This window comes from Muscardinus avellanarius (genome assembly GCF_963383645.1).
Source record: "Muscardinus avellanarius genome assembly, chromosome: 14".
NCBI classification, from domain to species: Eukaryota; Metazoa; Chordata; class Mammalia; order Rodentia; family Gliridae; genus Muscardinus; species Muscardinus avellanarius.
Genome location: NC_137800.1, coordinates 58,571,363 through 58,715,541, shown reverse-complemented (window position 1 = coordinate 58,715,541; position 144,179 = coordinate 58,571,363). Strand labels below are relative to the sequence as shown.

General features: G+C 41.4%; 2 protein-coding genes across 3 annotated transcripts; both read right to left on the bottom strand.

Annotated features, from left to right (window-relative positions):
* Positions 1-53,560: 53,560 nt before the first annotated feature.
* On the bottom strand, positions 53,561-90,158 carry IDO2 (indoleamine 2,3-dioxygenase 2; the record flags this gene model as incomplete). Of its 2 annotated transcripts, XM_080709883.1 has the most annotated exons (10): positions 53,561-53,916; positions 55,421-55,569; positions 62,604-62,655; positions 66,766-66,883; positions 68,386-68,485; positions 69,132-69,146; positions 72,238-72,356; positions 76,167-76,286; positions 81,194-81,289; positions 90,060-90,158. In XM_080709883.1, 10 exons carry the CDS (start codon positions 90,156-90,158, stop codon positions 53,561-53,563), a joined length of 1,224 nt encoding a protein of 407 aa, XP_080566009.1. The 2 variants fall into 2 exon arrangements, with proteins under 2 accessions (XP_080566009.1, XP_080566010.1); XM_080709884.1 differs by lacking the exon at positions 69,132-69,146.
* Positions 90,159-100,085: 9,927 nt separating this feature from the next.
* Positions 100,086-124,089, bottom strand: IDO1 (indoleamine 2,3-dioxygenase 1; the record flags this gene model as incomplete). Its single annotated transcript, XM_080710261.1, has 10 exons — positions 100,086-100,174; positions 107,435-107,785; positions 109,855-110,003; positions 110,427-110,478; positions 111,612-111,729; positions 112,133-112,232; positions 114,703-114,821; positions 118,189-118,308; positions 118,432-118,527; positions 124,015-124,089. The coding sequence occupies 10 exons, from the start codon at positions 124,087-124,089 to the stop codon at positions 100,086-100,088; spliced, it is 1,269 nt and encodes a 422-aa protein (XP_080566387.1).
* Between the last annotated feature and the right edge of the window lie 20,090 nt (positions 124,090-144,179).

The following is a 144,179-nucleotide window of genomic DNA, read 5'->3' as shown; positions in this document are numbered from 1 at the left end:
TTGCAAATTAGTGCAACCACTTTGGAAAACAGTATGGAGAATCCTCAGAAGAATGGGAACAAATCTACCATTTGATCCAGCAATACCACTGTTGGGTGTCTATCCAAAGATAGGAAACCAAACTACCAAACTAATGCATGTGTATCTATGTTCATAGCTGCACAATTCACCATAGGCAAACTATAGAAACAGTCAAGATGTCCATCAACAGATGAATGGAATACAAAACTGTGGGATATGTACACAATGGGATTTTACTCAGCCATTAAAAAAAACTCAATTACATAATTTTCAGGGAAATGGATGGAACTGGAGGACATTATGCTAAGTGAGATTAGTCAGTCACAAAATATAAGAAATCAGATGCTTTCCCTAATATGTGAGAGCTAGGGAGAAATGGGTCATAGGAGGAACTCTAGATGAAAAAGGAAATCCTATAGAGGAGCAAGCAAGACAACCTAAAGAAGGAGAAAGGAGGGAGTAAGAGGAAAATCTCCAAAACACACAATGTACTTAAACATATCAAAGTCAACCACTAAGCCAGGCAAGGGAAGGCGGGACAGGGAGAGAATGGGGTGGGAATTGGGTGGGGGTTAAATCAGTGATGTGTACATGTAAGTACACACATTTCTTACCCCAATATGATGTATGAATATAATGCACCAATAAAAAAATTTAAAAAAAGAGGATCATAGGTTCAACACCAGCCTTAGCTACTTAGTGAGGCCCTCTGCAACTTAGTTATACCCTGTTTCAAAATAAAGAAAAAAAAATAGGGTCGGGGAGGTAAAATGCCTCTGAGTTCCATCACCAGTACCAAAAAAGGCAAATATTTAGGAAATATTTACGGCATAAAAAAAGGAAAGAGGCCTATAGGTATCCACCAACCAGATTTAACATATATTTTTTCTACTGGCTGTGGTAGTGCACACTTGTAATCTCCGCACTTGGAAGGCAGAGACAGGAGGATCGCGCAGGTTTGAAGTCAGCCATGCTGGCTTAAGAGACCCTGTTTCCAAAATAAAATAGGTCTGGGAATGTAGCCCGGAGGTAGAAGGGCTTCCAGGAACCCCAGTACCACTAAATATATATATATATATATTTTCTTCTTCATATTTTTCACAGATCATTAGAAATAGAAAATGCCACACAAAGACTTAAAATCTCCCTCCCCATTTCATCCCTCCTCCTCCCAACATGGATTCTTTTCTGGTTGTTATATGACATATAACGTTTTTATTGATACATTTTCTACATAGGTGTGTAGAATTCCTTTCCTAACCTAGCATCATATATCCTAAAGTTGTGTCTTTAACTTGTAGGACCCTGCATTTCATTTCCACTGCTAGTACAGCACAGCATGTGGTTTTTCAGAGCAAAGTTCAGTGGACATATTGCCCAGGTACAAACATGTTTCTGCTGGTTTTATTTGCTGTGTGATTGTGAGAAAGTTCCGCCTTTTCCTGAGATATGGTTTATTCATATGCAGAACATCTCATTGACACAGAGAGAACTCAATGAATTATCTCATAAGCATTCATTGCCCTAGTCTCTGGCATGTAATAAACACTCAGTAGGTATTAGTGATTTTTATTATTAATTTTGCTTTTATTATCTGTCATATGAAGTAGAAAATTAAGTTATTATAAATGAATAATTACTCCAACCATATTTACGATACAGCCTTTTGTTTTTTACCTCTGATTTATAAAGCCACTTAATATAGCAAGTATATATATATATATATATATATATATATATGTGTGTGTAGATATATATTTATGTAAATGTATATATGTATATATATGTGTGTGTGTGTGTGTGTGTGTCTGTTTTCATCTCTGATGCTCAATTGATCCTCTCAGCTTCCAATTTATAGCAGTCTTAATTAGAAGGATAATAGCCATATAATAAATCTGGAACAGTATCTGGAAAAGCTAGTCCACCCTCCTCTCTTTTGTCTCCAGAGTAGTCCTGGCAACTCTCGGCCCTTTGATTTCTTATATTAATTGCAGAACCCTTTAAAAACAACAGATAACCACTGCAGGGCAGTGAATTATACTGAAGGTATTAAATCTTCCCACACAGGAACATGGCTTACATTTTTAAGTCATTTTGGTCTTGTTAGAATGTGCTTCAGCAAGGCTTCATAGTTTTTCCATGTAATTTATTCCATTTATTCCCCTTTTTTGTAAAGTATAGTCCTATGTGCTTTTGTCACTATCATGGAAAATATTTATTAAGTCATTTTAAAGATTTTTATAGTCTTCATAAAACATTATTGTTATATTTAATATTGTTAAAGTGCCTATTTAGTTCTCTTGTGCATTTTCTTTTTTTTTTAATAATCATGTTGATTTTGAGTGTTGTTCACTTTGTTTCTTCCTAATTGTATAACTTTCACAGTTTCCTGTCTTTGGGCCAGGCTGAGACTGCAGATGCACTTCTGAAGGAAAGTGCTGATGGTAGGCACCCTTGTTTTTTCTTTACTTTAAAGGGAATATTTTGTTATTCAAACATTGAGTACCATATTAAACTCAGAATTTTGACAGATAAGCTTTATAAAGATAAAAATTTCTATTCCTAGCTTAAGATAATTTTTTTCATCGTACTGGGGTTTGAATCCAGGGGCATTCTTCCTCTGAGTGTCCCTGTTGAAACAAAGTCTCACTAAATTGCTGAGGCTGATTTCAAACCTGAGATCTTTGAGATTTGTTTAGTAATAAAAATAAAATTTTATCAAACACAGTCTTGCATTTTTAAAGGTAGTCAGTTTTTCTCCTTTAATTATAATTTTAAAGACTTAGAGCCGGGCGTGATGGCACATACTTGTAATCTCAGCACTTGGGAAACTGAGACAGGAGGATCGTCCAGGTTCAAAGCCAGCCTCAGCTACTTAGTGAGGCTCTCAGCAACTTAGTGAGACCCTGTTTTTTCAAATAAATTATAAAATAGGGCTGGGAGTATAGCCTGGAGGTAGAAAAGCCTCTGGGCTCTACCTCCAATACCACCAAAATAAATAAATAAATAAATAAATAAATAAATAAGACTTATATTGTACATTTTCTAATGTTAAACTATTTATGATTTATTGAGATGTACTCTACTTATTCACTGAAAGAAATGTTGGACCTAATAGGGCTTAGTAAGTTTTGTGTAGAATCACTGCAATAAGTATCTCTCCAAGACAGGACTACAGTTTTTCTTTTAGTCACTTTCTTTGGTCGCCTTTAGAACTGAGATTATACTAGCTTCCCAGACTGTTTCCTGGAATATACTGTATATTAAGATTGTCTTCACACATTTTCTAGGTAGGCTTCTTTTCTTGAAGTGTGGCAGAGAAAGAGGAATAGGATATATGACAATCAGTTGAACAACATTAATAACATAATATCCAATCTGGCTCCTTATTTCTCCTTAAGTCATTTTCTCTCATATAGATTTTCCTAGAAAATAGTCTATTTTGTTAAGTTTTCATATTTTAGAAGGTTTACTTGTTCTTTCTCCATCTCTGTTGTTTCAGTCAGCATTCTCACTGCTAGGACCCACACAGCTAACAGAAAAAAGCTAGAGGAAGAACAATGTACTTAATCACCATTCTGGAGATTCCAGCCCGTACATACTATTATACATATAGTCTATTTTATGTGGCTCCAGGCAGGAGCAGGGCTGGAAATCCTTAGAACATCATGGCTGGAACAGAAAGTGAGCAGGCTAGATAGAGAAGGGGAGGGCCAGAGGCTGCAGCTGGGCCGGGTGGGGACACACACAGCACCCTGCCCACGCCCCAGGGACCCATCCCCAGCAGCAGGGCCCTCCTCCAGCATGTCTCCCTCCAGTGCAGAAGGAATGAAGGAAACTTAATCCAAACAATAACATCTTTCCTTCTCATCTTTGCCTTTCTGTTGGTCTGTCTCTCTGGGACTGAGCTACAGTATTAAGACTTTTAAAGTACCAGCTTTGGATTCTGTTGATCCTCTTTGTTTTTCTTGCTCTTGTCTTTCTGCTTCTAGTGATTGATTTCCCCTTTCTTTCTCTGTGTTTTTCCTATTGTTTTTTTTTTTTTTTATCCTTCATGAGTTGAACACAAACTCACTTGTGTTTTGAATCTGTATTCACTCTATCTTTGTGCAGTTTAAGTTCTAATCTTATGTATTAATTCAAATGAAATTCACTAGTATTGACAAGCAGTGTCCATTCTGACTGCTCCTTGAATTACAAAATAGTTAAAACCTCAAACTTAAATTTTTTCAGCCAGGCTTGGTGGTGTACGCCTAAAACCCTAGTACTTGGGAGACTGAGACAAAGGGGTATCACAGGTTTGAGACCAACCCCAGCAACTTAGGCCCTCAGCAACTTAGTGAGACCCTGTTTCAGATTAAAAAATAAAATTAGGCTGGGGGTGTAGCTTAGATGTACAATGCCTCTGGGTTCAATTCCCACTTACACACACACACACACACACACACACACACACACACACACTTTCAAACAAGTTGCAATGGTGTTTTTCAGGGTATTTCTTGTAATTCGTTTTTAAAGTTGTCTGTCCTATGTCAATAAAGGCACATCTTTACATATGAACAATTTTTATCAGGATTCTATGGCCATTATAAGATAATGAGTTCTTAAGTTGTTGAGTACAAAGTTTTATATAATGATCTGAGCACATTTGTTACTTGTACATTTTGTTGATTTTTTTCTTTTTCCAGATCTATTTCTTACAGGTGAGTCTTTTCTTATGAACTTATTTGATCAATTTTCCTGGTAATTTTGTCCTATTTTTTCTTGCATTACTAATTTTGGTGTTATGCTGCTAGAGGGGAATGAGTGGCACCATTTTTTTTGTCTATGGAATCTTTTAGAATCTCTATGATTACCTTTATCATTCATATTCTTTTATATCTTTAAATATAATTGGTTTCTCTTACCATTGTTATACTATTTAATATCTTAGATTAGTGCTGCCTATTATATTCATTCACTTTTTTAAAAAAATTAGTATTCTTCCATTATACTGCCTATAAGTTACATGTTACCTGATTTTGTGTTTACACACTAATAGAGTCTCTATCTTTTAACTGATGAATATAGTCTATACTTTTAATATTATGTTATAGCCTACACTTTTAAGATAATGCATATGTTTGAAATTATTTGTATAGCAGTTTTGTTATTCATGCTATTTCTTGATTTTTACTTCTTTAATCATTGTTCTGTTAGGTTTTAGAATTTCCTTTTGCATTTTCCCCCTTTACTCTACTAAAAAACATCTTATTTATCTTGTCTAATGTAATGTTAAATGCATACTTAAATAAGTAGGCTTTACTCAAGAGTACTGAGGTAGAACAGCCCCATCTTCTATATTATTGTTGTGTGGTATTTTAATTACATCATGTTTCACACTTTTGCATTAAGCATTATTTTAATTGCAATTATTAATTTCATAGTAATTCTTATTTAAATTTGCTTATGTTTTCATGATTATTTCCTAACCATTCATGTGTGCTTTCTATTTCTTCCTTCTAGGTTCAGTTTTTATTATTATCAAACACATCCTTTGATAGGCCTTTCAGCAGGATATATAAATAGTAAACTTAACATTTATGTGAAAATATTTATTTTTTTTCTTAAAAGAGAAGTTTAATTTGTCATCCTAATCTAATGTTCACAATATATTCCTTAGTAGCTTCAAATTTCAATCACCTCTACTTTTCTAATAGGACATCTGAATGACAACCTGATCCCTTTGTATAGTTTATCTGTTTTCTTTTTTTAAAAAAATAATTAATGGCATTATCCTATCCTTAGAAAACCCAAAAAAATCAACCAAAAGACTTCTAGAGCTGACTAACAAATTGAACAAAGTATCAGGATACAAAAAAAAAAAATCAATAGCTTATCTATATGCCAACCATGAAGCCACTGAAAAAGAAATCCAGAAGGCAACTCCATTAACAATTACCTCAAAAACAATAAAATGGCTAATAATAAATCTAAAAAAGAAGGTCAAATATCTCTACAATAAAAATTACAAAACACTAATTGAAGATCTTAGAATAATGAAGATCTTAGAATAATCCCATGCTCTTGGATAGGCAGAATAAATATCAAAATTGCCATTCTACCAAAAGAGATCTACAAAGTCAGTACAATTCCTATCAAAATACCAATGTCAATCTTCACAGTGCTAGAAAAATCAGTCCTAAATTTTATATAAAAAAATAGACCTATAATAGCCAAAGCAAATGGAGTAATTAGAACCATGCAGTAGCCATCACCATACCTGACTTCAAAATCTATTTCAGAGCCATAGTAATAAAAACAGCACGGCATTGACTCAGAAAGAAACACATAAACCAGTGGAACAGAATAGATGATACAGAAACAAATCCACACACTTATAGCCAACTGATTTTTTACATAAGTGCCAAAAACAAACAATTGGAGAAAAAATAGCTTTTTTCAATGAATGGTGTTGGGGAAACTGGTTATCTAGTTGTAGAAAAATGGAATTATTTATACCTGCCTCTCACCCTGTGTCAACTCAAGATGGATCAAAAACCTGGAAATTATACCATGGACTTTGAAATTACTAGAGGAGGGAATAGGTCCAACACTCCAACTTATGAGCAGAGGTAGAAACTTCCTCAATAAAATCCTCAAAGCTCATAAAATCAAAACAAGAATGAATAAATGGGATGACATTAAACTGAAAAGTTTCTGCTCACCTAAAGAAACTATCAAGAGTCTAAACAGAAAGCCTACAGGAGAATATCTTTCCCAGCTATTCCTCTTATATAGGACAAATACCTAGAATATACAAAGTACTTAAGAGACTTAACACTAAAAAAAGAAATAACCCAATCAAGAAATGGGCACTTGAGCTAAATATATACTTCACAAAAGAAGAAGTACGAATGGCCCATAAATATATTTAAAAAGTTCAATAACAGCCATGCGTGGTGGTACATGATTGTAATCCCAGCATTCCGGAGGCTGAGACCAGAGGACCACAGTTCGCTGACAGCCTCAGCTACTTAGTGAGGCCCTCTGCAACTTAGTGAGACCTTGTTTCAAAATAAAGAATAAAAAGTAGGGCAGGGGGTATAGCTTGGAGGTCAAATGCCTCTGGGATCCATCTCCAGACCTGCAAAAAAGAAAAAATGTTCAATATCATTAGCAATAAAAAGATGCAAATCAAAACTACTCTTAAGATTCTATCTAACCCCAATTAGAGTGGCAACCATCAAAAGGTGAAACAATAGTAAGTTTGGTGAGGATGTAAGGAACTAAAAACCCTTATACCCTTTGGTGGGATTGTAAATTAATACAGCTGCTTTGGAGATCAGCATGGAGATTCCTTAGAAAACTGGGAATGGATCTGCAATACAATCCAGCCATACCACACCTGGGTATATTTCCAAAGGGACTGAAATCAGAATATTATAGTGATATGTACATATCCATGTTTATGGCAGCACAATTTATAATATTGAAATTATGAAACCAGCCTATGTGTCCATCAACAGATTAATGGATTACAAAATTATGCAATACCCAGACAATGCAATTCTACTGAGCAATAAAAAAGAACAAAATTATGTAATTTAGAGGAAAATGGATGAGCCTAGAGAACATTATGTTTAGTGAGATTAGCCAGTCAAAGAAAGTGAAAGTATCTTTTCTCTCATATGTGGAAGCTGGGGAGTAATTAGGATAGAGGAGGATTTTAACTTAAGTGGAGCAAGAGAGGTGCTTTAGGGGACTGGTGGGAGGAGTAAAATTAATGAAAGAAATACTTCCACTGATACTGTGTATATAGGTGAGAATACCAATGCCAATTTTATTATCCTATATGGGGAAGGACAGGTGGGGAGGGAGCTAGTAGGAAAGTCCACCAATGACGAGTCCAGCCCATCAGCAGTAGGGCTGAGCAGGAAAGAGAGTGCCGATGGCCCTAACAGAAGCACACAAGCCGGGAGTCAAGTCAAGCAGGATCTCGTTTATTTTCCTCAGGCAACCCAATTTAAAGCAAATAACCACAAGGGGGATTTCCAACAGGAAACTATTCTAACCTATCATGCTAAAGGTCACTCTTGCATCCGCAAAGCACATAACTTGTAGCCAATCATTATCCAATGCACTAGGGGTTTACGAGCATGGAAGCATTATATGAGCCAATAAGGCTCAACATTACCAAATTGGGCTAGCGGAGTCAAGGGGAGTAGTTACGCCCTCCATATCTGCTCTGTGCTACATGTTCCCAATTCATCGGAAGTTCTGTCAGGCGGTTGAGCAGACCCCAACACACCAAGTGCTGTGTGCATGCATGGCACTATCACTATGATTTACATTATGATGTAAGACTGTAATGCATCAATAGAAGTATGAAATCCAACAATCAATATTTAATTTCCACTCATCAGAAGCCCAAGAGTTTATCTGAGTCCCCTGCTCAGGGTCTGTTTAGCCTACTCTCAGGTATTGGCTACACTACCTACTCATTTGGAGGCTTAACTTAGAAAGGGCCACTTTCATGTTTCCTTAGGTATATTATCTGTTCTCTTCTATGTGATTGCTTTAAGAGTTATGTTCATCTCCTTTCTACTCCAGTTTCTCACTTAACTCTTATTTTTATATCACTTGGACAATAATTTTTAGGATTATTTATTGTAAAGATTCATAGATATTTGGCATGTCTGAAAATTCATCAACATTTATCTTTTTGTTCATTTTTCACTAAATTTTTCCTCTTTTTTGTGGAACTCCTATTAGACATTTTGATCATCTTTATACTATACTATAAGATCTTTCTTTTATATCTTATACTTCTCACTGGATTGTTATTTCTCATAACACTTCCACAGATTAATTTTTCAATTCACAAATTCTTTAATCAGTTGTGTGCCACTGTTAAAGCCATTGAGTATTTAATAACTATATTTTATTTCAAATTTTCATTGTGCTTTTTTTCAAAATGTTTCTGAACTATTACCTTTTTGTTTTACTTTGTTTTGTGTTTCTAGTCTTTATAACTTTTCTAATATTTCTAGTTTTTTTGTGTGTGGTACTGAGGTGAAAACTCTTCCTAGAATTTTTTTTTCATAATATTTCAGGACATGAAACCATCTTCATTTGGGAATTCATATCTATGTCAGTTTTCTTTCCTTATTTTGCTATAGCATAACAGAGTTTCCAATTCCCAGTGGATATTTTTATAAGGATCTCTGTTTTTATTTTTTTCTTATAAGGATCTCTGACTTTCCCTTGAGTTAGTAGATGGATGTATTTTAGCTTTTCTTCTACCCAGTGAACAACCCTTCCAAGCTATGGGCTTCATGCAGACAACAGAGTGTGCACTGCTGTCTTAAATGAGCCTCACATTGTGACTCCACCTCCCCAGGACTCACCGGTCCCAGCAATTAAGACACTGCTCAGGATTAAGCTTCTTCCTGGGCCACATGGCAGCACTCACAACCTGTTCTGTCTGGTTTTAAGATTTATCCTTGTTCCTGGACTCTAGGAATTTTACCCTTATTCTTTTTAGGTAAAATTTATATTCAAATACTTTTATTACATATTGCCAAACATTTCTATGCATTTGTGGCAGAAAGGTAGCCTGATATCTAAGCATGGCTTATTATAAGATCAAGAAATACAATGTACTCTTTAACTTTAAAATAGTCACTCTGAGTCAGGTGTAGTGATGGACACCTATAATCTCTGTACTTGGGAAGAACATTACAGGTTCAAGGCCAGACTCAGCAATTAGCTAGGTCTTATTTCAAAATAAAAAGTAAAAATAGAGCTAGGGTATAGCTAAGAGGTAAAATATCTCAGGGTTCAGTCCCTAGTATCTCCTCTCACACAACACAGTTACTGTGAGATAAACATATGTGCAAGGAAAATTGTGTGTGTGTGTGTGTGTGTGTGTGTGTGTCTGTCTGTCTGTCTGTGTGTAAAGCAATGTCTGCAGGTCAATAAATGGAATATTATTGCATTTATTTTACCCAAAAAGTCCTGGGAAGTTCTGGGTACCTCATCTACTAATAGCACTCACCCTCTTCTTTAGCCATAATTACAATATGAATTTTATTATGATAGACCTATTCTTGCTTGTTTAGCAAAAGTATGACCACTTATGTTTCTTATGAAATAAAATGTTTATTTTTTTAATATTTTGAACCTAACCTGACTGCCATCATTCTGTATTCATTCTCAGGAACTTACTTTTTTTTAACCAAGATTATATATGTTTTTATATTTGTCTATGTCAGTAGTTGGCAGACTTTCCCACAAGGGATCAAATAGTGAATATTTTAGTCTTGCAAAAGGTACAAAAATATTAAAGATCTTCTTAGGTTGTGAATATTAAAATAAAAAACTACGACAAGTTAAATTTAGCAAAGTTTACTTGAGCCAGGAAAACATTCTAGAACCAGGCAGTATTTCTGACTGGAAATGGTTCTAGATGCCCCCACTTTTAATGTGGTGAGATAATTAGGTAAAAACCAGACAAACAGAAAATGACATACAAAGATTACCTGGTAGGTAAAATTGTGAATTTGCCTAATATTTTGGCAGCCTTTAGACTGTGATTTGCTGAGGAGTTAACTGGCATGATGGGCTGAGGCACAATTGTTTGGACACCAGAGATTATTCTTAGGTTATAACGTGCTTACACATGAAGCTAGGTTGCAGTTAACAATATACAGAGGACACTCTGGGCCAAATATGATCACTCAAGTATAAAAATAAATGTAGTCTAAATGTTTTACTTTAATAATGGTCATGCAAAAATAGTTCATGGTAGATTTATTTGGCTCAAGAGGCCATAGTTTGCTGCCTTGACCATGTTACTCAGGAAACTATAGCTATTTATTTACATATGTGTATAGTAGTCTACACTTACTCATCCTAATATTGATGCACATTTGAATTTGTTCAAGTTTATTGCTAGTATTAGTATTCTGTTAGAATGATACTGTGCATATTTCCTGGTGTAGACATAAAGAAAGGAATTGCTTAGTTTGCATAAATTTAACTTTTAAAAATATTGTTAAGAATATATCCCATATCATTTGTACCAAACCATATTCTCAACAAATATTGTAAGATTTTCTTGTGCTATAAATGTCTGCCAACTTTAGTAGTAACAAAATATTAAACTTTATTTTCAGTGCTTTATTATAGAATCTCAGAGTAGATTTTAGCTAACATTTTCTTGATTATTAATGAGGTTGAACACATTCTCAAATGTTTATTGTATTTTATTTTGGGGGGATACTGGGGATGGAACCCAGTACCATGGGTATTCTACCTCCGAGCTACACCCTCAGGCCTATTTTTTTTTTATTCTTTATTTTGAAACAGTCTGACTGAGTTGCAAAGGGCCTCACTAAGTAGCTGGGGCTGTCTGCAAACCCTGATCTTCTGGTTTCAACCTCCTGAATGCAGGGATTACAAGCATGCACCACCACACCTGGCTAATTGGATGTTTTGCATTCAAATTTTGAAGTACCTTCTTATGCTTTTAACCATTTTTTTTTTGTGTGTGTGTGTGTGTGATACTGGGGATGGAACCCAGACACTTTTCTACCTCCGGGATATACTCCCAGACCTATTTTATACTTTATTTGGAAACAGGGTCTCACTAAGTTGCTGAGAGCCTCACTAAGTAGCTGAGGCTGGCTTTGAACCTGTGTGATCCTCCTGTCTCAGCCTCCCAAGCGCTGGGATTACAAGCATGAACCACTATACTGGCTTTGCTTTTAACCATTTTTAAACTTGGAATATCTACATTGTTCTTATATTATTTAATAGAAGTTCTCTATATATTGTGTATGGTAATTCTTGACCATTTACTTATTTGTGTCACAAATATTTTCTTATGCTCTGCAGCTTACTGTTTTGTAATGCTCTCTTTTAGTTGAAGGAACTACTTTACTTCAAAGTGGTTCAGTTTGTAAGTTATGTCATTTTAGACTTTCATTTAATAAATATTCCCCTATTACTAGCTTATAAATATGCCCCTTTTCTTCAATTATATACTTATAGTTTACCTTTATATATTTATGTAACAGATTGACTTGGGATTCATGTTTTGTATATGTTATGCAGCAAAAGTCAAATTTTTTAAGAAATTTGATTTTTCTTTTTTTCTTTTTAAGTGTATCATATAAAAAATGGCATACATTCAGACTGTGCTTGGTGCCCTCTCCCCCCTCCACTTCACCTTTCTCCCTCCTGACAATGAGTGTCCATGTTAAATATGCTACATGCATACTCTTACACATATTAAAATGTAGCTCCATTTGATTTTTCTAAAACCACACACATACCACTAACACACAATCATATCAATTTTCTCTTAATTTGTTAATATTACGAATGAGGTAAAGTTTGAAACTAATAAATTAGTAATCATTAGTATAAAATTATTGCTTAGGTCAAAGAAATTCATATATTAAAGAGTTCAGAGACAGGAAAAGCCAAAGAGTGAAATAAGGAAATTCAGGATTTTTTAAAGTAGAGGAAAATGGCATATAATTTTGAGGAGGAATATTTGGTGAAGGAGAAGAAATACTAAAGAATTGATAAGTCAAATAAAATATGTATTGGTTGGTAACATGAAGGTCTTTGGTAACTCTTATAATAAATATTTAACTAGATATGGTGAGGGTGTAAAGACTGGGCACAGAGAAGCCAAACGGGAAAAATTCAAATTGGATGCGGAAGAAATATACCTGAGATCAGTAGGAAGGTCACTGAGCTCAGGGCTCCCAATAAGAGATGCTACAAATCAAGGGCAAAATATTTTGCAACTATCTTCTAGAAGCACTAAAATACCCATACAGTATAAACTTCCTAGAAAAGTTTTTTTAGAAGAGTTGCATTCCAGAAATCTAGATGGAATTTGAGAGTAACTGTGTCAATTTTCTCTGACAGTATTTTGAGTGTAGTGATCAAGGGCAAAAGAAGCCACCTAAAATTGTCCATGACCCAGTGCTGTCCCCAGAGCTGGGCCAGGAAGGTTTCTACTCTGAATTCCAGGCCTCATTACCCCTTATGCCACAAACCCAACAGTGACAGCAACAATAACAATGACATCCTGTTTTATGCATACATTCCTCCTTCACCAAATATTCCCTCTCACAATTGTAGGCCAGTTCTCTCTACTTACAAAACCCTGACTTTTTACTTTTCTCACAACTCAGTCCTTGGCTTTTCCTCCCCTTTCTGTGCTCTTACATGTATAAATTCTTTTGGATTTAGCAATAATTTTTATGCTAGTGATTACTAAATTATTAGCTTCAAATTTGGCTATATATATATATATATATATATATATATATATATATATATACATACACACACACATATGTCCTTTTATTGGTATCCTGGAATTACACATCGTAGTGAGATTCAAGGAGATAGAACCACACATGCACATAGCACTTGGTATGTTTCCTTCCACACTCACCCACCCCCTCCTTCCTCATCATACAAGTTCGTAAGACTGGCAGAGATACCTTCATGTATGACATAACAGTATTTGAACTGTTGTGTGGGAGAGAGAGGATACTGGGTATTGAACCCAGGCATGTTCTATCTCTAAGCTACACCTCCAGTTCTATTTTTATTTCTTATTTTGAAACATGGTCTCACTAAGTTACTGAGGCTGGCCTCAAACCTGCAATTCTCCTGTTCTAGCTATCCAAGTACTGGATTACAGGCATACACCACCATGTCTGGTGACATTCTGGTTTTGAATACCAATCAGGCACCCCATTTTGGGGAGGTTCTACACTCAATATTGAAACAACGCTGCTGACATTTTCTCTTTGAATATTCCTTCTCAAGGAGACACCATCTGTGTCTCTTTCCCTACACACTGGAAATAAAAAGCAATTTTGTTTAGATTCTATAAAGACTTCAGTGGAGTGCCCCTGTTGACATCAGTGAAGGCCAGAGCTGTGAATGGCAATTGGAGTGCAATACTGCTTGGCTAAGAGAACAGATGCATTATTAATCTGCCAAAGCCTACATCTTATCATGAATGATGGCTTCGAACCTGTGCAATCTTCCTGTCTCAGCCTCCCAACTGCAGGGATTACAAGTGCATGCCACCATGCCTGGCTAATTTTGTTTTTTTAAAGTGAAAAGAATACTCTGGATGGATGGTGGTGATAGTTGCATAACAATGCCACTAAGATGCATGTATAAAAATGATTAAGATGGTAAGTTTTTGGTTATATTGTATTATTTCAGTACTCAGCTTAGGCATGACACCCTCTAGAAAGCTTCTGTTGAGCCCAGTTGTCTGGATAAAGTGCTCCTATTTTGTTTGTATGGTACCCTATATTTCCTCTGCCAAAATACTTACATACTTTATTAAATTGCCTGCTTTGTAGTTATTGTTGTTTGTTTGTTTATACCCCCAAAAGGCTACAAGCCTTTTGGCTTGAGAACAAAGCTGGCTTGTTTCTATATGATGATTAGCATGGGGTCTGACAGCATTCAGTAATACTGGTTGAATAAATAAGTGCATAATGATAACTTAGTTTTATGCAAGTATTTGCACAAATTTTTCTCATTTGTCTTCTTAAAATTTCTGTGATGGAGATCAAGCAGATCTCAAGGCTTGTATTTAAAAAATGTGGTAGCTGAATTCTAAAGAAGTTATGGCAACAATGTAGGGCCACATAGAAAGCAGTGGAGTCGTCTGTTGCTATAACATGTTCGTGCTCATATCTTGACATCCTATTTTATACAGATTCTTCCTTCAAAGGTGTCTTCTCATAACTTCATAGCCTCACTTTCCACTTGCAAGCTCACCTGTGGCTTTGACAGAGTTTCTAGGTGGTTGAAAACTCCCTCCTCAAGTGCTCACATTTATTTTTCCTCCTGCCAGTGTTTTTCTTCAATACCATGAGAGCTTGTCCTCTATGTATTGGTCCAGCCCAAAAGTGGATGTGGGGATAATGTTCTTGGGAGCAACCCTCACACAATGAGGCTGGAGTTGCTATATAAGGAACACAGTCTCTGGTGGGACAGTTCAGAAGTGTGCCCTCTCTTCCTGTTTTTTTTGAGAGTTGCCACTGGTATTGAGCCCTGGCTCCTACAGAGCTTGGCCCATGCAAGAACATAGCCCTCCATGGCTTTTGTCTCTCTCCAAATAAGCATCACAGGTGTCTTCTGTGCTTCCAAGGATTGCTTCAGGAATAAATTACCCTCATCTAAGTCTCTCACAAGGTCTCCTCTGGGAGAAAAACAGTGTGAGAGACTGACAATCTCCTAACAAGAATAACAGGATCAAGGAAGGGGGCTTTCTTGCTACTGCTTGGAGAACATTTCGCTCCATGTTGCCCAACTGCCTCTTCTCTAGATCACCTCCTGAGGTCCCTTTCCTCTCTGAGAGACACTGGTGTCACTCTACGGTACACTTGCTCATCAAATGCCAGACTTGGAGATGACTGCTCTTCCCCTGTGGTCTTCCTGTAGCTTCCTGGGCTCTCTCGGTGCGCTGACCTGTGACAGGCTGGCAACTGGCACAACATGAGCAGTTTCCGACCTCAGTGCCAGTTCTCTTTCCTTTGTTTATCAGAACTGGCTGAAATCACCAACTAGAATCCCTTGGGGAAAGATAGAATTTGCAAACAACGATGGCTGTCTACCCTCCATTAGTTGAGGTAGACAGATCCCGCAGCAGCCTCAACTTCCAGAAGTACGCATTTAGACAATCTGTGAAAAGGATTGTGGAAAAGTGTGGACAAAAGCATATCCACACAGAAAAATGTAAATGACAAGCTGGATGTGGTGGTTCATGCCTATAATAACAAATTTGTGAGGCCAAGACAGTAGGATTACAGGTTCATGGCCAGACTCCGCAACTTAGTGAGGCCCTCTGCAACTTAGTTAGAATATGTTTTACATTTTCTAAATAAAATGAGGCTGGGGGTATAGCACAGAAGAAGAACACCCTGGGTTCAACCCCCCCCCCAGTACCATTAAAAAATCAAAAAGCAGGCAACACCAAATGCCCTTTGTCAACGATTACACAAGAGGTTTCTGAAACCAGTTTTCCCAGACTAGCTGAAATGTTTATTTGCTCAAGAGGCATTTCTCTACAATCCAAAGGTCAATTTCGTTGATTCGTGTCAGGGTAGCCTCCACTGCACAAGACTCACTTCTCACTGTGCCCTTCTCACCTCTCACTGGGGCTGAGGAAGGCACCTCATTGGCACCACCTGGCTGCCAACTTACTGAGCTCTTTCCCACCTACTGCTTCAGCCTGATAACTGCTCTCCACATGCGGCACATTCCCAGGAAGAAATCCTAAGTGCAGAAAGGCAAATGTGCTTCAATGGCAATGGGTTACACTTGGTTGGATTGGGGGCTCTGCAATGACTTCTGCCTTCTTTATCTTTGCATCCTATTCCTACATAGAGTGTTTGACACTTAGCAGATGTTCATTAAATATCTGTTTGTGTTCTTAGATACATGCATGAATTAATTAATGAAAAATATATGTGTAATTCTTCTAGCTTGAAGGGTTGAGGCTTATGCTGTGAATGTATTTCCAGAGTAATTAGCTCTGTGTATAGTGGGTACTCAATAAATGTGAATTAATGGATTAATCATGTGCCTAAACAGGCTTTGCAGAGGGTAATCATTGTGGAGGCCCATGAGTGTGTCCACACCTTGCTGTTGGTAAAAGTGCATTATAGTGATTATAGCCTGGGATAAGTGAGTCCTAAAATAGCACTTCTAAGACTGATAAGACATTATTTTAGATGGGTCTGTATTTTGGCAGGTGCCCTTTTCCCATACTCTGTTTTGTATTTTTTTTCTTCAAATGTATTCAAGGCTAGATAGGGGTAAGAATCAGGACAATAACTGGGTTTCAGATAAAATCCTTAATCAAATAAAAGTCTTCCCATGGTCTTAAGTGCAAGCATCTAGTCTCTGAGCGATCCTAGTATGTTATCTATAATATAATGTGAGCAAGCATTATATTTTATGAGGTCATAATAGAGTAACAGGTAGTCATTCATTGCTATCTTTATCCATTTAAACAGTTTCAGAATGCTATACCAAATATCTTTTTTTCTTTATAATTACATTGTAAAATTGAGACATTTTTGTTTTCTTTCTTCCTTTGTTCTTTTGTTCATTCATTTCTTTCTTCCTTTCCTTTGTTTAAAATTTTTTCTTCCTTGCCTGAGGGTTAAACTGACAGGCACTCTTCCTCTGATCTACATTCCCAGACCTATTTTATTTTATTTTTTTATTTTGAAAAAGGATCTTGCTAATAAGGGAGTCAGTAGGTTGCTGAGGCTGGCCTGGAACCTGTGTTCTCCTGTCTCAGCTTCCTAAGTACTGTGTATTAGTGTCTCCCAAGTACTGGGTGTGTGCCATCACACCCAGGTGAGACATTGTGATTTTCTACTTTTATTTAGCATCGAATATTTCTGGAAAGTTGCATAAGTTATATATCTTAAGTCAACATTTGTTGTATTTAAGAACAGTGATAAAGATAATAGCAGCATTGTTTTTTTAGCATTTACTATGTGACAGAATCTGCCAAAAGACTATAATTCATATATTTGTTCCTTAGATTAAATTTTTGAAGCATTTATTACTACTTTCCATTAATATGTGAGGAAAGAGATATTTGTAAGTAATCTGATCAACATCATTTAGGGTATTGTAAATAGAAGGACAGAGTTTCAATTTAAGTGTGTTTGATTAAAAATTCTTTGCCATTAATTACTTTACTAGCAGACAGGCAGAGACATTTGACAGAAGGCTAAAATTAGGACCATTGTTTAAAAAATAATACTTGGAATAGTAACAACTACAATCAGATGTTATGCTAAGTATATTACATAAATTACTTTACTTAATGTTTATGCTGCATATATTACAAAGTATGCTCTATTTTCCCTTTTTACAGGTGTGACTATTTCAGTCCTCCGGTTATGTGACTAAGGGTCATAGATGATCATCAACCAAGTAGCAGAGCCTGATCTCAAACCAGCTATTGGAAACTAAAGTTTTGTCAGTATACTCATACCATTCTGGAGTCTAATAAAGTAGAAATTAACAAAGTTCTTATAGTAGATACATGTCACTTTTTCTTTGTATAACATCTATACCTCCTTCTTATTAACATTTTAATTTTCTGTGTTGTGTAGGGGAGAGAAAGAGGCAATTTTCTCTCTTTGTTGATAACAGAGTTGTTGGAATAGTGAATCCATGTTCCCCTCTCTCGCTAAAGATAACAGGAACAGATTTTACCTTCTATCAATTCATGTGAATAAGATGAAGACAGATTACTAAATTTGACAATTGGGACACTTTTTGCCAGGAATTGGAATCTTTTGTTGTTGTTTTGTTTGTTTTGGTAGTACTGGGGATTGAACCCAGAGGCATTTTACCTCTGAGCTACATCCCCAGCCCTATTTAATTTTTATTTTAAAACATGGTCTTGCTCAGTTGATGAGAATCTCACTACTTGCTGAGGCTGTCCTTGACCTGCGATCCTCCTGTATCAGCCTCTCACGTACTGGAATGACAAACGTGTACTACCCTGCCTGGCCTAGGAACTCGAATCTTGATGACTGATGCAGGTGGTGAAGTAACTTAACTACAGTAGAATATAGAGATCTCTTTTCTTTCCATCAAATGTTCTTGTTATGGGATCAGTCTATCGATTCTCACATTATTATAGTCTCACTCAGGTATGGCTGTGAAATACAGTGGATAAACTAAATCCTCCCATGGGCTGATACCAAAGAACATTGCTTAGGAGGGATGATGTGAGAGAGGATCCTCCCTTACCAGAATCAGTGGCTCATAGTCTGGTTAAATGATGAGGAATTTGGAAGGAACCTGATTAGGAAACAGGTGACAAACAAACTTCAAGTTGAAGGTATGCGGCGGGATCTTCAAAAGCAGATCCTATATTATTTAGGAATATTTACAGCTTATTAGAACAGAAAATTTCAAGACAATAATCTGGGGTTTTTCATTTTCTGTTCTCACATAAAGGTTTTATATGGGTATCCAGAGCGCATATAATGGCTCCATGGTCAACATAATTGCTTTATGGCTTAAAATGCCTATTGGAACACTGACCAAACACATTCATGGGTGGTTTTGTTTTGTTTTGAGTACTGGGATTGAACCCAGGGGCACTCTACCTTTGAACCCAGCCCTTTTTAGTTTTTATTTTGAAATAGGTCCTTACTAGGTTGGTGAGGGTCTCACTATATTGCTGAAGATGGTCTTGAACCTGTGATCCTCCTGTCTCAGCCTACCAAGTACTGGGATTAGAGGCATGCAACACCATGAGCAGCTTGACCAATCACATTCTGAAACATCAGCAAAAATAAAAGGAACATAGAAAAAGATGATCGCCTACCAACCAAGTCTGCTTCTTTTAAGCAATCTGTCTGGAAAAAAAAAATGCATAAAACATTTCCATTTAAGCCTTACTTAGACACATGGATACACAAGTGTTGGATTTTAGCTAAATAGCTGGAGACCTTGAATAAAATTAGCATCATAATATAACTTCTTACCAATAGTCAACCACTGCAAAAGGAGAAATTAAGAATCAAGTGTACAGGCTTGCTTGGGAATGTTAAATTCCTTTCAGCTCAGTCATCCCATTGCTCAGTGCTTTCATGAACAAATTAGACATAGTGGCAGGGATGATAACTGCATTGGCTCAACCACAGAGTACCCTTCACTAAGCTTTATATGTAATCAGTTATTGCTAGAGATGATGATGCAGTCCATCATTGCTAAGCATCCAGTATAGATAAAAGTTTTAGGTTACCAGCATCACAACAGTAAATTGTTCATACCAAGCCCTTCATTTCATTAGGCATTTTAAATAAAATCTAGAACTGCTAATATATCACAGTTCTATATATTGTCATGCAAAGGCTAGAAAAATCTCAACCTGAATAAAAACAACAAACAAAAAAATGGCCTATATGTAAAAATTATCTGTCAAAGTTATTTTTTTTTTCAGTACTGGGGATATAACCCAGGGGCATTCTACCTCCAAGCTATACTGCCAGCCCTATTTTTTATTCTTTATTTTGAAACAGAGTCTCACTGAGTTGCAAAGGGCCTCACTAAGTTCCTGAGTCTGTCTGCAAAGATTTTAAAGTAGCCTTCATCCTTGTGGTACATAACTATAATGCCATTTTCTGAGAAGCTGAAACAGGAAGATTACAGCTTAGAAACTTAGACCTTCAGCAACTTAGTGAGATTCTGTTTCAAATAATAAAACATATAAAAGGGTTGAGGATATAGTTTGGAGGTAGAATGCCTCTAAGCTCAACCCTCATTACCAAAAAAAATAATAATAAATAATTTAAGGCAGCCATCATAGGAAGAATGGTACAACAGCAATTACAAACATATTTGAAGCAAATGTGTGTATGTGTGTGTGTGTATGTATTACTTTAAATAATAAAGCAACATCTAAAATTTCTACATAAAAAGATAAACTCAAAAACACTACATAAAAATATAAATGAAACTGTAGAATTGTTCACACAGTCCACAAGAAGACAGGAAAAATAAAACAAGTAGAACAAAAGAATACAGAAAACAAATAATAAGCAGTAGACATAAGCCTTAATATGTTAATAATCACATCAAATGTAAATATTCTAAATAAACCAATTTAAAAAATTAACAAAACATAAAACATATCTTATACATAAAACAAAAAACATGTCTTATCCCGGCCTCAGAGGCCCCAGCACCATGCTGGGGCCAGTGAAGCCGGCATCGGAGCCTGCCGTGAGACAAGGCCGGTGCTGGGGCCTCCGAGGCTAGGATCGGAGCCAGCTGAGGGGTTAGGCCAGTGTCGGGGCCAGCGAGACCAGAATCAGGGCCTTCCATGAGGCAAGGCCACTGCTTGAGCCAGCGAAGTCTGGATCAGTCCACCGCATAGTCAGGCCACAACTGGGGCCGTCAAGAGTGGGATCGGTATTTTCAACGTGGCATGCACAGAGAAATATCGCAGAAAATTAAAACCAGATGCTTCCCCTAATCAGCAAAAACTAGGAGGAAAGGGGCAATAGGAAGTGGTCGAGCTATAGAAAGGGCCCTATAGTGAGGCAATTAAGGTGACCAATCAGAGGGTATGGAATAGGGGAGGATGGAGCCTCTTTAAAACGCAGGAGGTACATAAAGAAATGTATCAAAGTTAATCACCAAACAAGCATGGGATCGAGAGAGGGGGAGGGAATGGGATGGGGACTGGATGAGGGGTAATTGGATGATGTATGCTTGTATATCCTCTCAAGTCTTGTATTCCAATGTGATATATGAGTACAATGCACCAATAAAAAAAAATTAACAAAGTAGATTTTAAAAAATACATGACAACTATATCCTTGCACAAGAAACTAACTCCAAATATAACAACACAAAGAGGCTCAAACTAAAAGAAAAAAATACCATGAACAAAATTAAATAATAGAAGTAGAAGTGGCTATATAAAATTAAGTTACAAAATAATCAAGGACAGAGAAGGATATTACATGATAAAAAGTCAATTCAGGAGAAGACATAGTAATGCAAATTTTATATGCATCAAACAAAAGATTTGCAAAATATTTGAAGAAAAATATTAGTGGAACTGAAATAAGAAATATATCAGAATATATAAACTTCAATACTCCTCTCTCAACAATTCAAAGAATAAGTAGGCAGAAATATCAGCAAGTATATAGATGAGCTCAATAATATTGAATGGGCATGCTCTAATTGACATTGAATCTAACCACAAGGACTGACATAATTTAATTGAAAATTCACCCAAAAGCATTAGAATATACATGCTTTTAAGAATCCACGGGACATGTCCATAACAAACCTAAGCAAATTAGAAGTATAGATTGTGTTTTTTGAACACAATGAAATCAAACTAGAAGTCAATAACAGAAAGAAAAGATCTCCAAACACTTGAAACACACACACACACACACACACACACACACACACACACACACACACCAACTTCTGAAGAATCTTTGAGTCAAGGAAGAAGTCTTAATTAAAATTTAAAAATTATTTATGTTGAATATGATAACCAAATGTATAAAAATGTACATAAACTCAGCCAAAGCAATGAATAGAGGGCAATTCATCTCAATGTTTTTTATTATAAAAAAGAAACATTTTAATGTATAATTTAAACTTCTATCTCTATAAACTAAAGAGAATAACCATATTTACCCAAAACATGTAGAATAAAATAAATAATAAAAATAAGAGCAGAAATCAATGAAATTAAAAGTAGAAAGCAATGGAGAAAAAATGAAAATAAAAGCTGGTTATTTGAAAACTAATTAATAAAATGAAATAAAATCTCTGGAAAGACTAAGAAAAAAAGAAAGAAGACACAAATTGCTAATAATAGGAATAGAACAGGCTACACTACAGTTCCTCACATCTCAACAGGATAACATGAGAATACTATAAAAATAAAAAGCAACACACATAAACTTTTAATCCTAGATAAAATAGAACAACTTCTGGGAAAGAACAGACTAGCACAACTCACTCAATATAAAAAATATAAGTTGATATTTTATAACTACTAAGGAAATCAAATAGTTTTCAAAAAGAAATAAAAATCAAACTTCTCAAACTAAAATATTTAGGCATGGATGGTTTTACCAGAGAATACTTCCAAATATTTAAAGAAGAATTAACCTGTTTTTCATCAGTCTATTTCTGAAAAAAGAAAAAGAAACAAAAGACAATCACTTAATTATTGTATAAAGCCAGCATTAACCTGAAATCAAATCTAAACAGAGACAGTACCACAAAACAAAAACCAAACCCCTAAATTATAGACTGATAATCTTTATGAAGATTGATACAAAAATCCAAAACAAAATATTAGCCAATGGAATTTAGTAATATATAGAAAATATGTACTTTGGTCAAGTAGAAATATAAATCAGTTTCAATGTTTAAAGAAAAAGCTGGGTGCATGCCTGTAATTGGAAGATTGAGGTAGGAGGGTCCCAGGTTCAAGGTCGGCCTGAGTAACTTAAAGAGACCTTGTTTCAAAACTAAAAAATAAAAAGTACTGCAAATGTACCTGAAAGAGAGAATTCTCCTGGATGTAATCCTCAGTATTTAAGCAATAGGTAAAAAAGGAAAAATCACACAATATATAAATTGTTGCACAGATAGATTTGGCCCAATTCAAAACTTATTCATGATTAAAACTTTCAGAAAACTAAGAATAAGGGAGGAATTCACAACATGATAAAGAGTACCTACAAAAAAAAGAGTATCCATCATACTGAGCATAGTGGTACATGCCTGTTAAAATCTCAGTACTCAGGAGGCTTAGACAAGAAGACCACAGATTTGAGGCCAGCCTCAGCAATTTAGTGAGACCCTGTTTCAGAAAAAAAAAAAAAATAGTGCTGGGGGAAGTCATAGCTCAGAGGCAACATACTCCTGGATTTAAGTCCCAGCATCATGTGTGCATGTACAAAACCTGTAGCAAAATGCTTTACAGTAAAAGGGTATGATGGCTCATTTTGTGTCAACTTGAATGGCACTGGGATGCCCCAATTTCACATCATTTTTGGGTGTGTCTGTGAGATTGTTTCTGGGTGAGATTAATGTTTAAATTGGTAGAACCGGTAACTTAGTTTGCCTTTCTTAAAGTTAGTGGGGACTGTCTAATCCATTGAGATCCTGACCATAACAAAATGTAGGGAAAAAATTAAGTTCTTTCCTTTTTCTTTGTACCTACCTCCTTAAATTGGGACCTCTCATCTTCTCTAGCCCTAAAAGATTTATTTACTTATTTACTTTTTAATTTTTTAAATTTATTGTGCTACTGAGGATTGAATGCAGGGTCATTCTATCTCTGAGCTATGACCCCAGACCTATTTTACTTTTTTTTTTTATTTTGAAATATTAAATTTCCAAGTATCTCCGTAAGTTTCTGAGGCTGGCCTGGAACCTATAATCCTCCTGTCTCAGCTTCCCAAGTACTGAGATTACAAGCATGTTCCACTAGGCCTTCCTGGCTCCTCAAGGGATATATAGCATTGCCTCCCTTGTTCTCAGATCTCATACTTTGGTAATTACACCATTTTTCACTCCAGCCAAGCTTGTCTGGAAAAATTGCGAAACTTCTCAGACTTGATAATTGTCTCAGCTCCTTCTTCATAATAAACTTCTTTTTAAGAATATATCTTCTGCTGGGCATGGTGGTGCATGCTTGTAATCCAACATTCGGGAGGCTAAGACTGGAGGATCATGGTTCATCAACAGCCTCAGCTACTTAGTGAGGCCCTTCGCAACTCAGTGAGATCCTGTTTCAAAATTAAAAGGACTAGGTTCTGGGCGGGGGCCGAGCACAGGGCACGCCAGCTGGGGCCCGGGTCGCGGGACTCTGGGCCCCAGGCCGAACTGCGCATAGCACGCCAGACCCCTGGAGAAACCGGACCCAGTAAGACGCTGGGATCTGGGCGGGGGTCGCGGGCTGGGCATGCCAGATGGGGTCTGGGTCGCGGGACTCTGGGCCCCAGGCCGAACTGCAAGTAGCACGCCAGACCCCTGGAGAAACCAGTCCCAGTAAGATGCTGGGTTCTGGGCGGGGGCCGAGCACAGGGCACGCCAGCAGGGGCCCGGGTCGCGGGACTCTGGGTCCCGGCCGAACTGCGTGTAGCACGCCAGACCCCTGGAGAAACCAGGCCCAGTAAGACGCTGGGATCTGGGCGGGGGTCGTGGGCTGGGCACGCCAGATGGGGCCCGGGTCGCGGGACTCTGGGCCCCAGGCAGAACTGCGAGTAGCACGCCAGACCCCTGGAGAAACCAGGCCCAGTAAGATGCTGGGTTCTGGGCAGGGGTCGCGCGTGGGGCACGCCAGCTGGGGCCCGGGTCGCGGGACTCTGTGCCCCGGGCCGAACTGCGAGTAGCACGCCAGACCCCTGGAGAAACCGGGCCCAGAACAGAAAAAGATAAAGAAAAATATCGGAGAGGTGGTAAGAAAGCCGTTATGGATGCCAGGACACTGGAGATGCAGACAAAACTTATCTAAATGCACTGGAACTTATGGAAAAATTCGCCGTGAAAGAGGACTGCTATTTCTCTATATTGGTAAGAATCTCAGACATCACATATAAGGAGAGAGTTTAGCGGAGACCAAGGAGAAATGCGGTGTTGAAAGAGTTCTCTGCGATGGTGGTGGAGACTTGTATTCAGGAGAAGCAGAAACCGGATCTTACCAACTTTATTTTTTTGGAGAAATTACACCAAATGTCGAATGCTACCATCACGCATGCTTAGGAACACTGGACAACATTCAGAGTGGAAAAAGAGCCTGGGAAGGATTTGAAACGGTGGAGGCAGTGGCAATGCCAGTGGTCAATATTCGGGGGAGGCAGAGATCTGATACATTACAACTGGAACCTTTGAAATAATAACCACAGAGACAGTGATCGGAACCTGCTGAGGGGTCAGGCGGGCGCCGGGGCCAGTGGCCGACATCGGAGCTTGCTGTGAGGCAAGGCCACTACTGAGGCCTCCGTGGCCAGGATTGGAACCTGCAGAGGGGTTAGACCGATGCTGGGGCCAGCGAGGCCGGCATTGGAGCCTGCCATGATACAAGGCTTGTGCTAGGGCCTCCGAGGTCGGGTCCGGAACTTGCTGAGGGGTTAGGCCGGTGCTGGGGTCAGCGAGGCTGGCATCGGAGCCTGCCGTGAGGCAAGGCCAGTGTTGGGGCCCCCGAGGACGGGACCGGAGCCTGCTGAGGGGTTAGGCCGGTGCTGGGGCCAGCGAGGCCGGCATCAGAGCCTGCCATGAGGCAAGGCCGGTACTTGGGCCTCCAAGGCCAGGATAAGAGCCTGCCGAGGGGTTAGGCCAGTGCTGGGGCTGGTGAGGCCGGCATCGGAGCCTGCCTTGAGTCATGACCAGTGCTGGGGCCTCCGAGGCCGGGATCGGAGCCTGCCGAGGGCTTAGGCTAGTGCTGGGGCCAGTGAGGCCGGCATCGGAGCCTGCCGTGAGGCAAGTCCGGTACTGGGGCCTCCGAGGCCAGGATAAGAGCCTGCCGAGGGGTTAGGCCAGTGCTGGGGCCAGCGAGGTCGGCATCAGAGCCTGCCTGAGGCAAGGCCGGTACTGGGGCCTCCGAGGCCAGAATAAGAGCCTGCCGAGGGGTTAGGCCGGTGCTGGGGCCAGCGAGGCCTGCATCGGAGCCTGCCTTGAGGCAAGGCCGGTACTGGGGCCTCGAGGCCAGGATAAGAGCCTGCCGAGGGGTTAGGCCGGTGCTGGGGCCAGCAAGGCCGGCATCGGAGCCTGCCGTGAGGCATGACCAGTGCTGCGGCCTTCGAGGCCAGGATCGGAGCCTGCCGAGGGGTTAGGCCGGTGCTGGGGCCAGCGAGGCCGGCATCGGAGCCTGCCTGAGGCAAGGCCGGTACTGGGGCCTCCGAGGCCAGGATAAGAGCCTGCTGAGGTGTTAGGCCGGTGCTGGGGCCAGCGAGGCCGGCATCGGTGCCTGCCTTGAGGCAAGGCCAGTACTGGGGCCTCTGAGGCCGGGATCGGAGCCTGCTGAGGGGTTAGGCCGCTGCTGGGGCCAGTGAGGCCGGCATCGGAGCCTGCCTGAGGCAAGGCCGGTACTGGGGCCTCCGAGGCCAGGATAAGAGCCTGCCGAGGGGTTAGACCGGTGCTGGGGCCAGCGAGGCCGGCATCGGAGCCTGCCGTGAGGCATGACCAGTGCTGCGGCCTTCGAGGCCAGGATCGGAGCCTGCCGAGGGCTTAGGCCGGTGCTGGGGCCAGCGAGGCCGGCATCGGAGCCTGCCGTGAGGCAAGGCCGGTACTGGGGCCTCCGAGGCCAGGACAAGAGCCTGCCGAGGGGTTAGGCCGGTGCTGGGGCCAGCGAGGCCGGCATCGGAGCCTGCCGTGAGGCAAGGCCGGTACTGGGGCCCCTGAGGCCAGTATAAGAGCCTGCCGAGGGGTTAGGCTGGTGCTGGGGCCAGCGAGGCCTGCATCGGAGCCTGCCTTGAGGCAAGGCCGGTACTGGGGCCTCGAGGCCAGGATAAGAGCCTGCCGAGGGGTTAGGCCGGTGCTGGGGCCAGCGAGGCCGGCATCGGAGCCTGCCGTGAGGCATGACCAGTGCTGCGGCCTTCGAGGCCAGGATCGGAGCCTGCCGAGGGCTTAGGCCGGTGCTGGGGCCAGCGAGGCCGGCATCGGAGCCTGCCGTGAGGCAAGGCCGGTACTGGGGCCTCCGAGGCCAAGACAAGAGCCTGCCGAGGGGTTAGGCCGGTGCTGGGGCCAGCAAGGCCGGCATCGGAGCCTGCCTGAGGCAAGGCCGGTACTGGGGCCTCCAAGGCCAGGATAAGAGCCTGCCGAGGGGTTAGGCCGGTGCTGGGGCCAGCGAGGCCGGCATCGGAGCCTGCCGTGAGGCATGACCAGTGCTGGGGCCTCCGAGGCCAGGATCGGAGCCTGCCGAGGGCTTAGGCCGGTGCTGGGGCCAGCGAGGCCGGCATCGGAGCCTGCCGTGAGGCAAGGCCGGTACGGGGGCCTCCGAGGCCAGGACAAGAGCCTGCCGAGGGGTTAGGCCAGTGCTGGGGCCAGCGAGGCCGGCATCGGAGCCTGCCTGAGGCAAGGCCGGTACTGGGGCCTCCGAGGCCAGGATAAGAGCCTGCTGAGGGGTTAGGCCGGTGCTGGGGCCAGCGAGGCCGGCATCGGAGCCTGCCGTGAGGCAAGTCCGGTACTGGGGCCTCCGAGGCCAGGATAAGAGCCTGCCGAGGGGTTAGGCCAGTGCTGGGGCCAGCGAGGTCGGCATCGGAGCCTGCCTGAGGCAAGGCCGGTACTGGGGCCTCCGAGGCCAGAATAAGAGCCTGCCGAGGGGTTAGGCCGGTGCTGGGGCCAGCGAGGCCTGCATCGGAGCCTGCCTTGAGGCAAGGCCGGTACTGGGGCCTCGAGGCCAGGATAAGAGCCTGCCGAGGGGTTAGGCCGGTGCTGGGGCCAGCAAGGCCGGCATCGGAGCCTGCCGTGAGGCATGACCAGTGCTGCGGCCTTTGAGGCCAGGATCGGAGCCTGCCGAGGGGTTAGGCCGGTGCTGGGGCCAGCGAGGCCGGCATCGGAGCCTGCCTGAGGCAAGGCCGGTACTGGGGCCTCCGAGGCCAGGATAAGAGCCTGGTGAGGGGTTAGGCCGGTGCTGGGGCCAGCGAGGCCGGCATCGGTGCCTGCCTTGAGGCAAGGCCGGTACTGGGGCCTCTGAGGCCGGGATCGGAGCCTGCTGAGGGGTTAGGCCGCTGCTGGGGCCAGTGAGGCCGGCATCGGAGCCTGCCTGAGGCAAGGCCGGTACTGGGGCCTCCGAGGCCAGGATAAGAGCCTGCCGAGGGGTTAGGCCGGTGCTGGGGCCAGCGAGGCCGGCATCGGAGCCTGCCGTGAGGCATGGCCAGTGCTGGGGCCTCCGAGGCCAGGATCGGAGCCTGCCGAGGGGTTAGGCCGGTGCTGGGGCCAGCGAGGCCGGCATCGGAGCCTGCCATGAGGCAAGGCCGGTACTGGGGCCTCTGAGGCCAGGATAAGAGCCTGCCGAGGGGTTAGGCCGCTGCTGGGGCCAGTGAGGCCGGCAACGGAGCCTGCCGTGAGGCAAGGCCGGTACTGGGGCCTCTGAGGACAGGATAAGAGCCTGCCGAGGGGTTAGGCCGGTGCTGGGGCCAACGAGACCGGCATCGGAGCCTGCCTTGAGGCATGACCAGTGCTGGGCCCTCCGAGGCCGGGATCGGAGCATGCCGAGGGGTTAGGCCGGTGCTGGGGCCAGCGAGGCCGGCATCGGAGCCTGCCGTGAGGCAAGGCCAGTACTGGGGCCTCCGAGGCCAGGATAAGAGCCTGCCGAGGGGTTAGGCCGGTGCTGGGGCCAACGAGGCCGGCATCGGAGCCTGCCTTGAGGCATGACCAGTGCTGGGGCCTCCGAGGCCGGGATCGGAACATGCCGAGGGGTTAGGCCGGTGCTGGGGCCAGCGAGGCCGGCATCGGAGCCTTCCTTGAGGCAAGGCCGGTACTGGGGCCTCCAAATCCGTGATCGGAGCCTGCCAAGGGGTTAGGCCGGTGCTGGGGCCAGCGAGGCCGGCATCGGAGCCTGTCGTGAGGCAAGGCCGGTACTGGGGCTCTGAGGCCAGGATAAGAGTCTGCCGAGGGGTTAGGCCGGTGCTGGGGCCAGCGAGGCCGGCATCGGAGCCTGCCTTGAGGCAGGACCAGTGCGGGGGCCTCCGAGGCCGGGATCGGAGCCTGCCGAGGGGTTAGGCTGGTGCTGGGGCCAACGAGGCCGGCATTGGAGCCTGCCATGAGGCTAGGCCGGTGCTGGGGTCTCCGAGGCCGGGATTGGAATCCTGCCAAGGGGTTAGACCGGTGCAGGGGCCAATGGCCAGCATCGGAGTCTGGCGTGAGGCAAGTTCACTCCTGCGGCCTCCAAGGTCGGGACCAAAGCCAGCTTAGGGGTTAGACCGGTTCAGGGTCCAGCGAGACCAGAACTGGGGCCTCCCATGAGGCAAGGCCGCTGCTTGAGCCAGCGAGATCTGGACCAGTCCACTGAGTAGCCAGGCCACTACTGGGACCATCAAGAGTGGGATTGGTACTTGCAACGCAGCATGCACAGAGAAATATCGCAGAAAATATAAATCAGACTCTTCTCTTAATCAGCAATAACTAGGAGGAAAAGGGCAACAGGAAGAGGTTGAGCTATAGAAAGGGCCCTATAGTGAAGCAACTAATGTGACCAATCAGAGGGTACGTAATACTGGAGGACGGAGCCTCTTTAAAACGCAGGAGGTACATAAACAAATGTATCAAAGTAAATTACCAAAGAAGTGTGGGATGGAGGGAGGGGGAGGGAATGGGATGGGGGCTGGAGGAGGGCTAATTGGATGATGTGTGCTTGTATATCCTCTCAAGTCTTGTACTCCAATGTGATTGATATATGACTACAATGCACCAATTTAAAAAATAAATTAATTAAAAAAAAATAAAACAAAAAGCAAAACAAACAAAAAAAAAAAAATTAAAAGGACTAAAAAATAGGCTGGAGGGTGTAGCTCAGAGGCATAATGTCCCTGGGTTCCATCCCCAGTATCCCCTCCAAAAAAAATTATAAATATATTTATCTTCTGCTGGTTCTTTTCCTTGGAGGACCCTGCCTAATGTACAAAGACTGAATACTTTCTCTCTAAAAATGAGAAAAAAGCAAGTATGCCCACCACTATTGAACATTATACTGGAAGTTCTAATCAGTATAATAGAGCAGAAAGAGAAATAAAAAATATATTGAAAAAAAAGAAATCTACAAAAAATTTAGAACTAATAAATTATTTCAGCAAGTTCAGAATACAAGATTAACATATAAAGAATAGTTCTTGACAGGCGTGGTGGCGCACGTTTGTAATCCCCGCACTTGGAAAGCAGAGACAGGAAAATCGCACAGGTTCGAAGCCAGCCACGCTGGCTTAAGAGACCCTGTTTCCAAATAAAGATATAAAAAAAATAGGTCTGGGAGTGTAGCCCAGGGAAGGGTTTCCAGGAACCCCAGTACCACCAAAAAAAAAAAAAAACAGTTTGGTGGTGCATGCTTGTAATTCGAGCATTTGGGAGTCTGAGACCAGAGGATCACAGTTTGTGGACAGCCTCAGCTACTTAGTGAGACCCTCTGCAATTTAGTGAGACCCTGTTTCAAAATAAAGAACAAAAATATAGGGTAGGGGGGATGTATCTTGGAGGTCAAATGCCCCTGGGTTCCATCCCCAGACCCACAAAAACAATTTTTAAAAAAGAATATTTCTAATGAATTAGCAATGAACTCATAAGGCCATAATGAAAACTATAATGTCATTTATAAAAAAATAATTTCTCAATAATATGAACTACTTAGGTGGACATCTAAAGCATACGTAAGATTGTGCACTGAAATGCAGGACACTGATGAAAGAAATCAAAGAAATGTACATAAGTGGAAAAATATTCTGTTCTTATGAATCAGAAAACACTGCTTGGTTGTAATGTATACTCTTCCTAAACTGATACATAGATTCATTACAATTATCTTCAAAATTCCTGCAAGAAGTTTATTTCCTTCTTACTTTCTGGTTTTTTTTTTTTTTTTTTTTTTTTTTTTTTTTGTGTGTGTGTGTGTGTGTGTGTGTGTGTGATACTGGGGATTAAAACCAGAGGCATTGTTCTTCTGAGATGAAACCCCAGTCCTTTTATTTTTTTGTTTTGAAACAGGGTTTCACTGCATTGCTGAGAGATGTTTTGTGCATACAAACTAAGTTATTCTAAATTTTTTAGGAATAAAAAGGCACTAAAATAGCTATGTTTTTTTTAAAAAAATAAGTATAAAGTAGGAGAAATCACTTGTGTCACATTTCCTGAGTTATTACATAAATATAGCAATAGATATTGCATGGTATTTGAGGAGAGATTGCTACATAGATGAATGGAACAGAATAGAGAACCTAGAAGTAACCACATTAGTATAACCATCTAATTTTTTTTATAAAGATAAACTATTCAATGAAAGAAAGATAGTCCTTTTGTTCAATGATGGTGGAAAGGAAGGAAAGAAGGAAGGAAGGGAGGGAGGTAAGGCAGAAAAGGGAGTTTTAACCTAAACTTGACAATCTCATAAAAAATTAACTCAAAATAGACTGTAAATTTAAATGCAAAATAAATAAATTATAATCTATTTGAAAAATATATAGGAATAAAATTTTGTAATCTAGGACTTACTGTAGAGTTTTTAGAAATGACATCAAAACATAATCTGTAAAATGAAACCATTCAGTAAATTGAATTTTATCAAAATGTTAAACATTTGCTCTGTGAAAAGCCATGATAATATTATAAAGAGACCAGCTACAAAAAAGGAAAAAGTATTTTAAAATCATATACTTGATAGGTCGGGTCCCTCCTGTTTCTCTCATGAGATCCTGCAGCTGGGACAGGAGGCAGAACCCTGGAAGCGAGAAGCAGAGATGGGGCAGACTACAGATGTCACAAGAAGACCAGATGTTGCAGGCAGACTCCAGATGTCATGAGAGGACCGGCATTTTTCAGCCTTGCTAGCCTGATCCCAAGACCCAAGCTACATAAATACCCTCACTTCCTCTCTGCAGCATGACTCTGCTGACTGATAGACCCCCACCCCCAAATATGGTTCACAGACCTTGACCGTGAGTGACAGACAATTTAGTTAAAGGGGCCTCGGTATCACACTCCTTTGCTGGATTTTGCCTTCTTTGCAACCCCTTACTCAATTTCAACATTACATTTGGTGCCAAACCTGGGAGGGATTTTTCTTTAACCCCTCCCTGAGCCCCTGTGACTTCCTGGTGGAATGTATCCCCATCGGGCCCCTAAGGGGAGCCCTCCTCTTTATTCTCAGGAACCTGGACTTTCCAACCCTTAATTGGACCAACCGCTCTCAGACAGGGTGAGTTCCCTTCCCTTCCTCTGGTCAGCAGGCCATTGCCTCTGGCTTCTCGCCTCTGGCTTTTCACCTTTGCTTCCCTGTTTCTATAAATGTGCAGCTTTGTCAGAGTTGCTCTAGGACAACCAGGTTGTCCTCTGGCCTTCAGAAGGGAGTAGAGAAATCCCTCCCATCCTCTTGGTTCCTTTGGCCCTGAAAAGGGAGTGGAGACATCTCTCTTGTCCTCTTGGCCCCATTCCCAGATGTTGATCAGGATAATGGGATGCCTGTATCCTGTTCTTCCTTCTCGCCTACAGACCAGACATAGAAAGCCAAAATTCCCAAATAGATCGTTAGTCCCTTGTCCAGAGGGCTTGTTCTAAGGCTACCACCTCCCTGGCTAATCTCTGGACCCTGGGCTATCAAAGAATTTGTGCCCTGAGGGCCTCCATTTCTGTTGTAACATGACATGGCCTCAGTACAAATTGGATAATGGGTCTCGGTAGCCTGAAAAACAGAGTTCTAGACTTTAATGTCCTGATCAATCGATCTCAGCAACTTTTGTAAGCAGTCTGGTAAATGATCGAAAGTCCTTTATGTCCAGGTCTTCTATTTCCTGTGCTCCTGTCCCTCCCTTTGTTCCCACTGCTCCATTACCCAAGTCCTACTGACTAGAGACACCTCCCAAACTCTGACCCCTCTCCCCCATCAGCCGCCATTTTCTAATTCTGCTGAGTCTCAGCTGCCATCTTGTGACTTTGCTGAGTTACAGGCACCATCTTCTGATTTTACTCAGATCCCCAGGATCTCTCCTCACCACCCTGACCACCACCCTACCCTGAGACAGCATGCGGACTGCTTCACATAAGGTGTTTAACTACAATAAACTTAAGGAAATCACCCAAGTTCTAGATTAAAACCCAGACTTTTTTTTTTTTTAATTGGCTTCAGGAGGTTTTCATCCTCTATACTCGCTTAGATCCATCTACTGAGGTGGGATTTGTGGTGTCGACAACCCATTTCATTGGGCAATAGGCCCCTGACATTCAGGAAAAAAATTTAAAAAGGCAGAAGACAGCCCTCAGACACCTATTTGAGATTTGTTAAACATGGCATTTAAATGTTTTAATTCCTGAGAGGAACAGGCCAAAGTGGAGCGTACAATCTGGCTCTGCCAAAAGGCAGATTGGCAAGCCTACACTTTGATAGCAGCCCTGTGGCCAGCAGTGGCGGCTCAGCCCTCTGGTGATGAGCACCACCTAGGGGTGGAGGACAGCAACAACAACTAGCTCCAGGAGCCTGCTTCAAGTGGGGCAAGGAAGGACACTAGGTTAAGCACTGGCCTCAGCCATGCCCACCAACCAGATTGTGCCCTGCGTGTGGCTAGGAGGGCCACTGAATAAGTGATTGCTCCTGGAAAAGTGGTTAACCCCAGGTGCCTCAACACAGGGGGACCACCCTTCCAGACCAGGCCCCGCTTCTGGCCCTACTCAGCCTGGCCGAAGACTGACAGCTCCCAAACTCATCAGCCCCATTATCCTTTCTGAGCCCAGCTAAGCGAATCTCTTTTTTGGCTGATAAAGATGGTACCTATTCAGTCATTCCATCCTTTTCGGGTCCCAGTTTCCTTCTCCAATCTCAGCACAAAGGATTGACGGTAAGCCCTCCTACCCACACACCACAGGGCCCTTATTTGGCCGTTTAAAAAACCTTGTGGTTGCCAATCCATTCCTGATTATCCCTTCCTCCTCTACCCCCCTTTTAGGTAGAGACTTTTAAACCAAACTTGGGACATTCTGCACAGAGGATGGATGGCTTATGATACAGAACAAAATTGCCCTGCCTGAGACTCAGTCCGAAGCCGTTGTTAACCTAATACATGATTCCCAACACATTGGGCCTACAGCACTTAAAAATTTCCTAAACCCCTTGTTTTGTTCTGCCGTCCTGCAACAGCTGGTTAGTAAAGTCAGTGCCTCCTGTTCTACTTGCACTGCTGTTTCTCCCCAAGGAGACCTATATCCCTCTTTTACTACCCACCAAATGAGAGGACATTTGCCAGGTCAGGACTGGAAAATTCATTTCACTCGTATGCCCTCTTACAGAGGACTAAAATATCTTCTTACGATGGTCAACACCCTAACAGGTTGGGTAGAAGCTTTCCCCTCAAAGGACAAGACTGGCAGCACGGTGGCCAATGCTCTATGCTATATCATCCCTCAGTTTGGACTCCCTAATTTTTTACAATCTGATAATGGACCAGCTTTCATTTCTAAGGTTACTCAACAGAGGGCACAGGCCCTTAGCATTTCTTGGAAGCTCCACATCCCATATCGACCACAGTAATCAAGAAAGATAGAAAAAATGAATGGGATTCTTAAAAAACATCTAACAAAACTTTCCTTGGAGCTGCGAGTGTCATGCCCCAAACTCCTACCACTGGCTCTGGCCCACGTACAGGAAGCCCCACCTTCATGAGCCTCTTTGAATTGCTGTATGGTCATCCTTTTTTGCTTAGTCACTCTCTCCCTTCGGATCCCCCTCCTTTGGCTTCCTATCTCCCTTACTAATCTTTTCTCAGGCACCTCCTTCAGGAACACACTGACTGATAATCTTCCCAACCTGGGACAGAATCTGTTTCACACAAGCCAGCCAAGGCCCTTAAGCCTGGAGACCAAGTCCTCCTCAAGTCACTCAGCCTAAACACCTCCAGCCATGGAGTGAACCACATCTACTGCAGCCAAACTGCTGGGTGACTCTAACTGGCATCACCTAAGTGGGCTGAAAAGGGCTCTGTTATAACAGCCTCAAGACAAATTCTTCTGTACAGTGTTGGGACCCACTAAGCTCCATTTGTCTTGGCATAATTCTCCTTAATGCTTTTATTTCAGCAGGCCCACCTGTTTATGTCTTTAAATTCACTATGCAGGAGACCTATTTGCCCCTCTCCACAAAACACTGGACTGACCACAAGGTGGGATCATCATAATGATCTCTCTTTGGATGCCAGACAGCCATAAGTATTGAACTCTCTCTAAAATCTGTTATTGATGCTTTTGACCTAATAGCCCGCTTTCCATTTCACCAGACTGACCCCTATTGCCTAACCCAAGCAGAGGCGACTCCAAGTGGCTCTTGAATCTATAACCTCCTCTTTGGCCTCCCTTCAGTGACAAGTTGCCTCCCTTGCTAGGGTGGACCTCCAAAATAGAAGGGCTTTGAATATACTCACTGCTGAAAAGGGTGGTGTTTGTCACTTTCTCGGGGAAAAATGATGCTATTACATTAAAGAATCTGGTCTAGTGGAGAAAAATGTCCAAATTCTAACCAGGTTAAGCGAGGATCTAAAAACATGGTATTGACAGTCTGCCTCATTTCTGGAGTGGTTCCTAGGGGCTGCTGGGTTCCTTCCCCTCCTGTAATCTATTATGATGATTTGCCTTTTCTTTTTGATATCCCCTTGTCTGCTAAAGGTTATTCAAATGTGAATTACCTAGCTGTCCAGGATAACCTTCAATCAACTCCTCCTGCAGTCATACTCCCACCTGCCCACTTCTGAATGACCCAATCTCTCCTGGCCAAGGGGCCCCTATAACGACTTCTTCTCTGAAAGCAGGAAGTAGTTATTGACTCTGTCATCGACCAATATCACCAAAACGCTGGGATGATAGGTCAGGTCCTTCCCTCTCCCCCTCTGGGATCCTGCAGCTGGGACAGGAGGAAGAACCCTGGAAACCAGAAGCAGAGATAGGGCAGACTCCAGATGTCACGAGAAGACCAGATGTCATGGGGCAGACTTTAGATGTCCCAAGAGGATGGGAATTCCCACGCTACTAGCCCCACCCTAAGACCCTGGCAACATAAATACCCTCATGTCCTCTCTCCAACACAACTCTGCTGAGTGACAGCCCCCCTCCCGCCCTAATATGGGTCTGCAGTGTTGACCAGGAGTGACAGACAATTTAATAAAAGGGGCCTGGTATCACACTCCTTTGTAGGATTTTGCCTCCTTTGTGACCCCCGACTCAATTTTAACGTTACAATACTGACACCGCATTCATATGTGGATTATATAAAAATAATGAAATCCAACAGTAAGAAACATTAAATGATTAATTCATAAAATGGACAAAGGCATTGAAGAGAAATTTCATCTCGGAGGATCTATGGATGGCAAACCAGAACATGAAAAGATGTTTAACATTGCTGGCCACTAGGACAATTCAGCCACAGCATGACATCACCACACACCCATCAAAAGGGCCAACATCAAAAATTGCTGCAATACCAAATACAAGGTTGCAGAGAATTCATATCTCTTGTACATCAATGGTGGAGATGTAAAATGGTATAGTTGCTCAGGAAATCATTTGGTAGTTTCTTTAAAAAATATAGAGAGATATAAACTTACCTTACCTAATAATTACTCTCCTGGGAAATACATTTCAGAGAACTGAAAACAATGTCCACATGAAAATCTGTGCAACAATTTTTTCTAGTAGTGCTTCTTGTAATAGCCCCAACCTAGGAATAATTGACATGGCCCAGAATAGGTATAACATTAAAAATACTGGGCTACATTAATATGTTGGAATACTACTCAGCAATTAAAAGAATCAGCTATTGATATACCAACAGTGTTGATGAATCACAAAAGCATTACACTGGATGGAAAAGCCAATCTCAAAGGTCATATACTGTGGGATTTCATTTGGTTGGTTGCCCAGTGCTGGGGCCACTTAACTGAATCATGCTCCAGGTCAAAGCTGGAGAATGTGCTTTTTTTCATGTTAGGGTGACTTAGAAAATATGCTTTTCATGGATATTCAAATTCAGGGTCTTTAAACTTTTTTATTTTTTAATTTTGCCACTGAGAATTGAGCCAGGGGCATTCTACTTCCAAGCTACACTTCCTACCCTTTATGAAAATTTTAAATTTTGAAACAGGATCTTGTTAAGTTGGTGAAAGACCCATTAAATTTTTTAGACTGACCTTGAAACTCTGAATCTCCTGATTCAGTCTCCAAAGTACTGGGATTAAAAGTTTGTGCCACTGTGCCCACTTAAACTTTTAAAAAATCAAAGTGGGGTCCGGGCCTCTGGCCCCGACCCTGGGTGGGTGGGCAGACGCTGGCAGGGCACCATTCAGCGACCCCCTCTCCACCTGGAAGGACCCTGTGGTCAGGGCCTCTGGCCCCGACCCTGGGCCGGTGGGCAGGTGCTGGCGGGACACCCTTCGGCGAACCCCCTTCCACCCGGAAGGACCCTGTGGTCCAGGCCTCTGGCCCCAACCCTGGGCAGGTGGTCAGGCTCTGGCGGGACACCCCTTGGCGACCCCCTCCCCAACCGGAAGAACCCTGTTGTCCGGGCCTCTGGCCCCATCTGGGCAGATGGGCAGGCGCTGGTGGGACACCCCTAGGCGACCCCCTTTCCACCTAGAAGGACCCTTCAAAAAAGGAAAAGAAAAAGAAAAAAGGAAAATATCGGAGAGGGGTCAAGGAGGCCGTGGCGGATGCCAGGATACTGGAGATGCAGACAAAACTTATCCAAATGAACTGGAATTATTGGAAAAATTCCCCACTAAGGAGGACTGCTTCTTCTCTACATTGCTAAGAATCTTGGACATCACCTATAAGGAGAGAGACTTTAGCGGAGACCAAGGAGAAAGGCAGTGCTGAAATCGGTCTCCACGTTGGCGGTGAAGACTTGTATTCAGGAGAAGCAGAAATCGGAGCCTACCAACCTTATTTTTTTTTGGAGAAGTTATACCAAAGGTCAAATGCTACCATTGCGCATGCTTAGAAACACTCGACAACATTCAGAGTGGAAAAAGAGCTTGGGAAAGATTTGAAATGGTGGAGGCAGTGGCAATGGCAGTGGCCAGTACTCATGGGAGGCAGAGATCTGATGCATTACACCTGGAACCTTTGAAATAATGACACCAGAGGCAGAATGCTACCACCACGCACCTTCGAGAACGTGGGACAAATGGTTGGGCAAAGTGGGTGCTCGGATGAGAGCCTGCCGAGGGGTGAGGCTGGTGACGAACACAGCAAAGCTGGGATTGGAGCCTGTCGTGAGGCAAGGCCGGTGCTGGAGCCTCCGAGGCTAGGATCGGAGCCTGCCTAGGGGTCAGGCCGGTGCCAGGGCCAGCGTGGCTGGGATCGGAGCCTGCTGTGAGGCAAGGCCAGTGCTGGGGTCTCCGAGGCCGGGATCAGAGCCTGCTGAGGGGTTAGGCTGGTGCCGGGGCCAGCGGGCGACATCGGAGCCTTCCGTGAGGCAAGGCTGCTATTGAGGCCTCCGAGGCCGAGATTGGAGCTGGCCGAAGGGTTAGGCCGGTGCTGGAGTTAGCGAGGTTGACATCGGAACCTGCCATGAGACAAGGCCGGTGCTGGGGCCTCCGAGGCTAGGATCGGAGCCAGCTGAGGGGTTAGGCCAGTGTCGGGGCCAGCGAGACCAGAATCAGGGCCTTCCATGAGGCAAGGCCACTGCTTGAGCCAGCGAAGTCTGGATCAGTCCACCGCATAGTCAGGCCACAACTGGGGCCGTCAAGAGTGGGATCGGTATTTGCAACGTGGCATGCACAGAGAAATATTCCAGAAAATTAAAACCAGATGCTTCCCCCAATCAGAAAAAACTAGGAGGAAAGGGGCAATAGGAAGTGGTCGAGCTATAGAAAGGGCCCTATAGTGAAGCAATTAAGGTCACCAATCAGAGGGCATGGAATAGGGGAGGATGGAGCCTCTTTAAAAAGCAGGAGGTACATAAACATATGTATCAAAGTTAATCACCAAACAAGCATGGGATCGAGAGAGGAGGAGGGAATGGGATGGGGACTGGATGAGGGCTAATTGGATGATGTGTACTTGTATATCCTCTCAAGTCTTGTATTCCAATGTGATGTATAATTACAATGCACCAATAAAAATAAATTTTAAAAAATCAAGGTGGCTATTCATAGAATTACATTTTAGTCCTGCAAGGTTTCTCCTTCAGTGTGAGTCAAATATCTCAAATGCAGGTGCTTCTGAATACTTTTCTCCTTTCATCTGTTTGACCTTGTATCCCAAAAGGATTAGGTCACACAGTTCAAAACATGGACAATTCAGACAATATATAGAGCAAATGACCTTAGGGGAAAAAATAGCAGAACAGGAAATAATAAATACCATAGCTGTAGCCTTGTTTTGAGGAAGGTTTCAAATCTTCCAGCAAGTCAAGCTGGAGGAAATTTCCCCTGCATTCTTTTTCAGTTAGCACACCTCAGTTACAAAACCCAGGGCATAACTCGAGTACTAATAAGGACATACTCCTCAAATGAGGTATTACCTTTTCAAGAACTACCTGAGATGCTCATTCTCAGCTGTGTGCTTTCAGGACAAGTGGGGAAACCAGGAATAGGATGACCTCAAAGGAGAACAGGGTGGAGGGCTTGAGGGGATGGGGTAGCTGGAAGACCAAAAGACACGCTCTTGAACTTATTTGTCAAGGAAAAAGACAGCCAGGTTGTAACCAGCATGCAAAGCCTACCTTGCCTCAGAGGGATTACAACCCAGAAATCCACAGCATGAAAGACTGCTATTAACTTTGAGGTCACATCTGGCAAAGTTAAACAAGGAAGTCGGGTACTTACACCAGGACAGGTACATAGTGAGGACAAATACGGACAGCAGTCCATTGTCTATGTAATTTCTTGAAATAAATAATTTATTGTTTTAGGTAACCAGTAAGTCTAAGGGAAGAGCTGCTCCAGTCACAGAATAGTACTTAGGCTCTCTCTCTCTCTCTCTCTCTCTCTCTCTCTCTCTCTCTCTCTCTCTCTCTCATCTTTTTTCCCTGCCTCTCTCTCCCCCCATCTTTTACTCCTTCCTGCCCTCTTGACTTAGCTTCTCTATGCTCTGGCTTTGCTCCCAAAAATGTTCTTTCTGCAATCAGTCTTGAACTTCTCTCTGCACCCAGACACACAAAATCAAAAAAGAATGGCAGTGTCCCTGTGTGGGCTCCGTGCCTAGTGCTGCAGTGTTTCCCATGGTATAGGTGATTGAGCACCCAGTTCAAACATGATTACTTTCTCTCGCAGCATACCTGGGCAGGAGAATTGGATTAGATTCACTGGTAATATCTGAAATGGACAAAAGCCATTTTTGCATTGATCTTGAAGGACTGAAGGAAGTGGCTGGGTACCTGGCATCTAAAATGGACAGGGCAGGAGGGGAATTGGGAGTCATGTAGGAAAACACTGGCAAGTTCAGAGAGGGATGCAAGCCAGGCATGATGGCATACATCTGCAATCCAAGTACTTGGAAGACTGGGACAAGGGGATCATAGGCCAGCCTCAGCAATTTAGTGGAACTCTGTTTCAAAATAGCTCAGAGGTAGACTGCCTCTAGGTTTAACCCCCAGTACCATCTTTCAAAAAGAGGGCTGCATAGAAAGGGGGCCCTGCAGGGCAAGCCCATTTACTGTCTCCTCAAAAAAGGCATGTGGGAGGAGACCACACAAGGAACAACTCTGACAATCATATTCCAAATTAACATAGTTGCACAAAAGGTCATAGGAGGGAAAGTGGGAGGCCTGGGCTCCCCTGGTACCACGGGGCTTATTTCTGGACTTAACAGTTGCCCTTAGGGTTCATTTACATGGACTAAGTGAATGTTACATTACATATATTTATCCGGAAGGGAGGAAAGCCAGATAATGAGAGGCCTATCTTCTGTTCTGCTCAAGGTTAAGTAAAAAGCCAGGCATGGTGACACATAACAAGAATTGGGAAGCTGAGACAGGATGATCACAGGCTCAAGGCCAGCCTCAGCAATTTAGTGAGACCATGTTTCAAAATAAATAAATAAAAAGGACTGGGGATATAATTTGGAGGTAGATTTCCTCTAGGTTCAATCCCCAGTAAAAAAATATACATATATATATATTTAATCTGTTTATATATAAGCATATATAATATATTCACATATATTATATATTAAATAAAATATGTATATAAATCTTCATACATATTTTACATATATGTGCAAAGAAACGAAATATTCTGGACTCTGTAATAGCTTGAGCTCATCTTAAAAGCATGAGTGAAGGAGTAGATGAATGGAGCAGAAGCACAGCTCATAGAACAAGTTCTGTTAAAACTTAATACTTATGGAGTGGGCAGCACACACTTGGAGACGCCTTTCCCTGACAAGAGCGAGTGAAGGCCTGCTCTCGTGCCTGAGGGCAGATTTCGAGTGCCCTTTGCAACAGTCCCTCTCCCTCCCATGTGAAGAGCCCTAAAGGTGATGGCAAGAGTGGGGATGAAGAGACAAAGTGACATTACTGGGGATTTCGAATGAGAATGAAAAAGTACATCTGCTTCTGTTTTGCACCTTCCTTTCACTCTGAATGGGAACTCAGAGTCGTTGCCCTGCACCTTAAAGGCTTCCAAAGTAAGTGCAACTGTTTATGAAATATGAATTAAAGAGTAGACTTAAATTGTTGACTCATTGACACTGGAGGATGATTCATCACAGAGGATATCTCTGCCCAACACTGTTAGTGCAGTTTGCCAATTAGGACCCTCATTCTGGCTTCCTGTATCCCCAGGTCTCTCCTTCCAAAGCAGCATGGCAGAGAAGCTGAGATGAAACACTGCAACAGGAATAGATGCTTCCATAGGCTGAGACCTCGAATAAACCACTTAGGAAGAACTTTAGAAGGCTGGTTTGCAACTTACTTCCTCCCTTTCCTCATCGCACCATCTAGCATCCAGTTTTTGAGATTTCTTCTCCTTTGACAACTGTGTCATGAAAGAACTGGAGACCAGTGCATTAGGACCAAACAAGGAGAACTGGTGTCTTGCCTGTGGATTACCATGCTCTTTGAGCTTAAGCAGGTCACCTACCTCTTTTGATCTACATTTCTTCATCAGCTAAACTTAGATAAGAAGAGTAGTTACCTCCTGGGCATGGTGGCACACAATTATAATTCCAGTAGTTGGATAGCTGAGACAGGAGAATCGCATGTTCAAGGTCAGCCTCAGCAACTTAGTGAGACTCTCAGCAACCTAGCAACCTGTTTCAAAACAAAAATAATAAAAAAGGCATGGGAATATAGCTGAGAGGTAGAATCCCTCTGGGTTCAATGCCTAGTAAAACACACACACACACACACACACACACACACACACACGAATAGAAGCAGTTGGTACTACAAATAGAACCAGCCTTCTGTGTACTCAGCACACAAATATCTTTGACACACCCACTAGTAAAACAGTAAAAATTAGGGAAAAAAAAAGAGAGTCCATAGGGATTGCCCAGTTGAATATGTTTGCTTTATAGTAAATGGACTGAGGCTTAGTGAAATGAGGCTTCTTGGATGGGTGGGCAGAAAAGAGCAATGCAATAATTAAGGCATACAATTTGCATTTTTTTGCAGATTTGTATTAAACAATTCCCAGCTTTGTTTCTTTTCACTAAGTTTATGTGTTTGTATTATGTGTGTCTGTTTATGGAACTGAGGATTGAACACAGGGGCATTCTACCTCTCATTCATACCCTCAGTTCTTTTTATTTATTTTTGTTTGTTTTGAAACAGAGTCTTACTAGGTTTCTGGGAGTCTCAATGACTTGCTGAGACTGTCCTTGAATCTGTGACCCTCCTGTCTAAGCCTTTCAAACACTGGAATTATAGGCATGTCTCACCACCTCTGGCTACCAGGCATTTTTTATTTTTTTTAAAATTTTGAAATAGGGTCTTGCTAAGTTTCTAAGGCTGGCACCTGCAACCCTTCTGATTTAGCCTCCCAAGTGCTAGGACTACCATGCCCAGATTCTTCTCATTCACTTTTTTTTTTTTTTTTTTTTTTTTTTGCGGGTCTGGGGATAGAACTCGGGGGCATTCAACCTCTGAGCTACACCCCCTGCCTGATTTTTTTATTCTTTATTATGAAACCGTGTCTCACTGAGTTACAGAGGGCCTCACTAAGTAGCTGAGGCTGTCTGCGAACCGCGATTCTCAGGTCTCAGCCTCCCAAATGCTGGGATTACAAGCGTGCGCCACCACACCTGGCTTTCTCATTGACTTTTGAAGGGAGTGTATTTTATCTGTTAATTTTAGGATCATTTAATAAACACATCAAACTAATTTAAATATAGGTTTCAATACCATTTTTTCTCCTATAAAATTATAGCTAGCAGTTGATTTGGAATGTGCCTATTTAGAGAAAACCATCTGTTTCCTTTTCCGTGACTTTTGGCCCATGCTATCTTAAATTTTGACTAGGCCCTTCATTTAACAATAATATTGCTTTAGCTGGGGATGATGGTGAATGTCTGTAAACCCAGTACTCTGGAAGCTGAGTTAGGAGGATCACAGGTTCAAGGTCAGGTTCAGTAATTTGGCAAACAACTTTGTGAGACCTTGCTTCAAATTAAAAAGTTGAGTGTATAGTTTATAGGTAAATGCCTCTTGGTTCAATTCTAAAATTTGAGTTTTTCTCTACATCTATACACTATTGTTAAAACTTAATGGCCTCAGAGAATGATCAAAATAAAATGCTTCCATATAACATTAGCAAATATTTTTCTATATTTTTGGACCATGATGACAACCTATGCTTATATTCAGATGATTTAATAAACCTAAACATTCTCCATTGAAAAAGCAATACTCTTTCATTCAATGGCAAATGAACTGTAGACAGACTCATGGTGCTCTTGCAAGAAAAAGAGGGAAACGCCATAAACCAGTTGCTCTATTTAACTCGTAATGACATCACGTGGGGACTTGTTAGAACAGCAAATCTTCAGGTGAACTCAAAGCCTACTCAATCAGAAACCCACAGTGTGGTCTTAGCAATCATGTTACAGTAAGTTCTCCCTGTAATCCTGATAAAATTTTAAGAATCTCTGCTGGGAAGTGGGAAACAGCACGTCTTTTAAATACTTACTCGTGATGTGTGAGTAGATGGGGTGTTTTGCTATTGGAAGATGAGTTATTTTATACTGTCAGGGTTTTTTCATATCATTGTATCTAAAAGTCAGAAAATATTACAACTTTTAGCACAAGATGACCTGCCAAAATAAAAGCCAGGATTAAACTTGTGCTGCGATTTTATGCTCTGATCCTAATACCCACGTCCTCTTCTTTCCTTTTCCTCAAAAGTTTTCTAGTAAAATGTAGTAACTATTCTTGGTTTTTCAATTCTATTAAAATACAAGTTCATTAGGAGTGTTGATGTTCTTATGCATTATCAATTTCCTACACAGTGGAGTGAATTTTAGATTCCTTTCTAAGGAAAAATATTGAGGACCATGATGGGCAATGAGAGGTCCCTGTAAGACAGACATAATAGAAATGATTTTTTTTTACTTTGGCCCACCTCAACATTTACTCTCCCAAAATATACAGTTATTTTAAGCAGAACTGTATATTTTGGTGTTCTATTAAAAAAAATACATTTGCCAGTCTCTCTTGTAGCTATGAAAACTGCAACAGTAAGGAGTAGCCAGCAGAAAGCAAAGGTATGTAGAAGAATCTTGGAGTCTCTTTGAAACAGACAACTTTTTTTTTCCTTCTAGTCGTCCCCTGACCTGGAAAGTAGAGATAAAGCCTGAAACTTTGGTGGCCTTCTTAAACCATGAGGATGCCAGACTGAGTCATTCCTAGCACTGGGGAGCCATCGCTCTACCCCTGAACTGTTCTAAAACACCAGCAGGCAGATTTAATTTTGGGGATTTTTACTATTATGCAAAGTACAACATTGTTCTGATAAATGTCATCAAGATGGGGAGATAGTACAGAACTCAGAAATGAGACAGTTAATCTTAGTAGTCGTTCAGCCAATCCTCAGGCAATAGGACAATATATTCTTTCACCCAGAGAGTTATCTCCCACTTGCAAATATCATTATGAATCTTTATTTCATTTATCTCTGGAATCTTAGTTATGCCTTTTCTAAGTTCTATAGTATCTCCAGTTCATTAGAATTTCATATGAGAACTTTTACTTCTCTGGTCCATGTCCTTATTAATCATTGGATATGAATGGGAAGGAGAAATGACAAAGGAAAAAAATGTGTCCTCTATTATGTTTGTTTTGTGTTTCAAGAGAAGGTTGGGTGGGGCAACATGCTGTTGCCTATAATCCCGGTACTTGGAAGACTGAGACAGGAGGATTGCAGGTTCAAGATCAGCCTCAGCAACTTAGCAAGATTCTCAGCAGTTAGAAAGACCATGTTTTAAAATAAAATAGGGCTATAGGTGTTGCTCAGAGGGAGACTGCACCATTCATTAAAAAAAAAAAAAAGCCCCAGTACCAAAGAAAAAAGAAAGAAGAAAAAAATAAAATAAAAAGGTTGCGTTTGGACTTGGGGACTTGGTAGTAATGGACCAACTAGGTAACTTTCACACCACCCCATCCCATTCGGAACTCAAATGTGACTTCACCTTTGCCATAATGGGCCATTTATAAGTGGACTGTCTGTTTGACGTGCTGACCACATTGTTCACCATTCACAGCAGCAGCTCACCCCTCTCCCCGAAAGCGCAGCTCAGCTGGGTGGAGGTAGGGCCATGAGGAGAAAGAGATTTTCTTTCAGTGATAATATTTGTCTTTTCTTGGAGACAAAAACCAACAAATCTCTTTCAAAGTCCAAGATAGTGACTTGGCTCTTCCCATTTGCACTCTTTCTTTTCAGTGCTTAGTCCTGCTACTAATCTTTTCAAAATTTATCTCCGTTTAAGCTTCTCTGACAGCAAAAATCCTGATATGAAGAAATTCTAATTTAAAAACAAACCAAAAACATATTAATGGATTTCTCCCCTTTTTAATAAATAAACACATTACCTAGGTAGGTGGTGCATGCCTATAATCCCAGTACTTGGGAGGCTGAGATAGAGGATCACAGGTTTGAGGACAGCCTCAGCAACTTAGTAAGACCCTCTTTCAAAATTAAAAAATAAAATAGGCCTTGTGGTGTATCTGAGAGGTAAACACCTTTGGGTTCAATTCCCAGTACAGGAAGGAAGGAAGAGAGGGAGGGGGGGAGGAGGAAGGAAGGAGGGAGGGAATAACTCATCCATAGTTCTATTAACTTTCATAAATAAAAACTCATTTGCTTTTGGATCCAGAGAGATCCTTCTGGGCTGATTCAAGAGTTTCCGCCGGGAGGCAGAACCCTGGGTGCGGTACCTTCTCAATATCTACTTGGCTCTCCTATGAAGAAAGAGATATTTTTGGAAAACAGAAAAACCCTTGGCCTATTTCAGAAGTTGGGAAATCTGTAATTTCTTGGCGCTCAGAACCTTGTATCACAGGCTGTTACTGCCCCCTGGTGGTCATATCCTAGACTTACAAGCAGAGTCGGTCTCCACTCCCTAAGGTTTAGGACAAAGGGACTCTGGAATACTGAAAGGTTACAAATCAATATACTGTGTGTGTGTGTGTGTGTGTGTGTGTGTGTGTGTGTGTGTGTGTTTGTGTGTGTGTGTGTGTGTGTGTTCGCGAACCTGCAAAAACGTGTGTTATTAGGGATTGAACCTGGAGCATTTTACCTCTGAGCTACACCCATAATATATATATATATATATTTTTTTTTTTTTGAAACGATTTTTCTAAATTACCCAGGTTGGATTCAAACTTGGAATATTCCTGCTGAGCCTTCCAAGTAGTGAGATTACAGGTGTTCTCTACAACATTCAGATCCAGAAGACTACTAGATAACACATGTCCGGGTATAGATATCATCATGACCTGAAAGCCCAAATTCAAATTTAAATTCTCAGACTACAGGGTGTGGTAGTAGATCAGTGGCTGAGTGTTTGCCTAGCATTATTGAGACCCTGGGTTCCATCTCCAGCGTTATAAAAGCTAAAGAAGGAAGAGGAGGAGGAGGAGGAGGAGGAGGGAGAGGAGGAGGAAGAGGAGGAGGAGGAGGAGGAGAAGGAAGAGGAGGAGAAAGAGGAAAGAAAAGAAAAGAAGGAAGGAAGGAAGAATGAGTGATAATGTTCTTTGGATTAGGGACATAGTTCAGTGGGGAAGACAGCTTACCCGGCATGTGAGAGGCCCTGCGTTCAGATCTTCAAGAGTAGCAAAAAATAAGTAAATAAAAATGTCAGACAGCTTCGAATTCCATGTCAAACATGAAAATAGCTGGTGTCTGGCTCAGGTTCACACACGTAGAGGACCTAGTCCACCTGGCTAACCTCCATCTGCTCACCTGCAAAGAGTTCCCTCCTCACATACTCCAAGGACATAATCAAGAGAAAACCCAGAGGAGAGAAAAGTGCAGCTTCTAGAAGTGAATGTCATTTTGCTCAAAACTCTGGGGTTCAAAGTGAAACGGGGGTTTCTTCTGAGCCCCCCCCCCAAGATGAAACGGGGGGTTTCCTGAGAAGAAACCTGGTGTTTCATCAAAGATGAAACAGAGTTTCTGGAGAAGAAACTCGGTGTTTCCTTAAAGGGTTCTTGTCTACGGTGAGCGAAGAATGACACCCGCAGACCTCAGGAAGGGGAGTAAAAGGTTTATTGGAAGCAGCAGGGAATGAGGAAAGATGGCTGAACACCCCAAAGGGGCTGTCGGGTCTCTGATGTCCAGCTGCTGCCTTCAGGACATTGCTTGGGAATAGCCCAAGCCTAATGCCTTCAATTACAGGTGGCTTTCTTCCAGAGTCCACGCAATCTGCCAGAAGGGAATAGGGAAAGTGGCAGAACACCACTTGAGCTGTCGGGTCTCTGGTGTCCAGCAGCTGCCTTTAAGACACTACCCGAATGTCAACCGAGCCAACTGCCATCAGTTGCAAACTACTTTCTCCCAGAGTCCACACGATCTGCCAGAAAAGAGGTGCAGGTTACCCCTAGGGGCCCTAGTCAGCCTTGATGTCCAGCAGAGGCCTTCAGGTCACTACCCGAGAGCAGCCCGGGCCACATGCCCTCAATTGCACTCTGCCTTCTCTCAGGTCTAACACGACCTGCGAGAGAGAGAACAGCTCCCCAAAAGGGGAGGGGGTCCCGAGAGGAAACAAACCGAATTTGCTGGCCGACTAGGGCCTTTGCCCAATGTTTTCGAGTCCTCTTTTTGGTTAGGGTGACTTTGGGATTCCGGGAATTCTGGGAAGCAGTTCTCAGAATTTGCATAGGGTATTTGCAAGTCCTTGAAGAATCTCCTCTCAGTAAAGTGTCAGACTTGCTCTGGTGGAGGCTCCTGGGTTTGTTGATTAGTAAACCGATGGCTTTGTGAAGCTTTGGTCCTTCTTATCTCTGAGCCTTTGGAATTTCAGATATTCGTCGCCCCTCAGGAAACTCAGGAAATTAACTTTTTCTACGAGGCCTCTTCCCTATCTGCCTATTTCCTTCTACCTCCTCAAAAGTATTCAGAACATAATTGACAAGGTGGGGGAGGCGATGGGTTCATACTGGTTTGTCTAGATCTGTCCTGGTTTTAGCACTGGAAGTCCTGTGCACTGGGAAGCCCTGCATCAACATGCTGAAGCCTCAGTTTTTAGTATTGCATCAAAAATTTAAAGGAAGCCTTGTGTGGTGAAACAAACCTACACTCCCAGTACTTGGGAGGCTGAGACAGGAGGGTGACAGGCTCACAGCCAGCCTCAGCAAGTTGGTGTCGAATGGATATGGCAGACATCATCCCTTTTCCATAGTCATCGGTACTGGCTTCTATTTGTGATGTGGAAAACTGTGGCTTGTGATTCCTGGTAATGGATGGTGCCTTACTAGTGAGGAGACTGAAGCCCTGAGCAGGAGCAGAGGCGCTCTCTTCTGCTTTGCATGTGGATTAACTGCGTTTGCTGTATTGGGATAGTATGAATTTCATTTTTCACCTTGAATATCATGATCATGGTCACGTTTTCCCAAGTTTAGATAACTAAAATAAGAATTATGGTTATTTTTTAAAATTAGTGCCGCTATTCATTACTATTAATTGCCTCTTTTAATTGGCAAATTATTCCCTTAAATAAATGCATTTATGTGACAGAAAAGTGATGCTAAATATAATTTCAACTAGATGCCTATTCTGCACAATTTAATGATATACACTAGTTTATATGTGTATAATTGTATTTTTTAAGTTTTATCTGATATTAATGTGTCTCTGGCTTGTTCCCTAAAATGCTGGTTATCCTAAGGGCAAGTGTTTTTGAGCCCGAACACCTTGCTTTGTATCTTTGGCTTCAAGGGATAGAAAAGGGTCTCAAGGTCTACCGCAAGTGGTTTATAACACAGAATGTGGGTGAACTCTGCGAAGGATACCTTTAAGAAAAAATAAAACTGAGCCAGGCTTGGTGCTCATGCCCGTAACCCCAGCACTTAGGAGGCTCAGATAGGAGGATACCAGTTCAAGGCCAGTCTTGGCAATTTACTGAGACTCTCAGCAACTTAGTGAGACCCTGTTCAAAAATGAAAAGGGTTGGGGATGTAGTTCAGAAGTAGAACACCCTTGGATCAGTCCCCTGAATGAAACTATTTATGGAAAACTAACAGGTAAATGGACAATAGTGTTATCTGATGTGGCTGTTGGATTGTGAGTTTAAAAAGGAAAGGACTTTGCAAAGAAAGTTCATTTATTTTTTTTTATGATGCTTACATTCAGGAACTCAGTTTTTTAATGTTGCTGGGAAGCAGATGCTAAACTGCAAAAATTAACTAGCAATTGCATTTCAGAAAGCAATAATATTCGACTCCTTTATTAAGTCTGTTGTTAAGTGAGCAAAGGAAAAGAAGACTATTTCTTCTATTAGAACAGCAAATAGAACATCTGTGCACACGAAAATGCAGGACAAAATTTGGTCAGTGAAATTCACTATATTGGAAGGAATAATTGACTTGTAGCTAGAGAAAATTTTATAATCCAGATTTTAAATGAGTAGTTTGTTTTTAAGAATTTATTCTCCCTTTCTTCTGCCTCTCTCTCTCTCTCTCCTTCTTTCTCTCTCTCCTTCCCTCCATCCCTCCTTCCCTTTCTCCCCCTCTCACTTGTTCTTTTTTCTTTTTCTCATTTTGGTGCAAGAGGGTTAATTTCTTTATTTGAATCTTGATTTGCAGTCAACAAGAATTGAATTTTAATCTAACAGTGAAGGAAGGGAATGGATTTCATGAACCTCACTGTCCAGACATCCTACCATCATACTCTCTCCTGGAGATCTTTGTGTTCCAGTCTAAGGGGCCCATCCACTCACAGCTAGCCCAGAAAGCCAGTCTGTTGCACTCAGTCTGGTTGTTGATTGCTTCTACAATTATTACTAGTAGTAATAGTACTAAGTATTGAGCCCAGTGTCCTCTTCCCGCCCACAGCCCACTTCCTCAGCCCATGCACACACATAGAACTGCATGAGTTTATTGATCCCAGTGTAGTATAAAAGAAATAAATACATTCATGCTTATATTTTGAGGTTCAAAATAGACATTTTAAAAATAAAACAGGGACAGCCTTTGGAATAAAAGGGCTTTGGGATTGTGATAGCGTGAGTGGAAGCTCCACCCTGAGAGATGGGAGGGGAGCACACTATAAAACCAGCACTCCCCTGCCCATCAGAACTGGAAAGAGTCTCACTCTTAGGTTGAAGGCATGGTAACAGGCAGAGAGGAGCACCACGGGTGTCTCCAGCATCTTTGGGTTAGGCCATGCCCCATCTCCCACTCTCTGCCAGATAAGTACTGGGAATACAAGACAGTAAAGATCTCCTCCCAAATCCCCCTCCTCCTTGGGCCCTGGAGGGAAACCTGGCTCATATCTTTTCACCACAGGTCCCCAGACTTGGTAAGAATCTAGAACTTTCTTCCTCCAAGGCACTGGAAACCAAAGACAGTTGAAGACAGTTGTCTTGGGTGCTGGGCAGATATCCTAAGCTAGTCCTATAGTCTCCAGAGTTTCCCAGGAAATGTGGGGAGGAATTGAATGCTTCTTCAGTGGTATGACAAGACTCTGAGGGATGAAGAATCCACAAGGCCTTTAGGTAAAGATGAGATATGCCACCAGTTCTACTTGAAAAGGGTCTGATGGGAAGGGGACCTCTTGGCAGACACTAACTCAGGCAGAGGCTAGTCAGTGATCAGGAACCTCTCCCTGGTGCCAGGGCACCAGAGAGGCCTGCCTCCTGCAGCTTAAATACTATCCCAAGTATGTGAATGGATGAAAGACATATGCATTAACCTTAGATTAATGGCATTTACTCTAGGTTGGCAAGGTTAATGTTTTCTGTTTTCTATTCTCAGAATGAATGAAGATTTGAGATAGAAACAGATAATAAAAAGTCACATTTAGTCAGGCATGGTGAGATAGAATGGCAGGTTCAAGGTCAGCCTCTGCAACTTCATGAGTTCCCTCAGCAATGTAGTGAAATACAAATAACAAAACAGGGCTGGGGTAGAGCTCAAAGGTAGAATGCCTCTGGGTTCAACCTCCAGTGCCAAAAAAATACATTTATTTTCACACTAAACATTTAGATTTACTGCTTATCCCTGTTTGGCTCATTTACTTGCAAAGGGTTAATTAATTCATTTTATAGTATAGACTTCCAGTGTAAAGAAAAAATAAAAATCAACAACTGTCTTCTAAGAACAAAGAAAGAAATTAAGAGAATTTGTTTTTGTGCCTGGTGTTGCACAACTGTGATCCTACTACTTGGGAGGCTGAGACAGAAGGATCTTGGGTACAAGACCAGTCTTATCAACTTAGGGAGACACTTTTTAAAGATGAGAGAAAGCGGGGGGCGGGGGGAGAGCACGCACGCAAATCTGCATAGCTTGTGTCATGAGCTGGTAATTTTTACACTCTGGTCTCCCCAGCCCAGCTTTTTATTTATTTATTTATTTATTTATTTATTTATTTATTTATTTATTTTTGGTGCTGGGGATTGAACTTAAAGGGGCATTCTACCTCTGAGCTACACTCCCAGCTCATTTTGAAACAGAGTCTGGCTAAGTTGCTGAGGCTCTTGTCAAGTCCCTGAGGCTAGCCTTGAACCTATGATCCTCCTGTCTCATTCTCCCAAGTACTGTGACTATAAGTGTGCATGACCATGCCCGATATCTTTCTAGCCTTTTCTGTCAGCGTTGTCCCAACAGTACTTATCCACTTGAGCATTCCTAGCCTCCTGCAGCCAAATTCAACATGCTGAATGAAGAGGGTTGGTTTGGGGTCACAAAAATCTTGCCCTCATTCCTGAGCCAGAGCTTAGCAACTTAATAAATGAAGGGAATTTATTCTTTAACCTATTATGCAAAGTTGTGGCTCCCTGTGTGAGAGGGGTCTTGCTTGCCTCCCTGTCAGCTAACAGGTGGCCTGCTTTAAAGCTGACACTTTTTCCTTGTGCCACCCTTTCTCCCAGTGTTAAAAAGGAGCAGGCTCTTAGTTTGCTGACCAAAACGTGAAGCCTGGACACCTGGTGCCTGTGACTCAAGGACCTGGACACAAGCCAAGCCGGGTCTCTTCTGACCAGCCCACCTGACACTCAGGAGCCAACGTGTAAAAAGGGATTAGTTTGCTTTATTTGGGGAGAATCTAGGGTTTGATTTTGAACTCTTAAGTTTACTGGCTTTCTCTGGTGTCTAGCAAATAAATAAACTTCTGTTCCTTTTTTTTTTTTTTACTTCTTCCCAAAGGCTTGTCCCAATTACTTGATTTGGCAAAATTGGGGGAGATACTAGAATTCAGTGTCAAATTTAAGTTTTTATAGATGTCCTGTATCTGGAACACAGGGACATAATGAGTAGAATCAATAAAGTGGTGTGTTCACAGGCAATTTTATTTCATTTTGAAATTTAGATATGTTTTCTATTCCTTGGCAAAGAGCCTGGGGTTACATCTATCCCTTTGTGAAGTTCTAAATAGGGGTCTGGGTTCCTCGACAGCTGTTTGCAGTTCAGCAGCTATCAGGCAAGGCAGGAGCGTTTCTGAACTTAGAAACTCAACTCTGTGAGCAGAACAGTTCTAAGGAAAGGAGAATATGACATTTTCTAGAGCAGAAATGAATAGGGCTGAGGGCCCTTACACTTGGTTCCAGGCAGAGCCCTGACCCACACCCTGCAGGCCCTTTTTCCCTGCACTGTGGACTCAGCATTGTTGGGAGAAGGCATCTCTTAGCCACTTGGGTGGATGATTGCTTCCAGGGTCTTATCCCTGACGCTCTTCAGGAAGCTCAGAACTGCAGTTCCACCAGTGCCCCTCTCTGCTAAAGCCACCGGGGGCCCTGGGAAGTGGGTTAGCTGCCTGCTCCTCACTCTGGCCGCGGCTGTGATGAGGTATCTGGTCACCATGGTGATGTGGTAACTGCGCAGCTCCGCCAAGGCCTCGAGACACTGGTTGTAAGCTGTTAAACAGGGGCCGTGGTAAGATGACAGGATAAAGTCCCTTGTTGAAGGAGCGGAGTGAATTTCTTCTATGAAATCCTTGTGGGAAGGAGGCATGTAGTTCCTCATCCTGTGCAGAAAGTCAGCTGAAAGAAATAACCCACAATGGTGACTGAGCTGCACAGGTCATCTTGGCGTGCCTGGTTGCTGCTCCAGACACAGACACCAAGGTGCCAGCAACCACGGGTGCTGTCTACTGCCGACATTTTTGCTTCTGGATGTCATATTCTCAAATGGGCGTTTCTGACTGTTCACAGAAGAGAGGGAAGAGAAAGGAGATCCCTGCAGATAACTGAGCTGAAACTGTATGTGTCCACTAATGTAATAAATGTTATGGCAAGTGAAACTCAGGGGCATTCGATGTCCAAGATACACCCCTAACCCTTTTTACTATTTGTTTTGAAACAGGGTCTCATTAGGTTGTGGAGGGTTTTGTTATATTGCTTAGGCTGGTCTTCAAAAGTAACATCCTCCTATCTCAGCCTCTCAAGTACTGGAATGATAGGCATGACCACCATGTCCGGCTTATTTTATTTTTGGAGAAAGTGCTATGGAAAATAAATGTTATTGTGTTTGTGCCAGGTATGGTGGCACACAACTGTCATCTTAGTCCTTGGGAGGTGGGACAGTAGGATCAGAGATTTGAGCAACTTAATGAGACCCAATTTCAAAATAAAAAGGGCTGATGTGTAGGTTGGAAGTAGAATGGCCTGGGTTCAATCATTCAATCACCAGCATAAAAAAAAAAAAAAAAAAAAAAAACAACTACAGCAAAAAACATTTATCATGTTTGTAAGAGCAGAAAGGTAAAGACTGAACAACTATTTTAGTAATAGCCTCTTGAAGCCAAGTTGTTTGAAAATCAAGTCAATAGATATTTACAAGTTTATTGTACATTAGACATTGTCTGTAGTAAATCAATTATTAAAATCACCAAATGAAAAATCCATGAAGCATTTTCATAGCTCTATAGAACTGATGTTTGGGGTTAAGATTAGACTCTTTAGCACTGAGTTCTGGTCACTTTTTTTTTTCCAATCCAACTTGAAAACCTTATTTTATGAAGTCCCTTTTTGCAGCTGTTAAACACATAGCTTGAATTCTGGAATAAAAGAAATGAGAAATTTCAAGCTTCCCAAATGATAGATCCTCCCCTTTCTGGTCCAAATGCTGTGGCTACAATTTGTATTGGGTGGGGGGGGGGCCTTAGTGGAAGACCTCAGACCCCTCACCAGCTGGCTCCAGACTCGGCCACATAATGTCATAGCCTTCAAACTTCAGATCTTTCTCCTTTTTGAAAAAAAGAATCAAAGCCTAAGGATCCAAACCAAAATTACAGTGAACAGCTGGAATTATAGCAATGTTTTAAGATTCAGAAATGAAACCCAAGATTCTGCTGAGGCCTGATATTTTGATATTAATTGACTTTATGCAGTAACATACGGCAGGCACACCATTTCCTGGTTCATTTAAGGAAGTAGAGACTTCATAATATTTGGATCGACACCGGGCTTTAACAATTAGTAAAAACACCTTTCTGTTCTTCCTCGCTTTCCCCCTAAGAAAATGAAAAGGAGGAGCCTGGCTTACCACTCTCTTTGCTGTGGTGGATGCCCAAGAACTCATCAAAGGCATGGAGCACTGTGCTCTGAGCTGCACTCCCTCCAGAATACTCCAGGGGCTCCTTGGAGATTCCTTCATAGATGAGCCCTGTGGGCATCGCCGGGTTATCTTTCCATCTAAGCAGGAGTAAAAGAGAAAAGGGGTGCTAGAAGCAAATAATAGATTTTCGGGCTATTTTATTTAGTTATTTATTTTAATAATGAGGATTAAACACAGGAACATTTTACCTCTGAGCTATACCCCCAGCCCTTTTTATTTTTATTTTGAAACATGGACCTCGCTTAGTTACCTGGCTATTGCCCCCCAAAGCTTCGATATTTCTGTTTTAGCCTCCCAAGTGCTGGGATTACAGTTTTGTGACACTGTGACCAGCTAAAATTTTTTTTGATATGGAAACAGAATGAAGAAAAAATGCACATGATTTTAGTGGATTTTAGTGGTAGTTTTGGAGCACAGGACCTAGAATCTTTGTAGGATAAGTACTGAAGTATCATCTTAACCTCAGCTTCTTTATAATACACCATAAAATCATAGTACTTGTTTTCTCTGGTCACAAAATTGTTCAAAGAAGCCTAGAGAGGAATCTTGGCATTGGTTCCATAACGTGTTTATTCAACAAGTTGTTATAACAATGGCCTCAGTATAGATCAAGAGAACAATTTAGGGGTTCTGAAAAAATTACCATCGCTTCATCTTCTAATCACAGCCTTGGCATCCAGATTCTTTTATTTCCATAAATGCACACAAATACACACCAGATATACACACAAACAGATGGAGATGCACACACACACACACACACACACACACACACACACACCTTTGCTCTTTCCTGACACAATAACTATAGCAGTTGTCATATTAAGTCATCAGTCCCAAATGCCACCTGCCTTTGTCAAAATGACCCTATCAAATATGGTTGACAACAGGTATCGGTAATGAGGGTGGTAACAGGGTCTAATCCAGGAGTTTGCCAGGGTCTACAGCAGGGCAAGGAAGGAGGCCTGCAGGTGCGTCTCTCAGTCATGCTCAGGTTAACTGGGCTTTCCTCTCCTCCCCTGGCTCCAACTCCCTCCCCAAATTCTTCTGAGTCCCCTCTTTCTGCCTCTATCAATCTTACTCATTTCCCTAAGCCTAACTTCTCATAGTGTCTTGGATACTCGCATAGAGACAGAGCAATAACAACTGGGTACAGTGGCCCACGCCTGTAATTGCAGCACTTGGGAGGCTAAGACAAGGATCACAGGTTCAAGGCCAGCCTCAGCAACTAAGCCAGATTTTTAGTAATTTAGAAGAACCTTGTTTCGAAATGAAAAATAAAAGGGCTTGGGGTGTAGTTTGCAGGCAGAATGTCCCTGGGTTCAATCCCCAGTACCATAAAAATAGTAATTAATTAATAAATAATATTAAGCTAAAAAGGGCTGTGGTATAGCTCAGAGGTAGAATTGCCCTGGGTTCAATCCTCAGTATCAAAAACAAGTCAAAACAAAACAAAATTGTACCGGTATTGGAAAATGGCTTCAAAATATTTTTGAAAATAGCATTAGTATTAACGTGCCGGTATTAGGAAATGGTTTCAAAATGTATTTGAAAATAACTTGGGTATTAGAAAGCCAGAGCTTGAGGCCAGGGCAGGCAGGGAAGGACACTTCAGAGTTCCAGGCACCAAGGGCGGTTAGTTAGAAAATAGAGCAAGCCCAGGGTCTTTTACATTTTAAAGATAAATGAACTTCCCCAAGGATGTGGGGGGATGCCATAAGCCTTCAAGAAATCCCAGACTCCCATAATCAATTAACACATTTTGGGGTATAACAAAAGGCTTGGGGTCTGTCTATAGGAAGGAATCACCACATCAAAAGACCTGCCCTAAGAAGAGGCAGATCTAGTCAGGTCAGAAGACTTGGTATAAAAACTATGCTGTATCTAGAACTCCAGTGACTTATTTTCAAGTCACTCCACTGCATTTATTCCTTTAATGCAGTGCTTAATCTGTTTCTATCTTTCCATTGTTGTTAGAATAAATAAAATTACTTAAGTTTATAGCAAAAGAGTTTGGACTATTGTTTTCTACACATAGCTCAGAGCAAGAACCCAGGCTACATCTCTTACTGTTACAGTTTCAGAGCCCAACAGGGCCTCTGTAACAATTCCTCACTGTAACAAAAATGACAACCAATGCATATTACTTTCACACCTAGGCTGCTTTCCAGTTTATAAAGCACCTGCACTCATTTGGCCTCTTCTGAATAGTGAGGCAGACTATTTTAAACCTTATTTTAAAGAAAAGAAAAAAGGCAAGGAAATTAGGTTTTTGGGGTCACATTGTTAGATAATGATGGAGCCAGAACTTGGACACCAAATGTGTAATTCTATTTTTACTTTCCTAGGATCACCATTATGCAGATTCCTATTCCTCCTGTGGCTGGGAACATACCTTTCCAGTCATGACAGGTTAAGTAACAGATTTGCATTGAGGTTTCCCCTCTTCCTGTAATTCTAAGTCATTTAGCTCATGAGAAGAAACATAAAACAGACACCTACAAAAGCCACAGACACACTGCTCTGCTCCCAGTTCATGACCTTCCTCAAATTCTGGCCTGGGCTTGGAAATTCTTTAAGTTGCCAGGTCACTTTCTTTGGGGCTGGCTGTTCTGCAGTTTTCTCTAGATAAATAGCTCAGGGCCCTTTGCATATAGGGCACAGTAAGTCTGGAAAGATATTAGGTATAGATAGCAGAGTGCCGGAAAGATTCCCACTGTGAAATCATAACAAGGGGTAGCTGTTAGGAGCAAGAGCTCTGATCCAGGCAGATGTGAATTACTTGTTTATATTTCATAGTGAGAATTGGCCCAGGGGTGTTCTACTTCTGAGCCATATCCCCAGCCCTCCCCCTTTACTTTGAAACAGGATTTTGCTAAGTTGCTGATGGTCTCATTAAGCCAGCATGTTCCTACATAACATTCATTCTTATTCTGTGGGGGGAGTTGGAGGGGAGGACTTGACTCAGGGCATTCAGCCTCTGAGCCTGTTGTAAGCACATGTATGATGCTGGCTTTCGTTACGTTCATGGGTTTCACTTGTGCATTTATTCATTATCTGTTCTCTGTTCTGCAGGTGTAAAATCTGCAAGGACCAAGTTATTTTGCTTCACTACTCTTTCCCAACATGTACAACTGTGCCTAGTATTGCTAAGCACTACATAATTGATAAATAAATGAATTAATGAAAAATAGCACCCCGTAAGTCTGCATCACATATGCAGAGCATGTAAAAATCACCAAATGTATTTCTTTCTTTTTTTTTTTTTTCAGTACTGGGGATAGAACCCAGGGGCATTCTATCTCCGAATTACATACCCAGCCCTATTTCTTATTCTTTATTTTGAAACAGGGTCTCAATGAGTTGCAAAGGGCCTCACTAGCTGGCTGTCCACAAACCGTGATCCTCCTGTCTCAGCTTCCCAAATGCTGAAATTACAAATGTGCTCCACCACACCCAGCTCCAAATGTATTTCTTGAAAGGACCTGGCCAGCTTAAACTAGCTATCAGATATTTCAAATGGTCAAGTCACATTAATCAATATCCTTTTAGTGTTCAAACCTAGAGAGCACATGCTTATGATACAATAAAGGACAGAAGAAACACTAGCCTAAAAGTCTAAAAAAAAAAAGACAAAATTCAGTTCTCCAGTGAGGATAAGTTTAGTTTAGTTTGAGGAAAGAAAATTAGGTTTCTCTAACAGCCTAAATATCCCCCTCATACACTTAAGCCCAAATAACTGTTTGTGAAAGGAATGAACAATTTTTCTTACAAATATAGGCAGTTGTAGTTATTTTTGCTTTTCACGTAGCATATTTTTAACAAACCCAAGAAAAGAGGGTGCTTAAACAGGAAAAAAAAAAAAAAAATCAATGACATAATTTCCACAGGGGGCACTAACTTCCCTGAAGAACTTTTTCTTTTTGAATCTGGGGACGGAACCCAGGGGCATTTGACCTCCGAGCTACATCCCCTGCCCTATTTTTTATTCTTTTATTTTGAAACAGAGTATCACTAAGTTGCGCAGGGCCTCACTTAGTAGCTGAGGCTGTCCAAGAACCACGATCCTTTGGTCTCCACCTCCCAAATGCTGGGATTACAAGCGTGCACCACCACACCCGGCTCTTCCCTGAAGAATTTAATGTGAGTGGGAACTAAGGGGGATATCTTTCACTTAAATGAATTTCTGAACTCTCCTAAGTAAAAATATCTGTTAAAGAAGAACACAAAAGCTCTCTCACTCTGGAAACAGACTGCATTCTCCTTTATGTGTGTGTTTCTTGCTTTCCTAGATAAATATCTTTGTCTCTAAACAAAGCAAAAACAATAGTACACAAAATTACACAAAAGTTAGTCAGCCAAACAGAACAAATCAAGAAACAAACAGCAAATTTATATTTTGCAAGAGAACCCTACTGGGAATTCTCAACAATCTAGATGTTTCTGACCATCTATGATTATCAACACATCTACGATTTAGTATTGGCCTCTCAGCTGTATGGATGTATCCTTTTTCTTTCTTTCTTTCTTTCTTTTTTGGTGGTACTGGGGTTGCTGGAAACCCTTTTTCCTCCGGGCTACACTCCCAGACACCAATTTTTTATATTTTTATTTGGAAATAGGGTCTCTCAAGCCAGCGAGGCTGGCTTCAAACCTGTGGGATCCTCCTGTCTCTGCCTCCCAAGCGCAGGGATTACAAGGGTGCCCACCGCGCCCGGCTTGCATGGTCATATTCTGAGGATTAGAAACCGAGGGGAAAAATATATGTAGACCACCAATAAAATGTTTCACTGGCCCAGAACTTATTTTAATGAAAACAAAGTCATCCTTGGTTGCCCATTTCATCTTGAGGATTTTAGAAGATGTAGTACATCCTTATCAGATGCCTCTGACATAAAGTTTAATTACTTTATTCACTTGAAAGAAGTAAATTTTGCCTACCACTACTATGGCAGACAGAATTCCAAGAAAGAGTTCCCCAAGATTCCCACCCCAGTATCTGAGACTAAATATTATGTGGTATCTTGTTAAAAGGGACTCTCTAGCCGGGAGTGGTGGTGCATGCTTGTAATCCCAGCATTCGGGAGGTTGAGACAGGAGGATCACTGTTCGAGGCCAGCCTCAGCTACCTAGTGAGGTTCTTTGCAACTCAGTAAGACCCTGTTTCAAAATAAAGAATAAAAGGAGGTAGAGTGCCCCTGAGTTCAATCTCCAGTACGGCAAAAACAAAAACGGGACTCTGTAGCTATAATTAAGGTTACTGGTCAGTTAATCTTCATATAGGGAGGTACTTATATAATAGTCACCTGTTATATAAGTGAGATAAATCTAATCACACAGAGTTTACCCTGAGTTCAATCCCCAGTACCAAACAGACAAACAAACAAAACCAGAGTTTAGTGGCAGACGGAAGCGTTAGGGAGACTTCAGGTCGAGTCCATGTGAGTTCTGCAGAGCTCAGGGCATGGCAGAGGGAAATGGAGAGAAAGGGGCATGCGTGACTCAGCAGGAAACAGAGAGGAGGGGAGAGAGAGAGAGAGAGAGAGAGAGAGAGAGAGAGAGAGAGAGAGGAAGAGAGGAAGAGAAGAGGAGAGGAGAGGAGAGAAGAGAAGAGAAGAGAAGAGAAGAGAAGAGAAGAGAAGAGAAGAGAAGAGAAGAGAAGAGAAGAGAGATGGATGGTGGAGGAGCCACATAATCCAAAGGCCACACCCCCACTCCTCAAAAACCAAGCCCTGATGCCAACACCACTGCTTTGTTTTCCTGAGGGATAGGGGATTGTTCTAAGTCCAAACCATAGATACAGTGCAAATAATTTCAGGTCCACAGATGCCAGTATCACTATCAATCTTGGTAAATGTGTGGGGAGCAGTACACCAAGTGATATACGTGCCTGTATATGTGTGTCACTCTGAATCTCACTTCAATATAGAATAACAACGTACCAATAAAAGAATAAAAGAATAGTCTCACACTCCAGAACTATCCAGTCTGGAGAGAACATTTCACGTGATTTGTCACTTACCCTTTCCTCATGAGGTATATATCAGCAATAGAGTATGACACCAGGCATGACTCCTGGAGCATCTGGGCCAGACTAGGATTCTTCCTACTCATTGTGCTACTGGGAAGCTCCTGGGTGACAACCTGGCTCACCAGATAATGTCTACTTCACAGTTCTCATCTCATTCACTCACTACCTCCTCCTTTCACTTTTCGCCATTTAGACATTTTTAAGCCGCTTAAGTAGAGCATGGTGGCATACACCTGTAATCCCAGTACTTTCAGGCTGAAACAGAAGGATTGAAGGATGAGGCCAGATTCTGCAACTTAGGGAGAATTTCAGTAACTTAGTAAGATTCTGTTTCAGAATATAAAACAAATAAAAGAGGGCTGGGGGCATAGAAAAAAGCCACTTAATTTCCCCCCTGTTAATGTGAATAGGAAGGCAGTCTGATTAAGATATGTGAAGGTAGGAGTGATGAATATGTTTTAGAGCAGAAATGTATAGAAGAGTAGCCAGGCGTGGTGGCTCACGCTTGTCATCCCCGTGCTTGGGAGGTGGAGACAGGAGGATCACGCAGGTTCGAAGCCAGCCGTGTGTGCTGGCTTAGGAGACCCTGTTTCCAAATGAAAATGTAAAAATAGGTCTGGGGAGTGTAGCCCGGAGGTAGAAGGGCTTCCAGGAACCCCAGTACCACCAAAAAAAAAAAAAAAAAAAAAAAAAAACAAAACACAACCAGTAGTGCTTCAGGGAGTTTAGGAGGATATGGTCATGATGCTTCGTAACCAGGAGAGGATGGATCTAAGTGATAGAGTATGTGGGTGGCATAGTAGCTTTTGCCCTTATCATCAAAGTAGGATTCTAAGAAAAGTGAATATAAATGGAGCTCCTATGATGGCCTGAAGACAATCCTCTGAACTTAAATATTCAGCTCTACATGTCCTTTGCACCATTTCTTTTTATCCCAGAGTAGATCCAGGTGATGATCTTGCTAACAAGGGTCATTTGGTATGTTTTCTTGCTTGAAGAAGGTTCTGTTTGTTTTTCCTCTCATAAATTTGGGAAAGGCTGTAGAGGTCTCTTGTAGGGAAACAATTGAATTATGCTTACCCAGAGAGAAAGATCCGGATGACTGCATAAAATATGTCTGGATCTACATAATCTGGAAAAACAATCAAAACATGAACTTTACTACAGGTGAATGGAGCAATTGGTTGCATGTGCATAGGCTGCTGGTCTCCTGGGGCTGTGTCCTCTCTCTGATCCGCACAGAGACAAGAGTGGAGGCAGCAGCGAGAGGTGGGTGGAATGTTCTTGCCCGTGGCCCCCTCGCTGGCCCCTTCTGAGCTTTTAAACTACTCCAGATGTTGGCCTTTTCTATTTATGGCACTTCCATTTTTCTGTTCTTAATCACAACAAGACCATCTTCAAGAAATTAATATGTTAAGCAGATATGATGTGTGAAAGAATGCAGGAAGTGAAAAGAAGACAAGCAGTGAGAATTGCCCCCTTCAAGACTCTCTCAAAAGAGGAAAGCCAAATCCATCAATGTTCAAGTGAAGGTCTACATAGTCAACAAAGGACCCAGGAGTGGAGTATCCCTTGCCCAAGGATTGCCATACCAGGTCACACAGAGCTTCATCCATTTCTGAACCCATGCCAACTATCGAGGATGCCTTATTCTACTCTCCTATAACTTGTAAAGTAAGGAGACATATCCTTTTAGTTATACTAGATTTTTTCATTACATTTTGAAGGTTGTTTTCTCTCCTCTTCACATAATGGGGCTCATCTGAATTCTGTGACTTTATACATGCTTATCATATTCAAATTCCATGTCACTTTGTTTCTGAGAGTAAAAGAAATAACTTCTGAGCCAGGTGTGGTGGTACAGTAATCCCTGCACTTGGGAGGGTGAGGCATAAAAACCACAAGTAGGATGGCAGCCTCAGCAACTTATCAAGACCCTCAGCAACTTAGCAAAACTGCTTCAAAATTGAAAAAACAAATAGAGGGCTGAGGATATAGCTCAGAGGTAAAATGCCTTGGGTTCAATCTCCAGTACAAGAAAAATAAAACAAAGTAAAAGAAAGAGAAAGAAGCATCTTTTGAATGAGGCCTAACTTACAGCATGTCCCTGCCATCGATTTCCATTCTACCATCATATGCAGTCTGTGGCCTCTGCTGCAAACTTGCCCCTACTTTCCAGGGTCTCTGCGGCCAGGTGGCTCATGTCTTCCTTTAGTCCCGGAGCTTTCAAAGCTCCTTGGAGGCGTCACACATCACACACTCACTTCCCCACGTGGCAGTGCCCCGGCCCAGGGCTGGATTTTTATTTGGGTCGGTCCTACTTCTGGGTCTTCCCATCTGGTGCTATCTCCTCATCCAGAATTTTAGATACTATATCCAACTTTTGATGAAGCAGTAAAAACTGGGAATAATTCAGTATTTAACCCAACTTAACATATTAAAGAGGAAGTCAAATGATCACTTCAATGGAGGTAAAATGTTTCTGATGTAAAATAATTTCAAGATATATAAAATCCACTAATAATGAAAAAAATCAAATAAAAAAACTTCAGCCAATTAGGAATAGGAGGAACCACCCTTAATCTGATACAAGGCACCTATAGAAAGCCTACAATTATGCTATGCCTAATGGTGAAATATTAAACACTTCTTTTTTGTTTGCGGTACTGAGAGTTGAATCCAGGGGCGTTCTACCTCTGAACTATACCTCCAGCCCTCTTGGCTTTTAGTTTGGAAACAAGGTCTCCCTAGTTGCTGAGGTTGGCCTCTAACCTGAAATCCTCCTGTCTCAGCCTTCCAAGTACTGGTTTAGGGGTGTGAACCACTATGCCTGACTAAAAAATAATTATTTTTAAAAAGTTGTAAGTATTATAAATTAAGAGACAAAAGATTCCTCTCAAAATATATGATTCCTATATAATAATCTGCAGAAAAATTACTAGGATTAACAATAATGGTTACCAAAGTACTAGCTTCATGGTTAGTATTCAAATGTCAATTTCATTCTATGCATCAGAAATGAACAGCTGGGAGGGGTGGCACACGCCTGTAATCTCAATACTTGGGAAGCTGAGACAGGGTGATTGCAGGTTCATGGCCAGCTTCAGCAACTTAGTGAGACTTTCAGCACCTTAGTGAGATTCTGTTTCCAATTTTAAAAAGAAAAGTAAAATAAAATAGGGCTTGGAGCATACCCCAGTGGTAGAATGCCCTTGGATTCCATACCCTGTATGGAAAAACAAAGAAAAAAAAAAGAATGAGAGAGGGAGGGAGGGAGTGAAGGAGAGAGAGAGAGAGAGAGAGAGAGAGAGAGAGAGAGATGAGCAGTAGGAGGCAATTAAATCAAAAGATACTATATTCTCTAGAAACAAAACTATCATGTAATTAGGAATAAAGTCCCTCACCTTGAAGCCTGGCATGGTGGTACACATCTGTACTTTCAGCACTTGGGAGGCTGAGATGGGAGGATCACAGGTTCTAGGACAGACTCAGCAAGTAGCGGGTAGACTCAGCAACCTAGCAAAACCCTCTTTCCAAACAAAAATAATAAACAGGCCTTCGAGGTGTAGCTTGGAGGTAGTACACCTCTGGATTTTTTATTTTTTTGGTGTTACTGGCGCTCCTGGAAGCCCTTTTACCTCCGGGCTACACTCCCAGACGTATTTTATATTTTTATTTGGAAACAGGGTCTCTTAAGCCAGCAAGGCTGGCTTCGACCCTGTGCGATGCTCCTGTCTCTGCCTCCCAAGCACGGGGATTACAAGCGTGTGCCACCATGCCTGGCTACACCTCTGGATTTAAACCCTAGTACCAAATTAAATAAATAAGACAAATGATGACTATGTGGAGAAATCTGTGTTTCAGGAAAACAAAGACAGTACCTCTGGGACCTCCCCAGGCCATTAGGCCTCCTACAGAAGACAATCAAGAGAGTGAAGAAGCTGTGCACAGTGGCTTTTGCCTGTAATCCCTGTATTTGAGATGATCACACAAGTCAAAGCCAGCCTCAGCAACTTAGTGAGACCCTGCTTCGAAACAAAAGTTAAAAAGGGATAAGAATGTAGCTCAATGGTAGAATGCCTCTGGGGTTGATCCCCAGTACAAAATATGCTACTAATAACAACAACAACAGTAACAACAACAATGGCAAGGCAGTGCGCCTTGCCATTGTTGCGCCTTGCTCTGGGTTTAAGAAGTGACTCAAAGTTAGCCGTAGGAAAGCCCAGCCAGATACTAGGTGTGGGGCACACTGTGACCAGCAGGGAGACTCTCTCAGTCTTTCAAAACTTCTTACCTGTGGTCCCTTGGGCTGTATCTATAGTAGTGTCATGATGAGTCATGAACTCGGGGGGTCTTGGCGACATGTCACTAGCTCGGGGAGCTTTTTTGGCCAGAGACGTACTAATGTCACCACTAGAGTTTTATAGTTAAAATTCAAGGAAAAGGAGAAACACAAATGTAAAATAAACAGGGAAGATGGGTGGATTTCTACTTGTGCAGGGAACCTGGGATGACTGACCTACTTGTTCACTAAATCTAAGGTGGCAGTGCTTGGTACCACCTTCTTCCTCTTCCCATCCTGTTTCTGTGAACACTCTAATCCCAGAACATCTCTTTCCTTCAGCGAAGCAGGATTCATAGACACGGACACCTTGATCTCTTGCTAATGGATCACACCCTGGTCCCAACTGCATGCCTGTAAATCCCAGTACTTGGGAAACTGAGACAGTATTACAGGCTTGAGGCCAGCCTCAGCAACTTAATGAGACTCTCAGCAATTTAGTGGGACCCAATTTCAAAATTAAAAGTAAAAAGGTCTGGGGTGGAGCTGAGAATGAGAATGTTACTTGATTCAATCCCCATACAGAAACAAACAAACAACAACAAAAAAAAAACAACAACAACAACCAAAAAAACTCTTCTGCCCTGCAGCAGCTTAATATTGCTGGATAGAGCCGGTTCTCTTCTCCCAAGCTTCAGACAAGATCTCAAAATACCCAAAACACACCTAGATCCTGGAGCAAGGAAATTGTACTTACCACAGGAAAATACAAGGAAGGACAAAATAGATAAATTCTGCTAGATCATTCTGAGAGTATGAACAGCAAAATAGTTTACCTTAAAGATAGATAATACACCATCGCCATCTTGTGGTAAAATGAATCTATGCACATTTAAGCCTTTTTTCCCCAAGCAGAGCCCACAATCCCTGGGGTCCTGCAGGAGCATGCAGACATCCTACCGTGCATCTGTCCTAAGGTTCTGGTGATGTCCTGGATGGACAGCCTGAGTTGCTGCAGGGCCTTGAGCAGGGCATCCTGGCTTGGCTGCAGGAGGGCGAGCGTTGCTTCCATCAGTGCCTGGCAATGACAAAGCTCTCTAGCATTTCCCAAAGTCCACGGAGGGGAGAATGCCTGGCCACCACAGCACCCAGGGCGGGCACTCCTAGCCATGGACTTCTCATCAAAGGAGGTCAGCTGAGGGCCTGTATCTCTCTGGGCACCTCCGAGGTAGAACCCTGATTAAGTTTTTCTAAGTTTTTCCAGCAGCTGCTCATCTTCTGATTTTGGATTAATTACAAATTATGGTCATTTCTATTTCTGCATCTCCAACCCAGGCATCTTTCTCCAACACTCTGAATTAAATAAAAATCAGGTTCTAAAGATCCCCAGCTCCAAGGCCTCCTTTGTCTTGAAACCTTCTTTGTCTTAAAGCAGTTTTCACTTTATCTGAACACATTTGAAGGCCATGTTTTATTCTAGACACATGGAAGAGAATTACAGTGGCTACAAGATCTCACATTTGAGAGTGAAAGAATGTGCTGTAATAATGATACCAGACCCTTGCCCTGCTGCACACACATGGATATATGCTCATGGAGGAAGATGGTGAAAGCAGTGTGGATCTAACCTACTGTCCTTAGGCCAGGCACAGATGCTCCAGCTGATCTCAGACCACACCATGGTCTTTTGCTTATATCTGACCTTTCTGGCACCAGTGACCTCTGAAAGAATTCAGGTTTGTAATCCCCAGGGCTAGGTCCTCATAATGATGCCTTCCAGCATTAAACACTACCATTCAATTTTTCTCTACGCCTTTGAAAAGGAGTTTTCCCTGACAGGAATTTGCTTGTGTTCTTGGCCCCCCATTACACTATATGTTATGTATTATGTGTACTGTGCATATATTATATTACAACATACAATATAATATGTCATATAAAGTATATTAATATACATCATACATTAAGGTATAATATATGTAATCATATATTAAATATATATAAAGTTAAAGTGAATTATATAATATAATATACAATATAATATTTAATTAGTGTATATAATGTCTTATATATTGAGTATATTACATACTATAGAGTAGTATGCATTTTATATTATACAATATTTTATGTTATGAATTATATATAGTATGAAAATAGGAAACATATTTAAATAACTATTTGCTAACTACACAAACTCAGGTTTTAGCTTAGCTGTCATTTCTCTGGGGAGGCTTTGCTTGACTCTTCAAGTCTGGATGTTATGGAACACTGCATTTTTCTCCCACATTAATCCACCTCCTTCCATTAGATCACGAGCTTCTGTCTGGGCTGGGGTAATTTCTGTCTCATTAGCTCTGATCTCCCATTCCTGGAACAATGCATGAAGAAATGGCCCACTCCAAGTTTTATTGCAGTTGAGAAAAGGCAGCTAGGAGTATGGGCTGTGGACCTCAGATGCAGTAAATAGGAGAAAGCCAAAAGTCATCTGGAGAAGGAGGCTTGAGCTAGGGACCGGGTGCCCAGTGCAGCTCAGACTGATTCCTCATAAAAATAAAGAAGTGCTGTGGAGTGGGAAAATACCTTAATCCCAGGCACAGCTGCTTTCTCCACCAGTACGGTCACCAGCACAAAACCACGCAGGCTCTCTCCCCCAGGAAAGGAGACGATGATGTCCAGGTTACTTGAGACAGAGATGGGCACGTGGTTAGAAGGGAGGGGCTATGCCATACGTACACACTGCCCCAGGTCTCCACTGACTTAGATAATTGCAGGTTGAGTCAGGGAGCCATTTCTCCTGCTCCATAAGGCACCCTGAGGATGCGCATCTGCCTTCACAACATTCAAGAAGTAAGGAGGACAGTTAAGTTCGGGCCCAAGTTCCCCTGACCTAAGGACTCTCATAGCCCAGCAGAGCCCAGATTATCCTAAATCAAGGGCCAGTGGAGGCAGGAGTGGGCAGTTCTCAGCAGAGGGAAGAGCTGAGCCAGACACAGTGGCATGCATCTGTACTTGGGAGGCTGAGACAGGAGGATCACAGATTCAAGGCCGGCCCTATTTCAAAATAAAAAATAAAAAGGGATGGTGGTGTAGCTCAAGGGTATAATGCCCTTGGGTTCATTCTCCAGTACCACAAAAAAAGACTCAACAATTGGTGTTTTGGGGGTGTTAACTTATGACATAACTTTTTCTTATCTTTTTTCATGCATTTTTAAATAGTTTATACTATCCTATACATATAAAGTCAAAGACTCCTCTTTGTAATTTTTTTGTAATTTAAAAAATTTAACATGGATTCTAAAGTTAATAAAAGATTTCTTATAACTTACCTAATTTCCAGGGGTCTAGTGATTGGTAACCATGAAGAGAAAAAGAAAAAGAACAATTCAGTTTGCGAAGTAGTTATAACTTCTAGACGCGTCAATTCACCACATTAAGAATTTCACAGGTTGTGACTGGACTAACAGCAAAATCTCAACTCACACATCAGCCCCAGGATATCTGATTATATTCTTTTCGAAATACCATAAACCCACATTTTTGTTATTCTACTCCTATCCATCTTATTTTGAGTTTGTTTGAGAATTGAATTTAGGGACAGTCTACCTTTGAGCTACAGCTACAGTCCTTTTTATTTTATTTATTTGTTTGTTTAATAATTTTGTGGTACTACGGATTGAACCCAGGGACATTATACCTCAAAGATATATCCCAAGCCTCTTTTATTTTTAAATTTTGAAACAGGGTTTTGCTAATTTGCTGATGGTTTTGTGAAGTTGTTCAGTCTGGCCTTGAACCTGCAATCCTCCTGTCTCAGCATCCCAAGTACTGGGATCACCAAGTCTGTCGGGTCTTGACAAGTTGCTGAGGCCTCATTTGGTTGCCGAGGCTGGCCTCAACCCTGCAGACCCTCCTGATTCATCCTCCCAACCACTGGGATCGTGGTCGTGAGGCACTGTGCCTGGATTCCCACCTATCTTTTAGGGCTTGCCTCTTTAGTGTGTTTTTTTTTTTTTCTGTTTCATAAGCCTGCATTGATTTTAGGCTCATGAAAGTTTGAAGAACATACCGTTTGTGTCCCTCTTTGACATTTGTCGTATGCTGTTTTTTCTCATTATCTATCCACTTTGGAGTACTTTGCGTCTATTTCTTTTATTGTTTCGTAGCGCTTATCTCTGTGCTAGGCATATGAAAAGACTCCAAATAATAAGTACCAAGAATAACTGGGCCAGGCCCAGGAGGACCACAGGCTCTCGGCCAGCCTCTGCAGCCTAGTGAGGCCTGTGTCAAAGTAAAACATAAAATAGGATGGAGGTATATCAAGAGGTAGAACGTCGCTGGGTTCAATCCCTACTATCAAATAATAACAATAATAATAATAATAATAATAATAATAATAATAATAAATTTAAAAATCTACCTGGGGAGCTCAGGATTATGCCTGTGCATCTGGGATAAAATGTGCCCTGTTCCCCTATTTCCCATGACACCAGCTCTTTGTTGTAATTTTACCTTTCCCAGCCCAGTGCTGCCGTTTTGCCCTTTGCCCTTCCTTTCTCTGCTTTTTGTTTCTTCGAATAATAAATCTAGCTTATTAAATATTCATTGTACTTCACAGAATAACTCATGTGCATACATTTATTATTTCTTCCCACCCAAATTCTAAGCCATATTCACCAGCTTTCATAGTTCACCAACCTTTACTATTAAAACATAATTTGGAAAGTCAGGCATGGTGGTGCACACCTGTAATCCCAGTATCTGGGAAACTGAGACAGGAGAATTGGAGGTTAGCAGCCATCCTCAACTACTTAGTGAGGCCATGTTTTAAAAAAAAAAAAAAGACCTATGATTTGGAGACAGGTGTAGTGATGCAATACCATAATCCCAGTGACAGGAGGCTCCTAAATTTGAAGGTCAACTTCAACACCTTAGAAAGGCCCTGTTTCAAATAGAAAAGTACAAAGGGCTGAGAAGTGTAGCTTGGAATGTCCCTGGGTTCAATTTTTAGTACAAAATAGAAAAGAAAACCCTAAACAAATAAACAAAAAGAAATGAAAGCATAATTTGGTCAAAGATAAAAATGATTATAGCCAACAAAATCCCAGGCCTGGCTCAGAGATCCTTAGAAAGATGAGATATAGCCTACTCTCACATCCAAGAGGCATATAGATCCATTCTAAAAGCAAAGCTCCTTCATCTCCACCAGCAATCCTGGCGCTCCCTGTGACCATTATGCAGAGGAAGTTACTGCTCACATCCAACCTCGATGTCTCTTCAACTGTTTTAATCCACCACAAGAGTAAGAGCCATATCTCGACTCTATTGCCTTAAAAAATCTCTACTGTAAAAATGACTTTCAAAGGTAAACTGGTCATCCCACCTCCTCTGCCCCACTGTAACCCTTAGATTTCTTATTTGTTAAAAACTCCTGCTAGACTTGGAGACTGAGGCAAGAGGATTGGAAGTTTGAGGCCAGCCTGGGCAACTTAGTGAGACCCTGTATCAAAAAACAAAACAAAACAGAACAGAACAGAACAAACAAACAAACAAAACACAATAAAAACCGAGCGTGGTGGTGCACGCTTGTAATCCCAGCATTCGGGAGGCTGAGACCGGAGGATCGTGGTTTGCAGACAGCCTCAGCTACCTACCTAGTGAGGCCCTTGCAACTTAGTGAGACCCTGTTTCAATATACAGAATAAAAAATAGGGAAGGGGGTGTAACTTGATAGTCAATTGCCCCTGGGTTCCATCCCCAGATCTACCAAAAAAAAAAAAAATTTTATTTTTTTAATTTAAAAAAGGGGCTGGGAGTGTAGAGCAGCCCTGGGTTCAATCCCCAATACCACAAAATAAACAAGATAACCTCCAAATAAAAAGACCATATTTGTTCCATGGACAAATAAATGCTTCTATTCCCAGCACAACTGTACAAAATATGATGCGCTGTGAGGAACTGATAGCATTGTTAATCAGATTCTCAATCTGAAATACCTCGAGCACCAACTCCTAAATCATAGGCAATCTTTTTCATGATCACTGTGTAACTGTCACTTTTTGAAAGCCTTAGTCTTAATGTGACTTGAATGGAGAATAAATGATTTAATGAGAAAGGATGAGTGAAGTGTGATTGTGCAGGAACTTGAGGATCAGGTAAAGAAATTCAGACGGGACTTAGAATTAACAAGAGAAAGTAGTCTGGGCCTATGGATTCAGAGTGGATCCAGAGGAAACATCTGTGTCTTGGGATGTTTGAACTTATGTTCAAGTATACCCTTTCTTTGGAACTATAAAAGAGGCAAAAGGAAAAAAAAGACCATCCTTAATTATAAAAGCTGATAAAACCCGAGCCTCTCTTGTGGGGAGAGCTGGAATCCTAAGACCACCCTTGATGAGTTACAGTCAAATTCGAAGATTTCTCTCCCATTCTTACCCGTCTGGGTTCCTCTTAGTCCAATTTGCCAGCACCAAGTCTGAGTGGACCAGGATAGGAGGGAGCCCCAAGTTCCTGGACACTTCGGCATACGGAATGGCGAGATTTCTTGGCAGCACCTTTCAGATATAAGTCCAGACAATTACCATATTGTAGGAAGAACGTGTCAGAGTACATGCTAGGGTGGTCTTTTATTCCAGCAGCCCCATGACTGAGAAATGACTTGGGGACTGACTGAACTTGAATTACCCCTGTGGTCAGTAGTCACACCCGTCACACAGCTTTCTGTGAACAACCCCAGTGGAAATACTGTGTATGAAGACACAATATAGCATATGTGAAAGTTACAAAGTCAGGGCACATCTCTGCATACATAATATAAAATACCCTCAGGAAACTATGAAAGGACATAGCCAAAATGTTGAATCATAAATTTGGGGCTGAGGAAATTAGTAGTGGGAAAAAGTCAATTTTTAATAGCTAGGTAGCTAGGTTGTCCTGGTGTATACCTGTAATCCTAGCTCTGTGGAGGCTTAGACAGGAGGACTGTAGGTTTAAGGAAAACCTCAAGAAATTAGTTGAAAAAAAAACATACAAAGTAAAAGAAGAAGGGAGGGGATGGAGAGCTGAGAGGACTGTGGGAACGTGAAGTGTTCGAGTGTTTCTTCAGCTGAAAACCGAAGGAGTTGGGCATGCTTGCAATCCCAGTATTTGGGTGGCTGAGACAAAAGGAACACAGGTTCAAAGCCAGCATCAGCAATACCTAGGCTCTCAGCAACTTAGCAAGACCCTTTTTCCAAATAAAATATTGGAAAATAAATAAAGGTCTAGATATAGCTTGGAGGTAGAAGGCCCTTGGGTTTCATCACAAGTACCATCAAAAAAATAATTGGGGAAGGAGATACAAGAATAGAATGGCTATTTAAAAAAAAAAAAAAAACAGAAAAAACCAAAAGCAAAGAGCAAGACTCTATGATACCTGCCTTTAATTCCAGTACTTGGGAGGTTGAGGTAGACAAAATGCCAGTTGCAGTCCAGCCTCAGCCACTTAGCGAGACCCCCGTTTCAAAATTTAAAAAATGAAGGGTTGGGGGTGTAGCTTGGAGGAAGAATGCCCCTGGGTTCAATCCGTATCCCCGCCCCCAAATGCTGGTGAGGATGTGGAGAAGTTCCACACCACTTATACACTGTTGGTAGAATTATAAAGTATTACAGTCACTATAGAAAACATATGGAGGCTCCTCAAAAAGCTAAAAACAGAGCTACCATAAATTCCATTAATACTGCTCCTGACTCTTTATCTGAAGAAAATGTAGCCAGCATACCAGAGACATCTGAAAACTGCAACACTATTAACAACCGTTAAGATGTGAAATCACCCTAGGTGTCCATCAACAGATGAATGGATAAAGAAGGTGTGTGTGTGTGTGTGTGTGTGTGTGTGTGTGTGTGTGTGTAGGATGAAATTCTAGCTGGGTGAAGTAGCACATGTTTATAGTCCCAGTACTTTGGAGACTGACACAGGAGGACCACGGGTTCAAGACCAGTCCCAACAACTTAGCGAGATTCTCAGCAATTTATTAAGACTCTGTTTCAAAACAACAAATAATACTAATTGTAAAACTGTGAGCCAGACATGTTGGCGCACACTTGTAATCCCAGCATTCCGGAGGCTGAGATGGTGGGGTCACGGTTGATGGTCAGCTTCAGCTACTTAGTGAGATCCTTTGCAATCAGTGAGACCCTGTTTCAAAATAACGAATAAAAAATAGGGCTGAGGGTATAGCTTGGAGGTAGAATGGCCCTGGATTCAAACTCCAGGGTCAATAAATAAATAATAAATAAATAAATAAATAAATAAATAAATAAATAAATAAATAATTTTTTATTTTTAGCAAAATGGATGTAATTAGAAAATATTATGCAAAGTTAAGCAAGCCAGTCACAGAAAAACAACAATTGCATGTTCTCTCTCACATGTTAAACCTAAAAACAGTCACCCTGAAAGTAAAATAGTGATCAACAGAGATTGGGAATGGTGTAAAAGAGGAAGGTGGAAGAAAGAAGGTTGGATTTATTTAGTACACACTGCATGTATATATAAAAATATCACACTGAGCCTTATTAATACTTAGAATTCATATGGGCTAATAAAAATATTTAAAGAACAAGGGATGGCCTGAAGCAAGGGTGGGGGTGCGGTGAGGAGCCCTGTCTGATGGTCTGGAACTTCATGGATTCCACTCAAGGCTGGAGCCTGTCTCCACCTGCCATTATCTGCCCCCCCCCAAATTTATTTTGGTGGGGCAAGGCTACTGAGGATTGAACTCAGAGGCATTCTACCCCCAAGCTACACCCCCAATTTCTTCCTCAGCTCTGTTTTATTTTATTTTTTTTGTTGTTGTTGTTGTTTTTTTGTTGTTGTTGTTGTTGTTTTGTGGTACTGGGGTTCCTGGAAGCCCTTCTACCTCCGGGCTACACTCCCAGACCTACTTTTACATTTTTGTTTGGAAACAGGGTCTCCTAAGCCAGCACGCGTGGCTGGCTTCGAACCTGCGCGATCCTCCTGTCTCTGCCTCCCAAGCGTGGGGATGACAAGCGTGCGCCACCACGCCTGGCTTATTTTTATTTTGAATTAGGGTCTTGTTAAGTTGATGAGGATGGCCTCAACCTGCAATCCTCCTGTCTCAGCCTTCCATGTACTGGGATTACAGGTGTGTATCTCCATACCTGGCTCCCTTTCCCTAATTTAGAATCATAATTTATTAGTATAGGCATAGGGAAACTCATTGGGATGTTCATTCATATTCATACATGGGCCTGGATTTCAACCTTTTCAAGACCATACACACAGGTTTTTTAATGAGATTTACTGCCATATAACACCGAAGCAGCCTTGCAATGTTCTTCCCTCCTAGTCTCATGTGTTTTGGGAGAGATTAAAGATAGGAATGACCAGGCAGACAATATGGGCACAGGCTGCCCACTGAACTATGAAGATCTACAGCAAAAGTAACTTCCTGATTTCTGGCAAATGTACATTTATAAAAAGTGAAAAAAATGTTAATTTATAACATGAGTAATGGAACTGGGGATTCCCTTCAAAGTAAAGGCTGAAACCAAAAGGGTATGCAAAGAGTAATAAGATATTTAGGTAAGTAACAGGCTAATAACTGGCTAGGTAGAAAGTAGTATTAAACAAATAAACATTAGATAAGCCTTAGTATGTCCCTTTTGGGGGAAAGACATTTATGCTAGCCAGATATGTTGGTGCATGCCTGTAATCTCTACTTGGGAGGCTGAAACAGGAGGATCACAGGTTCAAGGACAACTTCAGTAGCTTAGTGAGACTCTATTTCAACATAAAAACCAAAAAGACCTGAGAGGCTAGCCCACAAGTAGAATCCTGGGATCATTCCCCAATACCAACAGCAATAACAAAAACAGTTTAAGGTAGTGAAATCAGAAGAGCTGGTTCTGGCCCTTGTTTTTTCACTAATTTGCTACCTGACCTTGGAGAAGGAATTTAACTTCTCTTTAGTCATCTGCAATATGGGCAGAACATAACCCTATCTACCTTATGAGATTTTACCAAGCAACCAAGACAATGAGTGGATGTAATCAGTAGCACAAGACACTGTAGTTTTTGAGTCCTCGGGCTCTGTCTTCAAATGCAGCTTTTCACACATTCTAATAAGATGGTGCCAAGACAATAATTTTAAAAGCTAATAAAAGAGAGAAGTGACTATTAGTCTAAAAAATTAGCTAGCAATAGGGAAAAATATTTTCTATTTAAGTAGAACTTTCACCTTTTCTTTAACTGATATTCCACAAAACAAACGAGATCACCCACTACACAGTTAGTGCCAAGCACAGAGCTCATTCCAGGGGCAGCAGAGCTACCAGAGGATAGAGCCAGTATCTCTTACCTTGATGGGATGCCTCTCTCCTTCCTGCCAGACGTATCCCATGGTAATAGAGCTCAGGACTAAGTGGGCCAGGCGCTGTTCTCGATGACACCCGAGGAACTGGCAGTGCAGGAGGGGCATCTGTTCCAGAGAAGTTCCAAAGGTAAGCAGCTCAGAGGGCCACATAGTGTAAGGAAGCTGGTTGTATTTCAGAAGCACACATATCCTCAGATCATAGGGAAGTATGGGAGGTGACCCATTGATAAGGTTGAGAAATTACCTGACTACCTGGATTTGGAATGTTCCCCCAGCCTTCAGGGAAACAAGGTAGCAATGTTATAATCAGGCCTTGGTTGCCAAGGACAGGTCTCTGGGAGTGTAGCCTTAGTAATTTTATACGTTCTCTCCTCCCCTCCTCTCTTTCTGCTTCCCAAAGCCATGCTATGAGCTCAGCAGACCCTGTCTGACATGGAATAAACGTCTAAATTTCCCCAAAATAAATGTCTAACATTCCCCCTCTGACATGGAATGAACGTCTAAATTTCCCCAGGACATAAATCTGCCTTTCCTCTCAGTTGTGCAATCAGGCTTACTGGGTTACAGTGTTGAGAATTCTGTCTAAGATAGAAATTAGTGCCAGAAGACTGGGGCTGGTGCTGTATTTACTTCTGACCATGTGTTTTGTGAGTCTTTGAAACTTGGTTGTGAGAGGAAGCTCGAAGGGCCAGGATGTGGTTAAAAAGACAAACCGTAGAGACTATGCTTGCTAGATTTCAGAAGACTCCATAGAAGAATGGAGCAAAGGCCACAAGTGTTACATTCTGGCAAAGAACTTACTGGCATTTTAACCCTCTCCTGAAGCTTTCCATGAGGTCTAACTTAAAAATAATGGACTGATTATGCTGGCAGAGGAAATCTCAAAGTAGCAAAGTATCCAAACTGTATTATGGATACTGATGTCTGCAATCAGCCAGTTGTACACTGAATTTCGGGGGTAGAAAGTAGAACAGAGAGATTTTATGTACTTGGAGTTTGCTCAGAAAGGCATGTGTAAATTGAGGTCCAGAAAGATGATATTGTACAATAAAGCAATATGGATGAAAGGGAAGGGGAAGTGGCAGCCATGATGGAGGCAGAGGCAGCAGCAACGTGTGGATGGAGACGGGTCTTCTGGAAGTGATCACAGAGGGTGTCACTACTTTTCCTGCAGGTGGTTGTTCTTGGTGCTCAAGAAACGCTGGCTATGCTGGGAAAAAAGGAGTCCTAGAAGCTTCCCCCCAGATTTAAAATTAAGGTCTGGGAAGCTAAGCAACATGTAGAGTCAGAATCCCTGCAAGCAGGCCCAAGTGGGGCAAATTGCGATGCGGTGAGGGTGAAACCAAGGTTGTGAGAAAACTCCTGAGATTTAGAAGTGCCCGAAATGTGGGTTGATCACAAGGAAAGGCTACAGGCTGTGAGCCATGAAGACAGGCTAGAAGAGGAAGTACACCACTCATTGCAATCAAGCAGGCCATAGCGGTGGGGCTGCCAAGGCCCTTGGAGATCGCATCTCACCACCATGTGCCCCAGATGCCAGATGTGCAGCTGCAGGATCAAGTGCTTGCCCTGCTGGATTTCAATAAGGTTTTAGCCTCATTCATTCTTTCTCTGGTTCTATTTCTCCCTTTTGCAATGTAAAAGTTTACTTTGTGCCATAGTAAATTGGATGTATGTAACTGTTTTTTATTATTATTTTTATAGGGGCTCACAGCCAAGAGTTTACCTTGAATCTCAGAGGAGACTTTGGACTTTTAAGTAATGTAAAAATTGCTAACATTATGGATTAAATGCATTTTATATTGTGAGGTGGCTGTGAGGTCCAGGTGGCCAGGGGCAGACTGTAATGGTTTAGACTTAAAATGTCCCCTAGCCCTCACAGAAACATCGTAACAATGTTGAAACTGGGGCTTGGTTGCTAAGGGGGGGCTCCTGGAGGTGTAGCTTTAGGGATTATAAAAGGTCTCTCCTTTCCCTGCGCTCTCTCTCTCTCTCTCTCTCTCTCTCTCTCTCTCTCTCTCTTTACCTCTCTCCCTCTCCCTCTCCCTCCATCCCTCCCCTTTGGCCTCTGTGATATGAGAGCCTTCTGAGCTCCCTTCTCTCTGCTTCCATCTGCCATGCCCCGAGGTCTGCAGACCTTGCCTGACTGATGTGAACTGAAAAAATAACTCCCAGGGTTGAGACTGTGCGTGCGTGTGTGTGTGTGTGTGTGTGTGTGTGTGTGTGTGTGTGTGCTCTTGGGTTTGAAGTCAGAGGCCTACCACTAAATTACATCCCAGCCCTACTTTTATTTTTTCTAAAACAGGGGCTCATTAAATTGCTGAGGCTGATCTCTAATCTGCGATCTTCCTGTATCAGCCTCCAAAGTACAGGATTATAGATGTGTGCCACCATGCCTGGCAAAAACTGAAATTTTATTTTATTTTCATTTTTGGTACTGGAGGCTGAACCCATGGGCATTCTAACTTCAAGCCATACCCCCAGGTCTTTTTATTTTTTATTTTTTTAATTTGAGACAAGGTCTAGCTAAATTGGTAAGAGTATCACTAAGTTGTTGATGCTGTCCTCAAACCTGCAACCCTCCTGTCTCAGTAGCCCAAGTACTGTGATTACAGGCATGCACCACCACACCTGGATGAGATAATTTATTTCCTAGGAGTCTCCCATGCAACTTTTACAGCCCTGTCTTATCAAATCCTCTGTTTATTTGACATCATTTAATCCTACAACAGCCCGGAGTGGGGGCTGTTTCTCTTCCCCTTGAATGTCTGGGTAGAAAGACGGTCAATGGAGATGGAGGTAGTAATATGCCTAAATTTCTAGAAAGAGCTGTCCAGCCCCCTGTATGAACACTAAAACAGTGCTGGCTGACCTGCTTCTCTGTCCAAGCCTATTTCCTCACAGTCAAAATAAGGACAGCGACAGCATGAACGCGGTATCACCATCTTGAAAGGAACACCTTGTACAGAAGATAGGCCCTAGTGATCCTTCCACCATGGGCCTCCCGCCTGATGCTGCTGACCTCAGCATCCTCTGCACTCCGCCTTCCTGAACCTCCACATGTGCGCTTCTCGTACTCTGCTCCCCAGTCTAGACACCCTGACCCTGGTCTTCTGGTGCCCGCTTTGGCTCCACGCGGCAGAAGGAGCGGTCTGGCCTCTGCAGTCATCCTGTGGCGCTCCGGACACTGCCCTGGGTGCAGATGGTCTTCGTTGAAACTTCTGCTGCGTCCGCTAGGGGTCAGCATCTGCCCGTCGCTGGACTGCAAGTTCCTCTGTGGTGCTCAGACTCCTAGCACAAGCAGCCCTAGGCCAGGGAACTAGTTGGTGGAAAAAATAGGGACTAGCACTTCAGATTTCACTAGTAGAATTAGTATATTTAGTCAAGTCCCTGTAGTAAAGATACGTCAACTTCAAATGAGTACAAAATCATTAAGATTATTTTACAGTGGCTCTTTCAAAACCTTCAGAATCCTATTAAAATTCCTGAATTTCTCCTATCCACATTTCAAGTGCTGGACAGCCAAAGTTGCCCACAGGACAGCCTTAAAACAAAGAAATAAATTTCAAGGTGAGCCTGGTCCCGGTGGTTGGCGAGAAATACTTTCTGTAACCTTCCTGCAAATTCCGGTATTCCTAGACTCACCCTGAGAAGAAATATACAATGAAAAAACAAAAGCCAAATGTGGTTTATCTGTAATCCTGCCTACACATTATACTGAGGCAAGAGGATTGCAGGTTTGAAGCCAGCTTGAGATATTTATTAAGACCGTGTCTCAAAATAAAACAAGTAAAATAAAAAGGGCTGAGTGTATAGCTCAGTGGTAGAGGGTTTTTCTAAAAACAAAGGAAGAATTAAAACAAAAAATATAACTTTTGTAATGAAACTTTTTATTGCACAAAGGTGAAATAGGGTGTCATATACGTAAAATCTTTCCCTAAGTCTAAGGTAATTGACTTGATTCCATAATTGTTTCCTTGTAAGATGGAAAGCATGCACTTAGGAGGAATAGTTTAGCTTGATTCACACTTCACATAAAATATTTTTCTTTTTCCATCTCACAACTCCCACCCTCATTTTCTTAATATTTTTAACCTCTGTACTAATATAAAAGAGACTAGAGATTTTTAAATTACCATATAAACCAAGCATGGAGGCATATAACTATAAACCTAGTACTTGGAAGACTGAGACTTGGAAGAGGATCACAGGTCTGAGGCCAGCTTTAGCAACCTAGGAGGGCCTTCAACAACTTTGCAAAACCTTGATTCATAATAAAAATAAAGTAGGACTGGGGGTATAGCCTAGAGGTAGAACATCCCTGAGTTCATTTCTTAGTAACAAAGCAAAACCCCACAACAACAACAACAACAACAACAACAACAACAACAACAACAACATCAGGGTGGACGCACACAGAGGCAGCAGAGCACCCAGAGGCTTGGAAAGCGGCCGCTGAGGATTTTCATGCTTAGACTTTCTAGGCTACACCTTTATCATTAAGTCATGTTAAATTCCTAGATAGATGCTTCTTTATTTTATTTATTTATTTATTTACTTATTTATTTATTTTGGTGGTACTAGGGTTCCTGGAAACCCTTCTACCTCCAGGTTACATTCCCAGGCACCTATTTTTTTTTTATTTTTATTTGGAAACAGGGTCTCTCTTAAGCCAGAGAGGCTGGCTTCAGACCTGTGCGATCCTCCTGTCTCTGCCTCCCAAGCGCGAGGATTACAAGCGTGCGCCACCACGGCCGGCTGATAGCTGCTTCTTTATATGAATACCAGGTGAGCGCTACATTCTGGGCATTGTCCTGCACTTCTGAAAGCTTTAGTAAAGTCAGGATCAGGGAGGGTCTCTCAGTCCTTTGGAAAGGATGGGTAGATTTATTGATAAGCTCAGTGGCAGTGGTCAGTTCCCAGGGTCAACTTCTCAGTAATCTGAGAAAGAAGAGTGGAATGAAGTTGAAAAGATGACCAGAAGGTCAAGAGAAGGGAAAACAAAGAAATACCTGGTTCACTTGAGCTCGAAGCTGGTGACTTTCAATCAGGTGAGGAAGTTTGTTGGCAATTTCCATCCAAGGTCTATAATAGTCTGGAAGTTCTTTCTGTATTTGAAATATAAACATCTTAGCCAGGAGTGGTGGTGCATGCCTGTAATCCCAGTACTTGGAAGACAGAGACAGAAGGATCACAGGTTCAAAGCCAACCTTGGCAATTTATTGATATCCTCAGCAATTTAGGGACACCCTGTTTCAAAACTCAAAATAAAGCCAGCTGTGGTGTGGTGTGTCTTTAATCACAGTATTGAAGAGGCGGAGAAAGGAGAATCGCAGGTTTGAGGCCAGCCTCAGTAACTAAATGAGGCCCTCAGCAACTTAGTAGGCCCCTGTTTCACAATAAAAAATAAAAAGTTATAGGGTTGTAGGTTGTAGGTAGAATGTCCCTGGGCTCAGTTCCGGTATCTTCCCCTGCTCCTGCCCCCAATAAAAGCTTAAGAGAAGGGCTTAATGAAAGTTGAAACTGAAAATTTAGATACAATATGCTTTTGGTGGAGTATATAAGGATTTTTCACTTCATATGAGTTAGTGATATTGTTTGATTTAAATTTTAGGAAGATAATTTTGTTTGTTAGATATTACCATATGAAGTTGTATTAGGAACCTGGAATAGTCTTCAAGGACTACATGTAAGTAATTATATGAATTTGGCAAGGAAAGAGCATGTACTTAAGACATATCTGGAAAATAAAATTGTGATGGTATGATGATTACTCTCAGGAGTGGTGGCTAAGGCAAGAACATCACTAATTCAAATAGCGCCCTTGGTATGCCTACTCTCAACCATGCTTCACCCAGTAAACATAGTCTGGATATCAGTGAACCAAATCTAGAAAACTAGATTTATTTTATAAAACTCTGTGTGTGTGTGTGTGTGTGTGTGTGTGTGTGTGTGTGTGTGTGTGTGTACTTGAGGATGGATTGAACCCAGGGGCATTCTATTTCCATGCTATACCCCTATCCTTTTTAATTTTTTATTTATTTATTTTTATTTTTTATTTTTTGGTGGTACTGGGGATGGAACCCTTCTACCTCCGGGCTACACTCCCAGACCCATTTTTATATTTTTATTTGGAAACAGGGTCTCTTAAGCTAGCGAGGCTGGCTTTGAACCTGCATCATCCTCCTGTCTCCGACTCCCAAGTGTAGGTATTACAAGTGTGCGCCACCACACCCGACTCTTATTTTTTATTTTGAAACAGGGAGGGTCTTGCTAGGCTGCTGAGAGTCTAGCTAAATTGAACCTGCAACCTTCCTGTCTCAGCCTCCCAAGTACTGGGATTACAAGCATGTGCCACCACACTGGGTACTCCCAACCTCTTTTATTTTTTATTTTGAAACAGAGTTACACTAAGTTGTTGACACTCTTACTATGTTTCTAAGGCTGGCCTTAAACCTGCAGTTCTCCTGGCTCAGCCTCCTAAGAACTGGGATTAGAGAAGTTTGTTACCACGCCCAGCTCAAAACTAAATAAGTAAAAAGGGCTGGGGGTACAGTTTGAAGGTTCAATGCCCTGGTTCAATCCCCAGTACAAAAAAACAAAACAGAACTATATAAAAAATTGATCTATATGAACTATTATAAAATATGATCTGTCTTTGTATCTACTATGGTACCATTATTGTATGAAATCGCTACCCAGCATGACTGGGCATTCCTCGAGGACCCCTGAACATGCTATGATAGGACAGAGGAAAAAAGCAAAGAGGTAGAAAGGAGACATAAACAAAGGACGATGGAAGAGAAGTTGAATTTAAAGTTTCTGCCCACATTTTCAGGCCTGTCATTCCCTAAGTCAATCTCTCTCTCGACTTGTCACTCCCAAACTTTTGGAAAATCTGTAAAATCTTAAAGTTAACTGTAAATTCACTCACTTTTGATAATCAGTATGTATCCAATTAATTAGTCTTTCAATACATAGATTTAAGGCATATATCATATTTTAAGAAACCCATAATTTGGCGTACTTTCCAGTGTTATCATTTGGGCAAATAATGGGGCTGGTTGGATCTGACCTTGAGAAGGGCCAGGTGATCATCAGAGTGACGTCATCTCTAGATACCTTCCCACACCACCCCTCACCAAGTCTCCTTTAACAGAAGAGCCGGAGCTGGGCGCCGTGGCACATGCCTCTAAGCACATTACTAGAGAGGCTAAGACAGGAAGATCGTGGTTCAAGGCCAGGTTCAGAAACACTGACAAGCTCAGTGGCGACGGACAGTTCCAAGGGTCTGAGCAAGACCCTTGGCAACCTAACTAGACCTTGTCTCAAAATTAAAAATTAAAAAGGGCTGGAGGTGTAGCTCAGAGGTAGAATTCCCCTGGGTTCAATCTCCAGTAGCAAAAATAAAAAAACAAACAAACAAACAAACAAAAAACCCAGGAACTCCCAAACACATTTCTCACTCTCACAAGGTTAAATTCACATTTAACCTTGAATATATATATATATATATATATATATATATATATATATATATAGTCTGCTTTCCTAAATAAGTCTCTGTCAGTGCCTGTGTACTGGTATTGGGAAGAGAGTTAAAAAAGTATTAATGTATCAATCCGGGGAAAGATGTCCAACCTTGAAACATATCTTCTTTACTAAGAAAGCCAGGGTTAGCCAACATGTCCTTGCATTCCTAAGAACAATTTAACACAATTTGGGGGCCTGTGTTTGAAGATAGAGATGCCTCCCCCTCTGGCCATAAATCTGGGCCTGTGTTTGAAGACAGAGATGTTTCCCCCTTTTAGGCCATAAACCCAGCTGGAGAGATAACAGAAGCAGAGCAGGGGCTGGCGATAAGGTGTAACATGATCTCCAAAAATCAAAGGGACCTGCTGGACTTAAACAGGATAAAAACTCAGTAAACTGGAGTTCTTTGGCATTTTCACTCGAATTGCCCCCCTGTGCCCCGCTCCGGCACAGGGCTGTAACTATCTCTATATTTCTATCTTTTTAATAAACTTCTTTAAATCTTCAGCAGCTGTCCAAGCGATGAATACTTATTCTTAGCTTAGGACAAGAATCCACGGTTTTTCTTTTTGTCTCTGTGTGTCTGGTGGTGGTGGGGGAATCAATACACACCACACACCTTTCCCCCCCAACCAATCCCCTGCAACACCTGTACGTGTTGGGATTCTGGGGAGCAGCGAGAGTCCACAGCTTCTCCCGGGCACTTTGAGTTTCGGTAGGAGGGTCTGTACGTATTTATATTTGCAAATGTGGATTGATCACAATAATGTCCTGACATCTTCATGACTACTTTACCCAGGTCCTTTTTGCCTGCACAACAGTGATTGTGAAATGTTTTCATTATTTTTAAACTGCTTTCAAGCCCTCTCCAATGTTTTTTCTATCCAAGGCACCTTTAGTTCCAGGGACCCTCTCAGTTGTGGGCCAGAATCTCCCACTTGTACCATCCAGTGCCTCCCACTGCCCTCCACTGAAGCTGTTTGAAACTGCAGCTACTTAGGACTATGCTTTCCCAGGTGTTTTTGTTTATTTGGTTTGTTTTCTGTACTGAGATTGAACCTATGGTCATTCTACCTCTGACCTATTACCTCCAGCATGTGCGCTCTCTCTCTCGCTCTCTCTCTCTCTCTCTCTCTCTCTCTCTCCCTCTCCCTCTCCCTCTCCCTCTCCCCCTCCCTCTCTCTTCTTTTCCAGGATCAGTGCTGAGGCTGGCCTCAAACGTGCAATCCTCCTGTCTCAGTCTCTAAAATCCTGGGGTTGCAGGTATGTACCACTGCACCTGGTGAAATGGGGGTGTCTCCTCTTATAGGGTTCTTGTCCCATGGATTTTAATGAATGAAATCTAAGGATATAGAAATATAAACATTTATTTAAAGGAAAGAAAAAAGACAAAAACAACTCCCCATACATGGTGGGGGAGATCCCAAAAAGAGAGAAACTGTACCAGTATTGGAAATGGCTTAGGAAGATTTGAGAAATCTTTGATTATTAATAAATATATTTCAAAAATCATTGTGTTAAAAGGGCAGACGTGGGGAAGGACTTGGTTTTTGCCAAGAAGCAGGCAACTATTCTAATGTAAATTAACCTAGCTAAAGGTAATTAGCAAGTCCATAGAAGAGGGGAACTAGGACTTCCTAATTCTAAACACAGGTTTACATAATTGGATAATCTAGCTATGATGGGAGGAGGGGGTCGACCTTCCTGAAAAGAGACACCTGGGCATAAAGTAAGAGTTTGGCGGGAAAAATAAGGGGAGGAACTCTACAGGGACTTTTATTACATTAGAATTATGTAGCCAGGCGTGGTGGCACACGCTTGTAATCCTAGCATTTGGGAGGCTGAGACCAGAGGATCGAGGTTCATGGACAGTCTCAGCTACTTAGTGAGGCCCTTTGCAAGCCAGTGAGACCCGGTTTCAGAATAAAGAATAAAAGAAAATAGGGCAGGGGTTGTAGCTCGGAGCTCAAATGCCCCTGGGTTCAATGCCCAAACCCACAAAAAAAAAAAAAAAAAAAAAAGAATTATGTGAAACAAGATGGAGGATGTCATGTGTATAAAAAGTATGTTCTGTGTTTTATATTTTGGTGAATTCATTTGAATCACCCCCATATGCCACTTCTGAATGATATGGGGCTGTAACTGCTTTGTGTATTTCTATCTTTTTTTTTTTTTTTTGGTGGTACTGGGGTTCCTGGAAGCCCTTCTACCTCCGGGCAACACTCCCAGACTTAGTTTTACATTTTTATTTGGAAACAGGGTCTCCTAAGCCAGCGTGCGCGCGGCTGGCTTCAAACCTGCGCAATCCTCCTGTCTCTACCTCCCAAGCGTGAGAATTACAAGCGTGTGCCACCACGCCCGGCCTTATTTCTATCTTTTTAATAAACTCATTTAAATCTTCAGCAAGTCTGGGATATTGCATATTTATCCTTGGCTCAGGACACGAACCCACAGTTTTCTTGAGGGGAAATGTTTCAGGGGGGTCTAACAGGTCCCTAGGGACTGTTCCCCTAAACGTTAATGGTCACCCCCAAACAGTAACATTCATCTTTTACTATAACAACATCTCTTTAGCCATAACAGAATCCACTGGAACTCTTGGGAAGTGGGCTTTGAAACCTTACTGAATTTTCCCAACTGTTCTTTTTTTGTGTGTGGTACTGGAGATGGAACCCAGCGGCCTTCTAGCTCAGGGCTACATTCCCAGACCTATTTTATATTTTATTTGGAAAGAGGTTCTCTTAATCCAGCTGAGCCTGGCTTCAAACCTGTGTGATCCTCCTGTCTCAGCCTCCCAAGCGCAGGGATTATAAGGGTACATGCCACCACGCCTGGCTTGTTCTATTATGATTGGTCAGAATTGGGTTATGGAGGAACAAAGCCTTTTTCCCAATTTCAATCCGTCCTTTGAATTGCTAGCTGGTGGGCTGCTGAGCCCTGATCTCCTTCACCTGTTGATCTCTTGCCTCTCTGCTCACCTCCCCCACCTCACAGAAGGTGATACAGATGGCCTTGTCTAGTCCCTTCTGTTCTCAGAACCTCTGCCCTGCCTCGCTGTCTTGTGACTGATTCATAGATATGAAGCACACATTTTCCCTACTGAAATATTGAAAACTTGGAAATGATTGGGAACTTGTAGAAACAGTGAGACAGAATATCTGAGACCAAGTTACTCCTCCCCAAAGCCAGAATATTTCCTTACTCATTAACTTGACCAGGTCTTCTTCAGAGAGACTGTCCAGTAAGTATTTATAGCAAGAAATCAAAGGCACCTGGAAGAGACACTTAAGGGCCTGGTGAAGGCCAGCTGACATCAAGGAACAGCCCAGATGGCTTGCGGTCAAGCTGAAGGAGAAGTCTGGCTGTGCCCCAGGCAGCTCTACTGCCACTTCCCTGTCAGTATCCAGTGACGACACAGCTGCCTGGCAAGGCCAGGGACCTCTTCTCAGATCTCTTCATCAGAGGGGCAACCTGGAGCTGAGTCTTACCAAAAGTTCCTTCCTCTGCCTTTTCCCAGAAAAGTTGTTGAAACTTCTCACATGAATGAAAGAAAGCTGAAACAAAGAATTTCCTTTTAAGAGATCTGGGAAATATGACTGTAATTGAACAATGTGACCAGGGAAATTTTTATGAGCTCAGGGTGACCAGGGAATTTTCTATGAGCTCAGCAGTGGAAATTTCTTCTAAGGGGTATCCATCAACAAAATCACAACCCAGATTCTGTCTGGTTCAGAATGTCATGAGGATTTCATGTTATTGTTTCTCCTCTGGTTTACGATAGAGAGGAGGAAAGGAGAGAGACAGACAGACAGACAGACAGACAGACTACCATGTGGTTCCAGTGTTTGCCTTGGTTCAATGTCTGTATCTTGCTGGCCTATTCTCTTTTCTGTCTAGCAAACTAGGGAGGATGGGAATAGTCTCAAATCGAGTTATGCACACACAGTGGAGGGATTTGTATTGTTTTGGGTTTGGTTTTGGTACTGGGGATTGAAACCAGGGACATTCTACCTGTCAACTACACACCCAGTCCCATATTATTTTTATTTTGAAATAGCCAATGAAGTGTTTTTTTTTTGTTTTTTTTTTTTTGTAGTACTGGGGATGAAACCCTTCTACATCTGGGCTACAATCGCAGACCAATTTTTTATATTTTATTTGGAACAGGGTCTCTTAAGCCAGTGAGGCTGGCTTCGAACCTGCATGATCCTCCTGTCTCCACTTCCCAGGTGCAGGGGTTACAAGCGTGCACCACCACGCCCAACCTGCCAATGAAATTTTTAATAAGTATGGGATAGAAGGTTTGCTTCCTAGTTTATGCTGGATTTTTCAGTGTGTTTATGTCCATGCTCCAGAACAATGCCCTGGGAATAGCACCAGATCTCTATACAACAGATGTGAAAACTGAGGGTCAGGGCATGTCTGTGCTTCCCATAAGTTCCTGAGAGCTTGTTAGAGCAATTAAGGGTGACTGATTCATTCTGGTTTTCCTGAACTTTCCTTGCCCAACTCTGAAAGTCCTGCATCTCAGAAATCTCTTCAGTAAAGAGCAAGTGGAGACATAGAGTTGGTCCTCCTCACTGTAAGAGCAGAGAACATAGCCTAGTACCCTACTCTATCTAACATCACATAGTCATTACTGCCAATCCCAAAGTTACTTGCAGGTCTAGCACTTAACCTTATAGGTAACAGCTCTCTACAGAGAACTTTATTTATTTATTTATTTATTTACTTATTTATTATTTGGTATTGAGAATTGAACCCAGTGACATTCTACCTCTGAGCTATGTCCCCACTCCTTTTTACTTTTTTGTTTTGAAATAGGATCTTGCTAAATTGCTGAGAGTCACATTTAGTTGCTGAGGCTAATCTTGAATGTGTGACCCTCCTGTCTCAGCCTCACAAATAATCTATAATCTCCATACTTGGGAGGCTGAGACAAGAGGGCCACAGATTAAAAGCCAGCCTCAACAATTTAACCAGAACCTAGGCAACTTAGCAATACTCTCTTATAACAAAAAATAAAAAGGTCTGAGAGTGTAGCCTGAAAGTATAATGTCCTTGGGTTTAATCCCCAATACCAAAAAGAAAAAAAGAGGGGATCGGGACCAGATGGTTTCCTAAAAACTCATACTATCTTAGTATTCTATGCCTCAGACCACATTCAAAGAGAAATTGGTGTTAATAGGTCTAGCCAATCAGACAGATTTGCAGTACTTCAAAGGAGTTGCTAAGTAGAATTTAGAAATAGGTTTTGTTTGTTTTCAAAGTTTGCTTCTACCTCTTTCAAATTCCTAATACCATCTGATCCCTTTTATCAGACCTGAAAGTACCTACTATCCTTCAGGTTATCTTTTTCTTCCACCAACAAGGAAGGTAAACTAATCCCTTAACTTGTTAGCAGTAGTATACCAAAGCTGCTTAGGGTAAGAACTCCTGGAGGGATTTTCATTACAAGTCTATATCTAATGTACAGAAATGAATCTATAAGAGAGGAACTCAACCTATTCTGTTGAGGAAACCTTCCATCCTGGGTTAGCTTGGAAACACCAAGGTACTACTTTTGAGGCTTTATATTTATACAAATAACTCACCTCAAACTAAATTCAGTGTTTCTTGTTGACTACAGATTTGCTTATAATTTCCTGCCATCATAGACAATCTTGTAAAAGAAACTGACACAATTTGTCATGGTGGCACACACCTGTAATCCCAGTACTTGGGAGGCTGAGCTAGGAGGACCCAGGTTCCTGGGATGCCTCAGCAACTTACCAAGATGCTCAACAATTTAAAGAGACCCTGTTTCAAAACAAAAATATGAGAAAAAGCTGGGGGTGTAGCTTGGAAGTAGAATGTCTCTAGATTCAATTCCAAGTACCATAAATAAATAGATAAGTAAATAAATAAATCTGTCACCAAGCATTGCATTTGAACTATGCTCTGCTATAGCTGTCACTTCTCTTATGTTGGAAAGTATACAGTATTTGTGGCATTTTCTGCAGGTTAATTACATCAAAGTTATATTCTATCTCTGTTAATAACCAAATAAATTTAAAACACAAATAAGCTGGGCTTGGTGGTATATGTTTGTAATCCCATTACTTGGGAGGCAGAGACAGGAGGATCACAGTTCTCTACCAGCCTCAGCTACTTAGTGAGGCTCTTCGAAACTCAGTGAGACCCTGTTTCAAAATAAAGAATAAAAAAATAGGGCTAAGGGTATAGCTGAGAGGTAAGAATGTCCCTGGGTTCCAGCCCCAGTACCGCAAAAATAAATGAATGAATGAATAAATAAACAAATAAATAACACTAACAAACCAGAATCTCAAGAAACTCTGTCCTTACCAGAGGGTTTGGAAGAAGAAAGCCGTAATCTTCTGAAATGTGATATTTTTCTAAAGACAATTGCAGTGCTGTCTTCAAATTCTGCTTTTGAGACTCCATACTTTTGTTCAATATATTCTTTCTAAGCTTCCAGTAAAGTCGCAACTCATCCAAATATATCAAAGACTGGGTTTAAGGGAGTGTTGAAGCTGCACTGTCCGGTGTCGTTTAGTTGTGCGCTGTCTCCAGAAGAGGAGAGGACCTTGTCCAGAGGTTAGACTCTAAACCCAGATACATTTGCTTTTTGACAGACAAGGCTGAGTAAACAATTAGGCAAAATGGTTCATTGCAGAGTGATTGCCTAAACTGTGCAGGCCTGGAGTTCCGTTGCTAACACTGGAGAAGAAAACCACAGCAAAACAAAACCAACTTCAAGAAAATGCCCCCTTTTCATTCCCTACGTGCAATGTGGAAGGTTGAGGTTGAGTTTTTATTTGGGAAGGCTACTAGGGATTGAACCCAAGGACAGTGTACCTCTGAGCTTTCTTCTTTTTAAACAGGGTCTAAGTTGTTGAGGATCTTTCTAAGTTGCTAAGGCTGGCCCATAACCTCTGACCCTCATGTCTCAGTCTGTTGAGTACTGGGATTACAGGCGTGCACCACCACACCCAAAGAGAAGGTTAGTTATAGACCCAGACACAAAAACAATTCATTAGAAAAGGGGACATGAACTAGACTTTTGGTTATGGCTATTGAAACCCCTACCCCTACAAGAATCTGGTCCATGATTGGCTTTGACAGCTGGGTGAGAATTCCTCCAAAGAGACTGGTAACACAGCCTGCTTCTGACACTGGCAGCAACAGATATCCTGTTTCAAAGTGGACATTTTTCTTCACCTCTTTTCCTCCTCCCCCAGTCCTTCTCTCCTTGTTAACAAATAACCTGCTTGTATCAGTTTTAGGATCAAAGGGGTGAAACCTGGCACCTGTGATTCTCAGATAGAACCAACTCAAGGATGACTGAGACATGAACAGTCTCTTCTGAAGAGCCTATGTGACCCTGAAGAGCTAACACTTAAAAGAACTTGATTCCTTTGTTCCGGGGAAATCTAGGGTGCAGTTCTGAACTCTTGAGGTTCACTGGTTTCTCCAATTTGCTAGAAAATTAATCCATTTCTTTTTTCTTCTTTTCAAAGTTTTGTTCCAAGTATTTGATTCAGCAAGTTGGGGCAGGTACTGGAATTCAATAACAGAGATATGGAAAGAAATATGCCAGGTGCTGTGAGCGTGTATTTATGTAGCACTTTATGTGATTTGCGTGATGCATAATTACAGTACACCATAAAAGTATACAATAAAAAATAAATTTCAAGCCGGGCGTGGTGGCGCAAGCTTGTAATCCCCATGCTTGTGAGGCGAAGACAGGAGGACTGTTCAGGTTCAAAGCCAGCCGCGCTGGCTTAAGAGAACCTGTTTCCAAATAAAAAATATAAAATAGGTCTGGGAGTGTAGCCTGAAGGTAGAAGGGTTTCCAGGAACCCCAGTACCACCAAAAAATAAAAATTAATAAAAATAAATAAATAAACAAACAAATAAATTTCAAAAGTGGAAGCTACTTTTGGACAGTTATTTTAGTGACTGTGGTAAACAGAGTGGGGGAGGACTCCAGCAGCATATTAGAGCTTCAGAACACTTTGTATTTATGTTTGAACAACATAATCGAGGCTTATAAATGTTTCAGGTTATTTTAAGAAATAATATTAAACATAGTCTAGGATTATAATTGTTTCAAGTTATTTTAAGAAGTAATATTTTGTATTTTTGAAAGTGTTGATTATGTTACAGGAGTGATCAGGTAGAAGAAATAAAATTCAGGTAGAAAGGAGACACATTGGTAAGGGAAGGAAGATAAGGTTTTAAAATCTGAACTCTTCACTTAATAGAGCTTGGTTATTCTTAGGAAGTCAATACCACACTTTTAAATTAAAATAGGAAAATTCTGAGGCGATTAAAACCTGAGAGTTTCACCCTTTGTCAAAGTTGCATTCTCCTCAAGGAAACTCCTCAAAAGTCATAGTTTTTGTTAACAGAGCCCCACATCAGCATATCCATATCTTCACTTCTAATTTCCTGTCTCAGACTCCTGGTCCAAAGAAATTATCACCTTTTGTGAACCAGAAAGCTTCAAAGAGAAGAGACCACCATCCATTCTCCTTTGAACGCTTTAGCCAGCCCTTTTCTAGATACCCTATAAAGAGGGATTGCAAAAGGCAGTTCTCCAGCTCTCTTGAGGTGGTCCGCACTTCCCCTGAACATGTATCTTTACTTTGCCTAAATTAAAATCTCTGCCTTTTTCTCTGACTAGTGCATGTTGAAATTCTATTTGCCATGGAAGCCAAAAACCCATAAAAGTTATCTTGCTGTTCATGACAGGAGGATATACATGTGTGTGAATAAAAATATGATGTATGATGTGTACATATGTACACATACAGTTAATAAATGAGACTGGATATAACAAACTGGAAAATGGCCTGAAGAGGTCAATTGATTGAACCTTTTATAATTTTTAATTTATTTTTATTTACTTATCTACTGGTATTGAGGATTGAATCCAGTGGCATTCTACCTCTGAGCTACACCCCTAGCCCATTGTTGTTGTTGTCGTTATATTACTTATTTTGAAATAGAGTCTCTTTATGTTGCCCAGTCTCATCATGAACCCATGGTCTTCCTGTCTCAACCTCCCAGGTATTGGGATACAGGTATATGTCACCATTCCAGGCAGTCTTCTATATTTATTTTTTTATTTTTAATTGATACACAATAACTGTATTCAGCCCTCTCCTTGAGGGTTGTCTTCCATGAAGACAGCTGACTTTTTACTCATGAAGTGATTCCTGTGACTTTTATATTACAGATTAATAAACTGAGGCACACACTGTTAAATCACCCTGTCTAGTACTACTGTGGTAGCTCTTGGCATAGTGAGGACTAAAGCTAAGGGGCGTTGATTTCCCAGACTGGCCAGAATGGGTACCAGTACATTGGAATTCCCTTTAATGGAGCATCTAGCACAATGACTTTCTGGTGATGGATCTGCACTGGAGAGGCTCTGAACACTGCACCTGTTGCTCAGTGCACCTTGAAATTTGTAAATGAATGTATTTGGAAGCTAATCTACCTAAATACATCTCTCCCTCCTCCCTTTATCTAAAATAAGTACAAAAGAGTAGGAAGAACTGATACCTCATGAAGGCTTGGGCTCTAGAGTTTGTGTATCAAAAGTGCTATAGCTTATCTATGGTTCATTATAAAACACCTCAGAGCCATACTCAATCCTATACTGACCTTCAATCCAATACCTGACAGTCTCTAACTTCAGTTTATTTTAAAGTACCCAATGTTAAGAGGTCTCCAATGCAGTCTTTGTAGAGGTAGACATCTTCTTGATCTTTCCTTCTATCTGAGATATAAAGATGGTCCAAATATATTTTTATGGCAGACCTGCTGTTTTCTATCCATTCCTCTACACACTTTCAATAATTTACTGTTAAAAGTATAGAATAAATGATATCATTCATAACCCTTATTAAACATGAATAGCTCCAAATTTATGGGAATTAGATGACTTATCAAATAATGTTCTGGGTGTTGGTATCAGAACTGGAGTACTTTGCTGAGTGTCTACTTCTCAGTACAAGTCTGTTTCTTCCTCTCATTTTATTTATTTGTTTATTTAATTTTTTTGTCCTGGGGATGAATTGAACCTAGAAACATTGTATTTCTGAGCTACACCCCAAGCCCTATTTTATATTTTATTTTGAAACAGGGTCTCATTAAGTTGCTGAGGGTCTCACTACATTGCTGAGACTGGCCTCCATCCTGCAGTCGTTCAGTCTTGGCCTCCTAAGTCCTGAGATTATAAGCCTGTGCCACTGCACTAGCTATGCAGGACCTCCCAACTGTTCACTCAGGCAAGAGAAACTAAGAATGAGCTTTCTACTTTGTCACCTTCTTATGGTTGGAGGAAATATTCTAGGGACACTGTTAGGCTCCCAAAATTGTCCCAGGAACCGCAGGTTCTTGTTCTGAACTAGGAATAAATAAAACACTAGTCTGAACTCTTGCTGAAAACTGAAATGTGTTTATTATTATACAGATAGAAATATAGGAGACAGTTTACAGCTCTATACTATCCTGGGATAGTATAAGGGGATGGCTTGAAAAGAAGTCACCAGAGCTTAAAATACAAAAAAGCTTTTATAGATACATAGTCCCCCATCTTGCTCTACCACGTAATTCTTTGACCTAAATGTAAGTCTGTCCCTTAACTTCATGCAGACCCTTTTTGTTATAATTATGGGGATTTCTGGTCTGACAAGTAAGCCTACATTTCTTTGTTAGGACAAGAATGATCGACAAGGTCAGGGGCCACATGGCATCTGCTCCCTTTTCACAAAGGTCAGTACCCTCCTCCCACACTCTTGGGGAATTCATAGCTTCTTGCTAGATATCATTTATTATGCAAATCTGATTTTATAATGTGAAAGTCCTAGGTCCCAACTCCTCTATCCACTTGCTAATTACTTTTAGTGAGGGTACTTTACAGTATAACAGCTACCTCCTGAGTGCCTGGCAATAACCAGGCCCTAACTGCTTTTCTTTTTACAGATGAACTCCAATTTCAATAAACCAAATTATATATATATATATATATATATATATATATATATGTGTGTGTGTGTGTGTGTGTGTGTGTGTGTGTGTGTGTGTGTGTGCCAAAATTTCTTTTTTTAATATTTTAGGCCATTTCCTAATACTGGTACAACCTACTGCCCCGGTAGCCTTTTGAGAAAAGGCTTAAAATGACAAGCCTCTGTTTTACATTTGGAGAACATAGTAATGCTTATCGCAGAGACTCTGCATGATGAATAAGTGAGAAACCATAAGTGAAACATCTAACAGTAAACATTATTTTATTTGCATTCTTTTTTCCTCATTCTGGAAATCCTTTCTTAATACTGTGGATTCCTCATTTTCTCTACTGTTGTGGTGTTTAGATATTTCCTGTTTCAGATTACCTCAGTGTTCTTAGGCATTTCCCTGTGACCATAACCCTCAACCCCGGGTTTTCAAGTCTTCATATTTCTTTTTGGCCTTTCTTGATCCCAAGGTCTAGATCAATGTTTCTTGTGGGTTGCTGACTACCTCAGATTGATCCTGCAACAAATATTTTCAAGAGTTCCTCCCTGTTAGAGAAATAAAGTTCAGATTTCATTGACCCATTGTTCAAGGATTCCCATGACCTGACCCCTCAGCATCTTTCTATCTGTACATAAAACTTATGGAGCAACCGCTGAAAACATGATTCACTACTCCTGAAACAACCAGTTCTTGGCTATCTATCTTTATCTGTTCACTCATAATAGCTCCTGTTTCCAGAATAATTTCTGAAACATTCACAACTTAACTCCACTTATGTTTTTTTTTTTTGTTTTGTTTTGTTTTTTTTTTTGTGTGTGTGTGTTTGTGTGTGGTACTGGGGTTCCTGGAAGCCCTTCTACCTCCGGGCTACACTCCCAGACCTATTTTTACATTTTTATTTGGAAACAGGGTCTCCTAAGCCAGCACGCATGGCTGGCTTCGAACCCGCATGATCCTTCTATCTCTGCCTCCCAAGCGCGGGGATTACAAGCGTGAGCCACCACGCCGGCTCATCCACTTATGTTTTAAGACACACTCCAAATGCTAATACTTCAATCAATCTTTTTTCAGAATTGCGCTCTCTCTCTCTCTCTCTCTCTCTCTCTCTCTCTCTCTCTCTCTCTCTCTCCTCTCTCTCTTTCTCTCTCTGTCTCCCCTCTCTCTTCTTTCTCTTTCCCTCCTCTCCCTCTTTCTCTCTCTGTCTCCCCTCTCTCTTCTCTCTCTCTCTTTCTCTCTCCATCTCTTCTCTCTCTTTCTCTCTCTCTCTTCTCTTTCTCTCTCTGTCTCCCCTCTCTCTTCTCTCTTCTCTCTTCTCTCTCTCCTCTCTCTCTTTCTCTCTCTCTCTCTCTCTTCTCTTTCTATCTCTGTCTCCCCTCTCTCTTCTCTCTTCTCTCTTCTCCTCTCTCTCTCTCTCTCTCTCTCTCTCTCTCTCTCTCTCTCTCTCTCTCTCTCACACACACACACACACACACACACACATACTGGGGATTGAACTTGGATACATTCTACTTTTGGGCTGCACCCTCAGTCTTTTTTTGAAGGTGATTGAGCTTATATTGATTGTTAATAAGAGCTGTATTAATTGCTAATAAGAATAACCTTTCATACTTAGGCAAAACAATAAAATTCTTTTCTCTGCCTCTAAGTTATCAGCCATGAGCTGCAGCCAATACTGACCTTGGTCAGGTAAAAGTTAGTTGTTAGCCCAGCTAAATATTAAATGTTAAAACAAACAATAAATTTTCACAGTAGCATAAATTAAGGTTAAGAGAAGCTATACTAATTACCAAGTACACAAAAGAGTTAAAGCCCAAAGCCTCCGTACTTTAAGGAAAAGTTTTTAACATAATAAATAACTTCTAGCAGATAGAGATAAACTCTTCTTGAGAACATCCATGGCATCTATTCCTTCTTGATGTATTTCACTTAAAAATAATAACAGTTGCCTTGGTGTCAAGCTTGTAATCCCCGAGCTTGGGAGGCAGAGACAGGAGTATTGCACAGGTTCGAAACCAGCTGCGCTTGCTTAAGAGAACCTGTTTCCAAATAAAAAAATATATAAAATAGGTCTGGGAGTGTAGCCCAGAGGTAGAAGGGCTTCCAGGAACCCCAGTACCACCAAAAGGACATGCAGACATATATAAACCCTTAGCGCAGCCGTCAAGAGGGTTTTTCCCTCTCGGGGAACTCCGGAAGAAAGCAGTTTGCAACTGAAGGCATTCGGCTTGGGATACTCTCAAGTATTGTCCTGAGGGCAGCTGCTGGACTCTAGAGTTCCAACAGCCCCTTTAGGGTGTTCAGCCACTTTTCGCTATTCCCTGCTGCTTCCAATAAACCATTTACTCCCCTTCCTGCAGTCTGCAGGTGTCGTTCTTTGCTCGCCGCAGACAAGAATCTGGTAAGGAAATGCCGAGTTTCTTCTCAAGAAACTCCATTTCATCTTTGATGAAACGCCAGGTTTCTTCTCAGAAGAAACCCCCTGTTTCAACCACACCCAGATATGAGACCCCATTAAAAAAAAAATCTTACAAAGGGATGGGGTGCAGCTTAGGGGTAGAATTACCTTGGGTTCAATCCCCAGTACCAACAAACCAACAAATAAACAAACAAAACCTGCCAAAAAAATGGGAATAGAGTTGTGAGAGAGTTCGTTTTAGATTAACTCTTCAGAAGGGGTTGAATAATTTCCTAAAACAGGGGTTCTCCAAATGAAATGGTTGAAGAGAGCCATTTGCTGGAGACCTACTTCCATCAAGCCATTTGTCTTTGAAGGAGGTGTGGAGTGGGCGAAATGAAGACACTCTAGAACAAGGCAGGAGGCATCTCTGCACTTGATGCCTCGGAGTTTATTTTTATATGCTTCTACACAGATGGAACTTATTAACATTTTTTTATTTTAGTATATCTCACTTTTTTTCCAGAATAGTACAATTTGCACAAAACATTGCAACTGGAACATAAGAATATTTTTTATAAAACTTTAAACACTCTAACCTTTACAAGTCTTGTGGTTAAACAATGACCTCCTGCATCTTTTCTGAGAACTTAGGCACCTACCTCACTGTCTCTTAGTCTATTAGCTACTACTAATTTTAGGCTAGGTGCTAGACACTATGTAGCCTATTTTTATTAATCATTAACCTTTCCATTTTGCCTCAACCTTTTACTGGCCCCTAACCTTAATAATACCTACTACTAAGCTATTTACTCATAATCTATAATACAAATTCTGTAACCTATTTTCTATAATAAATATTTAACTGCCTCTTAAGGCTATTTCTCTGATGAATACGCTGTAAATACCAAGGGGACCCAACTTGAGCCAACCTATCCATGAAACTTTAAGTCTGTGCACTAACCCATTTTCCTTTTATATTTATAATCCATTGTCTTCCTATATTAGCTTCTGTACATAGCAAAGGAGAGTCTATAGGAGGGGGGAGGTTTAAACATTTGTTCTAGCTCCCTGAGGTGGATACCATATATGCCAACCAATTTTGTAAGTTACATGAGTTGTTCTCTGAAAGGTAGGAACAACCAACCTTCCACGAAGTTTAGTGATTTCCTTAACTGGAAATATTCTAGGCAAAACTGATAGTGTAACTTGTGGATCAGGCAACTCCAGAGCCCTTAATTTTTCCATGAATTCTCTATCAGTCATGTTTTTAGCATTGGGGATTTTACAAATTTGAGGTCATTCTGGGTTTTGCCCTGGAGCTTCTCCTTGTATTATCCTATGATGGAACTAACGGTATTCTTTACTAAAACCTTTGGAACCAACATACATCTGAATGTTTAGATTCAGGCTCAAAATAATCAGAAATAAAGCCATGAGTATCAGGATAAGCCTTCTGTCTTGCAGAGACATACTTCCTGCTGGTACCTTGTCAAACATAGTAGCTACATGGCCTTCACCAGCCATGTATTGGCATGGCAGAGCCCAACGCCCCTTGATGCTACTGTTTTCAAAAGACAGGTGATTTTGGTATTTCTCTTTCCTGGTTTGCCCTGCCTACTGAAAGGTCCAGAGAAGGAGGCAGGAGATGGCTCAGTGGTAGCTCAGACTTTATTGGGATACAATTTGCAGACAGGGCTCTCTAGGAAAGGATGGCGCCCATGTTTGCCCACAGATTCAAAGCTCATGTAGATTATTTAGTGGGAAATCTCACAGGTTGGGAGAGCAGTGGTTTTCCATTGGGGGTAGGGGTTGTTCAGGGAGTTAGTTGGATTGTTAGAGCTGGATTGAGCAGTACAATGGGAATTTTCCATAAGTAGGAGCATGTGACAAGCAAGGGTCTTGTTAGGCACATATTTAGCAAGACAGAACATATTGGTAAGCAGGGGAAAGGATGTATTTGAGTGATACTTAGAAATTTCTGATCTGCAAAATGACATGTCTTCACAAGATAGGATTACTTTTTTTTTTTTTTTTTTGGTGGTACTGGGGTTCTTGGAAGCCCTTCTACATCCGGGCTAAACTACCAGACCTATTTTATATATTTTTTTTTATTTGGAAACAGGGTCTCTTAAGCCAGTGCGGCTGGCTTCGAATCTGCACAATCCTCCTGTCTCTGCCTCCCAAGTGCAGGGAATACAAGCATGCCCCACCACGCCCGGCAAGATGGGATTACTTTCATTCAAGAACTTGAGAGGCTAAGGGAGGTTTGCAGGTTTGCGGCTAGCCTCACAACTTAGTGAGGGCCTCCTCAACTTAGTGAGACCCTGTTTCAAAATAAAAAAGAATAAAAAAAAAAAAAACTGGGAGTGTAGCTAGGAAGTAGGATGCCCCTGGGTTCCATCCCCAATTCTCCCCCTCCCCCCAAAAAATTCTAACATTTTACACTCTTTCTTTTAATAGAAAATGAGTGGTGCTTGGGATTGACACAAAGGGCATGAAGTCTCTTCGGTCTATTCTGCTTCTTGCAGAAGGGGCACACTGAGGCCAGTGAGACTTTGGTGTCTGTAAGGCCTGTGAAGGAGAACAGTGTTTGCATGGGTTTGGGGGCAGCTGAGATGATGGAGTCAAGCCTTCATGAGACAAAATGAGAGGAAAATTTAAAATGCAGAAGACAAAGATTGTGAATATGAAATGAACAAGAAGGGGCTGATAATGGGAGTGATCCCGGGCACCCAGCTCTGGACGTTTGGCCAGTGTACCCAGGTGCCAGTCTAGTCCTTCTGGAGTCGGGCTGCTCTTTCTCTTAGCCATGGGCAGTGTCACAAATTATTTGTCCCAACTATTGGTTGACAGAAACAACACTCCTTCTGTAGAAATAGAGGCCTTTCCTTTGATGAGTATATCCAATCCTCATCTATTTGGAGTACAACCCCAGTTTGGTTTTAGAGGGTCATGATCGAGTGGGCCATGTCTTCTAGAGTGGTCACAGTGGAGACGTCAGCCATGTGGGTTCCCTTCGTGGTGACAATGCCTGAACCAGCAAGGATAAGAATGAGGTGAACTGCTCACCTGCCATGGGCAACAGAAGAGGGGAGGATGAACAAGGGAACAGGGATGGTTTGCTTGTCAGGGAGCAGGGCTATAGCAGGGATAAGATGAGTCCAAGTATAGATCCTTGACAAATTGGCTGGGAGACAATGGCTGAAGTGTTACAGAGGGAATTTTTTTTTAAGTCCTGGGGTATTGAGACAGAATTCAAATGCAAAAGATGCTATCCATGAGAAAGTCTCTTTCAGAGCAACTAAAACAGGGTTTTTATCTTCTCAGAGTGAACAGTAGCTAACAGAGTGGTTCCTGTGAGGGCCTGAAAGTGGATTTTAAGATAAAATAATGGGGTTCTGTTCCTCTATGTGGTTGGCCAGAGTTAGGCGAAAATGGAATCAATATGAAGCCATTGGCAATGGGAAACTTGGATTCCTGGGAGGCAACTGGGACACTGTGGAGAGCAACCAGGGAAGTGCTTCAGTGTAAGTGCAGGATGGTATCATATGCAAAGCAGGGAGCCAAAGTCAAAAGCTGCCTAGTTGGATGAGGTAGGAGTTTTTGTTTGTTTGTTTGTTTGTTTGTTTCTGGTCTGGCATGGAACCCAAAGGCATTTGACCTCTGAGCTACACCCCCTGCCTTGTTTTTTATTCTTTATTTTGAAGCAGGGTCTCACTAAGTTGTGGAGAGCCTCACTAAGTAGCTGAGGCTGTCTGCCAACCACAATCCTTTGGTTTCAGCCTCCCAAAAGCTGGGATTACAAGCATGTGCCACCACGCCCGGCTCAGTTAGGAGTCTTTTAAATGACTCCATGACTATGGCTCTTTCTTCTTATTTCAGAATTGCACATCTGTTCCTGGTTATACTTTTGTGTTGAGTACTCAAGACTAAGTAAGTAGCTCAATGTTGGGCCATCATAACTTATTTGTAAGATTGTTTTGCCTTTAAGGTCAGTCAGGGACCCTCAGGGCTGCTCTTAGTGACTTTATAAGGCTTGTCCTCTCCCAGTTGTGTCATCTGACAGAATGGGTCTTGGTTTTGGTGACCATCTGGTTTTCCTTGAAGCATAGGGGACATTCCCTCTTCAATGACCAGCCTTTTTGCAGAACATATGCTGGTGGTTTCCAGGATCTGAGATCTTGACAATCCCCAGTACTCCCCCCACAAAAAAAAAAAAATCTTGCATGATCTTTTGGATAATAACACCTACTTCATAGAACCAGTTTGAAGAGTAAATGAGTTAATATATAAAGACCATTTGGAGCAGGAACTGATGAAGTTAGCACTAAATTAGAGCTTTCTACATTATCAAAGGTTTTGGAGATTAGATCTATGCCTCCAGTGGGCTGTTATGGCTCAGAGTTCTCAACAGCCTTAGGAACCAACAAGGGCAGGTTTATCTAACAAATAAATGACAAAAAATGTTGCTGTATCTAAACTTCCTACTTTTCAACTCTTTATCATGATGTAAAATAATTCTGTTAAAATGAATAAATTTTTATTTCTACCTCACAGCTAACTAAAACCAACTATCAAACTCTGCACAGAACTAGTGAATTGAGCAATATTTTTTCTCATTACAATGCAATATTACATTTAATATGTTATAGTGGGAACCAGTGGGAAAATAATTTTTCTTACTATGAACACCGAACTGTAGAAAAATATACCACTATAAGTTTATTTGTGTATGTATTTACTTATTTTGTTACTGGGAATTAATCCCAGGAGCATTCTACCTTTGAGGTACATTCATAGTCCTTTTCATTTTTTTTATTTTGAAAGAGAATCCCACTAAGTTGCAGAGAGGATCACTAAGTTGCTGGGCCTGAACTCAACCTGTAAACCTCCTTTCTCAGTCCTCCAAGTATTAGAATTGCAGGCATGCATACTACTATGCTTTTTTTCAGCTACTACTATACTTTATTTTTTATTTTAATAAGATCTAGTATTGGATAAATTTATCATTAATTCCATTAAAGTAGAACCATGGTTCCGGGCCACTGGCCCCGGCCCTGGGTGGATGGGCAGGTGCTGGCGGGGCAACCTTAGGCGACCCCCTCCCCATCCGGAAGGATCCTGAGGTCCGGGCCACTGGCCCCCACCCTGGGCAGATGGGCAGGCACTGGCGGGGCACCCTTAGGTGACCCCCTCCCCACTCGGCAGGACCCTGAGGTCCGGGCTGCTGCTCCTGACCCTGGCCAGATGGGCAGGTGCTGGCGGGGCACCGTTAGGCGACCCCCTCCCCACCCACCCGGAATGAAAAAAAATTTTTTCACCATTACCGAGTGCCTGATCCCACATCCTCCCCAAACCACACATACTCTCTTCTCTTGTTTTTTAAAAAAAAGGGGAAAATAAAAAAGAAAAATATTTGAGAGGGGTTAAGATGGCCGAGGCGGCAGCTAGAATATTGGAGATGCAGATAAAACATATACATCTGAACTGGAACATATGGAAAAATTCCCCACGAAGGAGGACTGAGACTTCTCTACATCTTTAAGAGTCCTGGACTTCACCTGTAAGGAGAGAGTCTAGCGGAGACCTAGGAGGAAGGCGGTGATGGCAGCAGTGGTCGAGATGGCGGTGGAAACTTGTCTTTGGGAGAGGCAGACATCTGATCCAACCCACCCTGAATCTCTGAAGAAATTACCCCAAAGGTCAAATGCTACTGTTGCGCGTGCTTAGGAACACTGGACATTATGTGGTATGGGAAAAGAGCTTGGGAAATATTTGAAATGGTGGAGGCAGTCGCATTGGCAGTGGCAAGTACTCAGGGGAGGCAGAGATCTGACGTAATACACCTGACACTATTGAAGAAATTACCTCAGAGGTAGACTACTACCACCACGCACCCTTTGAAATGTGGGACAAACTGCTGGGTGAAGAGGGGGCTCAGATCAGAGCCTGCTGTGAGGCAAGGCAGGTGATGGGGCCTCCGAGGCCGGGCTCGGAACCTGCCAAGGGTTTAGGCTGGTGCTGGGGCCAGCGAGGCCAGGATCAGAGCCTGCCATGAGACAAGGCTGGTGCTGGGGCCTCCGAGGTCGGGATCGAAGCTAGCTGATGCAATAGGCCAGTGCCAGAGTCAGCGAGGCTGGGATCGAAGTCTGCCACGAGGCAAGGCCAGAGCTGAGGCCTCTGAGTCTGGGATTGGAGCCTACTGAGGGGTTAGGCCAGTACCGGGGCCATCGAAGCCGGGATCGGAGCTGGCTGGGAGGCAAGGCAAGTGTCAGGGTCTCCGAGGCCTGGATAGGAGCCTGCTGAGGGTCTAGACCGGGGCCGGGGCCAGCGAGGCTGGATCTGAGTCTGCCTTAAGGTATGGCCAGTTCTGGGGCCTTCAAGGCCGGGATTGAAGCCTGCCGAGGGGTGAGGTCAGTGCTGGGACCAACGAGGTCGGATTCAGAGCCTGCCATGAGGCAAGGCCGGTGCTGAGGCCTCCGAGGCAGGGATCAGCACCAGGCGAGGTATTAGGCCAGTGCCAGGGCCAGCAAGGTTGGGATTGGAGCCTGTTGTGAGGCAAGGTTGGTGCTGGGACCTCCAAGGATGGGATCGGATTCTGCTGAGGGGTAAGGCCAGTGCCAGGGCCAATGAAGGCAGGAATGGAAACTGCCATGAGGCAAGGATGAAGCTGGGACTAACAAGACCAGGATAGGAGCCTGCTGAGCGGTTAGGCCGGTGCCAGGGTCAGCGAGGCTGGGATCGGAGCCTGTTGTGAGGCTAGGCCAGTGCTGGGGCCTCTAAGGCCAGGAGAGGAGCAGCCGAGGGGTTAGTTCAGTGTGGGGGCCAACGAGGCCAGGATCAGGGCCTCCCATGTGGCAAGGCCAGTGCTGGAGCCAGCAAGGTCGGGATAAGAGTTCTCCGGATGGCCAGGTCACTACTGGGGCCCTCAAGAGTGTGATCGGAACTTGCAATGCGGCATGCACAGAGAGATAGCACAGAAAATAAAATCCAGATGCTTCCCCTAATTAGCAAGAACTAGGGGAAAGGGGTAACAAGAGGAGGTCGAGTACTAGAAAGGGCCCTATTGAGAAGCAATTAAGGTGACCAATCAGAGGGGAGGGGATGGGGGAGGATGGAATCTCTTTAAAACACATGAGGTGTGTAAACAGTTATGTCAAAGATAATCACCAATTAAGCATGGGATGGGGAGGGAGAGAATGGGATGGGGATTGGATGAGGGCTTATTGGATGATATGTGTCTGTATATCCTCTCAAATCTTGTATTCCAAAGTGATGTATGACTACAAAAAATAATAATAAAATAAAATAAAATAGGATCATGGTATAAATATGGTTTGTTCATGTAAAAACTCAAACTGAAAATTAATCCTCATTGTGAGGAACTCAATAATGAAAACTTAATCTGACTGTGATGGTTACATATCAGGTCTTTGGAAAATGACTAGGATTAGACACAGCCATCAGGATGGAGACCCTGGGCCCTATGAAAAGGAGAGAGACCAGTATTTATATATCCTTAATCTCTAGTACCTCAGGACCAGCAAGGCCACACCAGCTGCTTGCCTTCAATCATGGAGCAGATCTATGAGCCAAAATAAACCTCTTTTTTATATAATTTGCCCAGTGTTATCTTTTTTTGGAGGCAGAACTCAAGGGCATTCTATCTGAGCTATACCTCCAGTACTATTTTAGTTGTTTTTTTTTATTATTATTTTGAAACAGTATCTTGTAAATTGCTGAGGGTCTTACAAAGTTGCTGAGGCTGGTCTCAAATCTGTGATCCTCTTGTCTCGGCCCCCCAATTACTAAGATTGCAGGTTACAGGTGTGTAACACCCTTCTTAGCTTCAGTGTTATCTTTTATGTTCCCTAAATGCCTGTAGGCTAAAGGTTTGGTGGCCAGCCTTTGGTACTAGTTGGAAGTGTAGGATGTTTAAGAGGTAGAGTGCAGCGAGAGGAGGTTAGGTCATTGGGGTCTTGACCTTGATGAGGATTTTGAGACCTAGATTTTTCTCTTTCTATGCTTCTAGGCTGCCATGAGCTGAATAGCTTAATTCTACCATGATTCTTTGCCTCACTGCAGCCCCCAAAGCAATAAAGGCAGCCTACCATGGACTGCAAACTCTGAAACCATGAACCAAACCAAACTTTTTATCCTTTAAATTGATATTCCCCAGGTACTTTTTTATAGTAACAGACAGCTGCCTACCACACTCAAACTGTGGTATTGTGTTATTAGCAACAGAAAATGGACTTAGACAAAGAAACTATGTTGTTCAGAACTTATTACATCTAACTTGTTGGGAGCCATTAAGGCCTTCCCCTAGATTGGTGTCTCTGTCAGCTGACTGTCCTTCGCCCAGAGTCAACAAGGTTTGGGGTTATGGAAAGTTCAAAGAGGTCTGAGAGAAGATCAGGTGATGAGACAAGGGTACTGATAGACCTATCTGTAATATGTGTTTTGTATTGGTCTTTATTGTATTCTGGTGGTGGTAGCTCAAGAATGTTGACTGACCTGTAGCTGTGTATAAATACCTCAGGAAAAACAAGGTGGCGTCGGCACAATAAAGATGAGATTGACCCAGAAGTTGTGTCGGCCAGGAGTGTCGGTGCAATAGAGAATACTGACCCAGGCATAGTCGTCAACCCATAGGAAATATTGATTCATGAACAGGGGTCGACCAGTAGAGATAGTAAGCTGGATACTCCCTCACATTAGAATTTAAAATTCTCCATTCTCATGCCTCATTTCAGAACCCGTACTCTTGCCAGCTGGCTTCGGCAGGTGGTGGCCAGTACGGGGATGGCTCCGGCACTAACTGAAACCTTCCCCTAGTGGTTGGATACCATCTCTGCCCTTTGTATCACACTCCCTACCCCTAGAAGGAATACTGGCTGTGATGAGCAGCGATCAAGCAGCATATGATGTGACGCTTTAGCTTCTATAGAAATAGATTCAGTATTTTGTTGTGCTTTTCCCAGTCCAGATGTGAATTTACTGAAAAGAAGTCAGAAATCTTGTTTTCTATTATGTGAACTGATATAAGGAAATACACTGGAACAAGCGCCCACGGCCTCTGTAGGCCAGTGTTAGTACTCTGTCTGTGACAGTGCCCCTTTGCGCCCTCCTTTTGTCCTGCTCTCCCCTGAGTCCTAAAGGAGAAGGTATAGGTGTAGGGCCTTGCTTCAGGGACCAGAGATACCTGCCTCTCAAGGCAATTTGATACTAATTAGGTAGAATCATCTCAGCTTTGGAAAAGTGAAACTTCTAAACTGCAGCCCCCCACCCCTGAGCTGTGGGGTGGGAGAAACCAGCTCAGCAGGCAGGAGGACACGGAGGAGAAGACATTTTGTCCTGTAGCCAATAAACGATCCTGGGGGATAGATGGATTTACATTCTACTGGTACTTTATAGTTTGCTTGTATTTTCTTTCAACATTTCAGTGCCATTTGCATTCAGTCCTCACAGCAGCCTTGTGATACAGGAAGGGGATCTTGCCATAGTAGAGGGATATAAAGTGATTTGCCTAAAGTCACAAAGCTGATTGATGTCCAGGATGGAACCTACATTTCAGTCACCTGACTCTCCATTCAGAGAGTTCTGTGCCACATTAAACTCCAAGAATCTGATGGTTTTTCTTTCGATTTCTTAAAAATTATATGGTGGGTGTGGTGATGTACACCTGTGATCTCAGTACTTGGGAGGCTGAGATAGGAGGCTCAAAGATTTGAGGACAGTCTCAGCAACTTAGTGAGACTCTAAACAACTTAATGAAACTCTATTTCAAAATAAAAACTAAAAAATGGCTGGGGATATAGCTTAGAAGTAGAATACCCCTGGGTTCAATTACCAGTAACAACAACAACAACATCAACAACAACAACAACAACAACAACAACAACAGCGATGACGATTTTAGGAATCCATCAGTCCTGCTAAAGAGATGATGGTTTTGCGTAGATGTTATCTGAAGAAATATTTAATTATAATATAAAACTGAAGCCAGATTTATTACATCTATAATTTTTATTTACTGAATTTCGTTATATTGACAAATGTATAGGTTATATTTTCAATATTATTTTACATTCTTGTATGATTATCTCTTGTTATTTTCTTACAGCAAGTACACAGATAGCAGAAGCAGCTATTTTGAAACCTTTTATAGGATATTATTTGTAAATTATTAACTATTACTTTTCATGAGTGTGATTCAGTGAGCAGCGGCAGGAACTTATGTAGACTGTTGTGCTTTGCTGAAATGCACTCGTGCTGGGGTTGCACTAACTGTCCTTCAAAAGGGATTTCTTGGTTGTATTTCTTACGGTCTTTAGGAAATTCATGACATCAGAGCCTCCGGTTCCTCTGTTTTCCTGTCCCGTCAGCTCCTCAGATGTCCTGCTTCCCTTGGGCTTTTGGCTTGCAGGAATCAGAACATACTTAGTTACTATCTGCAAATGGTAGTTCCTAAGGGAGACCAGAGCTTGCACACACTTATTATAAACTTCCTGCAGGCCAGCACCACCTTCTGAAACAACAAATGCACGAACTGATGGGCCCAACTCTAAGGAGCGAAGGAAGTCCTGGTGTGCTGGCGGCATGTATGTTCTCATTTCCTGGAGGAACTCAGCTGCAGATCCTAAAGGAACAAGACAAATACCAGGTAGTAGGAAGATGCACACCTTTCCAAGCCAGGGAAGAAAGCAGTAAGGTCGGAACAGAGAGGTCACTGTCTGAAACTGCAGCAGGAGGCTCTGAGGTTAAGCTATCCTGTTGAAGGCTAATCAGCCATTAGTCTTCTCCTAGCCATGGCAATTATCAAAATACTGTTAATTATGAAAACAAAATTAGTAAAACTTATGTTTCATAACAAGGATTCTTTCATGCTTTCTTTCTTGTTTTTCTATAGTATTTAATCCTTCTAAGAGATTGATGGTATACTCAGGGTATACATAATATGCATTTAAGATCATAACAGTGAGTTTAAGGGATCATTTTATATGTGTAGGAATTAAGAAAAACATGTATTTTTGCCAATCATGATGGCACATGCCTGTCATCCCAGTACTTAGGAAGCTGAGACAAAAGTATTGCAAGTTTAAGGGCATTGCATGGTATCTTAGCAAAATCTTGTTTCAAAAAAAAAAAAGCTTATGGAGTGATGCACACCTTAATCCCAATACTTGCTGATACACGGTGATTGCAAGTTCAAGGTCAGCCATAGCAATTTATCACAACCCTTAGCAAATTAGAGAGACCCTGTTTCAAAATAAAAATAAAAAGGCTGGAGTTGAGGTTATAGCTCAGAGTTAGGATGCTGCTGGGTTCAATTTCCAATACCAAAATAAAAGATCCTCAAAACAAAGCTGGGGTGTATAATTCAGTGGTGGGGCATTTTTGGATTCAATTCCCAATAAAACACACACACACACACACAATTTTCATTTTCACCTGGCCTAATGTTTTCCTCTTTGCTTGTTAAATAGGAGATTTTTTCCTCTCCTTTTTCTTTTCTTTTTCCTTTTTTTTTTTTTTTTTTTTTTTTGGTGGTACTGGAGATGGAACCCAGGGGCATTCTACCTCTGAGCTACACCCTAGCCCTATTTTTTTTTATTTTTTATTTTTAAACAGGATCTCACTGAGTTGAAAAGGGCCTCACCAAGTAGCTAAGGCTATTCGTGAACCCGGATCCTCCTATCTCAGCCTCTCAAAAGCTGGTATTACAAGTGTGTGTCGCCATGCCTGGCTTTCTTTCTCTTTATTTTTAAAGCCCCTAGAAGGAATATAATGAGTGTAGCTCATCTTTTGTTTCTTTTTTCTTCCTTTTTTTTTTTTTTTGTACTACTGGGGATTGAACTTGGAGCCTCACGCATGATAGGCAAACACTTCATCACTGAGCTATAGCCCCAGACCATTTTATTTTATTTTAAGAAAAGGTCTTACTAGTTTGTATCCTCTTGCCTCAGTCTCCCAAGTGGCTGGGATTACAGGCATGAACCACCTTACCTGGTGAATGTGGTTCTTCTTCTTCTTCTTTTTTTTTTTTTTTTTTTTTTGTACTTGGGTTAAAATCCAGGTATCCTATCTCTGACCTACACCTCGACCCTATTTTATTTATTTCTTAAATTCTGAAACTGTTACAATGTGCTGCTAGCCTCAAACCAGATATCCTCCTGCCTCAGCCTCTGAAGTACTGGAATGGCAGACGGGCACCACGACGCTCAGCAAGCGTCTGGGCTCTGAGCTCAGGCAGGCCTTCCCCTGGGCTGCAGGCCCACAGGATGGCTGTGCAGGAGCGGTGCCTCTTCTGTCACCGAAGTCTCTGCCTCCCCAACTTCTCACACAGTTGGGTCTCATTTGCAGAAGACTTTCGGGGTCTGACCCTACATTTTCAGCATATACAGCACTGGCCTCCCCCAGAGCCAATCAGGCTTCAATTGCATATTAAAATCAAGTTTGAGAGAATGACGAACTTGAGTGTCAGTTCTGATTTTGCCTCTTCCTAGCTGGTTAACAAAAGTCAGTCACTTTTCTTCTTTAAGCTTCTGTTTCTGTGAAATGGGATGATGGCCACATAGCCCCTATTTTGCTGATTCTTTTAAAAGCATCAGATAAGAGTGGATGGCGTCAAAAGGGGAAAGAGCTTTTTAGATACTACAATGCAGTCATAGCAATGTAGGAGATAATTATTTGCAACTTTCTACTTACTTCCACCATGGCTCTGCTCTATGCCAAGAAGGATATCAAGGCACTGAAAGATGCTGCTTTGGGCGGCACTGCCCCCTGAAAATTTTTTGGGGATGTTCCAGACACCCTCATACAGCAGACCTTCTGAGAACTGAGGATTGCCTTTCCAGCTAGACCAGGAAGAAAAGAAAGATAATTCTTTGGATTAGCTGCCAATTTTCAGATTTTTCAGTGTACACCAGAGCTAATAGAAGGTGACAATAAGGATTTTGTACTTCTCCTTCCAAACTCATTCCCTACATAAAACACTATTCTGGGCAAATCCAACATAAATACTCGTCAAGGCTAAAGGACACTTGCCTTTGCACTAGCACAGGTGGTTCACTCTCCTTAAAATGACCTACCTGCTTGTTCTCCTTCCAGAGTATCCTTGGGCAATTAATAACAGAGGAATAGTTTATTTCTTTAGAAAATGTATTTTAGGATTTGAATTGTTATCTAAATCTAGTTAGTAGTGAGGATAATCATTAAGAATTTGGTGGCATTCTCTGTATGAGTTGAGAGAAGACAAATTCAAGCATAAGACTACATACCCAGACAAATATATGCGAAGAACATTAAAAAATGATTTGGGGTCCACATATTCTGTAAAAAGATGGAAGAGTTTACTTAAGCAGCATCAAAAGTATTCAGAAAATTCATAGTGTTGTCAAAAACTTTCAAGACTTCAGCACTGGATCCAGCAAAGGCATTAGGCCAATCTGCGCAGAAGGAAGCCCCTGTAGACAAACCTTGCCCCCTCTCCTGCCCTGCCATTCCTGCAGGATCAGCTCAACTCACCACCTCTGTCTGCAGAATAGAGTTCACTATCAGGCTGCTCTCCAGCTGATACTGAGGAGCCACTGACCCACCTACTCTGCATCAGCAGTCCAGTTAAACTTTCCACACTCCTTTAGCACTACCGTATGTGCTTACTAAGAGAACAAATAAAATGTTTGCAAGAAATAAACCAGGGCTGGGGATGTGGCTCAATGGTAGAGCACGTTTTGCCTAGCAGGTGTGAAGCCCCCAATTCTGGGCAAACAAAACCAAACAAGAAAGCGCAGCAGCCCCATAGACCACATTCCTCCTTTTCTCTCCTCAAAAGTTACTGACTTGAGAAGGTCTGCCTTCTTGCCAAGAGCCAATCAGCAGTACTTCAAAGCCCAGTTAAGTCTGTCCAGTTGGGCAGATAGATGCTTTTTGTGAAGCTTTGCTTACGCTCTTCTTCATTGTGTGTAGTGTCTTTAGCTGTTTATTTTGCAACCAATTTTGAGCTCAATTTTGAGCCCAATTTTCTCTGTTGTTTCTTAGTGAGCTTGAGGAATAGCAAAATTAACAGAGAGCTTTTATCAAGCAGCAGCAAAATTTCTCAGAACTTTAGATTGCATTTCCATTTATCATATTTCTTTCTGGTGTTTAGTAGCAGACAATAAGTCCTTAGAACTAAAATCAGCTCAGCTTGGAATTATGGCTTCACTATTTATTGCCTGTATATCTTCAAGTCTTTTATCTCTTTGGATTCATATTCCCAGATAAGGAAATATAAATCTGAGATAATAAAAGCTATCACACGGAAAGTATAATTATTTAGTGAGATAAAATATCTTAAATGAAAACCTACTGTCTAAGTGAATTGGTTTTGCTTCCTTTTGCTCAGTGAGGACTGGATACTTTAGAAAATCAGAAACATTGGACTGTTAGCCTAGAATGTTGTACTATGTACAATAAATACTTGCCATGAATGTTTTGAAACACTTTAAGGGCTTCTTGCAGGCAAAAAGCTATATGAAGCAGTGCTTTTTGCAAAGTGTCCTGGTCCTGATGTCTTACTGCACTGAATATCTGAGGAATCATCTAAGAAAAAAAAAAAAGGACAAACACATTAGATCTCCCAAATACTAAAAACTGACATTAAATAAAATTCTTCCATGTTAATCAAAAAAATTTTGTGTCTATTTCTAAAGGTTAAAGCCACTGTGTATATGTAATTGTGTATTAATGAAAAATTCCTTTTAAATTTGTATTCCTTATAAAAGTTTCAAAATTGGTCCTAAATATACGGCTCCTAGGTTTTATATCTTAGGAGATATACAAAGATAAATAATATTTATATTAGAATATTCATTACCATCAGTTAAATGATGTAATATTGTATTTAATCAAGATAAAGCCAATATAGGCTCCTATAGTTCTTTTGCTAAGAGATTTCTTTGCTTATGTGAATTGACCTAAAATTTTTAAGAGTAAGTGGACATACTTTGATTGCAGGAGAAGCTGCTATTTCCACGAATAGAGAAACCAGGAAGAATCCTTTACCGCAGTCCCCACCAGGAAACGAGAACAAAACGTCCATGTTGCTAAGAAAATCAGTTAAGGTAGGCAAGAAATTGAGCAAAAATAACAGCATATTTGTAGTACAATACAGTTTGCAAGCATATTTATTAATCCTATTTCATATTTTGAAGGGGTACTGAAGACAGAATCCAAGGACTATTCTACCTTTGAGCTGTAGTCCCAACCATTTTTAATTTTTTAATTTTTAACTTTTAGTTTTTTCGATTTCCTACTTTCTTTTTCTCTGTTTTTGTCAATTTTTTATTATCAAATTGATTTTAGAGCAGCTTTAATTCACAGAAAAATTGAGCAGAAGGTACAGAAGCTCCCCACATACCTCCTGTCTTTACACATGCACAGCCTCCTCCACTATTGCTAGCCATTCATGAACCTAGTCGTGAACTGTAACGACACACCATCATCAACCAAAGTCCATAAGTTAGCATTTAGTATTTACTCCTGGATGTTGCACATTCTATGGGTTTGGACAAATGTTATGTTTTACAATACTTTTATTAAATTGATATGGATGCCTCATTTTAAAATTTCTATTTCAATTAGGAAAAATCCCAAAATATTCTAATTCTATTGTGGTACATTTGTTTGTTTGTTTGTTTGTTTGTTTGTTTATGTATTTTTGGTGGTACTGAGGATGGAACCCAGAGGCATTCTATCTCTGAGATACAAGCCCAGCCCTATTTTTTATTCTTTTTTTTGTTTTTTTAATTTAATTTTTTTATTGGTGCATTGTATTTATACACCATAATGGTGTAAAAAACTTGTGTAGACATAAATGCACACATCACCCAGCCAGCCCCTATCCAGTCCCCACCCCACTCCCTCCCCATCCCTCCCTCCCATGCTTGGTTTAGTGGTTGACTTCAATGTGAGTAAGTACATCATGCGTTTTAAAGTGTTTCCCTCTCCCACCTCCCATCCCCACAGTTAGGTTGTCTTGAACCCAGTGGGGGTTTACCTACAAACTACACTACCAGCCCTTTTTACATGTATTATTTATTTATCTGATCATAGATTTATAGATGTATGTGCATTTTGTATTTATGCACATTAATTACATATGTATATAAGTAGTATTTTTGTATGTGGCTCCAGCAATAATATCAAATTGAAAAGTCATAATTATAGATATAATTAAGAGCTGGGATTGTTTGCACTTTTAATAATTACCTAAATTTTTTTATCCTGAATTTAATCAATCATTAAAAATGCATTTGGAGCATATTCATAAACGATGTTCACTTTTAATATCAAATTAATTCATAGAAAAAAAAGAATCAAATACTTACTCAAATGTCATGGGCCTTATTAAAACAGTCATGAAGCCATGGGCCAGTTGGAACAGAAGAAGAAAACCAAGTTAAAGTCACATAGTTTTGAGTTACTGTTATTAGATTGAATACTACTGATCTATCAATAGTCATACCTAAGTAAAAAAAGAAAAGCATGGTTTTTATATTTGTCAAGATTGCATTGCAAACATTTCACTTGTAAGGAAAATTTTGAAAAATTAAAGATGAAGAACTATATATAGTCTAAACTAGTTACTATCAAGACACTTTCAAGATCTAGATTTTGTGGTTTCCCCCTGTGCATTACATCCCCCTGTGTACCTTACAGGTACACACTTATAGCACGCTCTGACTCTCCTCCCTTTATTGTAGCAGATCAGTCAGTAAGCTGATGGGAGAGGCCTTGATCCTCAGCAGGCTCTGTGTGCTCTGGGAGTCACGCAGAGCTCCCTTTCCTCTTCAAGACTCTAAAATGCAACTGACTATTTGAACAACAAAGTTTTACAACCCCAAAAACATTCAGTTCAAAGGAAGCTGGAACAAAAGTCTGTATTATGTTATGGTTTCATTGATATGAATTCCAATAGAAATGCCAGCAGTTGTGTGTGTGTGTGTGTGTGTGTGTGTGTGTGTGTGTTCTTTATTTCTCTTTTTTGTTTTGTTTTTTGAAGCCAGCATAATTCTACCTCTAAGATATACCTGCAGCCCTTCTAATTTATTTTTTTCAAAGAGAGTCATTCTAAGTTGCTGAGGATCTAAGTTGGAGCGGTTGACCTTGAACATGAGATCCTCCTGGCTGAGGTACCAAAATACAGGGATTTCAGACATGTGGCACATGACTGGCTACCAATGAATCTTTGATAAGACAAATCAGAATACATCTGCCTAGAGCAAAGACAGGGATTGAATAGAAAGAAGCACAAAATTGCTTTTTGATGTGACGGAAATACTCTATAGCTTAGTTAGGATGGTGGTTATATGTGCTATGTATATAATAGTCAAATTCAAATGTAATACTTAGTATCTCTGTGTATTGTACTGCATGTTAACTATACATTACTCTCTCATGTAATACCCACCCAAGAAAAGAGTAGCTCTGTTCCCAAAAATGAATCACTAGATAACTATGTTTTGATTTAAATAATATGTACTCCAATTATTATTATAGTCATAGTTTACATACCCACTGGGATCTTTTTTCTTCCAGTTTGCCAGGACACAGTCTGCATACACCAGAATGGGAGGCAGCCCCAGCTTCTCAGAGAGTTTGCAGTAAGGAATAGCAATATTGCTTGGCAAGACCTAATTGAAACACCATATTTAGTTTGAACAATTGAAGTGTCTTACCTTCTGCTTCCTGGGTGCCAAAATGTTAGCTGTCCTATATAATGGCTGCTTTGAAATCAAGTACATCTAATTTTTCTTGTTCCACTTTTCATTGCTTAATGGTAATTGTTGGTTATTTGGCAATTGTTCAGTGTTCATGTTTTGAATTTGAATCCATGTGGGTAGAAGTTGGCTATAGAGAGGAAGAGGATCCAAGACACAAAGCCCGTGTCTTTTGAACTTTAGTGGCATTGTGAGTTATTCTCACTTCTTCATTCATCCACTTCTCTCATAAATATTTTAAGCAATTTTTTATGCAGGAAGCTCACATTATCGCAAATATGCTTACAGTATTTGTAATTAAGACTTTTTGATATGCCACACACTAGAAATGTAACTAGATTGATGCTCTTGTAGTTCAGTGCAGAAATATCCTCCTGGATGAATTTATTTATTGGTGCTGGGAATTGAACTCAAGGGTTGTTCTACCTCAAGGGTGTAGCTGGGGGTGTTGAGCTACAACCCCAGCCCTATTTTATTTTTATTTTGAAATAAGGTCTCACTAAATTACTGTGTGCTGACTTCAAACCTGCAGTCCTTCTCCAGAGCACATGGATTACAGGTGTATACCACACACCCTCCTCAACCCTTCTTAGCAGAGGCTGTTACCCATCAAGTTCTGCTCAGTGGGCAGTCACACGGTAACAGGGCAGTGCTGCAATCACCTTAGATGCTTAGCAGTCATGCTGATTTGAGAACTTTTCTCCTAGCCAGGCCATATTCTCTAAAAGCTCCAATAGTCATGGAGTTAACATTTTTTATTCTGCCTGAATTTATTATTCAATCATATATGACTTCGTATTAGACCATCCTATGAAATACATTTATCATTGCCATCTGTAGCTCTTGGCTGGAATATGTGTGTTTAGCCAGTGAGAAAACAGGGATCTATATCCAGCCTGTGGGCGGTAGAACCTCAGTACTGGGATGGTGTGACCATGCCACAGTAAAATCATGAAAGTTTATAGCTCAAGCTGCTTCAGATTAGCTTAAGAAGCCTGATGAGGGGTTTAAAGGAGAAAAGAAGGTCAGGACAGAATCACTGGCCATCTCATCACACCAAGCTGTGTGCTTTCCATTGTAGAACTTGTGCTTTTAGAGGATGAAATGTTTTTGCTGCAAATTTTTTACACATTTCAAGGCAAATAAATTTTGTCCCTTTCTGCTTTAGAGGGGAAAAGGGGGTAAGTTCATTTGAATGATTAACTTGAACTGACATAAAATAAAGACACGTTCAAATACATCTTTATTATAGATGCTCTTGCAACCGCCTTGTAAATCCAATGATAATTTCTTACCTACTCCCAAGCAAAATGTGCTTCATATTGATGTATGTTTTGTTAATTTATTTTCTCTTTCCCTTAACTCTCTCACTTAAATTATTTTTTATTTTATTGTTTGCACTGCTATCTCCTAAGATCATTTTTCAGAATGATGGAGTGTATGAAACCATGATAAATTAAAAATATATTTTAGCCACGCATGGTGGCACATCTGTAAGCCCAAGTACTGGGGAGGCTACACCTGGATGATCACAGGTTCCAGATGAGCCTTAGCCATCTAGTGAGACTCTTGTTTCAAATAAAAAAAAAATTAGTAAGTGGGCTGGGGATATATAGCTCGGTGGTAGAACATCCCTAGGTGGTTCAGTTCACGATATCCAAACATATGTACACACTGCATTTTTCATATTTTCTTTCATAATTTTGACTATCAGTCAGATAAATTTACTATTTTTCCGTTATGTCATGCACATTCCAGTTCCCACATTCTTTGCTACTGTAGTGTCTTTTATCCTATGGAATCCTGCTCAGAGCACCTAGTATATACCAACCTTCATTAGTGATATATGTATTTATAGTAAGCCTAGTGAGATCATGCCCTTAAAATTTTTTAAGTTAATGCCGGGCGTGGTGTCGCATGCTTGTAATCCTCGAGCTAGGAAGGCAGAGACAGGAGGATTGTGCAGGTTCAAAGCCAGCTGCGCTTGCTAAAGAGACCCTGTTTCCAAATAAAATATAAAATATGTCTGGGAGTGTAGCCCGGAGGTAGAAGGGTTCCATCCCCAGTACCACCAAAAATAAATAAATAAATAAATAAATAAATAAATAAATAAATAAACAAACTATATCACATAAGATAATCATCTACAAAATGGTAGAAAGTGCTTACAGAATATGTATTGTTCTTTTGTGATTATAGTTCAGGTATTGCAGTCTGCACTGGTTTCATGTGATTAAAGTTGCCAGGTAAAATACAGGATGACTAATATACTTGTATTTTGCATGACACATACATATACTAAAAAAATGTATTGTTATATCTTAAATTCAAATTTAACTGGGCCTTCTGCATTTTTACTGAATTAGTCTGACAACACTATAAGAGATGGAAGGCAGGTACTTTAGCTGTATTGCTGGATAGATAATAGAGGCAGGCAGTTTGTAAACATTACTCAAACTCTTCTATTTATCTGTCTTCCACCAATCCCCAGGAAGAGTGACCAGAATCATCTGTCAGTCAGTCGGGTTTAAAATGAAACTGCTGTCAAGCCTAATTTATAATGGCTATATGCTCATAATTGTTACTTTGATATAAAATGTGACTAACACAAATGTATACATATAAGATGACATTATTTATAACTGGTTATCTAGTGTTAACCTGAGTAGAGTGAAACCAATATATCATTCTAGGCTGACAGCTGTGAGCATGTTAGCATTAACTAAGAAGAGTAATTCCAAGACTTCCACTGTAGTATCATTCATTTATAAAAATTAAATATTAAAAGTAAATGTTTTTAAAAAGTAAAATATGAGTTGAAGATTTAATAAGTAAACTAAAAGTTTAGGGACTCAGTGGAAAAATTGTAGAGTCATTTCAAATGACTAGGATAATTTTGTAGAAACTAAAACTGTTCACAGTATAAGTTGAAAAAATAGAATATATATGCATTTGTACAAAATAGAGCGTCCGTGCTATACAAGTAGAAGTCTAAAACCATAATAACAACAGTTGACATGCTATATCATGAAATGATTATTTTCTTTTCCTTTATTATCTCATCTTAATTTTGGAAATGCAGATATAATATAGAACTTTTTGTGGATTTTTTTCTTTTTCTTAACTTTCCCTTTATTCCTTCTGCTTCTGGAGATCGAGTGATCTGCCATTGAGCTATACTCACAGCCCTAGAAATTGTTTACATTAAATATAAATTGGATTTAATTTTCCTGTAAATGGAAATCCATCTAGTAGCATAAGAAATCAGAAAGTCTCCAACCTTCCGGACATCTCCGTCACCTTGATTCCACACATATGCCATAGTGATGTACCCCAGAACCAAATGTGCAAGGCGCCTGGGCTTATATCCATGGAGGCCATCAATACTGAGCATTGGTAACTGAGAACAGATGGAGAAATTGGACTAAAATCAATTTCTGTGATGTATTGAGCTTCAAAATCAAGTTGAAAATGTTAGAAGCCTTTCCAAAAAACAAAAGACAATGTGATATATATTTCAAACCTTCTCAACTTTGTCTCGAAGCTGGCCATTCTCAATCAGTTCAGGAAGATTTTTAGCAATGAAAGTCCAGGCAGCATAATCACCAGGTAGCTCCTCCTTTTAAAAAGAAAGGTAGGACTTGTTATTTATTAGTGGAAATTACTGTAAAATAGTATTGACTTCCACAAGTTGTCCACCTTTTCCTTTAACTACCTTTTGTGTGACGTTGTCACAACACACACTTGCCCAGCAATGCCAGCCCATGCTCTGCCGCCAAGAGAGGGGGATCAAGCCCTCCTCTGTGCTCAGCCGCTTCCTCTCTCTTCAAGAACTTCCATCTGCCCATTTCCCAAAATTCAACTCAACAGACCCATTAAAGCCTTCCTTACTACCCCATTCAATACCAATCTCCATTACAAAACTTGTGGATTATTACTTTTCACACTGTTAAATCACTATCTGCCACTTCTTTTTTCTTCTTGGCTAGATTTTATGTTATTTAAATGGAAGAAAAATGAGATGTATTAAATGTCAGTAGTATATTAGGCACTCTGTCCAATAATTTTATATGTATTTCTGGTTTAATTATTTAATGGGCCAGGAAATCATCTCTAGGTCATCAATAAAAAGGACCCAGGCCCAGACAGTTTATGTAACTTGTCCTGTAGCATCTCCAACTTTCACAATCCATATTTTTTTTATATCTCAATGTCTGATGGTAAAAGTTATGTTGTAATTTTAGTTTTTTATCTATTGCAAGACCTGGCACATTACTAGACATATAGTAGATATTGTATGAGGTAAACTCCATTTATCCATGGTGTATATGTTCTGAGATACCAGGGGATGATTTAAATGATGCAAATAGCATTGAACTACACACACACACACACACACACACACACACACACACACACACACACAAAACACACACACATTGTTTTATCCTGTGAAAAATTAATAACTTTTCCATCTTAACTAAGCGCCTATCATGCATGGTAGACATACTCTTGTAATTTGAGATGTGACAAAAAAACTACCATGGCTTTATTTTTTCTTCACAAGTTCACTGATAGATTTGTTCTTACCCAAAAGCTTGCAAAATAAGCATGTAATTTTTTCTTTCTTTATTCAATCAAGAAGCTTTTCACTTAAAGGAAACTATTTATGTCTTCTCTGTGAAATATCTAAGTTGACAGAGACATAACTATGCTTGTGCATTGGAGCCCTTCTTAGGAAATCAAGGTTACCTGAACACAAATACTGCAATGCTGAAACAGTTATCTGTTGACCTGGGCTACTACCGAGTGCCTAAGAGGTAGTTAGAGGTTTACAGCATAGATATACTAGGCAAAAAAAAAAAAAGTTTCATGCTCATGGAGTGAGGTGGTTGAGAACAGTGTATAATTTCAAACTCATGAATTGTTTGTTTTAAAAATTTTCTATTTACGATTTTGAGACTATGGTTGAACACTAGTAAGTGAAACCATGGAAAGCAGAAACATGAGCAGAGCGTGTACTACTGTATGCGTGTTAGCTGCCTACCTTGGTCCCCCTGTAGACTTGTTCTTCTGCCCAAAAAATGAAAGTAAAATCCAAGTAAAATTGTTTTTCTGAATTTCATCATATTTATAATCACATGTCAAAAGTAAACAAACAAAAGATGTAGCCAGATGTGGTTGTACATGCCTGTAATCGCAGTATTCGAGAGGCTAATACAAGAGGATCGCAGGTTTCAAGTTAGCCTTGGCAACTTAGAAATGCCCTGTTTCAAAATAAAAAAAATAAGAAGGGTGGGTGGTATAGATCAGAAGTAGAATACCCCTGGGTTCAATTTCTAGCCTCCCAATAAAAAAGAAAAAAGAAAAAGATAATGATGTAGGCAAAATTTGAAATGAGATACAGATGTTGGAACAGATCCGCATATTTCCTGTCCTAAGGCCTCCTTGAGCAAACTGCTTCAAGGTGTGTCCTTGAGGTCATCAGTAATGTATGATGTGACTGAAGACAAATGTAGGCTAACTTAAATCAACATGGGCAAGGCTGTGAACTTCAAAATAAAGTTAAAATAAGTAAACTATATAACAATACACTTGCAAGACAGATACACACTTGCAAGATCTGCATCCAGCCTGAGTCAGTTGGGGAAGATTTTTAGCAATGAAAAATCTAGGCAGCATCCTCCCCAGTAGCCAGTTTTTTGCCCAGACCTCTTCCTCCTGACCACACAAACACTGTGCTCGGATGTGTGGGGTGGTGACTGTTTCTTGCTGTTGTTTTACCATGTAAGCACTCTCAAGTTTCAGGCTATCGTTACTAACAAATACTTTTATATAACACTTGATAGCACTTTCCACAAATATCAGATTAAGTCAATACAAGGCTTCTGGTTTAGATGATCTTTTCTATGTTCTCTTTTTTCTCCCTTGTTTATCTTTGTATTTTGGTGGCTTATGGTATTAATAAGATTGTCTCTTTTCTCTTTTTCTTTTGTGTATCTACCCTTCTGATGGGATTTATATTTTATTTCCAAGTATAAGTTATATTTTCTTTCCTTTTACTAATTTATATATTTTTATTTCATTATAATTATTATTTGTGTGGTATGGGTATTGAACACATGGGGGTTCTACCACTAAGCTACACCCCCAGTCCTAGTTTTTATTACTTAGGTTGAAATGGTCTAAGTTGAAGAGGGCCTCACTAAGTTGCTGAGCCTGCCCTCAAACCTGCCATCCTCCTGTCTCAGCCTCCCAAGTACTAAGATTACAGGCATGTGCCACCACACCTGACAAAATGTGTGTGTGTGTGTGTGTGTGTGTGTTTTACTGGGAATGGAACCCAGGTGCCATTTTACCTCTGAGCTACACTCCCAGCCATATTTTTTTATTCTTTAGTTTTGAAACAGGTTCTCGCTGAGTTGCAAAGGCCCTCACTACATAAATGAGGGTGTCCAAGAAATGAGATCCTCCTGTCTCAGCCTCCCAAATGCTGGAATTACAAGCATGTGCCACCATGCCCCGCGGTTTTTTTTCATATTCTTGTCATCCTATTCAAGATCTGTGTATCTGGTGGATTGGCTGTCTCTACTATTGTGTTTTGTTTTAATTTTTTGGTACTGAAGATTGAATCCAGGGGTATTCTTCCTCCACACCAAACTCCCAGGCCCCTTTTTAATTTTATTTTGAAACAGGGTCTTGCTAAATTGCTGAGACCAGCCTCCAACCTGTGATCATCCTGTCTCAGCATCCCAAATTCTGGGATTACAGGCATGCACCATCATGGCTAGCAAAACATCTCTTATTGTAGTCAGATATGTTTTTCAAAAATTAAGCTTTCCCCTTAGAGTGGCTATTTTTCTTTCTTTCTCTCCTTCTCCTCCTACTCCTCCTCCTCCTCTCCTCCTCCTCCTCCTCCTCCTCCTCCTCCTCCTCCTCCTCCTCCTCCTTCTTCCTATTATTATTTTACTTTTTTTGGTACTGGAGATTGTACCCTGGAATATTCTACTAGCACTCTCAGAACTACATGCCTTGCCCTAATTTATTTTTTATTTGGGAAAAGGGTCTTTTAAATTGTCACGAACTCACTAAATTGCTGAGACTGGGCTCTAACCTACAATCTTTCCATCTCATCCTCCCAAGTAATGGGATTATAGTCTTGTGCCACCAGAGCCTGGCTGTTTTTACCACTTTTATAAAGGGCCTTTCATGATGGATGCCTATCTCCTGAGGCTCTGTCCTGGGGTGCCCCTATGGTACACCGAGTTGGCTTTGGTACCAGTTAGGTGCCATGGTATAGGCTCCCTATAGACTCTTCCGTGCATGAATGCGTTTGGACGCAGGGTGGGTGAAGATGCGGGTCAGAGGGCTGGGGTCCAAGGATCCCCGAGGGGGCAACGAGGAGGGCACTCTAGCGCACCCAACACTGGGGGTGGGGCGTCCACCATAGGCCTCTGTGGTGCTGCCAGTGGACCCAAGTATCCCAGAGCACCGCGGAGGTTTCGCAGCAGCAGCGGCTTGGGAGACTGGGGCCGTCAAGGGCTGCTGGCAGGAGCGGGACCGCTGGGCAGCTGAGGGGGTGGATCAGGCTCAGGGCTGAGGCTTCACCTTGCACCTGGCTGGGCCACCCCAGGAGCTCAGTCACAGCTGGGGGCTGGGCTGGGAAGCCCAGAGGCCCCAGGCTGCCCCAAGACTGGGCAGGCGTCGGTAGCCACTAGGGCGACCTGAACAGTTACCGTGCAGGGCGAGTGGGAAGTTGGAGCTGGAACCCTGGACCAGGACTGTGGGTGCCACGGGGCAAGTTCCTTCTCTGGACTAGACTGTGGCTCACACTCCTGAAAGTCCTGAGCCAGTCCCTCCTGTGGCCAAAGTTGCCAGGGCATAGGCCACTGTGACTCGGCTCCTTTCCCTTTCCCCTGGCTGGAATCTTGGGTTCTTGCCCCAAGTCTTAAGAGGCCCCAGGCCCTCCCTTGCTGGGTTCCCTGCCACTCACCGCACAAGGCAGCTGTTGCCTCTCTTTGTGGAGGAGAAGAGTGCTGGGCGCCTCTAGATGACTGTCTTGCCATCTCTGTTTTTGATAATTAAAATATTAATAATAAATTGATTTACATGGCATTCTTTGGAAAATAACTTAGAAGTATGTTCTCTTTCTCTCTCTCTCTCTCTCTCTCTCTCTCTCTCTCTCTCTCTCTCTCTGCGTGTGTGTGTGTGTGTGTGTGTGTGTGTCACTGGAAATTAAACTCAGGAACATTCTATCAAGGAGCTAGACTCTCTCAGCTCTTTTAAAAAAATTTGTTATTGTTATTGTTATTGTTCTGAAGATTGAACCCAGAGACATTCTACTGCCAAGCTACACTCCCCAGCTCTCATAATTTATTTTTATTTTTATTTTGAAATGGGGGTCTAGTTAAGTTGCTGAGAGTATCTTGAGTTGCTGAGACTGCCCTCCTAATTGTGATCCTTCTCCCTCAGCCTCTCAAGTACTGGGATTACAGCTATGCCCCATCAGGCCTGGCTGAGACATGTACTTTGTATGGCAAGTATTTTTATCCACATTATTTGCACATTGTAACTCAAATTTTCAAACATATTTTAAAAATATAATTCCAATTCAGTAAACAATAAGCATTATTAAAACCATGGTAAAGTTATTTGAGGTGTCATCTCATAAACCAAACCAATTAGGAACACATTCTTTGACTAATTTGAGACAGATACATCAGTTGAGAAAGGGAGCTTACCTTGACTTCCAATCCTAAATTTGGCCTTTCCAAAATCCCCTCTGAAAATGCAATTGTGACAAACCAGCTTTTGATTTCTATAGTACAATTCTCATGTAAAGCTAAAATAGCTTCCATAGTTTCCTGACTTCACCATTTTCCATTTTCATGGTAAATAAGCAAAAAGTACATATATGACTGCTTTTCTAGAAGGAAAAATTTAAGAACAGTGAGACCCAGGTATTTAAACTTGGCATCTGACTTTGGCACCACTTTATCCATTGCTTAGTAGAAGTTACAAGTCCATAATTGTTTAGTAAAAGTTAACATGTCCAGAAAATTAATGAGCATAAATGCATTTTCCCATATTTCACACCCTCTCTTACCAGTGGGTTTGGCAAGGCAAAGCCCACCTCTTCATCTATGTGATAGTCTTCAAGGATTTTCCAAGAATCTTCCATAGGACATATTTGATTTTGTGCCATTTCTGCAGTCTGCTCCACTGGCCCTCCTCAGCCTCTGGAGAGCTTCAGAGCATCTGTTTATTATAACCATTGTTAGGACTGGTGACTGCAGTGTGCAGCTTAGCATGTAAGCAGGCAAAAATGACTTCCACTTTTGGGATAGTTTCATTTTCTACTTTCTTTACTTGTAATTTTACTTTACTTGTAATTTGATGAACAATAAAACCACAGAAACATTTCTGTTTGTCATATGAAGAAACTGAAAGTTTATATCCCATGTCAGATCTCCGTCAATGAGGAACTTCATTTGTTGACTGCAGTCTGGGAAGCCAGAAAGGCTCAGTATCTGATGGTCTCATAGAGATTCTGCCTCTACACAACACAACCCAGCCCTTCTTTTATTTTTCTAATGTGAAATAGGGTCTTCCTAAGTTGCTGAAGATCTTGCTAAATTGCTGAGGGTCTTGTTAAATTGCTGAGGCTGGCCTTGAACCTGCAATCCTTCTCCCAAGTATTGTCATTGCAAGCATTCCACACCTTGCCTGGCTTATTGTTTACTTTGAAACAGTTTTGCTAAATTGCTGTGGCTGGCCTCAAACCTGGGATCCTCCTATTTTGGCCTCCCAAATTATGGGATTATATGTGTGTGCCACCACACCCAACTTTATAGAAATCCTTTTTTTTTTTTTTTTTTTTTTTTTTCGGGTCTGGGAATGGAACCCAGGGGCATTTGGCCTATGAGCTATACCCCCTGCCATTTTTTGTTTGTTTGTTTTTGTTGTTGTTTGTTGGTACTAGGGTCCCTGGAAACCCTTCTACCTCCAGGCTACACTCCCAGACTTTTTCTATACTTTTTATTTGGAAAAAGGGTCACTTAATCCAGTGCAGCTGGCTTGGAACCTGTGCCATCCTCCTGTCTCCGCCTTCCAAGCATGGGGATTACAAACGTGCGGCACCACGCCCAGCAATACTTTTCTTTTTATTTATTTTTTGTAGTACTGGAGAATAAACCCAGAGGTGTTCTAGCTCTTAGTTAGATTTTCTTCCCTATTTTATTTTTATTTTGAAATATAGTCTCAATATGTTTTTGAGGTTCTCACTAATTTGCTGTGGCTGGCCTTGAACTGGTGATCCTCCTGTCTCTGCCTCCCATGTATTGGGATTATAGGCATATGTGCTGGTACTGGCAAATGGCTTCAAAATACATTTGAAAATAGCTTTGGTATTAATGTGCCGATATTGGGAAATGACTTCAAAATGTATTTGAAAATAATTTTGGTATTAATGTGCCGGTACTGGATAATAAGTTTGGTATTAATGTTTTGGAAAATGAATTTGGTATTAATGCATTGAAAATTAGTTTCAAAATGTAAAAAGCAGTCAGGAGCTGGTTACTGCCAGGCACTCAGGCAGCTGTTATAATGCAGAGTTCCCTCATTAAAAGTAATTAGCAAGTACACAAAAGAGTTGGGAACTTCATATTTTAAAAACAGATTTACTTAATAAGTAACACCAAGCAGATAGGCTAGAATTCCCCAAGAATGCAGGAGGAGGGTACAGGCCTCTATCGAGAGGGGGCAGATACCACCACAGGACCCCTAACTTTGTTAATCATTGTTGTCCTAACAAAGACCTAGGCCTATACCTGCATCGAGGCAGGAAGACTTTTGGGCCAAGCAAAAAGTCCCCATAATCATAACCCCCATAATCATAAGAAGAGCCTGCATGGAGTTATGGGTGGACTCGCACTAGGTCAGAAAATTAGTGGTTGATCAAGGTGAAAGATAATGTATCTTAATAAAAATTGTTCAGTATTCAAAACCTTCAGTAACTTACTTTTAAGTTGCTCCACTGCATTTATTTCTTTAATGCAGTGCTTTAATTTAATTTCTGTCTCTTCTTTCTGCCTTTGTAATATAATAAAATTACTTAAGTTACAGCAAAAAAGTTTGAGCTCTTCTTTTTCTAAAATAGCTCAGAATAAGAACCAATGGCTGAGATGTCCGTCAACAGATGAATAGATTGCAAAACTATGGGATATGTACACAGTGGAATTTTACTCTGCCATTAAGAAAAACACCATTACATCATTTACAGGGAAATGGATGGAACTGGAGGACATTATGCTAAGTGAGATTAGTCAGTCACAAAAAATAAGTAATCGGGAGAAATGGGTAACAGGAGGAACTCCAGATGAAGAAGGAGATCCTATAGAGGAGCAAATAAGGTGACCTGAGGGGGATGGAAGAGGGGAAGAAGGAAACTTTCTAAAGCACATGATGTACTTAAACAAACATATCAAAGTCAATCACTAAACCAAGCATGGGAAGGAAGGATGGGGAGGGAATGTGGTGGGGATCGGGTAAGAGCAACTTGGGTGATATGTGTATGGATGTCTTCACAAGTCTTTTATTCCACTAAGATGTATGACTACAGCTGCGCGTGGTGGTGCACGCTTGTAATCCCCACACTTGAGAAATGGAGACAGGATGATCGGGCAGGTTCAAAGCCAGCTGCGTTGGCTTAAGAAACCCTGTTTCCAAATAAAAAGTATAAAATAGGTCTAGGAGTGTAGCCCGGAGGTAGAAGGTTTTCCAGGAACCCCAATACCATAAAAAAAGTATGACTGCAATGCATCAATAAAAATAAATTAATTAAAAATATTAAATTCCCCTGATTAAAAAAAGAAAACATGGAATTTCACACCATAACAGTTTTACCATAACAGCATACAACACCTCTAGCTTCATAGGGATTCTATATCTTTTTCTTTTGATTATTTGCTTTTTACCTGTGTCCAACTCATAATCCTAAAGAGTACTTGAGAGCTAGGGCTCAGCCTCTTCCTGTGTGGTGTCCTGAATCTAAGATTTTACTTGCATCTGTCTCCTCTGTTGATATCACTTGTTTTAATAGTTTGGATGTTCTTTTCTCTATAATGATTCTATTTCTTGACGTATCCCCACCAGTTAGCAACTTCCAGTTTCCTGATGCACATCATTACCTGAAAATATGGTTTCCCGTGTTTTTTGGGATATCACTGACACCAGGATTGTTGTTATAAGTAAATCTTCAGAGGAATTTATCCAGGCTCATGCTGCAGACATAATTATTCCCTCTTAATCTCTATATTAAGATAGAGCTATTGTCTGCTATTGAGGAGTTAGAAAAACTGGGCAGTTAGGGCAGAAGACCTAGAAACAAAAAGGGTAAAAACAAATCACCTGCAAAAAGAAGAAAATCAGGGAAGGTTAATAAGCTATGGGGCAGTGATGACCAGAAAAGATCCATGGAAATTAAAATAAACTTTCAGCCCCTTCTGTTGGATGAATTCAAGACAAATGGTATAAATGAATTCCAAGGATGATCAAAGTGTAGAGGCAGATAAGTGTTAACAGGTTAAAGCCTACCAGCCCCAGAAGGTTAAAGCCCATCAGTATGGAAGATAATGATTCAAAACAAGGATTAAAATTGGACAAAAGACACTGGGCCTTTAAGAACCAATTTTGGCTTATCATAGAAGAGCACATGTAAAAGCTCAATAAGGTATTAAAATTCACCTCCCAAAGCTTCAATGATCACTCTCTTCTGGGTTTACTATCCCCTCTGTGGGAGGAGCTGTTTTTGTCTTCTGTCTTTCCTAGACTTAAAATATTCATATTTTTCTACCCTTCGGGAGTCCTTGGACTTCATCAAAATCTAGTGGACAAGAACCCTGTAAGAGGTTACACCTTGTATCATCATCCTCTATAATACATTTCACTTCCTCCTTACCATTATGTCATAATAATTTGTAAAATGTAGCTTTATTTTCAGAAGAAAAATATGTTGTTTAAAAAAAAACAAATGATCTAGAGCATGCAAGAAAAATTAAACAAATCACTGGAACATCATCCACTGATGATTGCCATGCATATTTAGGTGACTATGTTTTGTATCATTTTTTGAGAAAATTTATAACAGCTAAAGTTTCCTGGACCCTTACTAGCTTCAGGAAGTTTTCTAAACATTTTGCATGTAGCAACAAATTTGACTTATTATAATTCTCTTAATTATATGGATAATTAAAGATAATTTTATGATGTTGTTGAAAGGGAATTAGGGTGGTTCAGTATTTTCTGGACCATTAGATTTCTGAACAAAACACAATTAAGCATGATACTAAGGAAGAAATTATTATCTTAAACCTAAAAATATTTGTACTAATAGTACAATATTTGTATTAATAGTCCCAGAAAAACTACACACATTACACAACTATGGAAAATAATGTGCTATAGAAAGACCCACAGGGAATCCAACATAAAAAAATAGACTTGAAATTCATTCACTTAATAAACTTATCTGGTTCAGTGGCACATGCCTATAATTCCAGTACTCATAAGGCTGAGACACTGCAAGATCAGCCAGTCTTAGCCACTTAGTGAGAACCTGTTTCAAAATTAAAAAAAAAAGAAAAGAAAAGAAAAAGCTGGAATGTAGCTCAGAAGTAGAATTTCCCTGAGTTAAATCCCAGTACCAAAAAAAGAAAGTCTTTAATATACTTTAAAAAGACAAAATTGAGAAGCTCTGCAGACACGAAAGCAAATAAAAATAATCACCAAGTGAATATTCTGAAATTAGTATCATGGGAGAAGGAGCAGATTATGTGAAAGGTCTAGAGGACTTTCCCACAGGGATAAAGGGAAACTCCTCAGGACTCCTGGGGTCCTGGGTTTACATGACAGAAAATAACGTTAGCATGAGCCAGTCAGAGACAGATTCATTTATTAAAACAAGAAATATAGATTTAGAGAAAAATGCAGGTCATCTTCAGAGTGAGAAACACGTTCTGAGGGGCATTGCTCTTTTTTATTGTAGACTTACCTGTAGAGTGGATAGGAGGGGGTTTGAGAGGATGACATTAGTCAGGTAGTCACAGATGATTCGTTGTTTTGGTCTTCTTCAGAGTTCTAATAGCGCCCTTGCTATCTTATCAATAGGTATTTCTTTTGTTTAGACTATGCAGGAAAAGCTAACAGTGCCCAGAGAAGTAGTTCTTTCATTTAAACCACTTAGAGGTGGGATGGATAACAGTACTCAAAGGAGATTACTCTTTTGGGTGACCTCTGTCCTCTGACCAACAGATCCAACTGATTCTTGAGTTGAATAATTAATAGCTCAAGGTATTTTTCAAGTGAATGAATTTCCAATATGGGTTGGGGCCACTTTTCTGAATATTTTGTGTGTCTTTGTTTGACTAATAGAAATTCCTCTCAGGTTATTCAGTAGTGCTCAGGGTACTTATTACAGACTTGAAAATTTCTCAGAGACTTGAGACTAACATGAATAAAGGTATTAGTAAATTTACCACAGACTTCCATATTAAAGTTACATTTTTCTTGTTCTTCTTCTATGTCTTTTTATATTTATTTTTTTCTTTCTTCCTACTTCATTAGTATAACTGAAAAAGGAATTCATGAACTTGCAGATATATCAGATTAAAGCCTGGAAAGAAAAGTCATAATAGAAAATACATATATACAGAGAGAAAAAGAGACAGAGGTTAGCTTGCATGTTGGCACATGCCCATAATCCCAGTACTTGGGAGGCTGAGATTGGAGGATCACAAGTTTGAGGAAAAATAAAAAGGACTAGTGGTGGCTGGGTTTGGTAGCTTGTAATCTTAGTGCTTGGGAGGCTGAGACTGGAGGATTGCAGGCTCAGTGACAGCTTCAGCAATTTAGTGAGGCTCTTAGCAACCTAGTGAGAGCCTTTTTTCAAATAAGAAATAAAAAATCAGTCTGGAGATATGAGGTGGAATGCCTCTGCCTTCAATTCCTAGCAACACACACACACACACACACACACACACACACACACACACACGTTAAGGTGCCCCATGTTATTGGGCGTGAAAAACTGTTACAGTGGAACAGCAAAACTGTACCAGTGTGAGATGTAGCTGCAGGTTCTTGTTCTTAGCTATTTTAGGAAAGAATGGCCAGATCTCTTCTGCTGTAAGCTTAAGCAATTTTATTATTGTAAAGTTGTGATGCAGGGAATGAGACAAGCAGGCCTAGTAAAAAGCAAGGGGCACTTTATTCTGCACTCCTGGGCGAGGCTCACAGTCCACAGGTGGGGCCAGTGAGGCAAGCACCTAGGGTCTGCAAGTTGAAACTTTTTATGGGGCTGTTTCTTGAGGGCAGGGGAGAGCGGGTAGTTGGGGGCTTTCTAGGCAGGTAGGCTGTTTCTTCTTAAGCAGTGGTCTGTATCAGAGTTCTTGGAACTAGGTGACACCCATGTCAGGAATTGGGTGTCATATATGTTTGCGGTTTTGCGCATCGGCCAGAGCAGTTAGGCCATTGTTGTTTAACTGCAGTTACATGCACCAGCCAACTGGAATTTTCAGTGGTGGGGGCTGCCAACCTCCCTGCTCCAACCTAATATCTCTGCCTTTTGGTGATGGGGGCACTGAAATCTCACAAACTACTTCCTGCTGACCGGGGGCGGGTATGTGTAGTAGAGGGCTAAAAGCCGGGATCAGGCAGTTAGGGGTCTCTGGGCCGGTGGGTGTATGGCTATAGCAGGAGTTGGCTAACGGTCACTTGAGATATCTCCACAGATGGATCTTAGGATGCAAAGGGCTAAAAGAAAAGGGAGACCAATTAAGATCATTGGTCCTATCATAGGTAGGATCCAAGTGGCCAGGAGAGTTGAAACCAGCCAAGAAAAGATTCTGTTCTTGTGTCAGTTGCTTGCAGCTCCTTGCCTAGTTTGGCTAAGGTGTGTACATTTTGTTTCACCAGACCAAATATATTGATGTAGTAGCAACATTTTCTGTAGGGAGTCAAGAGATGCAGTTGTGGACTGTAGAGCAAGCTGGAGTTTGTCATTAAAGTCCTGCGCCGATAGCAGACTGTGGCCAAGGGCTAGGAACTGTGTTGCAGGCACTGTGAGGGTCTTTAGAGGTCCTCTGCATTTGGGAGGAGGATGTATTGGCCTTTTTTGCAAGAGAAGAACCTTATTTACAGAGAAGTTAGTGAGTTTTATTATTTGCGACCTAATCATGTTGATTATGCATGGCCCGAAGATTTTATTTGATTGGTGAGTATTGTTCAGTTGTTTTTACATATCATATATTAAACTGGATATGCTTTTGAATTATTGGTAATATTGAAACAACACATCCCAGGAAAATTTCTGGCATCCCAAATGGTAAAGTAAGAGCAGTTAAATTGTTGCCCTAATTTATCTTTTATAAGAAATATGGACAAAGGACGAAATGTGAAGGGCAGAGAAAGCAAGGCAGAAAGAAGATGGTTGGTTATAGTATAACTAAGATGGTCATGTGTATATTTTGGGAACACAAAATACTAAAATGTTATAGTCTATAGATATACTGGTTTTATAAAACTTTACCAATGGCAGGCCAGTATTGTAAGAAGGGTCATTACAGCAATGTATATTTCCAGTGGCAAAGAAAAACCTTTAAAGGAAATGAACATTGTATTTGGAAACATCCATGAGCTCCAAAAGAGTGAAAACAGTCATATTTCCTATAATAAAATCTATATTTGCTATGTACTTGTATAGAGGCCTGCATAAAAAAAATAATTCTGCAAGTTATCCTTTTAGGTGTGTTGAGCCCTAACTGGGAACAGAACCCAGGCTACCAGGCCTGACTGAAAGCATAGAGCTTTAGCCACCAGGCCATTTAAATGCTCCTTTAAGAGAGGGTGGTGCAGAGGCAAGGCTGAAGCTCAGCACCAGGTGCGGGTATAGAAACAGGCAGGCTTGGAGCCTGGACCCTGGGCCCTGGGCCAGGAGGATAGGAGTGGGATGCTCAGCCACTACTGTGGGTACCGTGGTCTAGCATGAGAATGGGATGGACAGTAAGGTAGGGTAAAGGCTCCTCCATGGAGTTACAGGAATCAGAATAAGAATCTGAAGATTTTTGTTCTGAGTCTAGCATTGAGAAAGAGGGTATGAAAGGGGAACAATTTTTACAAAGAGATGGCTAAGAATTGAGTAAAAAACCTGCCTTTTGCCAGTCCAGATAGTAAAGTTGTTCAAACCTGGTACAGTAGAAAATAGGGCATTTTAATTTAAGTCTCCCTTTTAGTCCCGAAGTAGAATGGTGTTTTAGGAAACATGTCAACAGGGACTTGGAGGGTGTCTTTGAGGTTTTGGAACCCAATTGTTGGTAAGCAAAGTAAGCAAAGCTCAGAAGTCATTAGTGAACATATACACCATGGATAAATGGAGTTTACCTCATACAGTATCTACTATATGTCTAGTAATGTGCCAGGTCTTGCAATAGATAAAAAACTAAAATTACAACATAACTTTTACCATCAGACATTGAGATATAAAAAAAATATGGATTGTGAAAGTTGGAGATGCTACAGGACAAGTTACATAAACTGTCTGGGCCTGGGTCCTTTTTATTGATGACCTAGAGATGACTTCCTGGCCCATTAAATAATTAAACCAGAAATACATATAAAATTATTGGACAGAGTGCCTAATATACTACTGACATTTAATACATCTCATTTTTCTTCCATTTAAATAACATAAAATCTAGCCAAGAAGAAAAAAGAAGTGGCAGATAGTGATTTAACAGTGTGAAAAGTAATAATCCACAAGTTTTGTAATGGAGATTGGTATTGAATGGGGTAGTAAGGAAGGCTTTAATGGGTCTGTTGAGTTGAATTTTGGGAAATGGGCAAATGGAAGTTCTTGAAGAGAGAGGAAGCGGCTGAGCACAGAGAAGGGCTTGATCCCCCTCTCTTGGCGGCAGAGCATGGGCTGGCATTGCTGGGCAAGTGTGTGTTGTGACAACGTCACACAAAAGGTAGTTAAAGGAAAAGGTGGACAACTTGTGGAAGTCAATACTATTTTACAGTAATTTCCACTAATAAATAACAAGTCCTACCTTTCTTTTTAAAAGGAGGAGCTACCTGATGATTATGCTGCCTGGACTTTCATTGCTAAAAATCTTCCTGAATTGATTGAGAATGGCCAGCTTCGAGACAATGTTGAGAAGGTTTGAAATATATATCACATTGTCTTTTTTTTCTGTAAAGTCTTCTAACATTTTCAACTTGATTTTGAAGCTCAATACATCACAGAAATTGATTTTAGTCCAATTTCTTCATCTGTTCTCAGTTACCAATGCTCAGTATTGATGGCCTCCATGGATATAAGCCCAGGCGCCTTGCACATTTGGTTCTGGGGTGCATCACTATGGCATACGTGTGGAATCAAGGTGACGGAGATGTCCGGAAGGTTAGAGACTTTCTGATTTCTTATGCTACTAGATGGATTTCCATTTACAGGAAAATTAAATCCAATTTATATTTAATGTAAACAATTTCTAGGGCTGTGAGTATAGCTCAATGGCAGATCACTCGATCTCCAGAAGCAGAAGGAATAAAGGGAAAGTTAAGAAAAAGAAAAAAATCCACAAAAAGTTCTATATTATATCTGCATTTCCAAAATTAAGATGAGATAATAAAGGAAAAGAAAATAATCATTTCATGATATAGCATGTCAACTGTTGTTATTATGGTTTTAGACTTCTACTTGTATAGCACGGATGCTCTATTTTGTACAAATGCATATATATTCTATTTTTTCAACTTATACTGTGAAAAGTTTTAGTTTCTACAAAATTATCCTAGTCATTTGAAATGACTCTACAATTTTTCCACTGAGTCCCTAAACTTTTAGTTTACTTATTAAATCTTCAACTGATATTTTACTTTTTAAAACCATTTACTTTTAATATAGGGGGACTCAGAAAAGAGCTCAGAATCTGACAGGAGGTGCGCTGGCCACCCGGCCAAGGACGCAGCAGCAGCGCCTTACTGATGTCAGCAGAGGCAAGTTCACCGGACAGCTCCAGCAACAACCCACCAGGCTCCAGAGAGGAGGGGGACTCAGAACGCAGCTCAGAACCTGACAGGAGGTACGCTGGTCTCATGGCCGAGGACGCAGCAGCAGCGCTTTACTCCAGCGGCAGCGGCGAGTTCACCGGATGGCTCCAGACCAATGCACTCAACAACCAACCAACCAAGCTCCAGAGAGGAGGGTAGGACAGCAAGCTGAGCACACCCTGCAGGGACTCAGAGTGGAGCTCAAACCCAGAGGAGAAATAATCCAGACTCACAGCCGAGGTCATGACAGTGGTGCCATATTGACAGCAGCAGCAGCAGCAGCGAATTCACTGAGTCCACTACAGCTCCATTAGCACACTCAACAAACGTGAGTCAAATTGTGGCCCCTAGAGGAGAAATCTCAGTACTGCATTCCCAGGGACTTGTGCAGATAGGCTTCCTAGGTCTGAGATTTTTTGCAGTCCAACCTAGTGGGGGAGTGTTGGTGGCAGAGGTATCACACCATAGTCACAACACCCTGCTGGAGAACGCTGAGCCTGGCACCCACCCCCATGGTCTAAAGCAGCCTCCATTGACTCCCTGGGTCAGAGACTTTGTGATACAACCCAGTAAAGGAGTAGTGGTGACTGAGAGATACCACAGACTCAAGATCCAGAGCACCCTAAGTGATGTCGTAGTGATCCAGAGAAGAACCCAGAGAAGGCACAAACTTCCAAAACCATGGAAAAGAGGAATAACAATGGAGCAATGAATGCCCACAACCCCACAACATGAGAACCGAATAACACAGAAATTTAGAGATCTCTAGAAGATCAAATCAGGAAAATAACTGTAGAAATAATAGAGGACTTTTGAAAAGAATTTAGAGAGAGTCAAAAAGAGATAAAGGATACAATCATTAAAATAAAGGCCTCAATTCAAAGTATAAACACCAAATTAGGCCACATGGAGAAGAGAATTTCATTTCTAGAAGATGATCACTCCAAAAATGGATGCATAGTTTCCAATTCAGAAAAATAAATCCTACAGCAGTAATCTGACATTGAAGAAATATGGGCCAATTTTAAGAGAGCTAAACTAAGAATAATTGGAATAGAGGAAGGAAAAGAAGATGAAATCAAAGGGATCAATACTCTCTTCAAGGAAGTAATAGCAGAAAATTTTCCAAACATAGAGCAAGAGGTCGATACACAGGTCCAGGAAACTTATAGAACTCCCTTTAGACAGGATCAGAGAAGAGGATACCCACAACATATAATTGTCAAAATGACTAATGTGGAAGCCAAGGAGAGAATGTTAAAGGCAAAAAAAGAAAAACAAAAGGCCACGTGACATTCAGAGGCAAACCAATTAGAATCACTCCAGTCTTCCCAAACCAAGTCATGAAAGCCAGAAGGGCATGGATTAACATATTCCAAACTCTGAAAGAAAACAACTTCCAGCCAAAAATTTCCTACCCAGCAAAACTATCTATCAAATTAGATCGGGAAATAAGAAGCTTCCATGACAAACAGAAACTGAAGAATTTATGTCTTCAAAACCAGCACTAGAGAAAATACTCAAGGAGATTAACTGCAAAGAAGAAATATGTAATACATGCCAGAACCAAAGAAACAAGATTTCCCATTCAGCAGAAAACTAAGCAAAGAAGAATAAACAGTATATCAAACAGAAATAAAATCTTAAATTTTAGAAATTAAAAATTATCTGTCTATAATCACACTGAATGTAAACGGCATCAACTCCCCAATAAAAAGACACAAAGTGGAAAAATGGATTAAAAACCAGAATCCATCCATCTGCTGCTTACAAGAAACACACCTTACAAGAAAAGATAGGAACAAACTCAAGATAGTGGGCTGGAGCAAGGTAATCCATGGTAATGGAAGTCGAAGACAAGCAGGAGTGGCAATTATGATATCAGAAAAGTTAGACAAACCCAAACTTATTAGAAGAGTCAAAGAAGGTCACATTTTACTGGTAAAAGGAAATTTCCAGCAAGAGGAAATAACAAAATATCAACATCTATGCCCCAAACATATTTGCAGCTACTTTCATAAATCAAACTGTTTGTGACATGAATTCACATATAAATCCCAACACAATAATACTGGGAGACTTCAACATACCTCTCACAACACTAGACTGATCTTGAGACAAAGGGTCAGTAAAGATGCCTCAGAATTAAACAACACCTGAACCAAATGGACCTGTTGGATACATATAGAATATTTCACCCAACTACAGCGGAGTTTACATTTTTCTCAGCTGCTCTCAGAACCTTCTCCAAAATAGATCATATCCTGGGACACAAAATGAGCACTAGCAAATTAAAAAAATGTTACATACTTCCCTGTGTCATTTCAGACAATAATGGAATGAAACTAGATATCAACTATAAGAAGACCCAGAGAAACAACATAAACATGTGGAGACTGAACACCACACTTCTGAATGAAGAATGGGTCATAGAAGACGTAAGAGGTGAAATCACAAAATTTCTAGAAACAAATGAAAATAAAGATACAGGATATCAAAACCACTGGGAAACTTTGACGGCAGTATTAAGAGGAAAATTTATAGCACCGAGTGCTCACATTAGAAAAACAGAAAATCTTCAAATAAGTAACCTAATGACACACCTCAAAGCCCTTGAAAAGCAGGAACAATAGGACCCCAAAGCCAGCAGAAGACAGGAAATAATTAAAATTGGAGCAGAAATTAACAAAATAGAGAATAAAAAAATACAGAAAATCAACAAAACCAAAAGCTGGTTTCTTGAAAAAATTAACAAGATAGATAAACCACTAGCCAACGTAACTAAAAGAAAGAGAGAATAAACCCAAATTAAGAAGATAAGGGATGAAAAAGGAGACATTACTACTGACAGTGTAGAAATCCAGAGGATTATCAGAGACTACCATGCAAAACAATGTTCCAATAAAATGGAAAATCTGGAGGAAATCGACAACTTACTAGATAAATACAACCTTCCTAAACTGAGTCAAGAAGATATAGAACACTTAAACCAACTAATAACAATCAAAGAGATTGAAACAGCAATAAAGAGCTTACCATCAAAGAAAAGCCCAGGACGAGATGGTTTCCCAAGTGAATTTTATAAAACCTTTATAGAAGAGCTAACCCCAATACTCCTGAAACTATTTCGCTAAATAGAAAAAGAATGGGACTCTCCCAAATAAATTCTATGATGCCAACATCACACTAATACCCAAACCGAATAAAGACAGTTCAAGGAAGGAAAACTACAGGCCTATATCTCTGATGAACTTGGATGCAACACTATTAAACAAAATAATAGCAACACACATTCAAAACCACATCAAGAAAATCATACACCATGACCAGGTAGGGTTCATCCCAGGGATGCAAGGCTGGTTCAATGTATGAAAATCAATTCATGTAATTCATCATATAAACAGAATCAAAGACAAAAATCACATGATCATTTCAATTGATGATAAAACACATTTGAAAAAATTCAACATCCATTTATGATAAAAGCACTTCAGAGAATTGGAATAGAAGGAACATATCTCAGCATTATTAAGGAAATCTACAATAAGCCCACAGCAGACATCATATTAAATGGGGAAAAACTTCAAGAATTCCCCCTAAAAACTGAAACGAGACAAGGATGTCCATTATCACCACATCTCTTCAATATAGTACTAAAGACTCTAGTCAGAGAATAAGGCAAGAAAAGGAAATCAAAGGAGTACAAATAGGAAAAGAAGAACTCAAACTTTCACTATTTGCAGATGACATGATACTATATTTAGAAAACCCAACAAACTCAAACAAAAGGCTTATAGAACTGATCAACAAATTCAGCAAAGTATCTGGATACAAAATCAGTCTTAAAATCAGAAGCTTTCCTGTACACCAAGCATCAATCCACTGAAAAAGAAATTCAGAAAATGCTTCCACTCAGGAGCTCCCACAAAAAAATAAAATACTTAGGAATATATTTGACCAAGGAGGTAAAAGATCTCTACAAAAAAAAATCATAAAACACTGAAATAAGAAATCAAAGAAGATCTTGGAAGATGTAAGGATCTTCCATGTTCATGGATTGGCAGAATAAATATCATTAAAATGGCCATTCTTCCAAAATTGATCTACATATTTAACACAATGCCCATTAAACTACCAAGATCATTTTTTACAGACATAGAAAAATCAGTCCTTAAATTTATCTGGAATAACAAAAAGCCCAGAATAGCCAAGGTAGTTCTCAGAAACAAAAAACATGCTGGAGGAATCACAATACCTGACTTTAAACTATACTACAAAGCCATTGTAATAAAAACAGCATAGTACTGGCAAAAAAAAAAAACAAAAAAAAAAAAAAACAGATACATAGACCAATGGAGTAAAATAGAAGACCCAGAAACAAGTCCACACACTTTCAGCCAATTGATTTTTGACAAAGGGGCCAAAAATATACACCCAAACCGAATAAAGACAGATAGGCTCTTCAACAAATGCTGTTGGCAAAACTGGTTAACCATATGCAGAAAATTGGAAATTAATTCCACTTTCTCACCCTGCACAAAAGTCAATTCACAATGGATCAGAGACTTGAATATAAAACCAGAGACCTTGAAGCACCTTGAAGAGGGCATAGGTCCAACACTGCAACACATAGGCACAGATAAACACTTTCTCAACAAGACCCCAAAGGCACAACAAATTAAAAGGCGAATCAATACATGGAATTGCATGAAACTGAAGAGCTTCTGTTCAGCAAAGGAAACTGTCAAGAACCTCAATCCAGAGCCAACAGAACGGGAGAATATTTTTGCCACCTACCCCTCCGATAGAGGACTAATATCTAGAATATACAGAGAACTCAAGAAACTCAACACTAAGAAAACAAAGCATCCAATAACAAAATGGGCAAATGAACTAAATCGACACTTCACAAAAGAAGAAATTCAAATGGCCAATAAATGCATGCAAAAATGCTCAACATCATTGGCAATCAGAGAGATGCAAATCAAAACTGCCCTGAGATTTCACCTAACCCCAACTAGAATGGCAATCATTCAAAACACAAACAACAATAGATGCTGGCGAGGATATGGAGAAGTGGGAACCCTAAGACATTGTTGGTGGGATTGCAAATTAGTGCAACCACTTTGGAAAACAGTATGAAGAATCCTCAGAAGAATGGGAGCAAATCTACCATTTGATTCAGCAATACCACTTCTGGGTATCTCCCCAAAAGATAGGAAGCCAAACTACCAAACTAATGCATGTGTATCTATGTTCATAGCTGCACAATTCACCATAGCCAAACTATGGGACCAGCCAAGATGTCCATCAACAGATGAATGGATTACAAAACTGTAGAATATGTACACAATGGAATTTTGCTCAGCCATCAAAGAAAACTCAATTACATCATTTTCAGGGAAATGGATGGAAATGGAGGACATTATGCTGAGAGAGATTAGTCAGTCACAAAAAATAAGAAATCAGATGCTTTCCCTAAAATGTGAGAGTTAGGGAGAAATGGGTCACAGGAGGAACTCTAGATGAAAAAGGAAATCCTATAGAGAAGCAAGCAAGACAACCTAAAGGAGGAGAAAGGAAGGGGGAAGAGGAAAATCTCTAAAACACACAATGTACTTAAACATATCGAAGTCAACCACTAAGCTGAGCAAGGGAGGGGGGGATGGGAAAGGAATGGGGTGGGAACTGGGTAGGGGTTAAATCAGTGATGTGTACATGTCTGTACACACAAGTTTTTTACCCCAATATGATGTATGAATATAATGCACCAACAAAAATTTAAAAAAAGAATTTCAAAACCAAATGTAATATAATCATAAATGAAACACTTTCTAATCCTGAAAAAAATTAATTATTATAAATGAATGATACTGCAGTGGAGGTCTTGGAATTACTCTTCTTGGTTAATGCTAACATGCTCACAGCTGTCAACCTACAATGATATATTGTTTTCACTCTACTCAGGTGAACACTAGATAACCAGTAATAAATGTCATCTTATATGTATACATTTGTGTTATTCACATTTTATATCAAAGTAACAATTATGAGCATATAGACATTATAAATTAGGCTTGACAGCAGTTTCATTTTAAACCCAACTGACAGATGATTCTAGTCACTCTTCCTGGGGATTGGTGGATGACAGATAAATAGAGGAGTTTGAGGAATGTCTACAAACTGCTTGCTTCTATTTATTATCTATCCAGCAATACAGCTAAAGTACCTGCCTTCCATTACTTATAGTTTTGTTAGACTAATCCAGTAAAAATGCAGAAGGCCCAGTTAAATTTGAATTTAAGATATAACAATACATTTTTTAGTATATATATATATATATATATATATATATATATATATATATATATGTGTGTGTGTGTGTGTGTGTGTGTGTGTGTGTGTCGTGCGAAATACAAGTATATTACTCATCCTGTATTGTACCTGGCAACTTTAATCACATGAAACCAGTGCAGAGTGAAATACCTGAACTATAATCACAAAGGAACAATATATATTCTGTAAGCACTTTCTACCATTTTGTAGATGATTATCTTATGTGCTAAAGATAGTTTATTTATTTATTTTTGGTGGTACTGGGGATGGAACCCTTCTACCTTCGGGCTACACTCCCAGACATATTCTATATTTTATTTGGAAACAGGGTCTTTTAAGCCAGGAGGCTGGCTTCAAACCTGCGTGATCCTCCTGTCTCTACCTTCCAAGTGGGGGGGCAGGAGGGGGGAGATTACAAATGTGTGCCACCAAGCCAGGCTGATAGTTGATGTTTTATCTGGTTACTTTTTTGTTTCTTTTTCTTTTTGGTGCTAATGAAAATTGAATCCAGGGTGGTTCTACCTCTAAGCCTCAACTCCCAGCCCTATTTTATTTTTTAATTTGAAACAGGGTCTCACTAATTTGCTGAGGACCTCACTAAACTGCTGAGACTGGCTTTAACCCTAAGATCTTTCTGTCTCAGACTGCCAAGTGCTGGGATTACACGTGTAATCCCAGCATATCTAGTTATTATTCTTAACACACTGTGCTTACAGAAAGAGCAACAAATCCAGCAGTGACTCATCATCTGTTATGGGGAGAAGAGGAAAGCAGCTATTGGGCAAAATCATGGGGCATCTTAGATTTTATTCTAATCATCAAACTGCTACATCTAGGTTCTAGCATGGTGCAAAAAAAGTATAAGACTAGTTCTGGTCTTAAAATCCAAGTTAATTTGTTTTATTTTTATTTTTTGTGGTACTGGGGTTCCTGGAAACCCTTCTACCTCTGGGCTACACTCCCAGACATATTTTATACTTTGTATTTCAAAATAGGGTATCTTAAGCCAGTGTGGCTGGCTTTGAACTTGCGCGATCCTCCTCTCTCCACCTTCCAAGCTTGAGGATTACAAGCGTGCACCACCACGCCTGGTATTAACTTAAAAAATTTTAAGGGAAAGATCTTACTAGGCTTACTAGAAATACATATAACACTAATGAAGGTTGGTATATACTAGGCGCTCTGAGCAGAATTCCACAGGAAAAAAAGACACTACAGTAGCAAAGAATGTGGGAACTGGAATGTGCATGACATAACTGAAAAATAGTAAATTTATCTGATTGATAGTCAAAATTATGAAAGAAAATATGAAAATGCAGTGTGTACATGTTTGGATATTGTAAATTGAACCACCTAGGGATGTTCTACCACCGAGCTAAATATCCCCAGCCCACTTATTAATTTTTTTAATTTGAAACGGAGTCTCACTAGATGGCTAAGGCTCATCTGGAACCTGTGATCTTCCTGTCTTAGCCTCCCAAGTACTTAGGCTTACAGACATGCCACCATGCATGGCTGAAAAAATATTTTTAATTTATCAGGGTTTCATACACTCCATCATTCTAAAAATGATCTTAGGAGATAACAGTGCAAGCAATAAAGTGAAAAATAATTTAAGTGAGAGAGTTAAGGGAAAGAAAAAATAAATTAACAAAATATGCTGCCATCCTTTCTTGGCATATATGTGCGTGAGAAATGCTTGTATTAATCGGCAAAGCCTCATGGAGACAAACCCCAAGGAGGAAACATCATCTCTGGCAAAAATACTCCCTGATCTTAGATTTCTATACTAATAAACTCCAGTGATATAAAACAGGATCCCAAGAATTAGGACTGAGAAAGAAGTTGAGTCAGTGAAAGATAAATTTTCTAGTAAAATGTCTGAGTCTTCAGACTTTCTCTGTATTGTTCCAGCTGTAATAAAGGACAGCCAGAATTCAGGGGCTGCAAAATTCCTCTTGGCTTTTCCTCAGGCAGGTCCTTTGATCTAAAGATTAGCTCCCAGCACCTCTCTGCCAGCAGGGGAGGCTGCACACCTACCTTTTGCCCCACCGCCCGCCCCACACTGCGCCCGCGGACCACCGCGCCCGCGGACCGGCACCTGCAGACCACGCCGCGCGCGCTGCCCACAGACCGCACCACATGCGCCGCCCACGGACTGTGCCATGCCACGTGCCTATGCCTTCTCTGCGCCTGGCGTTGCTTAGGCCTGCCCTCCAGGAGGCCCGGGCCCCTGCGCCAGCTGCGTCCTCCATCTAGGCAGCCGCCACTCTGCTAAACAGCCCCCGGCCTGTCAAGTCCAGCCCACGCTCCAGCTGGTTCCTCCACTCGGACTCGCGCCATGATGCCCTTCACCCTATGCCCGCCCACCCCCGCTGCCTGGGCCTGGCCATTTTGGTAAGCAGGCACTCCAGCTGGTTCCTTCACTCGGACTCGCGCCCTGATGCCCTTCACCCTATGCCCACTCACCCCTGCTGCCTGGACCCGGCCATTCTGGTAAGCAGCCACATGGAATCACTGGGGAAGGTCGCCAGCTTTGGGCCGCCATCTTGAACATGTGAAATCACTGGGGGTCCCCATCTTGGCCCCACCATCCTTAACCCCTCCTACGTCATGGCCTCACTGGAGGCCTTGCCATCTTTAATCCCTCCCACCTCATGGCCTCACTGGAGGCCTCGCCATCCTTAACCCCTCCCACCTCATGGCCTCACTGGAGGCCTCGCCATCTTTAATCCCTCCCACTTTGACTCCTAACCAATCCTAGGAGTTGGCGGCCATTTTTAAAAAAACTTTTCGCAGCCATCTTCAGGCCAGGTCTCCACAGCAGCCTCTCTCAGCGGTAAGCTTCCTCTTAAGGGAGTGAGTGGATTCCGCCTAACTCGGGGGATTGTGACTAACTGCTGTTAAACCCGGTATACCGGTATCCTCCAGTTCTCCAATTGGTCGGACCGATTGAGGGATGCAAAAAGAGAAAAGAGACGTCTTCTCTCTGGCACACCTGATCTGTCCGAACTGGGCAGGGCCTTGGGACTCTGGGGATACCTGCCTTTGTTCTTGCCCACTTACAAGTCATGGGGGGAAGTCAGCCATCAAAGATTGAGATTGACTCTCAGTCTCCTCTGGGCCATGTGTTGGCTAATTTCCAAACTTTGGGGTTCTCTGGGGAACTGTCCACTGAGAGGCTCATGTCTCTCTGCACTAAGGTCTGGCCGACATATGATTTAACTAATAATTTTTGATGGCCTGCGATGGGCATGCTAGATCTTAGGATGCTGATGGCTCTCAGTGAATTTTACACGCGGTCGGCAAAATGGTGTGACCTCGAGTATGTACAGCCCTTCTGGCGACTGCATTTTCTGTTTTCTCCCTCTACCGGCTCTACTGCTGCCCGAGGCATGCTGGCTGGGGAGTCCTACCAGCCACAGCCACCATCTTGGACACCACGTGGCAACTCACAGGCGCCACCTGGTGGCCCTTTTGGGTCACAGGCTTATAATTCTGCGGACCCACAGTTGTCATCTTGCGATGAAACGTGGGGGCTGGGGTCTGACCCACCTGGGTTACAAGCCCCATCTTCCTCTCTCCTGGCCCCACTTCACGAGGTGGCTGGGGCAGAAGGGGTGGTCCGGGTCCATGTCCGTTTTTCCCTTCCGGACATCACTCAAATGGAAAAGAGACTGGGGTCCTTTGCTACCAATCCTTCTGGTTTTATCAAGAAATTTCAACATATTGTGCAAGACATGATTTAACTTGGCGGGATTTGCATATTATTATAACCTCTTCTCTAACTCCAGACGAACAAGATTTGATCCTGAAAGCAGCCAGGGA